Genomic DNA, 140,141 nt, shown 5'->3' with positions numbered 1-140,141 from the left:
CCCAGATGTTTTGGGGCTGTAGAACCAGATGTTTTGGGGCTGTAGAACCAGATGTTTTGGGGCTGTAGAACCAGATGTTTTGGGGCTGTAGAACCAGATGTTTTGGGGCCGTAGAAACAGATGTTTTGGGGCCGTAGAACCAGATGTTTTGGGGCCGTAGAAACAGATGTTTTGGGGCCGTAGAACCAGATGTTTAGGGGCCGTAGAACCAGATGTTTTGGGGCCGTAGAACCAGATGTTTGCGGCTGTATTAGCAGGTTTTTGTGGACCAGAGAAACCGATGATGCTGGCCATCGCAACAGCGTAGTAGCAGGTGGTTGCAGACAGCGGAAAAATTCTGGCTTTTATTCATAGAAAAATGGACTCTCAAAGTGACCCTTGGCCATGGCCCCCCCACTTTCACAGTCTATGTTAGAAGTAGAAATGTTTCCCCGGCTGCAGATCCGCCCCACAGAGTTGGATGTGAGCGGCAGCAGGGACCCAGAAAAGGAGAATTTGAGATAAATAAAAACACCAAACAATCCGGATGCAGAGGTCTGGTGGCAGACGGATTGGTGGCAGACGGTGTGGGGGGGGGGTTGGGTCTCAAGGGTCCAGGTGGGAGACGAGAAACACCTGAGCCGCCTCCCTGGAGAGAAAAGGACTCCCAGCAGTGGGGAGGTTTACATTACACCCATATGTTTCAGCGTGGTACATTTTACTCTTACACTGCCCTCAGTACACACTCCTTTAAAGGGGGGGGGGGGGGGGGGGGGGTCTTTAACTGTATTTTCTTACATCATTACATCGTATGTATGTAATGATTCATTATTTGTAATTATTCTTATTTTTAGGTTTAATCCCTCCACCTGGTCCTCGGTCTCCCCCTCGGTCTCTTCCATTTTTCTGGTTATTAAAGGAGCCCTTCAAAATGCCGGAGCATGTGTCTGTGTGAAAGTTTGGTAACACCTTATCTGGCACAAGAGGAAGTGCAGACGGTGACTTCCTGTGCTCTCACATCACGCTGAACTCCGTCAGTCTGCAGAAGTGAACTTCACACTTCCTGTTTGTACCCACACGGTTTGTTCTGGAGAAGAAACAGAAACACTTTAATAGGAATCCAATCAGGGATCCTGCTCTGGTGCTGAGGCTCATGGGTACTGTAGTTTTTAGACACATTTACCTTTACATCTTGTCCCTTTCGCGCTGATTACTCATTTACTTTGGAAACTGAAGGCATATTTTGAACTCAAAAGACATGAAGTTCAGCAGTGCAATCTCTTGAAATTAAAAGATATTCATCTGAAAAAATTAAATCTGAAGACTTTTATATTTAAGAAAATCTGACCAAATTCATTCAAAAACAACAATCATAACAATGTCAATACATTAATAATACAATCACATTTTGAACTCATTATTATTTTTAAATGCACCTGCAATAAAACTCACTTTCCTGTTTGTTAAATAACCTTTCATGTAATACTTGTATCCGCACAGGAGAGTCTGTTATACACGCAGACAACTTAAGTGTAATATTTGATGATATTTACACCTCCTCATAATTCCCCCTCTGTTCAGTAATATGACGTCAGAGTCCTGAATACCATGCAGGTAGACTGGAGGATGAGGAGCTGCAGGAACAGGCCTTACAGTTATAATACTAATACAGGTACTCTATGTACTTTATGTACTGCATGTACTCTATGTACTTTATGTACTGCATGTACTGCATGTACTTTATGTACTGCATGTACTGCATGTACTCTATATACTTTATGTACTGCATGTACTCTATGTACTGCATGTACTCTATGTACTTTATGTACTGCGTGTACTCTATGTACTTTATGTACTGCATGTACTGCATGTACTGCGTGTACTCTATGTAACTGTGTGTGAGAGTTCTTAGAGGCGTCCCTGCAGCTTTACGAGGCTGCAGCCCGAGGCTCCGTATTTACGGCTGGAATTCCGTTTGAGACGACAAGCTGAGGCAGTGAGGGGCTCCTCAACCTCCTCCTCAACCTCCCCCTCCTCCTCCCCCTCCTCCTCCTCCTCCAACATGTTCAGGAAAAAAACGTTCCTGGACATCCCTCTGGCTCTGCCCCTGTGCTGCTGTGTGAGACACTCTGAGGTTTAAAACTATTGGATCTGCCCAGTGCCACTCTGGATCTGCCATAACCAATCGCTAACGTTTGGTCCTGATGTATGTCATGCGCCGGAACCGACCGGACATCGCGCCCACCAACAAAACTCAACCAAGCTTTTCTTGCTCCGGTTTGAACTTTAGGATATTCAGCAGCGTTGCCACAACTGACCGAATAGCTTCGCTCGCATCTTTCACTGCCGCCATTACTAAACTACAACCAGAAAATGTGTACTACAACTCAAGCTAGCGCACGAGCTCAACGTCATCGTTCTCAGCCACTCCGTCTGGTCGCTGATTGGACCGCCAAAAATGTGGCCGGAGAAAACCCAACGATGTACCGAAAGCCCAGACGTTGTACTGAAGCCAAATCTAAATTGAGCGATGGTACGTAGGAGGGCCGAGCCAGGCTAGAGGATTAGGGCCACACATTTTTGATGTGGCCCAAATCCTTTTCCGTTGTTCGGTAAGATTTAGTTTTAGTTACTTTTTTTTAGGAGGCCGCAGTTTGTGTCCCGTGTGAAACCAAAATTCTACTTTTTTACATAAGGAGGAGGTCTGCTTGTTACGCTGTGATGTCATTATTTATAATAACACCGGAAGTCTTATCACGGGACGCTACGAAACAAAGTCAGCTAGGGGCCCTGTCAGTGCCCGATCCGTTCCCCCCCGGCTGCACATGCGTGAAAATAACAAACTGTTTCCGATCGCCAATATCAAGCAATAAACTCCACATGCAGCCTCTGTGAACTACCAGCTGTTTCCGGTTAGGTAAACCAACTGGCTGCCGTCAAGTACCGTAAAATGTAGACGCGCGTGGTACAAATCGGGCAGGAAAACGTTGAGTTTCCGCGTACGTCATTACGCGCATGTGCAGCCGGGGGGACGGATCGGGCACTGATAGGCTGATGTGTCCACGCTAACAACAGGAAGTTCTGACTTTACCTTTTTTTAACACCTGGATCTTTTCTCTACGTCCTCATGTCTGCTTTTCTACATTTATCAGAGCTGTAATGAGTCCTTAATTTGGATTTCAAATAAAAGGTTAAATAAAATAAAATAGAAAACAGATATTTACATAAACATTAGAAGTTAAAGTAAACTCCTTTAGAGAAATAAAAGCAGGAAAAATAGGGGTGAATATTGCTAATAAAATACATATATAAATAAATAAACACAAAAAAATGTGTCTGAATTAAAAGTGGTATTTTCTGCAGAAATGTGCAAAACATTTGTCTGTTTCTGTGTCACATTTCAGACTTTTATTCTGGAAAATGCAAAAATAAAGCTTACATTGTGCTTCCTGTGGGTCCTAATCACACACACACACACACACACACACACACACACACACACACACACACACACACACACACACACACACACACACACACACACACACACACACTTCGCCCACGTAAAGCATTACCTGCCTATCTGATGCATTTAAAGACTTTCAGCTTCATCCATAACAAAAGGAGGTGTTGGCGCTGAAGTGGGGGGGGTCTGCCTGGGGGTTAGGGTGAGGTGGGGGGGTTATTCTTTGGGGATTTCCTGTCTATAATCTCTCTACGGTTATAAAGTTAGGGAAAAAGTAAATCAGTACAACTTTTACAATTTTAAAGGTTATTCAGTAACATCTATATCCTGCAGGAACCTACCTCTTCAAGGGACAAATACCCCCCCCCCCATTTGATTCTTTTCATTTCACATCATTCTCTACTTTAAAGAGTCCTCTCCTGCTGATGTTCAGGTGTATATCAGTATGTAGCGTCTCTACTTTAAAGAGTCCTCTCCTGCTGATGTTCAGGTGTATATCAGTATGTAGTGTCTCTACTTTAAAGAGTCCTCTCCTGCTGATGTTCAGGTGTATATCAGTATGTAGAGTCTCTACTTTAAAGAGTCCTCTCCTGCTGATGTTCAGGTGTATATCAGTATGTAGTGTCTCTACTTTAAAGAGTCCTCTCCTGCTGATGTTCAGGTGTATATCAGTATGTAGCGTCTCTACTTTAAAGAGTCCTCTCCTGCTGATGTTCAGGTGTATATCAGTATGTAGAGTCTCTACTTTAAAGAGTCCTCTCCTGCTGATGTTCAGGTGTATATCAGTATGTAGAGTCTCTACTTTAAAGAGTCCTCTCCTGCTGATGTTCAGGTGTATATCAGTATGTAGAGTCTCTACTTTAAAGAGTCCTCTCCTGCTGATGTTCAGGTGTATATCAGTATGTAGAGTCTCTACTTTAAAGAGTCCTCTCCTGCTGATGTTCAGGTGTATATCAGTATGTAGAGTCTCTACTTTAAAGAGTCCTCTCCTGCTGATGTTCAGGTGTATATCAGTATGTAGTATCTCTACTTTAAAGAGTCCTCTCCTGCTGATGTTCAGGTGTATATCAGTATGTAGTGTCTCTACTTTAAAGAGTCCTCTCCTGCTGATGATCAGGTGTATATCAGTATGTAGTGTCTCTACTTTAAAGAGTCCTCTCCTGCTGATGTTCAGGTGTATATCAGTATGTAGAGTCTCTACTTTAAAGAGTCCTCTCCTGCTGATGTTCAGGTGTATATCAGTATGTAGTGTCTCTACTTTAAAGAGTCCTCTCCTGCTGATGTTCAGGTGTATATCAGTATGTAGCGTCTCTACTTTAAAGAGTCCTCTCCTGCTGATGTTCAGGTGTATATCAGTATGTAGTGTCTCTACTTTAAAGAGTCCTCTCCTGCTGATGTTCAGGTGTATATCAGTATGTAGCGTCTCTACTTTAAAGAGTCCTCTCCTGCTGATGTTCAGGTGTATATCAGTATGTAGAGTCTCTACTTTAAAGAGTCCTCTCCTGCTGATGTTCAGGTGTATATCAGTATGTAGTGTCTCTACTTTAAAGAGTCCTCTCCTGCTGATGTTCAGGTGTATATCAGTATGTAGAGTCTCTACTTTAAAGAGTCCTCTCCTGCTGATGTTCAGGTGTATATCAGTATGTAGTGTCTCTACTTAAAGAGTCCTCTCCTGCTGATGTTCAGGTGTGTATCAGTATGTAGTGTCTCTACTTTAAAGAGTCCTCTCCTGCTGATGTTCAGGTGTATATCAGTATGTAGTCTCTACTTTAAAGAGTCCTCTCCTGCTGATGTTCAGGTGTATATCAGTATGTAGAGTCTCTACTTTAAAGAGTCCTCTCCTGCTGATGTTCAGGTGTATATCAGTATGAAAAGTCAATAAGAAGTTCAATCCTGAAAGATTTTTGATTTTCAGAATTGTACAGTGACGGCAGAAGGGGCGAGCTGATGTTCAGGTATTAGTATTGATTGTCTCCATGCTTTCATGTGTTTCACTCTTGTTATTATTGTTATTATTGTTAGTACTACTTGGTAACGTGTGTGAATATATATTCATACCAACACTTTATCAATAGTATGGACATGTGTTTGCAGTACTGTGAGGACTAGCATCAGTACAAGTACAAATATCAGTGCTCATACTTAAAAGGATCTCAGCCGACGTCTCGTCTCCAGAGGTCAACAAGTCAAACTGAACCTCTGATCTTGTTATGATCACACACACACACACACACACACACACACACACACACACACACACACACACACACACACACACACACACACACACACACACACAGTCAGACAGATGTCCCATTAGCTGCGTTTAATTATTTATCTCTATAGAGTCCTGATGTCATAAGTGTGTGTGTGTGTGTGTGTGTGTGTGTGTGTGTGTGTGTGTGTGTGTGTGTGTGTGTGTGTGTGTGTGTGTGGTTCTGGTGTACCTAAATGAAGTTTTCTACAATATTTAACATTTTTCACATTTATATTAACATGGTTTTTTAAAGCACTTTAAAATATGGGATTTCTTTATATTTAGATGTCTGTATATTTGTTGAACAGAACGTGCACATTTCAGCTTCACTAATACATTTCAGATATTTCCACCTAAATCACTTCTGTGGGGCAGGTTCATTTTGACTCATCTTGCTGTTATTTATATTTATCATTTGGTCAGAGTCGTAGAGAAAGATCCAGAGATTTTAATCTGAATCTATTTTATTTATTTGTATTTCTTTGTCATGTTTCAGTCTCTGCCTCCCTCTGCTGGCTGCACACACACTGTTTAGCTTTTTTAACGGGACCCTTCTGCTCTAAATTAAGTTTATAAAGAGTCCAAAATGATTGATGAATATTAACGTTACAACAAAATATACAGAAATATATTTTGCATCAAAGAAACACCTTCGTTTCGCATTATAATTAAAATGACTGTTCAGAATACGTTTATGAATCAGAATCAGAAATACTTTATCAATCCCAAACTGGGATTTTTTTTTGCATTGCAGCAGCGAAATACAAAAAGAAGAAGCTTAACAAATAATTAGAACTAAAAAAAGGGGGGTGTTATCCATGATGGAGTCCTCCTCTCCACCACAGCTTCAAAGTTGTCCAGTTTGATGCTGATGACAGAGCCACCAGCTCTGATGCTGAACTCCCGATAAGAATTATTCACATTTAAAACACCTTAAAATGTTTTAATTTGAGGTGTTGCTTCATGTTAAAACTACCAAAAGAAAAATACAATTTAGATCTAATTGTAATACTGTGGTTATAATAATGATAAGGAGGATTTACTACAGGTATACATTCAGTGTATGTGCTGCCCTCTGGTGGCCACACTCAGCATCAACCAGCACATTATGTCTATTTTAAAAACCTTAAAGTAACATTTACTCTAAAATATAAAATAACCGGAGTAAAAAAAGACTGATTTGTGAAACCGATGATGTTTTACTTATCAAAATAAAGAGTAGTCACCAGCCACGTTACAAACAAACTGAACACAAACTAATTTTCCTTATAAAATAAAGTGATTAAAGTACAGGGTAGGGAATGGTGCCTTGCTCAAGTACACCTCGGGAGCACTTGGTCTTTCGGGGACTTGAACCAGTGACTTTCCGGTTCCCAAGACAAGTCCCGGCCGACTTCACCAACAAAACACTAGTCAAACCACCAGCTCTCACACAGAGACACCACACACACTGCTCTGGATCTGGATTCATTCTGAGAGAAACCCAGAGGTGTGTCGGCCCCGGTCTGATGGCTCTGGGGAAGAATGAATATTTCAAAGTGGATATTCTCTAAGAACGTACAGGGGCCACAAAAGCGGTCTCCTTCAGTCACTGGGGACAGGGTGTTGAAATCCGCCCAATGGGCTTGCTGAACCTCAGGTGGTTGTTGGGGTCACAGGGCCTTCCTCAGGCCCTTATGCAGGCCCTGATTGGGGATTGGTTGCACCTGAGGGAGAGACGGCACTTGGAGGAAGACAATCAGGGGAGAGAGACACACAAACACACCACGGCACATGGCAACAAGTGAAGTATTTAAAGTAAGAGTGTTGATGTGCTGTCAAAGCTTATATTATACTTTTGCTCTCCTGTGATGAGCATCAATGTTCACACATTTATGAATCTGATTTAAGCTGGAATTCATGTTTACACAGCTACAGGAGGAAACACATTTAAGGTCAAATATGTAAAATGTCCTTTCTGAATTTCAGAGATTGTTGGGCAAATAATAAATAAAATAAAGGGGTTCTCTGTAATTCACCGTGTGGTCTGCAGAGGGCGCCATCAGCACACACTCTCGCTGTGTGTCAAAGTGCGTGTGTGTGTTGGGTAAATACAGAGTTGCCATTCAGAGTCATGCAACAGCGTGGGTTTGGTATGCATACGCGCGCGCGCACACACACACACACACGCTCTTTATCTGCGTCTGTCTGTCCCCTCAAATCCCACCCACACCACCCGACATCAAACACCTCTTTGATAAGATATGGCCTTTCTGTGTGTGTGTGTGTGTGTGTGTGTGTGTGTGTGTGTGTGTGTGTGTGTGTGTGTGTGTGTGTGTGTGTGTGTGTGTGTGTGTGTGTGTGTGTGTGTGTGTAGAGGAATCCCCTGAAGAACAATGGATTATTTTAAGACGTGAAATATAAATGATCATTAAACTAAATGTTTTAAAGCAGATTACATGATCAGAGATGTTACACAGTGTGTGTGTGTGTGTGTGTGTGTGTGTGTGTGTGTGTGTGTGTGTGTGTGTGTGTGTGTGTGTGTGTGTGTGTGTGTGGTTTGTAAATTAATCATCGTTGAGATTAAGTTGATTTCAGACAGCAAACACAATATAAACTTCAAAGTATTGGCCTTCTCTCTTTTTGCATTTTTCAGAATAAAAGTCTGAAATGTGAAGCACACAAAAACATGTTGGTTTGGGTGTGTGTGTGTGTGTGTGTGTGTGTGTGTGTGTGTGTGTGTGTGTGTGTGTGTGTGTGTGTGTGTGTGTGTGTGTGTGTGTGTGTGTGTGTGTGTGTGTGTGTGTGTTTCCAGTTGACCTTTCCACTCATTCATTTTCAGCAACATGTTAAAGTGTAATATTTAAAGGGCCCTCTCGTCTCCGTGTGAGTGTGTGTGTGTGTGTGTGTGTGTGTATCGGCTGCAGGTCTGTAAGTGTCAACTCTGCATGTGCATGTGAGAGTGTGTGTGCAGACAAAGACAGAGCAGCTTTTGTTCTGCCATGACAGGAAGAGGCTCTGCAGACCTGAAATGGCGGCGAGAGGGTGGGGGTGGCAGAAAACCCGGAGCAGAGCCACCCTTAGAACTGGATCCGGATCCGGATTGTACACTTCGATAAAGAAAATAAGAGGTGGAAAAAGTATTCAGGGTTTCAACTGAATACAAGCGCAACAGAGGAACAGGGCCACCTGAGAGGATGTGGGATGTGACCGAAACTAATAAAATAAATTAAGTTCTGACTTTGATCTCTGAATTTTGAGAAAATAAATACTATATTTTTGACCAAAATTTTAAAAAAAGAAGGTTCTGATTTAATCTCAGAACTTTTAGGAAAAAGTACCTTTTTTTGTCAAAAAGTTTTAAAGAATGAATTCTCACTTCAGAATTTCGACAAAAAAAAATGTGGGATGTGACCAAAAAATAAATATATTTTAGGACTGTTTCTGAAAGTTCTGAGACTAAAGTCAGAATTCAATTTTCTTTTGAGACAGAATTCTGAGACAAAAAGAAGTCCGGGTTTTAGATTAACGAAAGGGCCACATGAAAAAATATATTTCAATGTCAGATTTTTGGAGAGAAAATAACATATTGTATATTAGCCCAAACGTAAAAACTAAAAATGACTTTGTTCTCAGAATTCAGAGAAAAAGGTCTGAATTTTAAGGGAAAAAATATATAAATCTTGAAAAAAATCAAGAAATCTTTTTGTTAAGATCTCCAAAAATGTAAACATGTGGCCCTCACCCTCCTCCTTATGAAAGTACTAAAACCACCCAGCAAATATAATCTGTTACAAGTCATGCATTTAACATGTTACTAATGTTTCCTATAGCCGACAAAATGCTGCCATTAATTGTTGAATTAAGTTAAATTGCTCAGTAAGCGGACGATGCAAGAAAAACGGCCAGGTAAGATTTAGGCACCAAAACTTCTATGTTAGCTTAAAGGAGGAAAAGTGCTAAGTTAGCTTGGCTTGGGAAATGTCTTGACTAGCTAAGGGAACAAAACCACTGGGTTAGCTTCACAAAAACTAACCACGTTGCTAACTTAAGTCCACAAAGTGACTTGGTTAACAATACTGCCCTAATGCTAACCCTAATACTAACCCTAATGCTTACCCTAATGCTAACCCTAATGCTAACCCTAATGCTAACCCTAATACTAACCCTAATGCTTACCCTAATGCTAACCCTAATACTAACCCTAATGCTTACCCTAATGCTAACCCTAATGCTAACCCTAATGCTAACCCTAATGCTTACCCTAATGCTAGGAATATGACTTGTTTAACTTAACAAAGCTACTTGGTTAGCTAAAGTAAACAAATAATTAGGATAGGCTAAGTCAACAAAAACACCTGTTTATATCTAAGAAAGAAAAGTATTTGGTTAGCTTTAGGCAACAAAGCTACTTGGTTAGCTTATTCATGAAAATACAGGGTTAGCTTCAGGCAACAACATTACTTGGTTAGCTTTAAGAAATTGAATATTTGGCTGGCTAAATGCAACAAAACTACTTTAGGGTTTAGCTTAAAATGAGAATACATGTTATTTAAATATTCTCCAAAACAAACCTTATCCGGAATAAAACACGCTTCCATTCCACACGTTACTGACAGTGGAGTTTTGTTGTTTGGGGACTTGTATTTGTTTGAACCAGGACGCCGTTAGTGCTCCTTTCTTTCTTTAAACTGTCACTAAAAGATGCCAAAGAGAGGAAATGTAATAATTAGTTAATTGAGGAGGAATCCACCGACAGACAAAAGTCCTGAAGGAGGATTTGTTCACAGACTACACTAGCTGTTAATGTTTGTGTGATTTTCTCAGGACTCTTCGGCCTCCTCCTCCTCCTCCTCCTCCTCCTCCTCCTCCTCCTCCTCCTCCTGCAGCAGGACTCCATGTTTGGTCTGAAGGGAAACATCTCAAACCTCCAGCCACCAAAAAGCCTCCAGCGGGGAGTGAGTGCCTCCCCAGAGTCTCACAGGGCGAGTCCTTTATTTTTAGAAAAGCAGACTCACTGGCTTATTATCTTTGTGTGTGTGTGTGTGTGTGTGTGTGTGTGTGTGTGTGTGTGTGTGTGTGTGTGTGTGTGTGTGTGTGTGTGTGTGTGTGTGTGGTGTGTGTGTGTGTGTGTGTGTGTGTGTGTGTGTGTTATTCTCTGGTGGTGATAGATAGATCGTCGTGTCTCATCATGTTTGTCGGGTTGTTTACTGAGAAGATTCAGAATCCTTCCTTTTTGTGCTCTCAGTCGGAGGGCGGAGAGTGTGTACTTACTGAGAGTATTGTACGTACTTTGAAGTACTTTGAAGTACTTTGAAGTACTTTACAGTATTCATGCTCTCCATGCACTAACCTCCAGTCAGAAGTACACCTCTTTGTCCTTCCTTACATCAGTGTGACGGCTTAAGTTAATGGGTTATTTCAAGATGAGTAACTTCTCGCTTTCTCTTTACTTACTCTCTGCAGTTATTTTGTTTTTATCACTCGGGTGTGAGCAGGGAAACTCCCAGTATTAGAGATAACAGGTTTTCCCCTAAGAGCAACAACGTAACATAAGAAAAACAACCCTATCTTACAGAGGATTCATCAAGTGGCTGTTTTTACTGTAGACGTTTTAACTTCTTTGACTTAAAGAAGGATCTGAGAACTTCTCTTTGCACCACATTAAGGAAGCAGGTTATTTTCCAGTGAAACAAAACGGAAACCACATCTGTGTTAGAGGTGAAGCTGAGCCAATGCCTGTGAGTTTAGTTTCAGACAAGCAACTTGAATCAGTCAGCTCCTAATTCAGCCTCCTCTTTCCTCAGCCAGCTTCACACCTGTGGATAGACTGCCACAGGAGCCACAGTATTGACCCCACGCTCATCAGGAATCTCACGCGCTCACAGCCAAGACATTTTAAACTTAGCAGCTACAGTTTTCCAACATCAGGCAGAAACGTCAGAGGTTTTTCTCTGATCCAGAACAATGGAAAGGCTCTCTCTCCAGGTTTTATTGAATCACACTGAGGCTGTTTGTGGCGTTAAAAGCCTCAGTGTGATTCGAACATGGTTCAGGGTTGGATTCCTTTATTGACGTACAAAGAAACATCTGTTTTACACCAAAGAAAGGTAGATCGACCGAGGTGGATATTCGTGATCCCCAGAGGATGAAGCCTAATGATTCCTTTCACAAGGACAGGTACAGGAGAACGTTCCTGCCCTCTGCAATAACTCCCCTCTGGCTGCAGACAACTCACTGCTCTGTAGCCTCTCTGTTAACTGGACTTAACATGCACTCCTTCACACTGAACATTGTGCAGTTACATTATACTGATTTAATATTACATTTTCATTCACTTTTTTTTAGTTCTAATTATTTGTTATTTGTTTGGCTTCTTTTTTATTTGGCTGCTGCAACAAAAACATTTCCCAGTTTGGGAAAAATAAAGTCTTTCTGATTCTGATTTCCAAGTCTCCATCAGACCAAAGTCTTCCCCTTTTTAAAAATGCTATAAAGTAATATAACTTTACATTAATCTATCTTTTGTTTCTGATAAAAATTATATATAAATTAAAAGAAATTCAGTTGAAAATCATGTTAATGCTTTAACTGAGCCAACATCTTAAATAAATAAATACAGTATAATTAATAAAATCTTATTTTGTTTTTAATGATTTTAATTTCAAGAATAAAAAAGAAATACAATCCTGATGTTTCCAAATTCAATTTTACAAAATGATCATGATGATGATTTTTGTTTTACACTAAATACAACAATTTAAACAATTATCAAATATTTTTGACTTTTACTTATTTTAATTATATTTTCATTTCGAGAAAAATTCCACAGTGAAACATTTAAACAGAGAGAATCTATCAATAAACCAAAATGCGTCCCAAACGATCCTGAAGGTTACAGGCAGCCTATGATTGGTTGAAGGCCTTTTCTAGCCTCTCCCGTAGGACTCTCCTCTCTTGGCCTTTTCTCAGGATGGACCGGAGAGGAGGAGATCTGAGCTGGAACGTGAGCCGCGGTCATTCCTGTCTTCCTACTCAGGATCAAAACTAAGATCTGCCGCTCGCCGACCTCGAGGCGGAAATGTGAGGAATGAGGAAATGCCGCTGTGTTTGAGAGGCAGGACTCGGCCTGCAGCTCCTAGACCTCCAGATCACTTCCTGTCCCCCTCTGCAGAAACACAGCCTGGAGACAGGACCCTCCGAACCAGAGACCCAACCTGACAGGGACAGACTCAGGACCTGATCCAAGTGTACAGCGAGACTTCAAATCCCAGGGGAGGAATACTCAGATCTATACTGAGTAACAGTAGAAGTACTCAGGTCTTGTACTTGAGTAAAGTAGAAGTACTCAGGTCTTGTACTTGAGTAAAAGTAGAAGTACTCAGATCTTGTACTTGAGTAAAGTAGAAGTACTCCGATCTTGTACTTGAGTAAAGTAGAAGTACTCAGGTCTTGTACTTGAGTAAAGTAGAAGTACTCAGATCTTGTACTTGAGTAAAGTAGAAATACTCAGGTCTTGTACTTGAGTAAAGTAGAAGTACTCAGATCTTGTACTTGAGTAAAGTAGAAGTACTCAGATCTTGTACTTGAGTAAAGTAGAAGTACTCAGATCTTGTACTTGAGTAAAGTAGAAGTACTCAGATCTTGTACTCGAGTAAAGTAGAAGTACTCAGGTCTTGTACTTGAGTAAAGTAGAAGTACTCAGGTCTTGTACTTGAGTAAAGTAGAAGTACTCAGATCTTGTACTCGAGTAAAGTAGAAGTACTCAGGTCTTGTACTTGAGTAAAGTAGAAGTACTCAGGTCTTGTACTTGAGTAAAGTAGAAGTACTCAGGTCTTGTACTTGAGTAAAGTAGAAGTACCAGAGTGTAGGAATACTCTGTCACAGTGAAAGTATTCTAAATGTTCCTCCAGTAAAGTAGAAAGTACTCTCCTCTAAATGTACTTAAAGTAGCGACAGTAAAAGTAGTCATTGTCTGATTGGTCCATTTCAGAATAATATCTCTGATATGTTTTATAATGATTGATCATTAAAGTGTTCTCAGAGCTGGTAAAGGTGCAGCTAGTTTGAATGGCTTTGTATACTGCAGGGTAGCTGCTGGATTTACTGCAGGTGAACTACAGTCTGATTTAAGGGTCATTACATTTCTCTGATGGGTTGAAAGTCCTGATGAAGCGCTCTGTGAGTACCGTCCATTTCTGTGTACGTGATGAAACACCCAGATGATGCAATAATTGTTCTAATGCTTCCATTCACAGATCAGGTATTGAATGAATAACCCCATTGGTACTGGTTCCACTCTAAGGACTCTGGTGGTTTAGTTCTGTAGTGGTGTAAAATATGCTCTGGTGTGTATCGTGTGTTCAGAGAGAGGTCAGGAGGTCAGCACATCAACATCTCCTTCATTTCATTTAGTCCAAGCGTCTACCGTTTACACAGTGAGTTCATAAGGAACACACTGCTGCAGCTCAAGCTCCTTATCAATCAATATCACACACACACACACACACACACACACACACACACACACACACACACACACACACACACACACACACACACACACACACACACACACACACACACACACACACACACACACTCGGGTGTTGTTGGCAGGGGGGGGGGGCTGTAATTCGAGATGCATTTCCTCAGGAGTCTCATGGAGCAGCAGACTGATTGTGTCCTCTGGGTCCTAACGTCCTTTACATAAAACCCCCTTTCACCTTCAGGCCTCACCCCTGCTTCCCTCCATCTGCCCTCTGGTGTCCTCTGGTGTCCTCTGCTGTCCTCTGGTGTCCGTCTAGAGTCTGTAGTCTCACATCGAAGGTCAAAGAAAGGACCTGGAGGACAGAAGAGGTTAACAGAGAGCTTCTGTCTCCTGGAGACTCGGTTTGTATTAAACTGATTTGTTTATCCTCCTCCTGTGGGAGGTTGGTTATTAACTTCTCAAACACTTTGGTTAGTTAAATATTGTGGTTTGGGTTTAATGTCACATGATAGTCCTACTTTCACTTCCCCACTTTGATGGTGGTCAGAGTGAGTCTGTCTCAGAACTGGAAGTGTTGGTCAGGATATCTGAAGGTTAGCTATCTTAGCGAGCTAGCTCACAGCAGATCTGCAGGGACATCAGAAGGTGTCATTTCAGGAGAACAACAACAGAGACAGAGACAGAGACAGCGGAAAAAAAGACAAGTCCTACTTTATTTTGGTTTCCAACATTCTTTTTTTTTGTCAACTTCAGACTTTTGTAAGGTGCGAGGGTCTGCACCTTACAAAACACACCTTTGATCAATGAGACTAAATACAAACATTCCTCTTCTAGTTCCGCGGTGGAAATGTTCTTCACCATAGAGAGCGTGCACTGTAGCTCGTTTCTGGGAGGGCAGCATTCAGATTGAGGAACAGAGCCGGGGTGGAGCTCTGCTGCGGTGTTTCAGAGAGGGAAACTTTGTGAGAATGTTTGAAAGGAAATCCCCTCTGCCCACAAACAGGTTCCTGCTGGTTCCTGATGCACCTGAAACCACGACCCCCACCCGCAACTGTCTCCGTCTTTAAGTGAGAAAGACAAAGACCATCAGGAGGAAACAAAAGGCACAAACTCCTCAGGCCAACGAAGAAGAGAGGAGATGAGCAGAATGAAGCTGGGCGATCTGAACCAGAAACATGATCACTCCAAAGGCCCTCTGTTCCTCTCTCTGTGAAACCACTCTCAACCATTAGTATGAATTAATAAAATGCAGGAGGACGATCTGATGATCTCTGCTGGGTCAAATTACACGGAAATCAAACTGAATAATGCCCTAACGAGCAAACCTATTATACACTCAAGTATTTCCACTTTAAACCTAAACTCCACTTCTTTGCTTAACTTCAGTTTTTCTCACATATATTTGTTAGCGTCCAGTCAGACCATTTGGGGGAAACTAAAAGACAGGAAGTAAAACCAGACAGCAAGAGGGAAAGCATCTCAAAATCAAACAAGAAACTATGAACACAAAAACTAAAACCATGACAAGCACCCTCTACGCGGAGCTTGGACGCCCTTGTGGCCCCCATCCCAAATTCATTTATTTTAAGGGGGTGTTGCAGTGACGACTGCTGTAACCCGGGTCAAAGTTCACAGGGAGGACCTCAGTGATTTAGTAAGTTGAAACACATTTTGTGACAAAAACAAATCTCAAAACTAAAGGCAACGTTTAGGGATAAACAACGTGTGTATACCCCGACTAAAAACTACAAATCTTAAAGTCTTAAAGCCTGTCTTCGTCTCTTTTGTCCCACATTAAATCTGCCCCTCTCATTAAATAACTGGCCCCATTATGACAATCCCCCCCCCCTCCCCTCTGTAAAATGAGTCTATAAGCACCACTGCAGGAGGCTCTCTGAACTGGGACAACCCCGACCGTCCAGGCGGGAAAGTGAAGCAGGTTAATGAGATCAGAAAGCGAGCTCCGAGCCGGCAGGACTGAAGGTTGGACGGATCCTGATGGAGGCTCAGCAGGGGGTCCTCAGCGGGGGGCTTTAAAGATATTGACAGGGTGCTGTGAACCTTAACCCCAAGCCCTCTGGTATCAGGGATGGCGTCGATCTGGGAACGATTAACGGTTCAGAACGGTTTTGTTGTTGCAGAAAGTACTTTTAAATGTTCCTGTTTTTAATCCACAGATTCTGATTTTATACACAAAGCCTCAGGAGGAGAGTGTTCTCTGTTCTCTATATTTAAGTGTTTAGAATATATCTCTTATTTACTGAGAATAAACTGTTGTTGAAATGAATATTTACCTTTATTTTATTCTATTTTTAAGAATGTTGTAATTCTTTATTCATTGTCAAAATGCTGCTGTGACAAAACTATTCACCAGCTTTGGGTGAATAAAGAACATATCGGTTTTTTATTTGTATAAAATAAAAAACAAGTTTATTTTATTGATTTTTTTTGATTGATTTGAGTATTTTAGCATAAACACTCTTTATTAAATATTCCTTAACCTTCTGTTTATACACCCATGATGCAGTCATGCAGACCAACGCTAGCTAACAGAAGTGGTTGTGGTAAAATAACATGGTACGTTCTCTTGGTTATTTTCAATGTATTTATTTTTGAATATATTTTGTAAATAATAATAATAATAATAATAATAATAATAATGTATTATTATTATTATTTTGTAAATAATAATAATAATAATAATAATAATAATAATAATAATAATAATAATAATAATGCATTATTAATATTAATATTTCACCTTTTTGATTTAATTTTGAATTTCTGAATTTATAAATATGGCTTTTTTTTATGTTCTTAATTTTTAATACTTCTTATTTTTTTATGAATGTACTTTATTTATTAATTCATATATTTCTTCTTCATGTTTTATGTATTTGTAATTTATATATTTCAGATCCTTTTTCCTTTCCTTCCTCCAGCCAATGACGGCCGTGCAGAGCTGCTGCTAATGCGGAAGGGGGCGTGGCGTGTAAGCCTAAACCCGGCCCGGCCTGGCACGGCACCGGCAGCCGCGTCACCATGGCAACCGGCCCACATTCACCACGGTCACCACAGTGTGAGGTCAGTGTTTCCATAGCGACGGAGCAGATGAACGGTAATCCGTCCTTGTTGTTGCACCGTGGAAACAGGACAGGGAGGGGGGTACTGAGCACGTGTTAGCATGTGTGTGTGTGCGTGTGTGTGTGTGTGAGTGTGTGTGTGTGTGTGTGTGTGTGTGTGTGTGATCTCCCTCCCTCTAAACCTGCAGCCCCCCTTCCTCCCCTGCCTTTAATAGCAGTTAGCAGTAATGCAGTGCAGATGAAGCAGCAGAGGGAGGTTAAAAGGCTACTGATCAAAATTGGAGGTCACCACAAACAGGACCCCCCCCCCCCCCTCAGCCGCTGCGTCATCACAGATACAGCTCCTCATCTACTTTAGTTTTTATAGTCCACTTCTCCTTTGTCTTGCAACATTTGCACTATTTTATTTCTACTCGGTTTCTGTATGTTTCTGTTGCATTGAGGGAGGAGCCTGGGACTGAAGGTGTTCATGCACTGTAGCTGTAAATAAAGCTTTGAATCTTTGAATCAGAGATACTGCAGGAGTAGGACATGTTGACCCAACAGACACAGCTCTCTCTGCAGCTCCATGCAGCTCCTCCATGCAGCGCTTCATGCTAATAACATGCATCTCTGCAGCTCTTCATGCTAATAACATGCATCTCTGCGGCGCTTCATGCTAATAACATGCATCTCTGCAGCTCTTCATGCTAATAACATGCATCTCTGCAGCTCTTCATGCTAATAACATGCATCTCTGCGGCGCTTCATGCTAATAACATGCATCTCTGCAGCTCTTCATGCTAATAACATGCATCTCTGCAGTGCTTCATGCTAACACTGTGCATGACCTTCCTGTCCCTGCCCCAGTTTGTCTTTGGTTTGTCTTTATTTTTATGTCTTCAATAAACTGTGTGTTGATGCAACAACGCATAACTGTTTAACTGCATTGAAACATTTGCATTGTGTATATTTGCACATTTCTGCACAGCCCTCCACTTTATAATACAATATTCTGCAATAAATCATATATTTATTGGCCGATCTAGACCCATTTTACCTTTTCACTTCAGTATAAAACCATATCGCACAAGAGCTCCAACGTTTTTGGACATTTCCAATTAAAATACATATATTTCAAGAATCTGGAGAGTTTTTGTCGTTTTCCAATTTATCTTTAATTACATTTTCAGATCTTTTGAAATATTGAGTGTGTTCTTGAATAATCCATTAAAATGATACAAATTCAACGTTTTTAGTCAAACTTTGAGATTCTTAAAGATTTGTAAATCAATTTTGTAATCTTTCCGATTTTTTGTGGAGAATTTTTGGCACTTTCTTCTGCTATACAAACTATTTGGTTAATAAACACATTATTTATGCAGAGAAACGCTGTTTTTATTTCATTTCTTTATATTTGTTGGTATTTATTTTAGGTAACCCTCTGCTAATGAAGCTGCAGTTCCCCCGGCCGCCACTAGAGGAGGAGTCACATTACACTGTTATCTTTAATTGATGACGTGTGGAGGAAGCGTCCCTGGAGGCGGTGTGTTCACAGCGTGTAGGTCGAGTCAACACGACATGTGATAGGCCCGCGAACAGGCGGCAAAATAATCTCGTTTAGGGTCGGACAGAAGCGGGGTTTCTGCAGGGCTCGCGCCGCAGCTTCTCTGCGTTTGAACGGAGGAAGGGTTTGCTGTTGCAGCAGCTGCAGATCAGCTGCACATTCATCATCTCTGACTCCTCTTATCCCCCCCCCTCTTCTTTTGGCATCTTTCAAACGCAGCGCTGGCTCCTGATTGGCCAGCTGCGAGGTGTTGAGGAGGGGCAGCAGCCAATCACAGGCTCCCACCGTCTCCCAGCCCCCCCCTTTATGCCACTTTTTTTTTGCATGAATATTCACCCGCCTGTACCATAACCCCCCACTCCCTTCCCCTTCCTCCCCTCTTAAGATTTTAAATCTGCCTTCCCCCTTCCTCTTTCTTATGTAGAAGAACAGCCTCTCAACATGGAGGGACGGCAGCTCGCTTTGTGTGGCCGACACAATGGCCTCCCCCCACCCCCCACCCTCCCTTCTGCAGAATTTTAGGTTGCAGTGCAGCCTCCTGCTCACAGAGCTATAAATAACCCGGCAGCCATCTTATCTTTGTGTGTGTGTGTGTGTGTGTGTGTGTGTGTGTGTGTGTGTGTGTGTGTGTGAGGAAGGAGAGGACAAATATAATGTCACATGACCGACGAAAAATTAGCCAAAGTGCCTCAAATCTGAGAGTATGTTTCAAAATGTGTGTGTTTTCTTTTTCTAATTTAACATTTCCGGTTTTTAAATGTGTTGCATTCAGGGACTACAGCTGGAGGACGATGCAAACAGGGTTTCTGCACAGAGACATGTCCCTAGTCGTGTTGCCATTCAAATGTAGGACCAATTTTACTTTAATTTCACGTGAATCGTCAAACGAAGGCCTGTTTCCTCCCTCTGACGCTGTGGGATCAGGAGTCTGATAGTGGAGATGAGCAGCAGGAGGAAAACCATTAAAGCATTGCAGAAGAAGAGAAGGTAGTTAAAGAAGGTGAGGAACGAAGTAGAGAACTGAAGTAGATCTCACATTGGTGTGAGTTTCGCTTCAAAAAGGGGGTTGAATGAGATCTGAGTGGAGCGATGGAGAGAGGTCAGTTGCCTCATGATTTAATCAATCGATGAAAAATGTTAAAATGAATACCTCCACTCAAACTGAGGGAGAAACTCCTTCTGGAGGGAACACAGGGATTTTAGCCTCTGCAGACCATTTACATACACTAAAACCTATAGAGCACACTACAGTCCATTTTTTAATCTCGAGGTCAAGCGAGTGTTTTCTCCTCAGCAGGAACAAAGATATCAGTGTGTGCAGCACGCGCTTACAAATACCGGTCTTAACGATCATGAGTCAACAGTGTTGGTTTTTGGTGTGAGGCTCTGCTAATGAGACGCTTACTGCAGTGTTGAACAAACACAAATTCCCACGCAGCTGACGGCGTTCCTGGACGGGGGGGGTGGGGGGTGGGGGGGGGGGTGGGTTATAGAAACACATGACGCTGTTTTACTTTAAAAGGTATAACGTTTAACACACCTGCATTCAGATGTGGAGCGACATCGAGCGAGGAGTCACAGTATCCCAGTGGAAAGGATGCTTTTCGTAGGGGGGGAGTAAGGGTCACTATAGGGAAACTCACACAGAAATATAACAGAGAAAATGCTTTCTTGCAATTTTCATAATAAAAAATAGAACTTCTGAAATTCATATTTTCAAACACACAAAAGAAGTTACGAGTTCAATTTCTTAAAAACTGTCCAAATAAATACTCAAAAAAATGTTTTAGAAAAAGGTCAAATATTTTAGAAAAAGGTCAAATGTTTTAGAAAAAGGTCAAACTTAAATTAAATAATTTGCTCCAAAAATATTTGAGATTTAACAAAACAAAAATATATTAAAAAGTGAATCTTTTGTTACGATTTGTTTTCGGGTAAAATGGTTGATAGTTGAAAAAAGGTAAAATATTCCCAAATGTGCTTTAATTGTCGTCCCTTTAAATTAACGTTTTTTTGACCCCAGTTAAAATAAATACACAATAAAATGTGTTTTAGCTTTCTCACAATCTTACTGGGGTTTCTGTTCGGTTTTCTGTGGGTTTTATACAAACGAACAAACAAAAGACAATAAAGTCATCGTCATGAGCTCTTGAACTTTTATAAAATTAACAAGACCAAAACTAAACAATCAGTAAATCAGCAGACGGATCAGAGGGTCGAACCGTCCGAGAAGAAGAGAATATTAAAGACATACAAAAAGTTTGAGAGGAAGAACAGAGTAATATTTCAGCTCTCACAAAGCTCTCTCTGTGTACTGTCACAACTTTATTTTAGGAGAGAAGCCACAATATCATTTATCATTTGGTGAAAAGATTCCTCTGATGTTGGTAAGAAACAGATCATTTGGTATTTCAGAAACTGCTGCTTTTAGTATTATTTCAAGTCTTCTAGATGTGTTATTTATTCACAGCTTCTACTACGTTGTTTCCAGATCTACATAAATAATATATCGGGCTGAAGAGAAGCACAGATTTATAGAACATTTCGCTAATTCTGAAAAAGCAATGACCGCATCGACAGATGATTACAATTGAAATAAAAAAAACATACAGAAACTGAAGACCTCAACCGACACCAGAGGAACCTTTCAAAATAAAAGCCCCAGCTGCAGGGTGACGCTCTCTGCAGGATAAAGTCAGTTTGTGTGTGTGTGTGTGGGGGGGGGGGGGGGGGGGGCGGGGGTTACATGAGACGATGCTTTCCTGTAGAATCGGACCACAAGGCATGATGGGAAATCCTCTTTACTTCTCCATCAACAAACTGAAAGAAACACGAGAGAATAAAGGTTACAAAACTACTAAACCCTGATAACAATAATACATATTGCAGCATTCAGGCAGTTTTACAGGAAGTATTGAGGCCTATAAGTCATTCCTGTAAAAAGTACTCCTTACATTTTACCACCGTGAAAGTCTATATATTTGATTCCCCTAAAAATAAACACATTATCTGATTAAATCGATAATAAATAATAATACTGATATATTTTAGTATTCAGATGTTCTGCTAATATCACAAGGTTAAAGTCCTGTATTATTTATATAAAGTCAAATAACCCAAATGAAAAGTATTACTCTTAAAGTACCTTTTGCAGAATTGTTTTCTAAATAAATGAAGACATTCCTTACAAATCAAACATCAGAAACACTGTTAGCGTGAACTGTTGGCTCAATTTATTATATCATATTATTTGATGTTTTCTTAGTGACTAAAGCTGTCGGATCAATCCAATAAAATGTACAATATTTCCTTATTTGGGGAGAATAAATGGCCCTCCAAAAAAAGAAAATACCAAAGTAAAAGTACCTCACATTTATACTCGAGTAATTGTACTTCTTCCAACACTACACCAGGTTAGCTTAGCTTAGCACAAAGACTGGAAGCAGGGGGAAACTGTTAGCATATTTTCTGCAATCATTTAAAATCCAACGGAGAGATCCCATTGGCTTCTGGTGGGAGATGCTGCCTTCAGGCTCCAGCACAGAAACACGACATCCCGCCACCGCTGAGTATTAATGTGTGTGTTTGTTTTTTCAGGACTCACTTGAAGTTGTCTTTGTCCTGCAGGTTGAGCACCAGGCTGTCGGCGTTCAGGTAAACTCTGTTCTGAGACGTCGCCATCTGCAACACACAGACACACACAGACACACACACACAGTGAGCAGAGAACACACAGGTGGAGCCCCTGGTTGTGAGGCTGCAGCACAATGGGAACTTTGTCTAAGCTCCAACACTGAGCTGATTCAGAGACATGATGACGTGACTGAGACACACACACACACACTCTGCTGCCAACACACACTCATCATTTATTAAATCCACACTGCTAAGTTTCTTTTTCCTTCAAAAACTACAAAGCAGACACTGACTGTAAAGCCACAAACCATTGCATTGTTTTCGTGCTAATTGAGAATTCTTAAAAACAAAATAATGTTAAAAATCTTTATAAAAATACTCAGTTCATCCCTCAGTCTTCTGCCTTTCTGTCACTCTGATTTATTTAAATGAAAAACATGTTTAGGTTGATTTAAATTGAGTTGCATAATAATGGCTAACTGTTGCGTTCAGGTGTCTGCAGGAGATGTCATGGTCCCGTGGCGCCCCCTGGTGGACACACTGAGCTACTGCACAGTGAGCCAAACTGAGGCTACTGAGGGGAAATAGTGAAGCTAATTCCAATGTGCTATTAACCTCTCAGAGGAGGATTTAAAGAAAGGAGAGAGATGTCTTTCAGGGTTCTTTGCTGTTTTTCAGCTGCAGAACATTTATAATGACTCTGTAAAAACACATTTCAAATAATCATCGTTGAGTTAAAAAGTGAGCGTCTGTCAATGTCAAAAAACAGACGTTGTGTATTTTTTTGTAGTATTTAACCATACGGATGAAATGCATCTTAATGTTCATTATTTGAGGATCCATTTGTACGCGTTTTGTTACTTTTAGACAAATAACAAAATGAAGCAGAAATAAAGTCTTTCTCACCGTCTTGGCGATGCTCTGCGCCGCCCGGATCTTCCTGAGCTTCAGATAGCCGGGGTTCTTCGTCACGGCCTCTCCCAGCTGACACACACACACACACACACACACTTAGTGTTTCCTCATGACTGTAAGCGTTACACCCATGGAGGATCAGAGCTGCAGGCGTGACTCTTTTATATTTAATATTCTCACGGAGGTAAAAATCATTTCTGCATATTTGTGTTTGGGTTGTGGCGAGAAGCTTTTACAGAGCGCATCAGGACAGGTAAAACATCACTGTCTCTACTTTAAAGAGTCCTCTCCTGCTGATGTTCAGGTGTATATCAGTATGTAGAGTCTCTACTTTAAAGAGTCCTCTCCTGCAGATGTTCAGGTGTATATCAGTATGTAGAGTCTCTACTTTAAAGAGTCCTCTCCTGCAGATGTTCAGGTGTATATCAGTATGTAGAGTCTCTACTTTAAAGAGTCCTCTCCTGCTGATGTTCAGGTGTATATCAGTATGTAGTGTCTCTGCTTTAAAGAGTCCTCTCCTGCTGATGTTCAGGTGTATATCAGTATGTAGAGTCTCTACTTTAAAGAGTCCTCTCCTGCAGATGTTCAGGTGTATATCAGTATGTAGAGTCTCTACTTTAAAGAGTCCTCTCCTGCTGATGTTCGGGTGTATATCAGTATGTAGTGTCTCTACTTTAAAGAGTCCTCTCCTGCTGATGTTCAGGTGTATATCAGTATGTAGAGTCTCTACTTTAAAGAGTCCTCTCCTGCTGATGTTCAGGTGTATATCAGTATGTAGTGTCTCTACTTTAAAGAGTCCTCTCCTGCTGATGTTCAGGTGTATATCAGTATGTAGAGTCTCTACTTTAAAGAGTCCTCTCCTGCTGATGTTCAGGTGTATATCAGTATGTAGAGTCTCTACTTTAAAGAGTCCTCTCCTGCTGATGTTCAGGTGTATATCAGTATGTAGTGTCTCTACTTTAAAGAGTCCTCTCCTGCTGATGTTCAGGTGTATATCAGTATGTAGTGTCTCTACTTTAAAGAGTCCTCTCCTGCTGATGTTCAGGTGTATATCAGTATGTAGTGTCTCTACTTTAAAGAGTCCTCTCCTGCTGATGTTCAGGTGTATATCAGTATGTAGTGTCTCTACTTTAAAGAGTCCTCTCCTGCTGATGTTCAGGTGTATATCAGTATGTAGAGTCTCTACTTTAAAGAGTCCTCTCCTGCTGATGTTCAGGTGTATATCAGTATGTAGCGCCTCTACTTTACGTTTGGATAGACTGCAGGTATATCTCTGAACTGAAATGTACAGGTGTTCTTGAACTCACCATCTTGGCAGCCTCGGCCTCTCCTTCAGCCTGGATGATTTTATGTCTCTGGTCCTGTTTTGCTTTCTCCACGTAAAACTGGGCTCTCTGCGCCTCCTGCTGAGCTGCAGGGGAACACAGTCAGAAACACTTCAGTTAATAAATATATAAAACATGACACCTGTTTGTAAAAATGCAGTATTTAACATTTGCTAATTACTTTTAGACACATTCTAAATTATAAAAAGTGTAAAATCCTGATAAATAATCCTGATCCACAACCTGAGTTTTGGTCCGGACACTGAAACGATTTTTGTGCCTATGACCATAAAGCCTTTGAACGTCAGCATACAAGTTAGACAGGTCATCCCTCCCTCTAATATCTGGTTTTTTTTGCTGTTAAAACCTCTGATGTACTCAGGCTTCAGGAGGAGGTGTTTATCTTCCCGCTGACTTCCTGTTGGTACTCACCGACTTGCTTGGCCTCCACGGCGGCGGTGTATTCCCGGCTGAAGCTGAGCTCCGTGATGGCCACGTCGTCCAGGATGATGTTGAAGTCTTTGGCCCGCTCGAACAGCTCTCTGCGGATCAGCAGCGAAACCTGCAGGTGGAGGAGGGAGGAAACGGGGGTGACTGGAGGGTTACTGACGAGTTATAGAGAGCTGAAGAGGCAGATAATAAGGTCTGTGGTTACCGCATCAAATACATCAGTAAATAACACACTGGTGGATTAAACAAGAGTCTCATTGAGGCGACCAAACGTCATCACACCAAACATTAGCCTCCTTTAGCTTAGCGGTGGAGACGTGAATTCATGTGACCGTGCTGTAGTTCCTTTATAGCCCAACATTAGCCTCCTTTAGCTTAGCGGTGGAGACGTGAATTCATGTGACCGTGCTGTAGTTCCTTTATAGCCCAACATTAGCCTCCTTTAGCTTAGCGGTGGAGACGAGCAGTGTGTGTAGCAGTGTGTTTGTGTGTGTGTGTTACCTGCGCTCTCTGTGTGATGAGCTGCGAGGCGTTGAACTTGGCCACCACGCTCTTCAGCACTTCATTGACGATGGACGGCAGCACTCGCTCGTCGTAGTCCTGCCCGAGCTGCTGGTACAGGATGGGCAGGTTGGAGGCCAGCGGCCGTGAGAGAACACGTAGTGAGATGTTAACCATCTGGAGATCTGAGGCAGGAGAGTAATCTGATTACAACTGACAGAGCCGGCTACAGTGTGCAGTTCATCTGGATTGTAGTAGTCTTCTGCAGGAATGTGGAAAACATATTCAGGGGGTTCAGGGTCTGACCTTTGCTTCCGGTGAGGGAGGAGATCTTCCGGGGTCGGGCTCTGATGTCGTAGATGACGGGATACTGGAACCAGGGGATCCTGCAGGAAACACACAAGCAGATCATTCATGTCTTTAGATCAGGAGCTGTAATATCATTCCATCACAGAGGGTTGCCGGCTGGATCCCAGCCCATGCAGGATGTGTCCTTGGGCAAGATACTGAACCCTGAGTTGCTCCAGATGGCAAACGGTGTGTGTGAGAGTGTTAGCTTCCCTAGAGCCGGTGGTGCTGCTCTGCATGAATGAGGTGTGAATGGGTGAAAGACTTGCAGTATGTGAAGCTTTGAGGGGTCCAGAGACCTGATGGAGAGCTGTAGAAGAACAGTCCGTTTACTAATTAAGAGGCATCCATAAAGTAGTAAAGATACAAATTACACATCCAGTACCGGACACAGGATGATAATGTGGAAGTGTGTATTGCAGTTATTTACAGATGGGTTGCAGCAGTTGAAGGGCAGGCCAGCGTGCAAACAGCTGCAGAAAGTGTTGGAGTGCACAGTGTATTAAACAGGAATATAAAGTGAGATATGAACAATATAAGCAGCAAGGGATGTGGTTCAGGTGTGGGGCGAGGTAAATACCAGGGTAGGAATACAGTAAGAGCCACGTAAGCACACAATTATATCTAGAATGATCTTCAACACCACTGATAGTTTTACATGTACTGGTGTTTTTGGAATATGCTCAGGTTTCTCTTTGTTATTGTTTACAACAGAGATGTGTTTAAGACCCCAGGAACATGGGTTACCTTGCTGTATATCTCAGTGACTTTAGGCAGTGTTGTAGTATCGATATCAAGGCGGGATTAACTTTCATTAAAACTTCAGTGCAGATTAACCTGCCTGGGATTCTACTGAACACGAGTGTGGGAGGACGAGGAGCATCGGATAAACAGCAACTCAAAATACAGTGTATAAGCTGTGCATCAGTTCTCTGAGGGCCTGTGTCCAAGCAACCCATCTTCCTGAGCATCAGTGTGTCTTGCTCAGGGACACCTTGGCAGCACTTGATCTTCCCGGGACTTGAACTGTTGACCTTCCAGTTCCCACCACCACCCTGTGGATGCATTTGTGTCCGACTGCTCGAGAGCAAGTTTCACCCAGCGCCTTTTTTCTGAGCGCATCGATGTTGCAGATGCGATTGTGCAGCCGCTCCGAGCTAACAGCTAACTGAGGCTTCACTGAGGTCATTACGATGCATACAGGATGTATTGGGTCTGGGTTGAAGGTAAACAACAACAGTATTATATGCTATAATTCAACAATAAATGAAGTACTTTGGTAAAGCTCCTTGGATCACAGATCTTTAAACACACTCCTCGGTTCAAATTATTCAGCAAAAACTAGTCACCTATAAAGATCACAACACATTCGATTTGAAAGTAATTTAATGCGTCCGATGATAGAGACGCTGCCCTCACAGCTTTTATTTTGAAAGTACAAGAAAGGGTATTTTTCCCTGAGGGGAAGCAGCAGGTGTTCAGCGGAGGATCCTCCTACCTGAAGTGCAGTCCTTCAGCCAGGACTGTGTCCATCTGCATCCCCCCGATCCGGTTGAAGATGATCGCCCTCTGCCCTCCTTCAACTGCAACACACACACACACACACACACCATCAGAATCACTTTATTTGTCGCACAACGGGAAATCTACGTTATCACAAGAGTGATTAAAAAGAGTCTGACATTAAATAAAAGAGTAGGCACACGTTAATAATAAAAACACGTCACTGCAGGTGAACGGCAGATTCAAACAAACTTTAGCTGATACAATACTAGAGTTTAAAAGCTATTCATTGACTTTTATTTTTAACACTTTATTTCTCATTGATTTACTTGCTGTTTTTGTTTGTATTTTATTCATCATTATTTTTTGTAATGTTTTGGTTAAAGGAAGAAGAAGAAGAAGAAGAAGAAGAAGAAGAAGAAGAAGACATACTTTATTAATCCTTTACAGGGAAATTGCTTTCTCTGCTCTGTTGTGTTGACACACATTAAACACACAGAGGATATACATGCACAAACACAGAGGAAATACATGCACACACAACCACATGCAGAGGAGAGGTGGCAGACCGGAGAGGCAGCCAGGTACCCGGCGCCAAGGGAGCAGGTAGAGGTTAGGTGCTTTGCTCAAGGGCACCTCGGCAGTGGCCTAGGAGGAGAACTGGCACCTCTCCAGCTACCAGCTCACTCCATATTTTTTTTGGTCCGATCGGGACGTGAACCGGCGACCCTTCGGTCCCAAGACCAAGTCCCTACTGACTCTAAAGGAGTTGTTTATGCTTTTATTTTGAAAAGGCACAGGGACATACAAGTTGTTCTTTTGGGTGATATTAGATCAACAAATAAATATAGAAGCTCCCATCTCGTCTGTTTATTCCTGAGTATGATTCTCCATCTGTAGCCTCAGCTGCAGTTTTACTTTGGAGTTGAATGTCAGTTTTATTTCTCTATGGTTTTGGCCTCTACCTGTGTATGTTGCCTCCTTCATTCCGTAAACCAGAGCTCCAGCCCCCATCAGCAGTTTGAGTCCCACCCCTAAACCCCGGGGTCCGGAGGACATCCGGGCTGCGATCTGCCGCAGCTGCTGCATGAAATTCTGGAATAAAAAACATCACAGATTCAGAATCAGAATCCATTTATCCGTCCCACAGAGGGGAGACTTACAGAGTGACAGCAAAGACACTCAGAGAGACAGAAGAACAACTGTATTTAGCAAAGAGAGCACACATATTAAATAAGACAACACATTTCAAGTATAAAAAGGTAGCAGTATTATAAAAAAAACAAGTGGACATAGCTGCACAATGACAGAAGTAAAAACTACATTTGCTAATATTTAAGTATATATCGTTCGGTCAGCATCAGGACTAAAACCACCAGACTACTTAAGGCTGAGCTGCACTATATTCATTGTTGTGGTTTATTTTATGTCTTGTGCCACTGTTGAGTAACCTGTGACCCATGTTCATTCATTCATTACATGCTACACAACTGATACACCGTAGTTGTGCATATGATATGAGACCTTAGAATCCATATTGTTTCATGTTACCATATTGTTGTTACAGGTGTTGGGAAGTGCAGCCAGTTTTAGAATGTAATCATGAGATATATTTCACGTGTTGTTTTTGTCCTTGTGTGTTTCAGTAAAGCAGCTAAAATGTTGACAGATCTCACACATACTGGGCTGATCAAAGTTAAAGCAGCCCTTAATGGTTTAGATGTATTAGACGGAAGGGACACAGAGTGACCTTCGTCCTGATGGATAACTAAGGTGAAGGTTGACGCCTCCAAACGACTTTATTCAACAGTGCGCAGGACAGCCTCCAAACTTCATTCAAAAGTGCGAGTGTTTTAATGTTTCCAGCAGAAACACACATCCACAATACATTTAAGCATAAATGACTTATATATAGAATGAATACAGTCTTATATTTAATTCGGATTATAGATAACCCCCAACAATGAGTTAGTTAGACAGAAAACCTGCATTTCTGCATTTGTTTGCATGTACGACTGCTTGATGTCCAGGCTGGTTAACATTATGGATTACGGTGCAACTCTTCTTATAAATGATGATCTTAAAATAATAAAAGCAGCTTTGTGTACCAAATATAGCCCGACTTGAAGAGGAGATTATACTTAATTATATACAGGTTTAAAATAGTGTGTTATTTCGCGATAATGTATTGCTAAACTGGAGGAAATATTGAATTGTACTGTTTTTAGATGGACCCTGGCATCTTAGTTTAACTTAAATATTCCTGTAAGACTGTCAAGTGGGATTTTAACCCAATGTTATTCAGATGTAAGAACTCCTTCAACTTAAGTAACTGTCTCTATTTTTAACTGGGAGGTTTTAAAATACAAGTTTTAAATAACATTACTTTGACTGCTAGCTTACATCAGACCCTCACGTGGTGTTTTAAGCGCTTATAATGTCATGAATCTGCGCGGGAAGCAGAGCAGTCCAACCGACCGGAAGGCAATAATGTGAGATAAATGAAGATGAAACTGTTAAATTAAAAATACTCACTGCTGGATCTTTATTCGCCATGCTGTCCTCTGCGTCTGTAGGAAAAACCAAGAGAAGAAGACAAGGTCAAGCGTGATGACGCACTTCCGTCCGTCGGCGCGGGGTACCATGGGAAATGTAGGAGCTATATTTCAATTAGTTTCTGGATCTCCCGATAAAAGTTACACATATTATCATAATAATAATATATGTAACAATGAAAAATAACATAATTTTATCTAAATTCATAGACCCCAAAAAATAAGAAAATATAATTATACAAAGGACAATAAAATAAAATTAGACTACCTTATTAAACTCTGTAACAGGAGTGAAAGGGGTGGGAATTTCAGCAGGTTTGAGATGCTTGATTTTGAAGCTCTTCTCAACTCTGTTACATCAGATACTATGAAATGCACCAAGCCCACATAGCTAGGATTGAACCCACAAACTTCCTACTGAAAGACGACTATAACACCTCGCAGCCACAGCATGGTCAGAAATGATAAAACTCAGAGACAGAATTTGGTAATTGAGCTTATTTGATGTTTGAATGGAGTTTCTGTGTTCCCTGGTTAGCTTCCAAAATAAGATGCAATCGAGACGTTTTTTAAATATATTTTATTATCGAAAATGCTTCATGACATTCCATGTACACAAACAAAGTACAAACAAAGTATTAGACAGAATTGAAACAAAACTAATGCATATTGTTAAATTTCAATGAATAAGCCCACCCTTTCCAATTATAATGGAATAAATCTACCCAGATGTCTTAACAAATAAGAACAAATAAAAAGAATTGGAGTTCAAATATTTAAAAAGATAACATTTTAAAAAAGCTCATATTTTATAAAGTGATAAAGATAAAAACTGAAGTCTATATTAAAGAAAACCTTTTAAAATAAAAAAGGTGAAGGTTATTGAATAAAAAAGTATCATACATTAAAAAAAACAGATAAAATCACAAAACAGAACAAAAAACTTGACAAGAAAAGGTGATGCCCTAAAAACAAGAATATAATATTAAATACAATGAATTAAATAACACTGATAAAAAATAAAGAAATGATTATAATTATGACCAAACAAACATCCCAAAATACAAAATAAACATACAACAATTAAAATACAATATTAATAATATATATATTTTAAATACAAAAAGGGTATATATTAATATTTAATTAATTATTAAATTAATTAATATTAATATTACTAATGTTAATATTAGTAATAAGAGTAATAAGAATAAGAAACAATAACAAGCATATTAAAACCTAGAACAAAAATGAGAGTATACAAATGATAACAGATGAATAATGATAAAACACTGAAGTAAAGTACCTTAAAATAAGTACTTTAGTAAGTGTACTTGACACCTCTGTTAACAGGCATGATCTTGTCCTGGCATTAATGATCTTCCATACATTCCCTCCACAAATTGCCCCATTCTCTCTCTGCTGCTGAGTGGGGCTCAGGTTGCCTCCATCGGCCGACAGTGAGGTTGCAGGTTGCGTTGCCTCAGTTCCTGGTGAGGAAATCACTCCTTTTATAGTTAACGGAGCAGATTTCCGGGTTCACGGAGGCTGGGACACCTGAGACCCGCCGATCACCGAGCAGCCCCCGGCCTCACCTCCGGGATCTACCCACACATATCGATCCGTTTTCGGCTAGGTGAGCAGCAGGGGGGGTCTGGGTGGAGGGTCTGTATAGAGTAGGGGGGGGGGGGGGCGAGGTCTCTGTTTGGGTGGATACTGCAGACATGTCAGGTCCTGCAGAGTCATGCACCAGGAACAAACGGAACCACACATTGCACGGCTTTATGTCTTTATTATCATGTTTCTGTTGTACTATTATCAGCTTTAAGTCGCTTCTGAGGAGTTATACGTGTGTGTTGCTGCTCTGAGATCAGATTCCGAAGCACCGAGGAGCATTACTGAAGGTAGGGACCGTGTAAGAGAGGAGTCCCCAATTCTGAGGTTAGAGTCCTCATAGTGCAAATACTCTGTTACAGCAAGAGTTTACTGCAGTAAAATAAAAAGCTGGTAAAGGTGGAGCTAACTTTGTTTTAATCCATACACAGAGAGCTGGGAGAAGCACTCAGATCTGAAGCAACAGTACTCAGAGTGCAGTGTGAAGTACTCTGTCAGTGTTCGTAAATACAGAAGCTGGTGAAGGTGGAGCAACTTTGTTTTAATGCCAGCGATTACTTGAGTAATATTTGGTATTACTAACATGAACCTGCATATTAATATTAAAGAAGTACTACTGCCTTCAGTAACAGAAGTACTGTGTACAAATACTTATTGTGTGTAATAGCAAGTGGTGGAAGAAGTACTCAGATCTTGTGCTTGAGTAAAAGTAGAAGTACCAGAGTGTAGAAATACTAAGCATAAGTCCTGCATACAAAATATACTTAAAGTACCAAAAGTAAAACTACTTATGTGATGTGACAATGACATGTTAGACTGCCACGTTTCTTAATCCATAGTAAAACTTCATCATTAATGAGTTCAATAACATCTGGTTTTAATAATATAAACGTGCACAGCATAAATGCAATTAAAAACGGTTCAAATCATAATACAAAATAATCAAGAAGACCATAATAAGAAAGGGTTTAAAATGTGCTTAATTCAGACAGACGTTAATGCAGATATAAATAAACCTGCCTTTACTACAATGAACATGCATGAACAGAACACATGCTATATGGAGGGATACATATTGTTAAAGCTGATCGTTTAGAAGGTTTGGCTGCTGATACCTGTGGCTTTACTTTGTGTTTTCTGAGTTTTGGAGGGAAAGGAGAGGACATATGGTTGATTTTTTGGATGAATCTGCAGATGTGTTTCTGTGTTCGACGTCTCTCAGCTGATCTGAGCTCTGCTGAACTTCCTCTGTTTTTAAATTTAGGCCAAACTTTCAGAGACTTTAGAACTTCCTCTTTCTGTTTCTAACCAGGAGACACACACTCTGCGGAGACAGTAGTTTAATGTGTGTGCGGAGAGTTTAGTTAACAGTTTTACAGTTGTTACCACTACATTTCCTTCCTCCAACTGAAGTGCAATGAACATATAGAATCAAACTCTGAACAAGAAGGAAAGGTCAGATATATTCACTTCAAGCAGGTCCTACCGTAGTAAGAGCTTCTGGATTCCCTCAGCTCACTCTGTGAAGTCCTTTAAACAATTATTTTCACAAGAATTGAATTAACAAAATACAATCAAACAGAAGCGTTTCAGTTTGCGATGGAAGATCTGCAGAGTCTCTGCTGTACCGTCCTGCAGGTATGACTGAGCCGTCCTTTACATGTATCTATCTATCTACCTCACTGCACCACCCCAACCACCGTGGGGTCCAGAGCCTTCAGCCGCTCTGCACCCCCCCTCTGAAACTCCCTCCCACCGGACATCTAGTCTACTGAGAATATTATTATAAGAAACATTTGCAAGAGGCCAACGTTAGACACACAACGACAAAAAAAAGAGAAGGAAAATCTATTTAAAGAAATCCTAAATATCGTTAAAAATAAAAATGAAAGATTTCAAATCACTAAAGCAGGGAGAGGGGTAAAAGTCAGATCAGCCCCTTTGAGCGTCAGCGTTGTCTGCTGAAGCCTTTACTCAGTTTAAGACTCACTGTTTTCATCTCTGTGCTTTTGAACTCTTCTATATCTCAGCTCTGTATTTATACTTTGTGTATTCCCTCTCTCCGCAGCAGCATGGGGAACCTGATCAAAGTTCTAACGAGAGACATCGACAACAATGGAGGAAACTTCTTCCTGGACTTTGAGAGTGAGACACACACACACACACACACACACACACACACACACACACACACACACACACACACACACACACACACACACACACACACACACTTCCTCTCTCCTGTTATAATATCCCTCCATCTTTAAATTAGTTCTTTTACTCTGAAAGGACAGGAAGGAAACAGCAGAATGCTGACACGTGTGTGTGTGTGTGTGTGTGTGTGTGTGTGTGTGTGTGTGTGTGTGTGTGTGTGTGTCTCTGTGTGTGTGTGTGTGTGTGTGTGTGTGTGTGTGTGTGTGTGTGTGTGTAGACGCTCAGCCCTCCCTCTCGGAGACAACGCTGTGGGAGGAGGTGAATGAGGTTCTGCTGGAGGCTCGGCTGGTTCTGCAGCAGCTGCAGGAGTACAGGGGGGCGGGGGAGGAGATCCGGCAGGTGAGTACTTTTCCACAAGTACTGCAGTACAAGTACACAGCCGAGGTACTTATACTCTCTGCAAGTGCTTTCTGCTCATGCTACTCTCTTCCTCTACTGCACTGCATTACTAATTAGTGTGTGTGTGTGTGTGTGTGTGTGTGTGTGTGTGTGTGTGTGTGTGTGTGTGTGTGTGTGTGTGTGTGTGTGTGTGTGTGTGTGTGTGTGTGTGTGTGTGTGTGTGTGTGTGTGTGTGTGTGTGTCAGGCGATCCAGAGTCCCAGTGTGGGGGGGGTGCAGGAGAAGGCCTGGTCCGCTGTGGTTCCTTTGGTTGGGAAACTGAAAACCTTCTATGAGTTCTCCCAGAAGCTCGGTGAGAGACTCAGATGGTGATGGCGTCATGTTGTTGTGATTCTCTCTGCGGCCAGCAGGGGGCGCTACACATCGCAGCGGGGGGGACGGGGCGGCACGGCCCGCAGCGAGCGGGGTCTGCAGCTCTGAGTCCTGCAGATGCTCACCTGCAGACGTTATTAGCACAGTTAGCATGAGTTGTGTTGATTACTAAAAAGATGGATCATTAACTGTCAGAATGTACCTCCCTCTCCCCCCCCAGAGGTGAGTCTGCGCTCCCTCCTGGTTGTCCTCACCTCCTCCGGCTCCACCCCCACTCAGCAGCTGGAGCAGAAACAGGCTCTGGCTCGACAGTTCGCTCACATGCTGCACTTCACGCTGCGTTTCGACGAGCTCAAGGTAATGCACCTCCTCCTAATGCACCACCTGATACTGCACCTCCTCCTAATGCACCTCCTGATACTTCACCTCCTCCTAATGCACCTACTTCACTTCCTCCAACTACTGCTACTACAGCACCTCCTACTACTGCACCTCGTACTGCACCTCCTTCTAATGCAACCCTTCTACTGCTGAACTTCATGCTGCGCTATGAAGAGCTCAAGGTAATGCACCTCCTTAACTTCCTACTACTACTGCACCTCCTTCTGATGCACCTCCTTGTAATGAACCTCCTATTGCACCTCCTAATGCACCTCCTCATAATGCATCTCCTTCTGATGCACCTTCTTAACTTCCTACTCTTTCTGGTACTCCTCCTTCCACTGCTGCTCTTCGAGCTTCACTTCGACAAGCTCAAGATACTTCCTTCTCCTGCTGCACCTCCTGCTGCACCTCCTGCTCGTTATACACCTCCTGCTGCACCTCCTGCTCGTTATACACCTCCTGCTGCACCTCCTGCTCGTTATACACCTCCTGCTGCACCTCCTGTTCGTTACACCTCCTGCTGCACCTCCTGCTCGTTATAGACCTCCTGCTGCACCTCCTGCTTGTTATACACCTCCTGCTGCACCTCCTGCTCGTTACAACTCCTGCTGCACCTCCTGCTCGTTATACACCTCCTGCTGCCCCTCCTTTACTTCCGCCCCCTCCCCCCTGCAGTGTGGGAGGAGCTGATTTTCTCTCCTTCTCTCGTCTCCAGATGACGAACCCGGCGATCCAGAACGACTTCAGCTACTACAGACGCACCATCAGCCGCATGCGCATCAACAACCTGGCTGTAAACAACAACACGTCCAATAATATATATACTGTATATTAGAGCTCAAATGAATACTCCATTCTGATTGGTCAGTTGGGACTTGTTGTGCCTAACTGCGGTCTGCCCTACTGTCTTATTGACCACTAAAATGTCCAATTGACCAATCAGAATCGAGTATTCAACTAAGCCGCGTAATTACCAATGCTGATGCTAATAGCAGAAATCTGCAGACTCAGAGTTGGTGAAATCATCCTGAACTAGATCAAAGAAGATGTTCTTTGTTTAGTGGTTTTTTATTATTGTATTTTCAGGCCGACGCAGGAAATGAGGTCAACAACGAGCTGGCCAATCGGATGTCTCTGTTTTACGCCAGCGCCACGCCAATGCTGAAGACGTTAAGTGACGCCACGTCAAAGTTCGTCTCCGATGTGAGTCAAAACAAATGTATTAATGTATTAACGGTTTATTTGTAAAAAACAAATCTTTGTGTTATTTCATTTTATTTCCTAAATTTTAGGAATGACATGTTCTCTGTTTCCACCAACAAACCTCTGATGAATCCATTCTATGTGCTGAAACATTTAGTTCAATCATTAACTTATTCTTTTATTTTTATATCATTGAGAGTTTGTGTTTTGACATTTTGGTTGCTATTGAAAGTAATAATAATAAAACAATCAAATATGAATGAAATAAAGACACAAATGATTTATACAACATGTTTTGGACTATCAAAGACATTATTAAAATAAGATCAATGTGATAATTACAACAAAGCTAAATTAAAAATAGAAATAAATTCAGACTCAGACACACTTTATTAATCCCAAACTCGGAAATGTTTTCGTTACCGCAGCAAAATAAAGTACAATATGAAACAGAAAAGAATTAGAAATAAAAGTAAGAAATATGCAGATCGTAAATAGTGCAATGTAAAGTGTAGGTGTAAAATAGTCTGTCCTTGCATTAATTAAGGACATGTTTTATTTAAGTGTTAGAACAATGGATTTAAAATCATGCCTTATATTATAAATGTAGATGTAATGCACACCGTGGCCTGCAGGGGGCGCCCTCGCCTCACTAATCTATGAAGGGAAGTTTAATGAAAACTCCTGAGTACTTATGTTTAAATATTTAAGAACTTATGAACAAATGATTTATGAATAATGAATAAATTGTTCATAAATCCTTCTGGACACCTTTGAAAGGAAAACATGTTATAACACAAACCTTTTTTAAATAAAATGTATGATTATGTTTTTAATTAGGTTTAAAAGCTTTAAAAATAGTTTCATGATCATGTAAAGAAAGTCTCACAAAAAGGCTCCATGATTATGTATTTGTTGTTATGTTTTAAAAAATGCAAATGATTTATATTTTTTTCCTGATGACTGAGATTCTTTAGGAGTCAACGTTTTATTGAATAAAACTTTATTGTTCTGCAGAACCCAGAACTCCCGCTCGAGAACACGACAGACTGTCTGAGTACGATGGCCAGTGTGTGTAAAGTGATGCTGGAAACACCGTGAGTCCTTACGTGTGTGTGTGTGTGTGTGTGTGTGTGTGTGTGTGTGTGTGTGTGTGTGTGTGTGTGTGGTATTATTAATATTAAAAATAATAATAATAAAGAATAATAGTAAAAAATATAATAACAATAATAATACCATTTTAATTCAAATAAATAATAATGATTATGTGTGTGTGTGTGTGTGTGTGTGTGTGTGTGTGTGTGTGTGTGTGTGTGTGTGTGTGTGTGTGTGTGTGTGTGTGTGTGTGTGTGTGTGCAGGGAGTACCGCAGTCGTTTTGCCAGCGAGGAGACGGTGCTGTTCTGCCTCCGTGTGATGGTCGGCGTCATCATCCTGTACGACCACGTTCACCCTGCAGGAGCCTTCGTTAAGACTTCCAATATAGACGTACGTTCACGAGACACAAATAATCAAATCATTTTTTTCATTTTTAGGTAAAAGTCATTCAAGTAATTACATTTACAACAAGAAAACCCACTTCTTCTGCGATTTTGGAGGATTTATGATAATATTCTGAAATATTTCTTTTAATTTGAATGTAAAAAAATCACAATTTCTGAAAAATAATTCAAATCATAAATGTAGATATATGAACTCTTTCAAAAGTATTTCATAAATATAACATTCAAAAATGAAATATTTTCTGTGATGAGGGTTTTTTTCAGATAATCCAAGACTTTATTTGACTTTAGTTTAGTTTATGACATTCAGCATCAACTTCCATACAAGTATAATATGAATAAAATAAACAATGACATTTAAAAAACATTTAAAATGGTATAATAATAATAATAATAATATTAATAATAATAATAATAATAATAATATTATTATTATTATTATTATTATTATTATTATAATAATAATAATAATAATAATAATAATAATAATATTATTATTATTATTATTATTATTATTATAATAATAATAATAATAATAATAATAATAATAATAATATTAATAATAATAATAATATTAATAATAATAATAATAATAATAATAATAATATTATTATTATTATTATTATTATTATTATTATAATAATAATAATAATAATAATAATAATAATAATATTAATAATAATAATAATATTAATAATAATAATAATAATAATAATAATGATAATAATAATAATATTAATAATAATAATAATAATAATAATAATATTGATAATAATCATAATAATATTAATAATAATAATAATAATATTGATAATAATAATAATATTGATAATAATAATAATATTGATAATCATTTTCAGATGAAAGGCTGCATCAGGGTGCTGAAGGAGCAGCCGCCCAACAGTGTGGAGGGGTTACTCAACGCTCTCAGGTCTGAAAACATCTTTGCATTTATTTATTCATTTATGTTGTTGATTATTTAAGAGACACATTTGATGACACATGCTTTTTAAATGGTTTATTATTAACCTTCAGGTATACGACCAAGCATCTGAACGATGAGGCGACCTCCAAGCAGATAAAAACCATGTTGCAGCCAAATTAACTGAAACTGAAACTGGAAAGATAAAAAGTGTTGTGGTCCAAATTTCAAGAAAAACTACTGAACAAACCTTTAGCTAATATTTCTGTTTCACCTCAAATGTTGTTGTTTTTTTATTCTCGATTGAAAATCAAGCTGTGTTTTGTTGTTGTACAAAAAAAAGAAAACAAGAAAAACAATGTTTTAATTTCATGATGCAAGAAAAAGAGGTAAAACTGTGCTTTTTGGTAAAAGTAAATAAATATGGAGACAAGGTACGGGGGGCAATTTCTGCAATAAAAATAAGTCGTACATTTAGAAAGAAAACGGGAAATATTCTGTTTTCTTTTAACAGAGAATAAAGTCATGTTAAGCATTAAAGTACGGATTTTACGAAGATAAATTCTCACATTTACAAAACCAAAACTTAAAAGATTGTTAAGATTATTTAGTCCAATAATTGTTTTTACAATTTCCATCAAAAAAACAAGATATTTAGACAAATCCTAAAATATCAAATAATAAAAATCCAAAACAAATATAAAAATATTTCTGTTTTTTGTTGACCGTTCTACTGCAAGATTTTGTCAATAGATAAAATAAAACAATTAAAAAACCGAGTCAAACATTTCATCGTTAAAATGTAAAAAAAAAAAAAAAAAAAACACAATTTCCACAAAAATGTAAAAATGAAATCCAAAAATGATTTAACTCTTTTTGGGAAAAATTCTGAAAAACAAAATCAAAAATATTCAAGAGAAAAAAAAAATGATTTCAAACATTTTCAAACAGAAATTGGCAATCGTTAAATAAAGTAACTTAAAGTCAAACATTTCTGGGAAAAAATGAATACATTTTTTTTTTAAATCAAGAAAATAATTTAACTTCCATAAAAAGATAATTCCATTTTTCAGGATTTTTTTTTCTCCAAGAACTCAAAACGTTTTCAAGTAAAAACCACAATTTCCTGAAATGAATGTTTCTGTTTTGTAAGAAAAATCCTGATTTCCAAGATCAAATGATCCCCGGTACCCTGTCGCCGTAATGTGATGTCCGTTTTTCCGAAGGCTGAGAGATACAGCCTCATGGTCGATGCATTTCTTTATCCGAAAAGTTTAAATATTAGAATTGTGTGTGATTTTTGTTGAAAGAAGTTTTGGATTATTTAAGAAAGGAAGACGGTACTGATACGAGGAAACCTCACATTTAGTTTGAAACTGATCTGATCAGTGTTGACTGGAAATCTTTTATTTTATTTTGTGTTAATGCTTCAGTGTCAGGGATTGTATAGCAGTAATTGTTCTTAATGATGTCTATGTTGGCCAAATAAAGTTTTTACATTTTTAAGAAAAAGTCAGTTCTCCTTGGATTTTATTCAGCAGTGTTATTTTATTTTCATGCACAAGTTTGGGTTTGAATTACCACAAATATTGAGTGATTTTATTATGCCAATACAGCTCTTCCAAATACTGTTTTTACTTCAATCAAATTGCCCAAACGTGTGTTATTAATATAGTTTACTAGTATTTGTGTCTGTAATGTACTATGTGGCCTCTAGGGGCGCCCTCTGATGATCTGAGGAAATACAATTTTTGAAAAGTTTTTATTGTGTGTGTGTGTGTGTGTGTGTGTGTGTGTGTGTGTGTGTGTGTGTGTGTGTGTGTGTGTGTGTGTGTGTGTGTGTGTGTGTGTGTGTGTGTGTGTGTGTGTGTGTGTGTGTGTGTGTGTGTGTGTGTGTGTGTGTCACTGAATTATATTTAATAGAAACAGGTGCGTCTTCCGTTGGACATTTTAAGTAAAATTTTGACGACCAACTCTGTATTTTCCCCGAAACCTGGTGATGCTTTTTCGTTTCTTCTGATGCTCAATGATGCATTAAGGTGCCGATTCTCCTAATAGGACCTTTCTTAAATGCTCGTCTCTGGATCTGCACCTCTCTTTACTGTCAGTATTTCAACATACAATAACAAGGACATGATTAATCCCGTCTGTCTGCTCCAGTGTCCCAATAAAAACCTGTTGATTGAGGAACAGTTTTTATTTTTAGATCCTTTTAAAGACTCATCGTTTCACTTCTGCTTTTCACTGCTCTCTGACTGCACGTTTGCTTTTGTTCTCTCGACTGTGTTTGTCTTGATTCTTCATTTTTTAAATTGTCTGATTATATTTGTAACTGTTGTCGTGATTTGTTGTGTTTTGTTTGTCTGTTTTTCTCAAATGTGAGTAATTTCCAGATTTCACAGGGAAGTGTGACCCAGTGGAATCAAACTCTGAGGATTACAGTTAGCTGAAAGAATTTAGGTACACCCACCCACCCACCACACACACACACACACACACACACACACACACACACACACACACACACACACACACACACACACACACACACACACACACACACACACACACACACACACGAGTGCTAATAGAAGGCCTACAACCAGTATCTAATCTCTTACTCCCCAGTTCTCATATTACTACCCAAGTGAGGACCAAACTAAATATCACAATGTAATTGGTCCTCACAAAGGTAGCAAAGCAAACACGCACACCCACACACAGTGAGTCAGAATGAGATTTAAGATAACAGATGTAAAACTTTCCATTTTATCACACACACACACACACACACACACACACACACACACACACACACACACACACACACACACACACACACACACACACTAATGGAATGTGTGTTACTTCCTGTCCAGATATTTTTCCCGGGAATCACTAACCTCCAAAGAATTCAGAGACTCAGTTTGTGTTTTATTTGATAGCTTTATTTCCTTAACAGTCTCAGACACACACTTGCATACAAATACACATTAATATTTCTCAACCCAGCATTGCATTTCCTCCCATTGTAACAGAAAATAAAAAGCATTTATTTGCAAAAATCAAGAAACATTAGAATAAAATGTAAAAAATATATTATTTTTAAAATAAATTATCAAAATTAGATACCAGGAAAGCCGTGCCTGTAATAATCTGTGTAGCCTGAAGGGGCGCTAGCTGGCCATCTGTGAACAAGGAAAAAGTAAATAAAATAAAAGCCAAACATCTTTTTTTTTTTATGTTCAAATACAATCTTATCTCAAGAGTAATTTGTGTGCAGATTAGATGTCCAAGCTGCTGTATTGTGTATGTGTGTGTGTGTGTGTGTGTGTGTGTGTGTGTGTGTGTGTGTGTGTGTGTGTGTGTGTGTGTGTGTGTGTGTGTGTGTGTGTGTGTGTGTGTGTGTGTGTGTGTGTGTGTCTCACCTGAGATCAAAGGGACAGAAAGTTGGGGGTAGGACCGCCTTCTGTAACGGTCTCTTTAAGGTCCTGCTGATGAACTCACATTAAGCTTTATCTAGATTTAATTTAAAGTTAAAAGTTAACTGGAAAATAAAAATACCACAGGAGGTATGGAGGTAATATTCAAAGGAGAAGAAGATGAAAGTAAAAAAGAAATGTTCACTGAGAATAAAGTCAAAATAATTGCCAGTAAATAAAATACAGAGCCACACATTTATGAGAGAAACGTTGAATATTTTTAAGATGATGATTTGGTTCACTTTTATTTCATCACTTTGACTGTTTCCACCTTTATCTTGTTAATTAAAAACTTTATTCTTAGAAATTCTGAATATTATGTTAAAAACAAGTAAAATCCCTGAAATTTTAAGAAGAAAGACCTGGAACATTTTCCATGAAAAAACAAAACATAATTTTACAAATTTAAGAAACAAAAAGCATCCATTTTTACTTCACCAATTCGATGTCAGACAATATCTCATATATTTTGTTATTTTCTGTACAGATTTCTTATTTTATTTTATGAATATTTCCCCCTTTTTCTGTAATTTATTTTATGATTTTGTTATTTTATTTTGTTGTGGTTTTTCACATGAGACACAGACTCCAGTCTTGACATAATTAATGTACATCAGAGTCTTTAAACAGACCTGTTGTTTGAATAAATAAAAAGACATTTCCTCACAAAATTCCAAATTAAAAAAGCGGCGTTTCCTCTCGGTTGAGTGTACGGTGGCCTGCAGGGACAAACAGTGGTTTGCGCTGAGATTTAACATACATTACATGTCACTTATTAAACGTTTTTCACCCAAAGCGTCCGGGGTAATCTCAACAGGAGCAACTAGGGGTGAACCACTCTCCCAGTGACACAACGACTTGCTGACTGCAGTGGGTTTGAACCAGTGCTCCCATGATCCCAGCGCACTGAGCCACAGCCTCCCTGAGTGACCACAATCAGGTCAGGAATTATTATCACTTCAGATAGGAAGTTAAAAATAAACCTGCAGGGTTTTTATTATCAGTAAAACTTTATCTCTCCACTTCCTGTCACCTGCTCCAACTGTTTGTAAACCAACCGTCAACACACTGTTAATACCTGACCTCAATCCTGGCTTAAAGTACTCTGATGTTGTACTTCAGTAAATACAGCGTGGGTACTTTAACTCCAGTACTGTTCCTAAGTACAGATGTATGGTTCTCCATTTTCACCTTACGCACATCCGGTGAGAGCATAATTGCTATTACTTAGCATAGCGTAGCATAGCTTTATCAACCTTAACCTGCCAGGTAAACAGTTTTTAAGCTTTTAAATGAACTGCTATCAAGTTATAACCTTTTTAGGAGAGAAACTGTCTATTTATACTAACAATGTGTGATTACTTTACTCAGAAAACGTGTAATTGAGATATGACGTTGATGTTTGGAGCTGCTGCCCAACCCTCAAAAGGTCATTAGCGTCTTATAAGAGCCTGAAACTCTCTAACTAAGGACCCCAATATTATGGTAACCAGTGTGGTTTGTGTATTATGGGATGTGCATCAGTGTGTGTGTGTGTGTGTGTGTGTGTGTGTGTGTGTGTGTGTGTGTGTGTGTGTGTAATCTAATCAGCAGCTACAGTCTGGTTAACCAACAACAGGTGAAGCTGAACACCTGAACCCAAACGGCTGATAACACTTCAACAGTTTACCCACGATGCAAAGCGGCACTATCAGTCGTACAGAGGATCCAACCTCTGACCAGCAGGAAGGAAAGGCCTATTATGGGCAGCAGTGTGTGTGTGTGTGTGTGTGTGTGTGTGTGTGTGTGTGTGTGTGTGTGTGTGTGTGTGTGTGTGTGTGTGTGTGTGTGTGTGTGTGTGTGTGTGTGTGTGTATTATAGAAATCCACACAACAACAACAAACACATAACTAGTGCTCTAATGTTTTCTAATGTTTGGAGGATGTAGAGGATCCTCAAAGACGATGTTTGAACTGCATGAGATGAAGTCTCTCTTGAAGCTCAGTTTCTCTTCTCAGAAGAACTGCTGGCGGTGCGTTTGAAGCTCAGGAAACTGCAGTATTTTTAGCCTCTGTTTGATGTTTTTTAACCAACAACAGAAAACTTTACACCTTCATTTTCTATCCGTCAACTCTCTGCTGTAGGAGCGGAAACCCGTCTCCAGTGATGCAGTGAGAGCAGGAAACATAAGCTTTCATCCATAAAGCAACTTTTAACAAGGGATTTACATTAAGCATTAAAGGAGTAACAGTATTAATATGTATGAATAAATATAATAATAATAATTATTATAATAAATATAACATTAATAACATTAATAATAATAATAATAATTATTATTATTATAATAATAATAATTATTATTATTATAATAATATTATTATTATAATAATAATTATTATTATAATAATAATTATTATTATTATAATAATAATTATTATTATAATAATAATAATTATTATTATAATAATAATTATTATTATTATTATAATAATAATTATTATTATAATAATAATAAATATAATAATAATAATTATTATATTTATTATTATTATAATAATAATTATTATTATAATAATAATTATTATTATTATAATAATAATAATTATTATTATTATTATTATAATAATAATTATATTATAATAATAATTATTATTATTATAATAATAATTATTATTATTATAATTATTATTATAATAATAATAATTATTATTATAATAATAATAATTATTATTATTATAATAATAATAATAATTATTATAATAATAATAATAATTATTATTATTATTATAATAATAATTATTATAATAATAATTATTATTATAATAATAATAATTATTATTATTATTATAATAATAATAATTATTATTATAATAATAATTATTATTATAATAATAATAAATATAATAATTATTATTATATATTTATTATTATTATAATAATATTATTATTATATAATTATTATTATAATAATAATTATTATAATAATAATTATTATTATAATATAATAATTATTATTATTATTATATAATAATAATTATTATATTATTATAATAATAATTATTATAATAAATATAACATTAATAACATTAATAATAATAATAATAATAATAATAATAATAAATATAATAATTATAATAATAATAATTATAATAATAATAATTATTATTATTATTATAATAATAATTATTATTATTATAATAATAATAATTATTATTATAATAATAATTATTATTATAATAATAATAATTATTATTATAATAATAATAATAATTATTATTATTATTAATGTTATTAATGTTATATTTATTATAATAATTATTATTATAATAATAATAATTATTATTATTATTATATTTATTATTATTATTATTATTATTATTATTAATGTTATTAATGTTATATTTATTATAATCATACATTTAAATATAATATTAAAAAGTAAAACAATTATAATAATAATAAATAATATTAATAATGATAATAATAATAACAATTATAACAATGTAAATATAATAGTACATATGATAATAATAATGATAATAATTGTAAATATAATATTTATTAATTATAAATATAATAACAATTATAATAAAACCTGTTTAAACATTTTAAATTATGAATCAAAGGAATATTTTTTTTAAATGTACATTTTGAGAATAGATTCACAGTTTAGTCGAAGCACCAACGCTGGTAATTAAAATAATTCTTTATAATTCAACATTTATTCTCAATATTTCAGCTTAATAAAAAATAATTTGGAAAAAATTCTCTATTTTTTTTTCTTTTTTTCATTTTCACATTTTTATTCTCAACATTTCAACTGCACTTTTTGTTCTATAGATGTTAGTGCATGTAAATGGTTTGCAAAGTCTGAAATCCCTGTGTAACTAGTTTTTAATTTAGTGCCACTCAGGACAGGGTAATCCCCCCCTCAGGTCTGAGTATCAGAGCTGTGTTTCTGCAGAAGTGTTGTTGTTGAAGCTGAACGTGAGGCCAGCGTGAAACAGGAAGTGATGTGGGGGAACCGCCGACTCACTTGTGACTCATTTACATTTTCCAGATTTAACAACACGTTTTATTTTTTAAACACCGCAGATCGTTTTTCCCCTTTTGATTTTTTCCTCGAAGGGAAACCCCCCAGATCTCCTCCATCTGTTTAGAATATGTATTACATGTTTCAATAACTGGTTAAATAATCTCTGCTTTATCCCATTATTCTCCATTACTTCACTACACTGTACTTTTCAAGCAATAATCCTGTTTTTAATATCTTTATTCATATTAATACACTAATGGGGGGGGGGGGGGGGGGGAGTCTGTGGGGACTTGACTTGGGAACCTGAAGGTCACCGGTTCAAGTCCCTGACAGACCAAGTGCTACCGTGGTGTTCCTGAAGGCACCGTTCCCTACACTGCTCCCGGGGCGCCGTGTATATGGCAGAACAACTGCTCCCGACATCAGGATGGGTCAATGAAGAGTGTACATTTCCCCTCTGTGGGACCAGTAAGGGTTCCTCAGTGGAACCAGTAAGGGTTCCTTCTCTTCTGTATTTATTGTAATTACGAATCTGACAACATCTTTTACTGAAACAGGGCCTCCAGTGTCCTAAGGGCTTTTATTTTGAAAAATGCAGAGCATGAACTTCCTCTTGTGCTGAAGACAAATATAAAAATGTAGGTAAAAACAAAACACAAAAACAAAACCATGTTTCAGGGAGTGGATGATCATTAAATAAACACACATTATATTACTAATATATATAACACCTGGGTCATGTGCTTTAAATAAAACATATTAATACGAGACACGACAGACCGAGAGGCATGATAGTTATTTTAGATGTGAATATTAGAGCTGCAACGATAAACTAATCTCCATCTGCTTTGAGATTTGATTCATGGTCAATTTATCTTCATGAAAAATGTCTTTTAATGCTGTTTCCCCAAAAATCTTGAGCAAAGACGTGGATGAAAATTTGTAAAATTCTGAATTTACGACTGCGGTTTTTAAATTGAAGACTATGTTTTATTCTGCAAAATCATTAACTTGTAAATGTACACAGAATAACTGTACTGTCTGATCTCAAAGAGGAAAATATCTCATTTTGGGACATTTAGAAGAAAACCGTGCTGATCAAACGTCATCGTATCAATGGGGATGTCTTCTTGCTCCTCAACATGTTCTTGTTGTTTGACGTGTAATACACTTTCAGCAGCTTCTAGGGATGATCAAACCTCTCTCCGCTTGGCGCCGTTTCTTTGTGTTCACCTGAAAGTGGGCGGGGCCGTCATTTTGCCAGGAAGTGACGCACCAACATTTTATTTACCAAACCAAAACCCTTCAGTGTACTCTCCAGCTGCAGCCACACATGAGGAACAGGTGTTGAACATAAAACATAGGGTCCGGTCATTATGAAGTCCTGAGCTTCTGCAGTTTGTGTCGCAGCTTCCTGTTCCTCCTCCTCTGCGCCTCCTCCTCCCTCAGCAGCCTCCCCTCCTCCCCTCTCAGCTCAGAGATGAACTCCGTCGCTGTTTTCAGGATCAAGACCTTCGCTGCTTTCTCGTTATGGGCGACGGCCGGCGTCTCCGCCCTCAGAGCCGCGAAGCTCCTCTTCAGCTCGTTGCGCCGCTGCCTTTCCAGGACGTTGTGAGTGCGTCGCCTGTCGTGGAGGTCCTCACTGGCGCCGGCTGAAGAAAGATAAAGATATTCAACTGAACCTCATCATCTTTATTATATTATTCCTTTCCTCTAACCTAAAACAGTCCTGTTGACATAATGCATTTCATTAAAGACAACTGTTCTCAGTAGGGAAGAGAATAACAATAACATATGGGGGGCCGCAGTCTCTCCGACTTACCCAGTTTAGAGACAGGATGTCGGGGAGGTGGTGGTGGTGGTTGTGGGGCGGCGTAGTTGTGCTGCTGGATGTCGACGTTACAGCGCTTCAGGACCAACGGGCTCGACCGGCGGGATGTTTTTAGCCTCTCCACCGTCACCACGTCGATCTCCTCTTCCACTTCCTCTTCTTCTTCCTTTTCTTCTTCCTCTTCTTCCTCCTCTTCTTCCTCCTCTTCTTCTTCTTCTGGGGAAAATATAAGAACATTTCTGGAGTTAGAGCATTGGAATGAAACTGTACAAGCAGAACAGACTTTTGGTCTACAGCATAATACCGTCAGTAAATCCCCCACTGGGATTAAAGTGTCTAAACAAGATGACTAAACGTCATCACACCCAACATTAGCCGCCGTTAGGTTAGCGGTGGAGACCTGAAGTCATGTGACCGTGCTGTAGTTCTTTTGTAGCCCAACATTAGCTTTTTAGTCCTGGACATTGCATTTACCTTGCACCTGAAGTATTGAGTATTACTCTTTCAAAGTAAAAGCCTGCCGCCCACCTGATTCGCTGTCGCTGCTGCTGAGAGGCGGGGACTCCAGACACGGTTGTGATGGCACTTCCTTCTCTGTCAGCAGTTTGTACGGAAACACCTCGGAGGGGTTGATGCAGGCGGTCTCTGCAGCCTGGAGGTCCTGCAGGACCACGCCGTTAGACCTGGTCGTAGTGGAGGATGCACGGCGAGCCCGGAGTGACGCCAGCCTCTCTGACACCGCCTGCTCCAGCTTGGTGGCGGCGGCAAAGCTGCTGCTCCACATGCAGTCCTGGATGATGAAGGACTGCAGGAAGGTTTCGCGGTCGTCATCCAGCAGCTCGGTCACAGCCTCCAAGTGATCGGCGTCGGACAGCGAGGGTCTCCGGTTCGGGGACAGAGGGGGCGTCGGGAGCAGCTCAAACTTCTTCCAGATGTCCTCGCCGGGGCCCGGGAGCAGCTGGCAGCGCGGCGGCGGGAAGAAGTCCTCCTCTTCCTCGCCATCCAGGAAGTAGGGCTGCACCGTGTCGTAGTCGTAGTCGTAGTTCCCTCGGGACATTGGTAAGACCGGCGGCATGATGGCTGAGGACACAAAACAGGAAGTTAGAGTCCAGAGTCAGCGTTGTGTCTCTTCATTTGCCTTCACCATGGTTAATTGGAATTGGTTATCACTTCCAGCTATTGTCACATGGGTGTGGGTTATTGGTATTTAGGTCACCTGCTGCACCAAAAGAGGGTGTATTGTGGTGACTGCTGTTGGCTGTTTGGTCCTCTTTAAGTTATTGTTTGTTTTTTGGAGACATTAAAAGTGTTAAACTACAACCTCAGTAAGGACTCTGTAACTGGACCGCGTCAAAGTGATCTGCAGAATGCAAGAATGGGGCTGTTTAACGGGACTTTTGGCTTATCGCTACAATTTGTGCATTTTCTTGAATTGGGAAACATGAAATGTAATGTATTTATGCACAGGTAACCTTTGGTGGCACAGTTCATCTGTAGCACATTCACACAAAAGTTCCTTTAAAAAAATAGAACTATGGTTTATTTTATTTGTGGTCTGAGATCAGGCTAATAAATGTGACTTTAACAGGAATATTTATACATTAATAAACTCTTAAAATGAGAAACAGTTTAATAAACTGATCTTTAAATCTTTGTGTGCATGCATAGAAACTGTTTTAGAAAACACAATTTAAAACCACTCAGAAAGAGTTCATGTTAAAGTTGAAAATCAAGGAGATGCATGTGTTCAGCAGATTAGCTAGCAATCTCCAGGTATCACAGCTTTAGCATTGTATACAAAAAGTTTCTTAAGGGTTATAGCTATCAGAATTAGTCTTGGGACCAGAGAAAAAAATTAAACATAAGGTTTAATTCTGCAGTGATAAATTAGACGTAGTTTGACGGTACAGTAGCAACACAAAACTCCCGTCAAAAAAACGTAAATTGAGAGTTTATTGTGTTATAATGAAAATTTAAAACTTTACAATAAGACTCACGTACATAGATAAACTATCAGTAGAGTGCGTACTTAAATTCGGCTTTAAAAAAACAACTAAAAAGCACTTGGGAAAAATGTCAACAACAACATTTAGCGTGACAAGTTCAGAGCCGCAAGAATCGACTGTGAAAACATGCAAATTAAACTTAATAACCTAAAATCACAGTTTTAAATAACAGTCAACAAACTAAAGTTTATGTTGAGTGTATAAACTAATAGAAGGGTTAAATTCGGAATACTTTTTATATTAATTTGGGGCTTAATTATCCCCATGGAGAGTGCCAAAAGACTCCTAGAATAAAGTTGAACACAAAACTCCCTTACAGAAACAGTAAATGTAGGGTTTATTGTGTTGAAATTAAAGGTTAAAACTAAAAAATAACACTCAAATACAAATATTGATTATCAATAAAGTTCCTTCTACAATTCGGCTTAAAACATAACTAAAAAACACTTGTTAAATAAGTGTCAACAAAAATGCTATTTTAACTTAATACTCTGAAATTACAGTTTAAAGTAACAGCTAACAAACTAAGGTTTATGCTTAGTCTATTAAATAATACCAGGGTTAAATTCGGCATACTGTTTTAGATTAATTATCCCCAATACAGTCATGACCAACTCACCGTTATGACTCCTAGAATAAAGTTGTGCAGATGTGAAGAAAAGATGCGTAAACTCCAGATGTTTCAGTGAGTGAATGTTAAATCTTCCTTGTGTATTTATTCATCCAACAATGCCAGTGTGTGTAGATATATTGCTCTCAATTACGAGGTTTAAAACTAGACTTTTTAACGCTGTTCCTCTGAGTTTTCTCTCAGAGTGAATAAACTAAAACTGCAGCTTCAATTCACCATTTTATACTCCGATTCTTTCTACATCCGCACACATGGCAATCTTCTGAGAGCTATGTAGTCCCCAAAAAGATCCCTCAGTGGTTGAGTGGCATCGTCAACATTTAATTTAACACTTGCTATGTGTTTAAGGCCAATTCTTTGTGACGAATTCGAGTTTAAAAGCAGCAATTAAATAAGTTTAATACGGGATCTAGTTTACTCCGCGGATGTGCGGTGAAGTGATGTAAGGGGGTGACGCGGGGCTAACAGTAAATGATGGCATGAAGTTCCGGGAACTTTTCTCAGGGCAGTGATTATGTCATGAAAAAAAAGGTTAAATAACAAAAAGAAAAAGGAACATTTAGAGGAATTGAATGTAAAATAAATAATAAAATAACCAAATAAAATTATGAAAAAAATACGGAAAAAATATCAATAAAATAAAAATTATAAAGTAATGAAAGAAATATAATTAAAACACACAAAAATATTGAACAAATTAAAATACCATGAAATGACCCTACAATTAAATTATTTAAAATAAAAAAATCAAATAACGCTATAGAAATAAAATGAAAACACATATTTAAAAAAATTATAATAATCTTAATAAAAAAGTGACCATACAATTAATAAATAAAAACAAGTCAAGAACAAATGAAAATATATTAAAACAAAAAACATTTTAGATCTAAATCATAATAAATAAATGTAAAAAAAAAAAAAGTATGAGTAAGTTGAAGATATTATTGATCACACCACCCTCTGGCTGTTCATATGCTATCTAGTCACAAAATTATCCTTATCAAACAAGGGTCACTGGTGTTTCTGTTATTACGTCCAACCCTGTTAATCACCATTTTAGAGCCAGATTATTTATCTATTTATTTTATGTTATTCTTATAATAGTATTAAATCAATATCAATATCAATATCAATATCATTATTATTATTATTATTATTATTATTATTATTATTATTATTATTATTATTATTATTATTATTATTATTATCTCGTTGCAGGTTGCTGCTGGTGCATGGGGAAACAGCGCCAACCGGTGGCCAGTCACTGGGAGTGCATGTGATGCTGATTATTGTCGCCATGACGACATGAAAAGGCTTTATTTTGAAGGCTCAAAAAACACAGTGACATCTAGTGAATAATAAATAAATAAGAGTACGCAACAGCACATGACAAGTTTAATCACAATGGCCCCCCAAAAATAATAAAATTACCTTAGAAAAATCATTATTTAGAAAATGAAACTAGTTTTTATGGTTGGATTTGTGTCCCTTTTTATGGGTTTCTGTTTTTTGATCTGCATCTCTGGTTATTTTGTGTTTCTTTAAGTGAGATGTTGGCCCTGGCCCGCTTACAGGTGAGCACTTTCATTCTGCACCTTCATACTGCACAAACCGCCATGACTCCGCTGTTTTGACTTCGCTACGCAACACATTGCATCCTGGGAGTTGTAGTCAATTAAACTTTAACGTTCATTATTCTAATCATTTACGGTCTACAGTTGTTATAAAAATACCTTAAATGTAGTTACTGAGCGAGAGTTACTATAGTAATAGTATCAAAGAGGAAAGTGTGATTTGTGTCTGTAAATATCTTAAAGCTGTTGCTGTAATAGAACTACAACTTCCAGTCTTCCGTCATGATGTAGTTAGCAACGGAAAAGGGAGTAAAAAAAACAGCCGCTTCCGTGTTGACTTTTTTTTGTTCCTTTATTTATTTAAGAACTAAATGAACCACATGTTTTATATACAATACTGTTGAAATAAGAGAAAGACATATAAAGCAATACGAAATACATGAAATGAATAAATAATAAAAAAGAACAAAATAAAAATGTTCTGGTGACTTCCCTACACAACAGAGCGTCACCGCAACGTGTTGCATTCTGGTACATGTAGGCAATTACACTTTAACGTTCATGATTCTTATTATCTAAAAGTCTCTAAGTGTTTCAGAAACAGATTTCCTCTCGTCTTTCAATGATTGTGACTATAGGAAAACGAAGAGATGGTTATTTTGATTCACGTCTGTAAATGTTCTGTAAAAGTATTCTGTGTGTTTACGTTATAGAACTACAACTCCCACAGTCTTGCGTCATGACGTAGTTATAGCAACGGAAAAGGAAGAACCCAGCCGCTTCCGTGTTGTTGTGGTGTTGTTCTGGTTTCTCTCGTCTCTGATTATGAGGCTCCTGATCCACTGAAGCTTTACCCCCCCCCACCCCCACCCCACCCTCTCCCCTCGACATGTCTCTGCTACAGAGCTCCAAGAAGAAGGACCGGCGGATCCTCTCCGGATCGTGCCCGGACCCGAGGTGTGGTGCGCGGCTCTTCTTCCCCGCCGGTTCCGCGAGCATCGAGTGCACGGAGTGCGGCCAGAGGCACGAGCAGAAGCACCTGCTGCGCGTGGAGGAGGTGACGGACCCGGACCTGGTGCTGCACAACCTGCTCAGAAACGCCCTGCTGGGAGTCACCGGGGCCCCGAAGAAAGGCTCTGAGCTGGTGAAGGTGATGGGGCTCTCCAACTACCACTGCAAGCTGCTGTCCCCGGTGCTGACCCGGTACGGCATGGACAAACAGACCGGCAGGGCCAAGCTGCTGCAGGACATGAACCAGGGTGAGATGTTTGACTGCTCGCTGCTGGGGGACAGAGCCTTCCTCATAGAGCCGGATCATGTGTCCACCATGGGTTATGGGAAGGACCGATCCGGGAGCCTGGTTTACCTCCATGACACCCTGGAGGAGGTGAAGAAGGCCAATGGCAGCAGGGAGTGTCTGATCCCGGTCCATGTGGACGGGGACGGGCACTGCCTGGTCCACGCCGTGTCCAGAGCGCTGGTGGGCCGAGAGTTGTTCTGGCACGCCCTGAGAGAGAACCTGAAGCAGAACTTCAAGCAAAACCTGGACCGCTACAAGGCCCTCTTTCAGGATTTTATCGACGCTGCGGAGTGGGAGGACATCATCAACGAGTGCGACCCGCTGTTCATCCCGCCTGAAGGGGTGCCCCTCGGGCTGCGCAACATCCACATCTTTGGCTTAGCCAACGTCCTCCACCGACCCATAATCCTTCTGGACTCCCTGAGCGGGATGAGGAGCTCTGGGGATTATTCAGCCACCTTCCTGCCCGGGCTGGTGGCCGAGGAGCAGTGCAGTGGGAAAGATGGGAAGCTCAACAAACCCATCTGCATCGCCTGGAGCAGCTCCGGCAGGAACCACTACATCCCTCTGGTGGGGATCAAGAACACGGTGCTGCCCAGACTGCCGGCCCGCCTGCTGCCAAAGGCCTGGGGCGTCCCTCAGGAGCTCATCAGAAAGTACATCAGGCTGGAGCCGGACGGGAGCTGCGTGATCGGCGGCGACCGCAGCCTGCAGGACAAATACCTGATGCGCCTGGTGAACGCCATGGAGGAGGTGTTCATGGAGAAGCACAGCATCCACCCGTCGCTGGTGGCCGACGTGCACCAGTATGTGTACCGGCGCACCGGCGTAATCGGCATCCAGCCCGAGGAGGTGACCGAGGCGGCGAAGAGGTCCGTGATGGAGAACCGGCTGCACCGCTGCCTGATCTGCGGCGCCCTCTCCGAGCTCCACGTCCCCCCGGAGTGGCTGCTACCTGGGGGGAAACTGTACAACCTCGCCAAATCCACCCACGGCCAGCTGCGTCCGGACAAGAACTACAGCTTCCCGCTCAACAACGTGGTCTGCTCCTACGACCCCCAGAAGGACGTCCTCATCCCGGACTATAAACTGAGCTCCCTGAACACATGCAACTGGTGTCACGGCACGTCAGTGCGCCACATCCACGGGGACGGGGCGGTGGTTTACCTGGACGGGGACAGAACCAACACCCGTTCCCAGGGCGGGAAGTGCGGCTGCGGCTTCAAGCACTTCTGGGAGTCAAAGGAGTATGACAACCTCCCCGAGGCCTTTCCCATTACACTGGAGTGGGGGGGTCGTGTGGTGAGGGAGACGGTGTACTGGTTCCAGTACGAGGCCGAGCCGGCTCTGAACAGCAACGTGTACGACGTGGCCATGAAGCTGGTCACCAAGCACTTCCCAGGGGAGTTCGGGAGCGAGATACTGGTGCAGAAGGTGGTCAACACCATCCTGCATCACACCGCCAAGAAGAACCCGGACGAGTACAACCCAGTGTCCATCGATGGCGCTCACGTCCAGCGTCTCACCGACACCCCGGATGTCCAGCCTGTGGCAGACTCGCAGCCGCCCACCAAGATCATCCTGACGGGCCACAAGTCAAAGACGCTGCACAAAGAGGAGCTGACGATGAGCCGGGCGGAGCGCAGCCTCCAGCAGAGCATCAGCGAGCAGGCCTTCGTCACGCAGAGGAGGAGGACCGACAGACTGAAGCAGGAGCAGAAGGGACACCGCGGGTCCTCCCCCCCGAGTGGGTCTCCAGAAACCTCCTCCTCTTCAGCGCCCGCCACGCCCACCAAAACCTCCTCCTCCTCCCCCTCCTCCTCGTCCAATAAGGAGAAGAAGATCCGGGTGACCACCAGCGACGGGCGGCAGGCCATGCTGACGCTGCTGCCCGTCACCACCTTCTCCGAGCTGCAGAAGAGCATCGCCAGCCAGTTCGACGTGCCGCCGGCGCAGCAGCAGTGCATCCGCTACGGCTTCCCGCCCAAAGAGCTGCCCCCCCCACGGGACGGCGAGGAGAACGAGCCGGTGGCGCTGCAGCACGGCGACAGGGTGACGGTGGAGATCCTGAAGGACCCCGAGGAGGACCAGGAGCCCCCGGCAGCAGCCTCCCTCCCCCGGGCCTCCAGCTCGCACTCTGCCCTGCACTCGTTGAAGAGCGAGGAGAGCTCCGGCAGGACGGGCAGCCGGGAGCTGCAGGAGAGCATCGACCTGGAGATGTCCTCCCTCTGCCTCCTCGCCACGTTGATGGGTAAGAGCTTTAAATGTTCACTCAAATTTTAACCTTTATTTTACTCTTTATTTTAGTGTTGTTGCTGATGCTCTGACGCCTGAACTAAACTTCTACAGCTTTATCTGTAAAGCACTTTAAAACCTCCAGACCAAAGTGCTGTCGGGGAAATAAATACACAGATAAAACATCAAAGCTCAGCTAACAAACTGTGTGTGTGTGTGTGTGTGTGTGTGTGTGTGTGTGTGTGTGTGTGTGTGTGTGTGTGTGTGCGCGCTGACTCAGGTGTCTTACCTGCCAGCGGGGTCAAAGGTCGCGGCTGCGTCCAGATAAACAGATACTGGACCTGACGCTGCATTTCCTGTTAGCTCATGTTCAGTAATCGTCCTGCTCTGAGGTGGAAAATATCTCAGTGCATTTACTCTAAAGTACACGTTACATGTACTAGTATTTTATTGTCCGTGTACTTATTTAATTTAGAGGCACATATCAGGGATTGAGGAGCACAGAAAGGCCTTTAATCGTTGGAGTCTCTACGGACTCAGCCTCCACTTAATTGAATGATCATTACCACATGTTTTGTTTTCCAATTAAAGGCACATTTGATATGATGGTTTGGTAAAATATGAACGTTTTGTTGTTTGTTAGTAAGCAAATCCTGGGAAGTATTGTACCAGCATGTTTGCATTATAACACAGGAATAGAAAGGATGTTTTTTAAAACGGCTTTAGAGTTTTTATATTTTTACATAAAAGACAGCAACACAAATGAGATTAGAATCAACTTTATATCCTTTAAAAACAATAAAATGGATCGAACCAGAAGTGCATATCCTATTATAATGTACAGGAGGCTCCGTACAGCGTTAGTGATGCGGTGCGTTTACTGCAGTTCACAGGAAGGCAAGAAGACCCAAAACAACGAGTTAAATCTCATATATTTATACATATGACCAAAAAAATGCTTGAATTTTTCAGTTTCAGAGGGTCTGCCAGAGGTTATATTTGAAGCTCTTTTCAAGCGACTGTTTTCAATTGTTTTATTTAATAGCTTCACACACATCCCTCCTCCTCCTGCTCAGACCTCCAGCTGCTCTCTGTGTGTTCCAGGTGAGGACGTTTGGTCGTACGCCAAGAAACTGCCGCACTTATTCCAGCAGGGTGGCGTCTTCTACAACATCGTGAAGAAGGACATGGGTACGTCTGCAGAATGAAACTTAAAAACTTGGACCGCTGCGACACGCAACCTTACATTCAACTTTTATCCAAAGGAACGTACAATAAGTGCAATAACCCAAAAAGACCCAAACTGCGGGCAACGGCCACAGTACTGACATGTTGAATAAGCCAGACCATGGTGCATCAAGATAAACACCCCGATATAAAACCTCTCACTGACTGTTTAACTTGTCTCTCTGTGGTCTAACCTCCTGTCTGTTGTCAGGCCTGCTGGACGGGAAGCACTGCACGCTGCCTCACCTGACGGGGAAGACGTTCGTGTTCAACGCGGCGGAAGAGCGCCTGGAGCTCTGCGTGGACGCCGCCGGTCACTTCCCGGTGGGCCCCGAGGTGGAGGAGCTGGTGAAGGAGGCGCTGCTGCAGCTGCGCTCCGAGGCCTCCCGGGGCAGCAGGGAGGGCAGCCCGGCGCACGGCGTCCTGCGGCTGGGCAGCGGCGGCGTGGTTCGCAAGAAGGAGGCGCTGCAGAGCCTTAACGCCTTCCAGGGGCGGGGCCACTCTCTGGGCAGCTCATCCCCCCCGGAGCACCGGCCAATCACGCGGCAGCACAGCAGCGGCGTGGACCTGAGCGCCAGCGTGTCCCGCGGTCCCCCCGACCTGTCGCAGATCCCAGAGGACGCCACGCGGGAGCTGGTGCGCATGGCGCCCGGCTTCGTCACCATGAAGGACGGCGGGCGCCCCGACCCCGGGCTGATGGAGCAGCAGCGCCGCCAGCTGCAGGAGATGGTGTCTAGCATCCAGGCATCCATGGAGCGCCACCTGCGGGAGCAGCAGGGGGGGGCATCAGGGGGGGGCGCCGCGGGGGGGGAGGAGAAACAGAAGAACAGCCAACCAATGCCTGCAGAGCGACCTCCGGACGGGAAACCGGACGCCAAGGCAGCGGAGGAGCCGGAGCAGATGGAGAGTCAGGAGGCGGAGCCGGGCGGCGCCACCGAGCCAATGGACCACTCCTGATCCCCGATCACTCCTGATCACTCCTCACCCCCCCACCTCACCCGCCCTCCCTCCCTCGCCGGCATCTTCCCTCCTCCAGTCGGATCAACAGGTTCATCGCATTTCGTCTTCTCTGCAGACGTCCTCATCACTCTGCTGCAACACTGACGCAGTGTGTGTGTGTAAATAAACTCCATGCACTTTGCCACACACACATGGATCTCCACTGGACGCAGTAACACACGGCGTCAGGTTCCTCCTCCTCCTCTCTCCTGTGATGGAGCATCACCGCACTGCAATGTTTGGCGCCAGATTCCAGCATCAGACCCGGGCTGAGTCGCTGCATTCCTGTAGATAGAGTCCTACTCTGTTGGGGGGGGAGCTGTAGTGCAGACATGCTTCCTATAAAGACATGGGGGAGCCGCTTCGACGCCTTCATCGCCGCAGTCTGTCCGACGTCTGAGAAACTGATCCCGCCGTTTGTTTGCTTCTGGTGCTGTGACGCTCTGTGCCGCCTGCAGGGTAACATCCTCATTTTAAAACTCAAACGTTTTATTTACTGTCTAAAAACGTGAGGCAGGAATATCAGTTAGGGCGCAAACGCTGAAATGCCAAAGAACTTTGAGATAATTTAGAAATAGAAAAGAGACTGATTTGTTATTATCAGACGGTTTTGTCACGTGAATTAAAAAGGAGGCTTGATTTTGAACATTTGAACTAAAAGCGTTTAAAGATAATTAAAGACACATTGGAGTGAAAAAGCATTGTTCATTTCAGATTCCGTATTTAATATCAACTGGAAGCTTGTATAAAACATTTCAACATAAAGAAAGCTATGATACATAAAAGGGACCTGCAGTTACCACTTGTTTCCTGCAGGTGGCACTGCCTCGCGAGTAAAATTCAAACCGCTCTGCATTTAAACAGAATATAGCCCTTATAATCCTGGCAGGGGATTCAGAGAAACTACAGAGCTGTATTTGTTTGGAAAAACACGAAAAAATAATCAGTTTTTGCCTTAAAGTTAAATTTCTGATGTGAGAGAGAGAGAGAGAGAGAGAGAGAGGCTTCTGTCCTCTGCACGACAATATCCTTCCAAAAAACAACCAGAAATTACATTTATATAAAAACACCTTTTAAAAGCATCGAATCACAGTTTGATTTTGTGAATATTTACACTCTTAAACAAATATAAATACAGTACTTTTAACACAGCCTGTTTTATCCTGCAGCTACTAACGTCACCAAGTGTTTGTCCCATAAGTCGAGAGATTTATATCATTTATTTTGTATTGATTTATAATTTGATACCAAAAAACAGGTGAATCAATAGGGTTTAGTTACGTTTCTTTTACCCTTGGTGTTGCTTTAAATAGTGGAGGCAGCAGATCCTGTGTCACACTGACAGATATTTCCATGAGTTTTGGCTTTTGCAGCAGCAGGATTAAAGAGTCTTTATTATTACAGTTTTTATTGTTTAACTGGCTGCGTGTTTCTTTAATTTCATGTAGATTTTATTCCTAATATGTGTCTGTTGCAGGATGAGTAATACCTTTGAATAATTCCTCTTTAAATTTAGTTTTTTTATGAGTTAATGTTTGCAATGTTGGGTTTAATTCGTTTACTTTTCAAAAAGGCAAATTAATAAAAATCACCCTGTGATTAGATGCTTTTTAAAAACTGCATTTCCCAGCATCCTTTGTGGCTTTTTCTAAACACAAAGATCAAAATAAATGAACACAAAGTAAAAAGAGAAATGTTGTTTCAGATGCCAAAAAGTGTTAAAGGATGAGTCACGCTCTGGGAAATGTTCTCAGGTTAGCTTAGCTTAGCATAAAGACTGGAAACAGAGGGAAGCTGCTAGCATGGCTGACGGCAAATCCTGCGCGGTTTAAGCTCGTAAATGAACATGTTTAATCTCTTAACTTGAAAAGAAAGTTGTGGTTGTACAGGTTTATGTGCCAGGTTATAAAATGAATGCGTAAATAAACACAAATTGATCGTATTTCTTAAAAATACTAAGAGTCAAAAGGTTTTTCGGGAAATCAGTTTTTCCCCCACAAAAAGGCTCATTTTTGTTCCTACCTGTTTAAAGATCTCATGTTCGACCTGTTTCAGTTTAAAGATGAGAATCGGTTCTCTGATTTTCGGCTAAGTGAGGTTGTTTTCTTTTGTTTGCGGTGGGATTGTGCACTTTGTTCGAGGAAAAGAAAAGATGACCGTTAGCGTAGCATGCTAACGGTCACAGAGGCGGGAACAGAGACAGAGACGCTGCTGTAACTTGAAGTTTTTCTTTGTGCTCGACACTGACATGAAATGTAATCCAGTTGTATAAAGGTATATATTGTAGTATATTCGGACCTGTACAGAGACTGCAGATTCAGTTCCTTCACCTGTTTTTGTTTTTGTTGACTTCTCTCTGCTAATAAAATACCGTTGGTTCACGGCTTCGCTGTTTGCATGTGTGATGCATTTTCAACCCGACAATAAAATCACTTCCTTCACTTGTTTTCTGCATTTTGTCGTCACTGATTTTATCTGTTTGTCTGTTTTAAGAAATATTTAAGTGTTTGTGCGTTACCTTAATGCTTGTAAATGTGAATGTGTACATTACCATCCTGCAGGGATTTAAGCTACATGTTTTCTGTGCGTGTTGCTAAGAAATATTTTTAAAAATCTTCTGTTTTTGCAGATTTTATTCTCATTGAATTAAAAACGGTTTAATTGAAACAAGGATTATTTTTAGTGATTTTTCCCACATCAGTGAATCATATCCTTATGACGTGATGATTTACGTTGTGCTGTTGTAATGCAGACGGTTAACAGCACTTCCAAACATCTACAGGTTGAATTTTTAATTATTGCAGTTCACTTAAGTCAGGTCTGTTGCTGAGGTTATACATTAAAATTTGGTTTGCAATTTTATTGTGTTTTTAGTTATTTATCTGATCAATGAATACATTTACTTTTATATGACGCTATAATACAGTGGGGCAAAAAAGTATTTAGTCAGCCACCAATTGTGCAAGTTCTCCCATTTAAAAAGATGAGAGAGGCCTGTCATTTTTATCATAGGTAAACCTCAACTATGAGAGACAGAATGAGGAAAATAAATCCAGGAAATCACATTGTAGGATTTTAAAGAATTTATTTCAAATGATTGTGGAAAATAAGTTTTTGGTCAATAACAAAAGTTCATCTCAATACTTTGTTATATACCCTTTGTTGGCAATGACAGAGGTCAAACGTTGTCTGTAAGTCTTCACAAGGTTTCCACACTGTTGCTGGTATTTTGGCCCATTCCTCCATGCAGATCTCCTCTAAAGCAGTGATGTTTGGGCTGTCGCTGGGCAACACGGACTTTCAACTCCCTCCAAAGATTTGCTATGGGGTTGAGATCTGGAGACTGGCTAGGCCGCTCCAGGACCTTGAAATGCTTCTTACGGAAGCCACTCCTTCGTTGCCCTGGCGGTGTGTTTGGGATCACTGTCATGCTGAAAGACCCAGCCACGCTTCATCTTCAGTGCCCTTGCTGATGGAAGGAGGTTTTCACTCAAAATCTCACGATACATGACCCCATTCATTCTTTCCTTTACACGGATCAGTCGTCCTGGTCCCTTTGCAGAAAAACAGCCCCAGAGCATGATGTTTCCACCCCCATGCTTCACAGTAGGTATGGTGTTATTTGGAGGCAACTCTGCATTCTTTCTCCTCCAAACACGACCAGTTGAGTTTTTACCAAAAAGTTCCATTTTGGTTTCATCTGACCATATGACATTCTCCCAATCCTCTTCTGGATCATCCAAATGCCCTCTAGCAAACTTCAGACGGGCCTGGACATGTACTGGCTTAAGCAGGGGGACACGTCTGGAACTGCAGGATGTAAGTCCCTGGCGGCGTAGTGTGTTACTGATGGTAGCCTCTGTTACTTTGGTCCCAGCTCTCTGCAGGTCATTCACTAGGTCCCCCCGTGTGGTTCTGGGATTTTTGCTCACCGTTCTTGTGATCATTTTGACCCCACGGGGTGAGATCTTGCGTGGAGCCCCAGATGGAGGGAGATTAGCAGTGGTCTTGTATGTCTTCCATTTTCTAATAATTGCTCCCACAGTTGATTTCTTCACACCAAGCTGCTTACCTATTGCACATTCAGTTTTCCCAGCCTGGTGCAGGTCTACAATTTAGACTCTGGTCTCCTTTGACAGCTCTTTGGTCTTGGCCATAGTGGAGTTTGGAGTATGACTGTTTGAGGTTGTGGACAGGTGTCTTTTATACTGATAACGAGTTCAAAAAGGTGCCATTAATACAGGTAACGAGTGGAGGACAGAGGAGCCTCTTAAAGAAGAAGTTACAGGTCTGTGAGAGACAGAAATCTTGCTTGTTTGTAGGTGACCAAATACTTATTTTACCGAGGAATTTACAATGAATTCTTTAAAAATCCTACAATGTGATTTCCTGGATTGTTTCCCCCATTCTGTCTCTCATAGTTGAGGTATACCTATGATGAAAATGACAGGCCTCTCTCATCTTTTTAAATGGGAGAACTTGCACAATTGCTGGCTGACTAAATACTTTTTTGCCCCACTGTATATTTCATTCTCACCTTAAAGCTTTTATTTTGAGATATTTCGGACTGCTTTAAGTGACTCAAGTGTGATCAAAATAAAAGAATACAATAACCAAACATTATGAATTATTAGATTAATTTAAATTCCTAGAACCATTTAATTAGTTGTAGCTGAAGATGATCAGCTTTAGGACCCTGGGAGTCTCTGTGTGTGTGGGCAACATTTAAAAATAGAAGCAGCAGTGAGGATCAGTTTGGGGGTCAGAGGAGACCTGAACACAGCGGGTAAAAACTGAACGATCCAGCAGGAAAACCCAAAGAGGGTCTGTGTGATCTGCAGAGAGCTGAAGAGACTGTCCTCTGAAACACAGAGTCTCTCACCTGCAGAGATCAGAAAGAAACAGGTGAGTCAGGCTGTCCTTGTGTGAGGCGTTCACTGACCGTAGGTTCTTTATGTTCTTTATCATTCATCTGTTTAATATATTTCCTCTTTTATTCAAGCTGCCGGTTTATTTCTGAGTTTCTTTACAATTAAACTGATTTCTTTTTATCGTAGGGGTCATACACCTTTTATTTTCAACAATTCCTGTTATATATATTATTTTATTTGATGTTATCTTTATTATCTTAGAATTATATATATTGTTTAATAATTGTATGTTCTTTAAAGTAGGTTCACTGGAGATCTGACCTGTATATTACATTTCCTATTTAAACTGCCTGTTTATAAATGTTTAAGTAAACTCAATATTTCATTACATTTGTTATTTTTTGTTGTCTTGTCTGAGAGGTTATCAAACATTTTTTATTTTGTAATTAATTTAATCTTTGTTATTTTAAGTTCTTAGAATTTCACTTTTTGCATTTTAGTTGATTTGATTGATTTTGTTTTTATTATTTTAAGTATTTGTTTTATTTCATGTACATTGTATTTCATTTGATCTGAGATCATCATTTATTTAATCTTCATATTTTCCCACCAATTATACATTTCTGTTGTTCAGACACCTGGTTAAAGTCAATTTACATTTTGTCTCTGTGACTTTTCAGGTATCTGTGAATACGGCAGTCTGTGGGGGTCAGTCTGTGAGGGTCAGTCTGTGAGGGTCAGTCTGTGAGGGTCAGTCTTTGAGGGTCAGTCTGTGAGGGTCAGTCTGTGAGGGTCAGTCTGTGCGGGTCAGTCTGTGAGGGTCATTCTGTGAGGGTCAGTCTGTGAGGGTCAGTCTGTGGGGGTCAGTCTGTAAGGGTCAGTCTGTGAGGGTCAGTCTGTGAGGGTCTGTGAGGGTCTGTGAGGGTCAGTCTTTGAGGGTCAGTCTGTGAGGGTCAGTCTCCAGGATGCTGCAGCTGTGTCAGGTGACCCGCGCCCTGTTCATCAGTAACGCTCGCTCCGCCTGCAGCGAGGAGCTTCTGCAGCGTGAGGCTGTGACGCTCGCCATCAACGTGTCCAAGCAGCAGCCGTTCCCCCCCGCCTCCGCCGTCGTGGCCACGCTGCAGATCCCGGTGTACGACGACCCGTCCGAGGACCTGTACGCTCACTTCGACCGCAGTGCCGACGCCATCCAGCAGGAGGCGCAGCGGGGCGGGCGCAGCGTCGTCTACTGCAAGAACGGACGCAGCCGCTCGGCCACCGTCTGCATCGCCTACCTGATGAAACACCGCGGGCTGACGCTGAGTGACGCCAAGCAGGTGAGAAACGCATCTGACACCGGCCAATCACAAGACAGGATGTTAGAAGGGATAGTTCTTAATGAAGACTACTTACACTAACTCTCAATTCAAGCTGAAGAGATTTTTATGTTTTGTTCTGTGACATAAAATACGTCAGTAAACACCCCACTGATGAGTTTAAAAACAGAGCTCGCTAATAAGAGTCTAAATCAAACGACTAAACGACATCACGCCCAACATTAGCCTCCTTTAGCTTAGCGGTGGAGACGTGAAGTCATGTGACCGTGCTGTAGTTCCTTTATAGCCCAACATTAGCCGCCTTTAGCTTAGCGGTGGAGACGTGAAGTCATGTGACCGTGCTGTAGTTCCTTTATAGCCCAACATTAGCCTCCTTTAGCTTAGCGGTGGAGACGTGAAGTCATGTGACCGTGCTGTAGTTCCTTTATAGCCCAACATTAGCCTCCTTTAGCTTAGCGGTGGAGACGTGAAGTCATGTGACCGTGCTGTAGTTCCTTTATAGCCCAACATTAGCCTCCTTTAGCTTAGCGGTGGAGACGTGAAGTCATGTGACCGTGCTGTAGTTCCTTTATAGCCCAACATTAGCCTCCTTTAGCTTAGCGGTGATGACGTGAAGTCATGTGACCGTGCTGTAGTTCCTTTATAGCCCAACATTAGCCTCCTTTAGCTTAGCGGTGGAGACCTGAAGTCATGTGACCGTGCTGTAGTTCCTTTATAGCCCAACATTAGCCTCCTTTAGCTTAGCGGTGGAGACGTCAAGTCATGTGACCGTGCTGTAGTTCCTTTATAGCCCAACATTAGCTTTTAACCAAAATCCAATTGAAAATTCCCATTGGCTTTTCGTCACTGCAGCTGATTTATTTACAGAGGCCCTCTGTAAAGGGGCATTATCATAAAAACTGTTGGTTGTAATAAAACAATCTGTATTGTTATCGCTTTACCTTTGGCAGCGTTGATATGAAATCATTTTTAAACCAACCTGCTATAGAATGAAAACAGAACAGAGGTCGAGAGGGATATCAGAGACGGAGCGACAGGAACTCTGAGTCAGCAGAAACTGGAGCTGGTGTTTTGGAGGTGCCCTCTGACCACTGACGCTGCATATTTCATATTGCCTTTAAAGTGCTTTGTCTATCACTAATTCTGCTTTGCACTTTGAGTCTTTTACTCACAATATTAGATTAATATTCTCTAATTGTTTCTGTAAATATTTTCCAGAGACAACGGATCAATTATAATGAATTCAGGTCCCTTTAAAATGCACTTATTTAATTACAGATTATTACATTTATCCCAGAATATAATAACGCTTTTTATTTCCCTCAATAGGACAATAACAAAGGAAAAATAAACACATTTTTCACTGAGATAAAGCGACTTAGTTTGTATGTAACATAGTCACATCATTATGGAACACTCACGCTCCGATTGGCTAGCCCTTTGACACATTGTACTTGATAGGCTAAGGGGCGGGACGTCTCTAAGCGGGTTGACCAATCACAACAGAGCAGCCCAGTTAACCAATCGGAGGAAAAGGCACCAATAAGTTTAAGAACATTTATTATTCATTTATTTTTCTGTTTTCCTCAGAAAGTGAAGACGGCTCGTCACGAGATCGATCCGAACCCCGGCTTCCTGTCTCAGCTGCAGCGATACGAGCTGGAGCTGAAGAAGAGACGAGGAAAGAAAGACAGAAAGGTGGAGAGACAGACTGATTGACGGCGAGACAGACAGACAGACAGACAGACAGACAGACAGACAGACAGACAGACAGACAGACAGACAGACAGACAGACAGACAGAGACGTCCTGTATCTCCGTCTGTGACTGAATTAAACTCTGGTTTTTAAGATGGTGTTTTAGGGCTATTGTACATTTAACAAAATAATTAAGAGCTGGAGAAATGGAATCATATTCTGGAAAAAAAATTGGAATTTTCAAAGACTGAAGTCGTACAGTTTGGAGGAAATTCCTGAGATGTTATCCAAATTTGCAAAATGAAGGGATGTGGTTACCAGGCAGAAAACATCAAAAGAAAATTCCTCAGCATGTGAAAAATATTTAAGTTTTATTTTGTAACTTTATGAAGTTTTTTTCTGGTAATTTAAAAGCTATAATCTCAGAGAGGTTCCACATTTCTCCCCCTTTTTATTTTAGAAAATATTTGAATTTAAGCTCCAAAATGTCCTAGTTGTATTTTGAAAAATAAGCAATATTTATTTCAGAGAATATCCAAATGTTGAACTTGAATCTCACTAATGCTGTTATTTTAATTTAATTTTTGTTTTACCCATGGCCCTAAAATAAGACCTTACACAGACATAAGTGTGAGCTGTTTATTTGATTTAAAGCTGATTAAAAATGTCAAAAATAAAAGAGAGCTTCAGTGCGGCTGCTGCTAAATCACAGCTAACAAAAGGAGAAAAAGAGAATTATGGAAACAAAAACAAAAATAAAACAGACTGAATTAAATAGCATTCAATAAAAAAAACAGAGGCTATAATGTTAGGGACTGTGCAAGACAATAATACACATCATAAATGTTTAAATACATATTTTGATATTTTATTGTACAGTTTAGCTGTTATGACAGCTGTAGTAACACAGGTAGACCTAACACCTGTGATAAGAGCTTTCTCTCTTCTTTTCATAAGGGCTAAATGTGTTAGAAATAGAAAACAGTGCAGCTAATTAAGTAAAGATAAAATAATGGAGGCGTTTCCTCGTTATTTTACTTGAAATAAAACGTATTTAAAGTTTCTTTAATGATTTCTTTTAGTAAACCTAAAAGTTGCTCCACCTTTAAAGATGACGGGTGCAGTTCCACCTTCTACCTCTAGATGGAGACGTTTACACTTTATGTTTGGCTGTGGTCTTCATCACTGTGACGCAGTACTGTTGACACGTGATGAATCAGCTGCAGCACATTACATAACCCCCAGCAGGAGCCACTCTTTTTGTAGAGTCTTTCTTCTCCTGGTGGTTGTTGGGCTTCAGGTTTCTGTGGTTTTAATATTTCCTTGTACACTTGGTTGTTTTCCGTCCCTTAGTCGTTGTGTTGCATCAGTTTGTAGACATTCTGCATCTCTTTCTGCACATTTCTCTTGTCCTTGTGTTTGTTGTGCTTCTGTTTTTATATTTCTTTGTTTACATTTTGCTATTACTTTTGGATTGTTTGCTCCCTCGATAGATGTTTTCCGTCTCTTTTAGAAGTGTAACTTCTCCTTGTGTTTGTTTTGCTTCTCTATGTTGTTGTTTTGATGTCATTTAGGTGGTTTTATATTGTTTATATACATTTTGCATATCTTAGGATCATGAATCTGTGCTTAATGAATAAATCAGACGTTAGCTCAGGTTAAGAAGCATTATTCCAAGGTGAAGTCTTTAAGCATTAAACTAGCGACAGTAGCGTGTTATATCTGATGTCAGATCGTAGAAGTAGTTTAAATCTCATCTTAAAGCTGCGATTAAAGATGTTTGGAACAACAGATCAATATTAGGAATCTACAGATAACCTGCTGCAGTATTCTGCATTTTAATGATAAAACTGACTAAACACGTTAGTTTTTCTGTGATGCAGAAATAAAAATAATCTTAAAATCAAGACTTCGATGATTGGTTATATCTTAATCACCTAGATATCGACCCTGGATATAAGTAACTCGACACAAGAACACAGTGTGTGTGTGTGTGTGTGAGTTTGTGAGGGTGTGTTTGTGTGTTTGTGAGGGTGTGTGTGTGTGTGTGTCTGAACAGGTGTGTCTATGTGGTGCTGAGTTAAATCCTTCAGACCTGATGTCATTACAAACCGTGTGAGACCTCACTGCTAAAACAATGAAAGGGTTTCCTGCAGATCAACACCCTCTGCTGCTGGAATCATGTGTCCAAAAATAAATGAAGTTGTGTGATCAGCCGCCTGGGAGATTCATTCAATGTGAAAGAGGCCCTTTTTATACGTGTTAGTGCATGTGAATGGTCTGCAAAGGCTAAAATCCCTTCAGAGGGAGGCCTACCCCCCCCCCCCCCCGCTCCTATTGGCTAGCGCTCCAACACATTGTACGTGATAGGCTAAGGGCCGGGACATCTCTGAGCAGGTTGATCAATCACAAAAGAGCCGGCCAGCTAACCAATCAGAGCAGACTGGGCTCTGGTTTCAGACAGAGGGTGAAAAAAGGAGCTGCAGCACAGACAGGATGAGAAAATAACCTTATCACGTACAATTTGGGGGGGGGGGGGGGGGAGAAACACAGGGATTCTAGTCCTTGCAGGACCATTTACATGTATTAACACCAATAGAAAACACGAAGGGGGGGGGGAGAAACACAGATTGTTTTAGCGAAGAAAGGAGTCGGAGCGTCTTCAGGCAGGATCAGTTTATTTATAAAGTGTTACATGGCTGTTTGTTTACCCTGCTGATGGGTTGGGGGGGGGTCTCAGTGTGCCAGATCCCATTCCTCCCTGATGCGCTGGATCCACTGGTTGTAGTTGGACACCTTGGTGTAGACGCCCAGCTTGTCCTGGTGGCCGCAGCCCTCCCCCCAGGACACAAGGCCCACCAGGAACCAGGTGTCTCGGTACAGCGTCACCATCGGACCCCCGCTGTCCCCCTCGCAGGCGTCCATCCTCTGGCCCAGAACCCCCGCGCACAGCACGTTCTCGGAGATGTTGTTGGACATGTGCTGGGCGCAGATGCCGCGGTCCACCAGCGGCACCTTGATGACGTTGAGTGCGGAGCTGAAGGTGTTGCTGTCCAGGTCCTCCTTCCCCCAGCCGCTCACCACGGTCTCGGTGCCGTTCAGGTGCAGCACCCGCTCCGCCAGGCTGCGGTCCGGCAGGCAGGCGGGCAGGATGTACTGGGAAAGCTGGACGGGGCGCTCCAGGCGCAGCAGGGCGATGTCGTTGTCGTAGGTGCGGGTGTTGTAGTCCGGGTGTCTGAAGGCCTCCAACACCTTCAGGGTGTCCTCGGTGCCCTCGAGCCTGTGGCGCTCGTAGTCTCCTGGGGGGGGGGGGACATTTTACTTTTAGGTTAAGCCGTTCTTGCTGAACTGAGATTCTTTCTTAAAAAAGGATTCAGCTGTCTGAGTGGAAATGAGTCGTTCCCTCAGATAATTCTAATTGATTCAGACGTTGGCTTGAAGACTTATCTAATGCATCTCAGAATTAATGTAACCAACTGCGAGCAATTTCATAAACTATGATTTGAAATGTATAAATTCCGGCCTCAGAAGCAACTCGCAAGGCTTCTGGAGGAGACTTCCAAGACATTTACCGATTCAACCTTATCTTTCACTTGAATAGCCAAAGCTTTTAAAGGATCTGGAAAGCCCCGTTAGCGCTAGAGTAGATCTCAATGAAACTTCCCTGAAATCTCTCTCTTGGTCAGGCGTGTCCTGCATGGTAGCATGTCTCTAGCGTGTCATAGCGTTTGGGTCCTCTCACCGAGTCTCACTCTGAAGCGCAGGCTGTTGTCGAGGCAATGCGCCGCTGTCAGCACCCAGCTCTCAGCGATCAGGACGGCGCCGCATTTGAAACGGCCCATGGCATTCAGCAGCAGTGCCTGCACACACACACACACACACACACACACACACACACACACACACACACACACACACACACACACACACACACACACACACACACACACACACACACACACACAATTAAAGCTGGGCTGCAGCTGAGTTCGCCAGCCTGTCAGCAGTTGAGCAGCAGCGACAGGCTGAGGTGAGTTACCTGCCAAGGACTCTCCCCTTTCTTTCCCATCTCCCCCCCCACCATCCAGGGCAGCAGGCCGTCCATTGGTTTGGTGTACGACGACCTGCTGATCAGCAGCTGACCGCAGGACGACTCATCTGCTCAGAGAGAGTAAATAAAGAGCTTTAGATTTCTGCGGACCCCGTGCACCTGAGTGATCCGGTAGATCCAGGTGTTGAAGCGTCCTCCTCACCGTTAGGGCTGCACTTCTTGGCGTCGAGGTGCAGCTTGTATCCGCTCACGCAGCTGCAGCTCCTGCTCAGGCCGTCCTTGCTCTCCGAGCATGAGTGGTCACAGCCGCCGTTATCCACGGAGCAGTTAGTGGCCGTCTGAGCTGCACAGCAACACACCTCAGTACCAACACTCACAAGTTCTAGCAGCTCATCTCACTCTGAGGGTTCACTCTGAGGGTTCACTCTGAGGGTTCACTCTGAGGGTTCACTCTGAGGGTTCACTCTGAGGGTTCACTCTGAGGGTTCACCCTGAGGGTTCACTCTGAGGGTTCACCCTGAGGGTTCACTCTGAGGGTTCACCCTGAGGGTTCACTCTGAGGGTTCACTCTGAGGGTTCACTCTGAGGGTTCACTCTGAGGGTTCACTCTGAGGGTTCACTCTGAGGGTTCACCCTGAGGGTTCACTCTGAGGGTTCACTCTGAGGGTTCACTCTGAGGGTTCACCCTGAGGGTTCACTCTGAGGGTTCACTCATCGTCCTGGTTTTGTTTTGGGCTGTTGATCTGAAACTTTCACTTGGAGACTTCACCTGAAGCTGAACTGCTTTCAGACATTTTAAAGTCAAAACCATTTAGTGATTATTCAAAGATCGATCGATCGATCATCAGCCTAAGTATTAGCTGCAGATCTGCTATATTTATTTCTAATTGTTGATTTGCTTTATTTTTGGGAGAAATAATGTAAACATGTTAATATGAAATACTTTCTTCTTGTTTTCGTTAAACGTTGGAAACACTTTTCATGGTTTGGAATAAAAGGTAACATTTTAAACGTTTCAGAATATTTATATATTTTAGTGAAGGTTTATTGAAACTGACTATAGTAAAAATATAGATATAATATTATATATTTTAAGGTTACTTAATGGCTTACGTGCTTTTTTTCACTTCCTCACATTGCAACTGTTTTATTATGATATCTGTGTGTTTGGGGGAATCGCCCTCTAAAGGATCCTGACTCACGCTGGTCGCAGAATTTGCCCTCGTATCCGGGCTCACAACGGCAAGCGTAGTCCTGGTACTGGTCCACACACATTCCATTAACACACATGTTGGAATTGCACTGGTTCCCATCTGAAACACACACAGGGCCACGTCAATACATTTCCCACAATGCCTTGCAGCAGGCCGCTCAGAGACACAGGAGAGACTCAAAGAGTAGAAACAAAAAAAACGTGTTTAACCGTTTTCTGCTCAAACTGTTCAATCCCAACGACACATTTCTAAGGACTTCTCCAAATTGGATATATGTTTATATTTGTTTTAAAATATAGATAAAAACCTGCAGATTATAAACTTCTTTAAACCTGTTCCCTACCTGTGTACACCGTCCAGAACTCCAGCTGTAAACACACACAGAAAAACACATTACTGATTTAAAGAGTCCTCTCCTGCTGATGTTCAGGTGTATATCAGTATGTAGTGTCTCTACTTTAAAGAGTCCTCTCCTGCTGATGTTCAGGTGTATTTCAGTATGTAGTGTCTCTACTTTAAAGAGTCCTCTCCTGCTGATGTTCAGGTGTATTTCAGTATGTAGAGTCTCTACTTTAAAGAGTCCTCTCCTGCTGATGTTCAGGTGTATTTCAGTATGTAGTGTCTCTACTTTAAAGAGTCCTCTCCTGCTGATGTTCAGGTGTATATCAGTATGTAGTGTCTCTACTTTAAAGAGTCCTCTCCTGCTGATGTTCAGGTGTATATCAGTATGTAGTGTCTCTACTTTAAAGAGTCCTCTCCTGCTGATGTTCAGGTGTATATCAGTATGTAGAGTCTCTACTTTAAAGAGTCCTCTCCTGCTGATGTTCAGGTGTATATCAGTATGTAGTGTCTCTACTTTAAAGAGTCCTCTCCTGCTGATGTTCAGGTGTATATCAGTATGTAGTGTCTCTACTTTAAAGAGTCCTCTCCTGCTGATGTTCAGGTGTATATCAGTATGTAGAGTCTCTACTTTAAAGAGTCCTCTCCTGCTGATGTTCAGGTGTATATCAGTATGTAGTGTCTCTACTTTAAAGAGTCCTCTCCTGCTGATGTTCAGGTGTATATCAGTATGTAGCCTCTCTACTTTAAAGAGTCCTCTCCTGCTGATGTTCAGGTGTATATCAGTATGTAGTGTCTCTACTTTAAAGAGTCCTCTCCTGCTGATGTTCAGGTGTATATCAGTATGTAGTGTCTCTACTTTAAAGAGTCCTCTCCTGCTGATGTTCAGGTGTATATCAGTATGTAGAGTCTCTACTTTAAAGAGTCCTCTCCTGCTGATGTTCAGGTGTATATCAGTATGTAGAGTCTCTACTTTAAAGAGTCCTCTCCTGCTGATGTTCAGGTGTGTATCAGTATGTAGTGTCTCTACTTTAAAGAGTCCTCTCCTGCTGATGTTCAGGTGTATATCAGTATGTAGTGTCTCTACTTTAAAGAGTCCTCTCCTGCTGATGTTCAGGTGTATATCAGTATGTAGTGTCTCTACTTTAAAGAGTCCTCTCCTGCTGATGTTCAGGTGTATATCAGTATGTAGAGTCTCTACTTTAAAGAGTCCTCTCCTGCTGATGTTCAGGTGTATATCAGTATGTAGAGTCTCTACTTTAAAGAGTCCTCTCCTGCTGATGTTCAGGTGTATATCAGTATGTAGTGTCTCTACTTTAAAGAGTCCTCTCCTGCTGATGTTCAGGTGTATATCAGTATGTAGAGTCTCTACTTTAAAGAGTCCTCTCCTGCTGATGTTCAGGTGTATATCAGTATGTAGTGTCTCTACTTTAAAGAGTCCTCTCCTGCTGATGTTCAGCTATATATCAGTATGTAGCCTCTCTACTTTAAAGAGTCCTCTCCTGCTGATGTTCAGGTGTATATCAGTATGTAGTGTCTCTACTTTAAAGAGTCCTCTCCTGCTGATGTTCAGGTGTATATCAGTATGTAGTGTCTCTACTTTAAAGAGTCCTCTCCTGCTGATGTTCAGGTGTATATCAGTATGTAGTGTCTCTACTTTAAAGAGTCCTCTCCTGCTGATGTTCAGGTGTATATCAGTATGTAGAGTCTCTACTTTAAAGAGTCCTCTCCTGCTGATGTTCAGGTGTATATCAGTATGTAGTGTCTCTACTTTAAAGAGTCCTCTCCTGCTGATGTTCAGGTGTATATCAGTATGTAGTGTCTCTACTTTAAAGAGTCCTCTCCTGCTGATGTTCAGGTGTATATCAGTATGTAGAGTCTCTACTTTAAAGAGTCCTCTCCTGCTGATGTTCAGGTGTATATCAGTATGTAGAGTCTCTACTTTAAAGAGTCCTCTCCTGCTGATGTTCAGGTGTGTATCAGTATGTAGTGTCTCTACTTTAAAGAGTCCTCTCCTGCTGATGTTCAGGTGTATATCAGTATGTAGAGTCTCTACTTTAAAGAGTCCTCTCCTGCTGATGTTCAGGTGTATATCAGTATGTAGTGTCTCTACTTTAAAGAGTCCTCTCCTGCTGATGTTCAGGTGTATATCAGTATGTAGAGTCTCTACTTTAAAGAGTCCTCTCCTGCTGATGTTCAGGTGTATATCAGTATGTAGTGTCTCTACTTTAAAGAGTCCTCTCCTGCTGATGTTCAGGTGTATATCAGTATGTAGAGTCTCTACTTTAAAGAGTCCTCTCCTGCTGATGTTCAGGTGTATATCAGTATGTAGTGTCTCTACTTTAAAGAGTCCTCTCCTGCTGATGTTCAGGTGTGTATCAGTATGTAGTGTCTCTACTTTAAAGAGTCCTCTTTAAATTTGTGCAGGAGGAAAATAAAAAGCAGACTTATTTGGAAACATCTTACCGTAGCTTCCCTGGTCTGGAAAATCTCTCGCGCCTCCTCAAAGTCACACTTCTCCTCCACACACTCGCGCTCCATGGACGCCGGCTTCAGCTCCTCCAGGAAGGAGTTTGCCCGGCGGGATCTGAGCAGCATGTGTGCGCCCCGGGGGTCCCTGAACACTGAGGGATGGGAGGCAGATACAACTCTTGATATAGAAGATCATTCATAGCGCTGTTTGGATTTAAAGTTAAGGTGCCTTTGTTGTTTTGAATCTATATTATTATTCCATTTCATTTGGTTTTGCTGTGCTTATGCATGCACCACCATACCTCAAAGCACACACTGCTATGTGAAACAACCTGCCTGACAATAAACCTGATTCTGAGCCTGTGAGATTTATGTTTCTGAGATTAAACGTGAACAGAATCTAAAATCTTCAGTGCTTTTACTTTCAATTCTGAGGTCATGTCTTCAGAGTGAAATCAGACCTCAAATCTTCTTGAGTGAATTTTACTTTCATCGTTCAGATTTTAAGAGAAGCCTTTTCTTTTTGCTTTCATTATTATGATGATCTACATGTGTTGTTCTTACTTATTGACCCCTGTTGGTTTTAAGTGTTTTTTATCAATTACAAAGTTATGTGTGGTGTTATCATGACCTGGGAACGAGGCCGGGAGAGCTGTTTCTTGTTTTTGGCCGTGGTGTAAAGAAACTAAGGAAATGTACTCCGTTGTAGAGGAAATTCACAACTTTTAAGACAAATTCTAAGAATATGTATTCCCTGTTTACCCTGATAAGGCTAATAACATAAAGTCAACTTGGACTTTATATGATAATAAAACTCACCTGACAGACTGAGCGCCGACGCCATCCACAGGGCGGCGATGACGAACACACAGCGGAGGAGGCGGGACATGACCTCTGCAAAACCTGCAGCCCACAACACAGAAAACCTCCGACAACGAGAAATAACCACAACAGGATTAATTTAAATAATCTACTTTAAAGAGTCCTCTCCTGCTGATGTTCAGGTGTATATCAGTATGTAGAGTCTCTACTTTAAAGAGTCCTCTCCTGCTGATGTTCAGGTGTATATCAGTATGTAGAGTCTCTACTTTAAAGAGTCCTCTCCTGCTGATGTTCAGGTGTATATCAGTATGTAGTGTCTCTACTTTAAAGAGTCCTCTCCTGCTGATGTTCAGGTGTATATCAGTATGTAGAGTCTCTACTTTAAAGAGTCCTCTCCTGCTGATGTTCAGGTGTATATCAGTATGTAGAGTCTCTACTTTAAAGAGTCCTCTCCTGCTGATGTTCAGGTGTATATCAGTATGTAGTGTCTCTACTTTAAAGAGTCCTCTCCTGCTGATGTTCAGGTGTATATCAGTATGTAGAGTCTCTACTTTAAAGAGTCCTCTCCTGCTGATGTTCAGGTGTATATCAGTCTGTAGTGTCTCTACTTTAAAGAGTCCTCTCCTGCTGATGTTCAGGTGTATATCAGTATGTAGTGTCTCTACTTTAAAGAGTCCTCTCCTGCTGATGTTCAGGTGTATATCAGTATGTAGTGTCTCTACTTTAAAGAGTCCTCTCCTGCTGATGTTCAGGTGTATATCAGTATGTAGTGTCTCTACTTTAAAGAGTCCTCTCCTGCTGATGTTCAGGTGTATATCAGTATGTAGTCTCTACTTTAAAGAGTCCTCTCCTGCTGATGTTCAGGTGTATATCAGTATGTAGCGTCTCTACTTTAAAGAGTCCTCTCCTGCTGATGTTCAGGTGTATATCAGTATGTAGTCTCTACTTTAAAGAGTCCTCTCCTGCTGATGTTCAGGTGTATATCAGTATGTAGTGTCTCTACTTTAAAGAGTCCTCTCCTGCTGATGTTCAGGTGTATATCAGTATGTAGAGTCTCTACTTTAAAGAGTCCTCTCCTGCTGATGTTCAGGTGTATATCAGTATGTAGAGTCTCTACTTTAAAGAGTCCTCTCCTGCTGATGTTCAGGTGTATATCAGTATGTAGCGTCTCTACTTTAAAGAGTCCTCTCCTGCTGATGTTCAGGTGTATATCAGTATGTAGTGTCTCTACTTTAAAGAGTCCTCTCCTGCTGATGTTCAGGTGTATATCAGTATGTAGTGTCTCTACTTTAAAGAGTCCTCTCCTGCTGATGTTCAGGTGTATATCAGTATGTAGCGTCTCTACTTTAAAGAGTCCTCTCCTGCTGATGTTCAGGTGTATATCAGTATGTAGAGTTTCTACTTTAAAGAGTCCTCTCCTGCTGATGTTCAGGTGTATATCAGTATATAGAGTCTCTACTTTAAAGAGTCCTCTCCTGCTGATGTTCAGGTGTATATCAGTATGTAGAGTCTCTACTTTAAAGAGTCCTCTCCTGCTGATGTTCAGGTGTATATCAGTATGTAGAGTCTCTACTTTAAAGAGTCCTCTCCTGCTGATGTTCAGGTGTATATCAGTATGTAGTGTCTCTACTTTAAAGAGTCCTCTCCTGCTGATGTTCAGGTGTATATCAGTATGTAGTGTCTCTACTTTAAAGAGTCCTCTCCTGCTGATGTTCAGGTGTGTATCAGTATGTAGAGTCTCTACTTTGTTCCGGATGTAATCAAAGGAAGGAAACTCCCTCTTGAGGGAACACAGGGATTTTAGCCTTTGCAGACCATTTACATGCACACAAACCAAGAGAACACTCTTCAGGGGAGGGAACACCCCAATAGGGCCTCTTTAATCACATACAATCACAATAAAAGCTTCTATTCTATTTCTAGTACTGCATTGAATTGGTAAATATTCAAAACAAACTATCTTCAGTCGAACACTGCTGTGATATTGATCACTGTCAGCTGAGGCCTCCAAACACAGACAGCGGGAAAGGATCCCTGTTTGACCCTCCGCGACCTTTGATCTCCCCACCTCCCACCTGAACAACAACAACAACCACCACGATGGAGGTTGCAGAGTCGAGAAGACAACCTCACACCACCAACGAGACGCAGAAGAAGAATCGCGTGTTTCTGTACTTACGAGTGAAGAAGAAGAGACGCCACGGACACCGACGATGGTTCGTTGCGTATCTGTGTTAATGACTAACTGCCTGTGTTTACTGAGAGTCCACAGTCTGCAGCTGTCAACACACACACACACACACACACACACACACACACACACACACACACACACACACACACACACACACACACACACACACACACACACACACACACACACTTCCACCCACTCACTTCTGCAACAGATCAAAAAGTCCAAAATGTTTTTTGTTAAATCTTCTCAAACTACGAACGTCCACCAAACTCACCGAAACTGAACTTAGAAGACAGAAGTCATACGAAATAATTCATTTGTTTTGTAGTTCCTAACCTCAAATATAATTTAGGGTGATGATATCATACCATAAAACAACACGTTCAAAGCTTTACATTTCAAAACGTTAAAGGGGTCGTTCTGAATTTCGGACATAGGACCTCATTTCCGAGAGGGCCAGTGTGCTATTTAGCAGCGGAGACCGTTTTCATCCAGTCCTTCTAGTCGCAGAGTTCGCTGGTGCTAGGCTAGCGCAACTCAACGGTTTCTGCTAGCCTGCCAATAACAACAGTCCCACCCACTCCACAGATCAACCGAGGCAAATAATAAAAACGCCAGGCTATCGATGTAAAGGTCTGTGTGGATAGAATAATGTTAGAAATAAAACTATGCGTGCAATCGTTCCCAGCGATGTGGATAAAGGAGGAGACACGCTGCAGATGACGCCAACGGGAAAGCCGAAAAGGCCACATGAGTGCCGACACCAGAGCAAACGATTGAGTTAGTCTGATAGACTGAATCATTTAGGGAAATAGTTATGTTTCACTAAATGACTGAGTTGCTCATTCGCCTTAAATCTATGTTCGCCTGATCGGCCCTCCCATCTGCAGCATCATGTCTTTTTAGTTTCTATTAAATATGAATGTTCAACTGTTCGAAATGTTATATGTTATATGTTATATGTTATAGTTAACTTGAAGAAGAATTAGGCCTGTTCATTGCTTGTTTTTTCACGATTAAAAATAATCCCCCCCTCTGGTTTTTGGACAAATCGCACCCTGAGTATAGCTACACTCTTGGTAGATACCTGGCTGAGCTAACCGCTAACTTTAGGTAATTGCTAATAGAAAAGTCATGTAAGTTCGGAAAGTTTAAATGCAAATCCCGGTTCTCTACTGCAGCTCCAGCTGCCCTGTCTCTACAGACCTCGTTCTCTTTCTGCCCTTTGAGCATCCATCTCTACAAGTGCACTGTATTCTGCTTCTGTAGTGATGACAGGTGTGGTGGAAACCTCTGAAGCAATGGAGACGAAACAGAGAGACGCTGGAGAGCAGGAACTTGATGGCAAAACACTGTTGGGTTTATTCGGAGTTACGGCCGGAGAATTGACAAGACATTTACTGTAGACACGAGTTGCCACAGCGGTTGCCAAACCCACTCTGAAGATCTCGACAATAGGAAGAGTTTTTAACTCCAACAGGGGATTAAACATTCTTCAAACGCCAGACTAAACAAGCTCAGACAATACGTCTAACTTAAACTGTCATCTAGGTCACAAATAAGGTGTTTACCGGAGCGTCTGGGTCCAGATAAACTGGCACTAGCTGTCCCTAAACAATAAAGCCAATCTTAGGTCAGCGTGAGCTTGTACCCACTGTGTGAACTACCAACTACAGGGAACACAGTATAAACTACGCCGCTGCTGAGCCACTGACCTCCAGGGGACAGGAAGTGATGAAATGCTGACTCATGTCAGGGTCTACGACTCATTCCTGAGACAAGGATTAAAGTATTCAGCTGGTCTGTGACTCTGATGAGAGACCTACATCAGTTCATGTGAAGGGAACAAACAGGAAGCTGCAACACAAAGCAGAAGGCAGCGGTGGGGGGGTGGGGGGAGGTGCAGTTCTCGGCCCTCGATCACAATAAAACTCACACCTCCCTCGGCCGTTTTCCCAAATGCTTTTTGTTCCCCTAATGGTAGCATCTCCCCTGGAACCAGAGCTGTGTCCTTTATGTGCCCCGGGTGAAAGCTTTTATTCTGAAAAATCAAAACACCGAGAGGAGACAAAGGTAAACCGAGCCGAGGGAACGAGGCCGAGGGACAAAAGCAGACGAGGAGATGAATAGTTAACCATAATAAGTGTCCTGGTTTCCACAGCCGGCGCTGATCTGTTTCACACCTGGACCGTGACACACCTCACAACCTCTTCCTCACTTTGTGATGAAGCGGACGGGAAACCTGAGGTCAGCCGAGCTCACAGGATGGCAGCGACCGAAACCTGAGAGGTTCTAGAGTGGGGCGTCAAACTCACTTCAGTTCAGGGCACACATTCCATTGTCATTCTTATATATCTTTATTGAACAAGCACCAGGCATAAACATTCATCTCAAGTACTGTACTGAAGTACAATGTAGAGGTACTTGTACTTTACTTGAGTATTTCCATTTGATGCTACTGTGTACTTCTTCTCCACTGCCTTTAGTTGCTAGGCAGATTAGGATTAATGATGGTAAATATAATCTCCCTTAAAGCAGACTGTAGTTCACCTGCAGTAAAGTACTTTCTACTTTCACTGGAGGAACATTTAGAATACTTTCACTGTGACAGAGTATTCCTACACTCTGGTACTTCTACTTTACTCAAGTACAAGATCTGAGTACTTCTACTTTACTCAAGTACAAGATCTGAGAACTTCTACTTTACTCAAGTACAAGACCTGAGTACTTCTACTTTACTCAAGTACAAGATCTGAGAACTTCTACTTTACTCAAGTACAAGATCTGAGTACTTCTACTTTACTCAAGTACAAGATCTGAGTACTTCTACTTTACTCAAGTACAAGATCTGAGTACTTCTACTTTACTGAAGTACACGCTCTGAGTACTTCTTGCTCCTCTAACTGTTAACGTGTTCCTCCTCATGTCTTCGTTGGCTCTCTGATCTCAGAGGTGATCCCGTGGTGGGGGGATTTCGTTTAAATTATAAAGATGATTATTAAACCTCTTATGTAAGAGCAGCGGTCTGAAAACATAATTTAGATAAAAATGCTGCTGATGAAAGTGACGGTCTCTGAACAGCACGGATTAGGGAGAAAGGAAAGATATCGTGACTTTTGGAGGTTGGGAGATGCAACCCCCCTCTTTTTGAACGGACTGTCGGTACTGTATGGTCCATTATATGTTCCTTTAACGGACTATAAAGGATTCTGAATCAGTCGGTTTGTTCCGGTTTTCTTTTGGGAGTTTCCCTCTTTATTTTCCTCCCTGACACAACAGAACTCTGGGAAAGGAAGTTGAAATGTTCTGTGTTTGTGTAAACATCTGAAACTATAAACTTTGCAGAGGTGGTGAGGACCCCAAAGGTTTATGTGAGAAATGTAGAGTAGGGGTCTCCAGCACATACAGGCTGCCGGATGCTAACCTGCATATGTAGGGACATTTTCAAAATGAGCATAAGGTGCATTAATTAGCATTATAGCTTGTGTGGACAATAGTAAAAAAAATGGACCTGCCCAATTTGAAGTATTTTGGAGTGGTTTTGGGGGTAATAGAGGGTGCTGGACCTATTTCTGACATTTCAGGATCAGAAATGGCAGTTTTAATCAGAGGGTGGCCATATTTATAGTCCCTATGGGCTGTTTCTGATTCATTTTGGGACTATCAGGATTATTAGGATTGGACAGATTGCTTATCCATTTGAAAACGTATTGTCCCCAGTAGAGATAATAATGTTCTTCCTGGGCTCTCTGTATCCAACGGCCCGCAACACGACTCATGCTGCTCAGAATCAGCCCACGGACAGAACAGATATGCCCACTTTCTGGTTAGAACTGCCATTTTTGATCCTCATAATGAACTATATGGACTTTGGCGGTGGGGGTGAAGTCTGTAGGGATTTGGCCTGGGAACTAAAAAGGTCACCGGTTCAAGTCCCCGAAAGACCAAGTGCCACTGTGGTGTCCCTGAAGGCCCCGTTCCCTACCCTGCTCCCCGGGCGCAGTACATGTGGCAGCCCACTGCCGCCAACCCTTGGATGGGTCAGTGAAGAGTGTACATTTCCCCTCTGTGGGACCAGTAAGGGTTCCTCTGTGGGACCATGGGGTTCCTTCGTCTCTAACATAAATCTTGGGGTCCTCAACCTCCGGGTTCACAGTGCTGGCAACTGGACTACAAATTAAAGGAGAGAATCCAGTTTCCTGGAGAGAAAGGAGGGTGGAGAGAGATGGAGGGATAACAGTCTCTGCTTTCGGCTGGGGAGATACTGCTGCAGTTTGCTGCTGAAGGAGGTCACCGGGAGAAGACCCAGTTCTTCTTCGTGGGGACAATAAAAAGACACTCCTCCCCCTCCTCATCTTCAACCTTTTGTCCGGGATGAAAGGGGTTTTGTTTTGGGCGAGGTTTATAAAGGGATCAAAGCTGGATGCTGCTCATCTTCTCAACGATCCTCCGACAGACGATGCTGCGCCACGCCGACCGAGCGGTGAGTGTTTCCCAATCCTCCCAGGATCTCATTCTCAGGGTCTAATTTACTTATTTATCAGGACATTTATTAACACTGCTGTGCCAGAGTTCATCTGTAGTCCCTGGACGGATGTTTGAGCGTGTTTAAGATAAATATTTAAACTGTTAGAAACATAAAGGCTCAGAATGCAAAAACAGAGCATTGATGTCAATATGAGCGAGCAACAGGTGAGAGCAGGATGACCCAGGGCCCAGGTACTCCATCATACAGTCCAACCACCAGAGCAGGGACCAGTACCCAGGTACTGTACTCCAGTAAAAGTAACAGTACTCACATCTTGTACTTCAGTAAAAGTAGAAGTACTCTGATCTTGTATTTGAGTAAAAGTAGAAGTACCCAGGTCCTGTACTTCAGTAAAAGTAGAAGTACTCAGGTCCTGTACTTCAGTAAAAGTAGAAGTACTCTGATCTTGTACTTCAGTAAAAGTAGAAGTACTCTGATCTTGTACTTCAGTAAAAGTAGAAGTACTCTGATCTTGTATTTGAGTAAAAGTAGAAGTACTCAGGTCCTGTACTTCAGTAAAAGTAGAAGTACTCACATGTTGTACTTCAGTAAAAGTAGAAGTACTCACATCTTGTACTTCAGTAAAAGTAGAAGTACTCAGGTCTTGTACTTGAGTAAAGTAGAAGTACTCAGGTCCTGTACGTCAATAAAAGTAGAAGTACTCAGATCTTGTCCTTGAGTAAAAGTAGAAGTACTCAGATCTTGTACTTGAGTAAAAGTAGAAGTACTCAGATCTTGTACTTGAGTAAAGTAGAAGTACTCAGGTCTTGTACTTGAGTAAAGTAGAAGTACTCAGATCTTGTACTTGAGTAAAAGTAGAAGTACTCAGATCTTGTACTTGAGTAAAGTAGAAGTACTCAGGTCTTGTACTTGAGTAAAAGTAGAAGTACTCAGGTCTTGTACTTGAGTAAAGTAGAAGTACTCAGGTCCTGTACGTCAATAAAAGTAGAAGTACTCAGATCTTGTCCTTGAGTAAAAGTAGAAGTACTCAGATCTTGTACTTGAGTAAAAGTAGAAGTACTCAGATCTTGTACTTGAGTAAAGTAGAAGTACTCAGGTCTTGTACTTGAGTAAAGTAGAAGTACTCAGATCTTGTACTTGAGTAAAGTAGAAGTACTCAGATCTTGTACTTGAGTAAAAGTAGAAGTACTCAGATCTTGTACTTGAGTAAAAGTAGAAGTACTCAGATCTTGTACTTGAGTAAAAGTAGAAGTACTCAGATCTTGTACTTGAGTAAAAGTAGAAGTACTCAGGTCTTGTACTTGAGTAAAGTAGAAGTACTCAGGTCTTGTACTTGAGTAAAAGTAGAAGTACTCAGGTCTTGCACTTGAGTAAAGTAGAAGTACTCAGGTCTTGCACTTGAGTAAAAGTAGAAGTACTCAGATCTTGCACTTGAGTAAAGTAGAAGTACTCAGGTCTTGTACTTGAGTAAAGTAGAACTACTCAGGTCTTGTACTTGAGTAAAAGTAGAAGTACTCAGGTCTTGTACTTGAGTAAAGTAGAAGTACTCAGGTCTTGTACTTGAGTAAAGTAGAAGTACTCAGGTCTTGTACTTGAGTAAAGTAGAAGTACTCAGGTCTTGTACTGGAGTAAAAGTAGAAGTACTCAGGTCTTATCTTGTACTTGAGTAAAAGTAGAAGTACTCAGATCTTGTACTTGAGTAAAAGTAGAAGTACTCAGGTCTTGTACTTGAGTAAAGTAGAAGTACTCTATTTACACAGCATGTTGTATCTGAGCAGACTGAGGTGATTCTCTCGTGTACTCATCCTTTGTTGATGTTTACCGTAGTGCTGTAAATGTGTGTTCTAGTGGAACCCCTTCATGTCTTTGTAGTTACAGATTTATAGTACTGATTATTCTCGTGCAATATTTCCAAAGTCTTTGAGAGGGTCAGGTGACACGTGATAAACAAACCTTGCTTCTGCAGATGTTGATGGGGCTGCTGGGACTCCTCCTCCTGCCCCCCCTCTGCTCAGCCATGATATTGTCAAACGGCACCAACAATGGACCGGGCCCTTATGTGGCCGAGTTCCGCATTGGGCCCCGGATGGGCCCCGAGGACATGAACAGGACCGAGGGGGACTTCGGTGTGCCTGACCCCTCCATGAACTTCTTGCACAACACGACCTTCATGCCCGAAGGCGCGATGTTTTCCCCCCCCATGCCGGACCCCGCGCTCTGCTCCATGCTGATGAACATGCCGATCCCGCCGGTGGACCAGATCCCACTGTCCTGCCTGTGCTCCCTCTGTAAGGGCACCGCGGGGCCCAAAGGGGACCGTGGGGACCGGGGCCTCCCAGGTATGTAGTCCACATTATTCACCTGGTGGGGGAAAACAGGAAGCATGTGAAACTGACTGATGTCACCTCTAGAAATCAAATCAGTTTCTTTACGCAGCCAAACATCAGGAGACCGCTGCTTATTCCAAATTCGTTTTTCTTGGTTGTTGTTTTACACTATCGTATGTTGTTGTTGTTGTTGTTGTTGTTGTTGTTGTTGTTGTTTTACACTATCGTATGTGTTTGTGGTTTCACCACAGTGGTAGTCGGTGGGCTTCACAGATGAACAAACATTGAAAAGACGTGTATTGAGTAGATTAATAACAAATATTAGCTCCAAACGTTGTCGTTGTGAACCGCTTAGATTTCAAACACCAAGCCCGGTAGAGTTTACTAAGATAGGACTTCACTGAACATCTTAATTCAAACTACCGTAAAGAAAACCAGAGAGCTGAGCTGACATCAGATCAGTGCCTGCTGTGTGTCAGGCAGCAGAGAGGGAGCTCCTCCTCCTCCAGCCTTCCTTTCTGTAGTGAATCGGTGAGATCAGGAACACCTGAGCAGAGGCGGAGCCAGGAGCAGAGCAGGTGCACCTTTGCAGTGAGGAGAGAGAGGACCAAGGGGGGAGGGCGTAACAATTTATACAGCCCCATATCACAGTTTTACATTTGCCTCAGGGGGCTCTAAAGTTTGAACAAAACACGAGGAAACGAAGCCCACAGTTAATGGGGAGGAAACTGGAGGAGCTGGGGGGGAATGGAGCTGTCTGTTTGCTAAAACCAACGAGAAAAAGAATCAAAAGTGTTTTACATTTATCTTCCAAACATCTCTCAGTAAATATGAATGACTTTGCTTCTTTTAAAACGTAAACCAATAATAAAAGTATCAATTAGGTTTTTATTAAGTCTTGGTTCTTCAACAAAAGGTCCTCAGTTTCTGCCAGATTATTGTTTGAGAACGTTTTATATGAAGGCTTATGTGTAACAGAAAATAAAACAGTTGGGAGGAAATTAAAGAGAACATCTGGTGTCTGCAGAGAAAGTGAGGGAACAGTCCCTGAAGGGTTTGTAGTTTGATTCCTGTGTGATCCCTGTCAGGAGCCCCAGGGAGTGCCGGGATGAGAGGGATGACGGGCTTCACCGGGCCGCGAGGATTCACCGGCGTTCAGGGGATGAAGGGTGAGTTCGACACGCACAACTTCACACACCGGCCACAGGCATGTTGTTAGCATGAATAGCTACATGCTAGCTCCGACATCGATCGTACGGTAAATTAAAACGTATAATATGAACGAATACGAGACTGATGCTAAGCTCTGCCTAAATTATCCCAGATATTTCAGAGAAAAGTGTAACCTTAAAGGGTGCCTATTCTGCTTTCTGGGGGGTTCTCTCTCCTGTAGTGTGTTCTATAGGTTTTAGTGCATGTAAATGGTCTGCAGAGGCTAAAATCCCTGTGTTCCCTCCAGAGGGATTTCACCCATCAGTCTAAAAGATAGAATCCTCTGCAACATGCCGGTTACACATTAATGCAGAAGTAAAGATAAATCTAGATAATTATATAAGATAATTGGACTCTATGTTGACTTTAGAAACATAGTGACATCACTATGGAACCGGTTATGATGCAGGTCAGCTCGTCCTGCCTGTGATTTGTTGTGTCATATTGTTTGTCTTTGTCTGTGGTTTCAGGTCAGAAGGGAGACCAGGGGGAGAAGGGCCAGGTCGGCGACGTCGGATTCACCGGGGTGAAAGGCTCACGAGGCTACAAAGGTCTGCAGAGGTCATGACTCCACTGAGATATAAGAGTTTCATGATCTGATAATAGGGAATGGGAGCCGCGGTGCATTCTGGGGCGTCACGGCCATCTTTGGAGGAGAGCGTCTATAGCAGACAGAAGTCAATATCTATCAGCGCTTCCCGGTCATCTGTCAGCGGGTTTCCATCCAGAACAAGTGCCCTTACAAAGAGAAGCTCTGGGCCGAAACAAAGGAGCGATATTTAAAAATGAAAGTGAATTAATGACATCTGTCCGTATGAATTAAGAGAAGAACTTACTCACTAACTTAAATATTAATTATTCAGAGGCCCCTGTCAGGTTTACAAACTGGGGGGTGGGAACAGGACCTTCAGATCTACAGGTTTAGCATCATCGGACAGAGGCTAGACAGCTAATGCTATGCTAACAAAACATTCCCAGTATATATCTCTTCTTCTGTTTTGTTGGTTGGTCATAGATGTGTCTCTCACAGCCAGGGACATAACAGAGCCGACTGACCATGTTTAACCCGCTGTACAGGTTGCGGCCGCAGTATCCTCCAAAGATGGCCGACTTGCTGTTGGTGACGTCACATTCCCATTCCCCCAGAGCTAAACTGTGGTTGGGTTTAGGCACACAATGTAAAGAGTATTAGGGCTGCAAGGGAGACCAGTGCAGTATCCACATCGCACAATGTTTGGTAAAGGCAAAATATTCTTGATGTGTCTCTAGGAGAAAAAGGGGACTTCGGATCTGAAGGCCCCCCAGGATCCCCGGGCTCTAAGGGAGAAAGCGGTATTTGTCCCGCCTCCTGTGAAAGTGTGCAAGGTCCGCCGGGTCTACAAGGCTCTCCTGGACCAGCCGGAGCCCGGGGCCTTCCTGGGGTCCAAGGGCCGATGGGACAGAAAGGTATGAAGGGCCCTAAGGGGGACCTGGGAACCCCCGGAAACCACGGTGTTGACGGCCAGAAGGGGGATCAAGGTGCGCAGGGGATGTGTAACTGCACGGATGGTGAAAACGGCACAAATGGGCTTCCAGGAGCACAAGGGTTCAAGGGGGACAAAGGGGATCTTGGTGCCCAAGGTGAGAAAGGCTCCATGGGGCTTAAGGGCAACAAGGGCGACCTGGGTGTGAGGGGGGTCCCCGGGCCATGCTCCTCGCCCATCAGATCTGCATTCTCTGCCGCTCTGGACTCCTCTTATCCTGCTCCAAACTGGCCAATCCCTTTCACTCGAGTCATCTTCAACCTGTATGGCCACTTCAACCCAATGATGGGCATGTTCACGGCGCCCGTCAACGGCACCTACATCTTCAGCTTCAGCCTGGCCGTCTCCGGGAAGCCCGTCGTCGTCGGCGTGTACAAAAACTTTGAGCGCATGGCCATAGCGACGGAAGTGAACAACCTGTCCTCCGCCACGCAGACAGTCATCATGCACCTCTTCATGGGGAACAAGGTGTGGCTGCAGGTGAAGGACGCCAACTTCAACGGCGTGATGTCCGGCGAAGATAACATGAGCACATTCTCCGGGCATCTGCTGTACCCCGACTCCTGCGAAATGCCCATCATAGGTCGAGAGGGTGCTTTTCCAATTCCCGATGAATATTCTGAGGGCGACTTCATCTGGAAAAATTCCACACAAACCACCACCACGCCTGAACCATAGTCAGTCAGTGGCGGGTAGATAAAGCCCCCAGCCAATCAAAACAACTGCATGTTTTAAAGGAGGGGTATTCTGTCACATTATCCACTAAAGTAAAACAGTTTTATCGTCTGACACCGCAGTAGGGATGGGAAATCGCATAGCGGGGGGTACAGGACTTTCAGATCTACAGGTTTAATGACAACACAATCATTCGGTAAGACTTCTAATGCGATGCTAACTGAGGGTCACATTCAGATGATTTTCGGTTGCTTTATTTTTTGGGCTGAATCAGGGTCGTTGAGTCAGGTAGGAGGTAAAGACCCGGCGGCGGCAAGGTAGCCAATGAGATGGCTGTTATCAAATTATATCCACTTCACATTCACATCCCTGGACGTTTCCTCTGAGCGTTACTTCAAGGCTGACCTTTTGGGTTTCCAGGTGAGACATCTCAGCAGCTGGACTAACTTAACTTAACCATTACAATTTCTAAACGACATTCCCAGGGTAATCAGCCCCTTAACCTCACCCCAACCCTAGCCATCACCCGGACCAGGTCCCATATGGACGGCCACCTCGTAGCCCGAGACATCAAATGGTAAACGACAGTCCCTGTGGTACATTTCACATCACTGCATTAGGTTGGGTGAAAGCAATAATATTAAGTTGAACCTACTTAAATTATTGCTTTCAACCAACCTAATGCAGTTTAATTAAAGTCAGTGTGTCAGGGGATATCTATATTTTCTTTCCTCTCTTTGCATCCTGGTTTATTGAACTCCTAACAGACAGTGTTGTGATGGAGTCTTGGAAAACCAAAGCAAATTGATGGAAACAAAAGAATAATGGTTTTTATTTAAATGCGACTCATTAAGGGAAATACCCCTCCTTTAAAAGTGGAGATAAATTCAGTCTCATGATTCAACACTCAGTGAAATAGCAAAATGCACGACTGATTTTCATTGTGTAATAACTTTAAGGAATGGTTAGAGCGCTGCGCTGCAGAGGTTCAGAAGGATCTCACGCTAAATTTTTTAAAGCACTACGAATCCTCACAGTAAATGTTTTGTAATCCCGGAGTTCAGCTTGCTGCAGTTTAGTTTTAGACCCTTAACACTTCCCCTTTTGAAATGTGGAGGATGCATAAAGTTTGATCAAAGTTAATTGTTTTAAATTGCAAGCAAAGCGTCCACATGGATCCCAAGTCCTGCAACAGCGTAGTCATTTTCTTTCAGACAAAGGCAACAGAGACGAGTTCGACATCGCAGCGTTCCTTCATTCAGTGACCATGGAAAGATAAAACCAAGTCTAAATATTCAGATTCGTCGCATCCTGGATCGTTGTAGTTTTGGCTGATTTGTCTTTCTTTTTTTCTATTACAGCACAAAGAGGGTTAGGACACTCTTTAAAACAGGCCAGGCCGGATCTTCTTTGAGGGAATTGTTATTTGGAAGAGGCAGAAAGCTTTGTTGAATCTCTTCAGTTTCTCGTTTTAATCACAGACCTTATTTCAGGCTTCTCACCAAAGACAAAAAAACATTCTCATCTCCGTGTTTTAGGACTCATTCCTGCACCTCTCTTTTCCTTGGCAGTCAAAATGGATCGGTTGTATCTAGACTCGATACGTGAAAGCCAAAGTGAAGTCGGATCTGATGCGGGGTGCAGACCTTTGTCCCTAAAACCTGCTTGAGCAAGCTAACTGCAGCTAATCCTGGCAGGAAATTGGTCCAATACACATCTGAATTACACAATATTTAAACCTCAGCCACCATTGAGCTGACTCAGTTAGCTGGCTGGGTTTATAGATAAGCTAGCCATAACAATGAATAGCACGGTGTGAGATCCCCAGTGAAAACACAACCTTTAAATTGTTGCACTTCTTTTGTCAAAGCTACGTTTTTAAATTCAACCTCCAGAATATTTTGGTTTAGAATAAGAAGTCATTTGTACTGAAAATAAATCTGCCAGAGAGAGAGAGAGGGATCGTAAAGGGAAAAGGTCGTCTATTGAAAATGTAAATATGTGAATCAGCACCGTGCAAAAGTAAAATCAGAGAGAGGGAAGACGCTGGGAGGGAAAGGAGACGGTGGAGCTACAGGTACAGACAACAGGACCTACTTTGTATTTTGGTTTGTTTGTCAACCAAATAAAGTCATCAAGTTTAAGGGTGGGCTCAAACGAATGCTGCTTAATAAAACAAACATCATGAGGAACTCGTTTGTTACTCAGAAGATTGATATGTCTCTCATTATTTTAGATAACAGATATTGAGCAAGGTAACAAGGGGTTATATTATGCCTTTGATTTCTGGACCTTTTGGTAATAGGGCGACACAGAAGTACAAATAAATGAAACCTCTCCCGGAGCGCTGACTGAGGCGTGCTGAGCGATAACGGAGAGCTGTGTGAGAGGCTGTGATATGTGCATTGAAGTTTTTGTCTGAAATTAAAAGTTTACTTTCTCCTGAGGCATGTTTTCGTCTTTCCAAAACTGAAGTTCAAATCGGATGATTTGTCTGCATTTAAATATATTTCCAAACCACTATCAAAGTCTGCACACACTGTAGATTATACTGAGTCACACACACTGTAGATTATACTGAGTCACACACACTGTAGATTATACTGAGTCACACACACACTGTAGATTATACTGAGTCACACACACTGTAGATTATACTGAGTCACACACACACTGTAGATTATACTGAGTCACACACACTGTAGATTATACTGAGTCACACACACTGTAGATTATACTGAGTCACACACACTGTAGATTATACTGAGTCACACACACTGTAGATTATACTGAGTCACACACACTGTAGATTATACTGAGTCACACACACTGTAGATTATACTGAGTCACACACACTGTAGATTATACTGAGTCACACACACTGTAGATTATACTGAGTCACACACACTGTAGATTATACTGAGTCACACACACTGTAGATTATACTGAGTCACACACACTGTAGATTATACTGAGTCACACACACTGTAGATTATACTGAGTCACACACACTGTCCATAAATACTCAGCGCCCACTGTGGATTAATCCGACACATGCATCGTTTCCTCCTGCTGGTTTAATAATACTGATATAAGACCAGCAGGAAACTACAGAGCCTCTAAAAATGGAACACCCTACAGCAGAGGGAGCGCCGCAGAGAGCAGAATCAGGCTTCTTTAAATCAGAGGAAAACCAGTTTCATTTGACTTTCTTTTATTACACTTTATTTTTATGAATTGTGTTACTTCAAGTCATAAAGTAACACAATTCAACAACACCTACTTGTTGCTAGCCTTCAGCATCTCTTCTGTAACTGCATCACTAATACACCACAACAGAAGTACTAATACACCACAACAGAAGTACTAATACACCACAACAGAAGTACTAATACACCACAACAGAAGTACTAATACACCACAACAGAAGTACTAATACATCACAACAGAAGTACTAATACATCACAACAGAAGTACTAATACATCACAACAGAAGTACTAATACATCACAACAGAAGTACTAATACACCACAACAGAAGTACTAATACACCACAACAGAAGTACTAATACACCACAACAGAAGTACTAATACACCACAACAGAAGTACTAATACATCCCAAAGATGTATAACTTAAAGACCACATCAGTGGTTTTGCAGATCAGATCAGATAAAGCCTCTTTGAATGGCTCTGGTATTAAATGTACATCAATATGTTCCTATGTGTTTACACGTGTAGACATCTCCTTATATGGTCATTTCTGCTGTTTTGAGGCTTTTCGACCCAAGGGTACGGAAGAGGATTAGGGCCACATGAGGAAACATGTTGGGATGTGATGAAAAGTTTAAAAGAGTTCTTTAATCTGAGAAAAAGTCAGAATTCTGAAAAATATTCTGAAAGAAATCTGCAATATTTTATTTTCAGAAAATCTCTGAATTCTGCCTTTTCCAGAAGCTGTTGTCATAACCTTTAAAACAGAGGTTTCTGACTGTTATCCTCTTCGTACCGCTGAGTGACTGAGAATGCAAAATCAGAGAAATGGTCCTTGAATAAAACCTTGACTTGTTCCGGCTAAAACTCTGAGGGGCGGCTGTTTTTGTTTCAGCCAGCTCCGTCTCTTTATTTCTCTTTGGGTGCAATGTCGTCACCGGCCGACACGTTTCCATCGTCCTCGTCGTCATCGATCATCCCCTTCAGGTAGGAGCGCTTGAACTCTTGGAACTCCATCTCCTCCTCCATCTCACTGCAGACGGAGAAGATCTGCTTTCACTGTCAGAGCTCAACACCAGCGTTAATCACATGAGCTTCATTTGAAAGAAGATATTCGGTCTGCGGCTCAAAGAGTCCTATCGTGAACCCGGAGATGTTGAAGACCCTGAAGTGTGACGATAGAGATGTGGAGTACGGGTCTCCAGCACACAGAACCTGCCCTACTATACATTTCTAACATGAGGCAAACAACACCACAATAAACCTAACCGTCTTCACTCGTCCCCCTCCAGTGACCTCTTTCAGGGTCAAACGAGATGAATCCACATTTAGATTTGTATAATTCTGCTTACCTCTCCTTCACTGTGGACAGCATGGAGAAAGAGACGGAAAAACAAAAGATTGAATTCGATTTCATCGGTTCGACTTTCCATCTATTAAAATGAACACATTTATAGACATGAACCACACACACACACACACACACACACACACACACACACACACACACACACACACACACACACACACACACACACACACACACACACACACACACACACACACACACACACACACACACACACACACACACACACCGACCTGGGTCAGGTTTAGAATGCATCAGTCTGAAGGGAACTTCCAGATCGACCTCACTGCAGAAACACACACCGCGTTAACAAAGAGTGTGTGTGGATTAACGCTCTGCTGTGATTTTATGAAGATATTTTAAAAACCAAACGTTAAAATATTCCCAAACACTGTTTCCCCTTCTGATAACACTGTGGTTTTTAACGTGAACTAAAAACTAATGAAAGAGGGGGATCAATCTTCAGGTATGAAACACCTCAAGATTTCTCCCAATATTCAAGCGTAAAGCAGACATCTCACTGTTACTAACAATCATTGGTTTATGACAGAGAATTCTGATCTGTATTCTGCCACTAATCTATTTCCTATTACTGATAAAAAACAAGCAGACATGAGCTCACCTCGATCCCATCATCCTGTTGGAGCAGCCGGATAAAAGGGGAACATTGGAATCAAAAAAAGACGTTGAGCGTTTCGATTTTAACACAAGATTATCTCAATTAAACATGAACTAACTGATGTTCCCATCTCCCTTACACAACTATATGGAACATGTTTCCATCACCTGCTCCAACACATTGTACGTGATAGGCTAAGGGACATCTCTAAGCAGTTGACCAATCCTAACAGCTAACCAATCAGAGCAGACTGGGCTCTGGTTTCAGACAGAGGGTGAAAAGAGGAGCTGCAGCACAGACAGTCTGTGGAGCATTTCCCCGGGAAAACATTTAATGACAATGTCTCACACACACACACACACACACACACACACACACACACACACACACACACACACACACACACACACACACACACACACACACACTGACCCTCCGATGACGAGCTTCACCAGGACTCGGTATGAGACCATGATCCCCATCACCTCCTTCAGGACTCCCTCTTTGATACTGAAACAGAGGGACATTTTTTCCGATCAGTTTTCTGAAACACACATTATCCCTCTCCAAACGTCAGGTGTTCTTTTAATGGACCTGATCACCTGGATCTCCTCCTAGAGCACCGGTGACATTTTTAAAACCAATCACTTCTCAGGGGGGCGTGGCCAGCAGCAGCTCGTTAGCATTTAAAGCTACAGACACAGAATCAGCTCTTTAGGAGCAGAAACAGAGGGGGTTATGGGATGAGCTGTTTGGTGTTTTAGCCAATCAGAGACAGGCTCTGTATATATCTGAGACCTGGAATGTATGGTAGGGAAAGAGTGGACCTTTAAGACAGCGTTGAAGTAGTGGCGTATTGTGGCACGGATGGCTTTCCGTAGCTAAGGGTTGTGTCTCACATGCTGGACGAGGCCAGGTTGGTGTCCTCGTGCTTCAGCTTCCCGTCCAGAGCGATGCCCCTCCTCTCGCGGTTGTTGGCCAGCAGAGGCAGCAGCGTGAAGACTCTCTGCAGACTCTCTCCTGGAGCCAGCGTGTCCCTGAGACGCAAAACACACACACACACACACACACACACACACACACACACACACACACACACACACACACACACACACACACACACACACACACACACACACACACACACACACACACACACACACACACACACACACACACACACACACACACACACACACAGCAGAAGTGTGGTTTAAGCTTTGCTTCAGTAAGAGTGATAACAGACTGAAAAAAGCGTTGGTTTTAATTCAATGCATTAAGTCAACAGAGCTGTGTTAGGGTAGATGAGAGCAACAAAACGAGGTATAAATAAAACTAATTGGTTGAAGTTAATGATTTCCTCCATTATTATCAAAAATGAAAGTAAAAGTCCTGCATATAAAATCGTACTCAAGTAAAAGTACGAAAGTATCTCCAGCAAAACGAACTTGAAGTATTAAAAATAAAACCCAAAAGCAGAAAAATGGCCTCTAGATATTATGTGTAAATGTGGGACATTTCTAAATAACAAGTATTTGACTGTTGTAGTAAAACAAAGTTCTGATGGACTTTTTGTAAAATATTTGAATAGTTTGACTGTTTTGAGACTCTTTGGTTTCTAGAGATAGACTTTGTTAAAAGTAGCTGAAGCTGTTAAATAAATAGAGGATTAAAATCACCGTATTCCCTTTAAAGGTATCAGCTCTCCTGTTCCGAGAAACACAGTTAATAAAAGCTATATTTCATTAGGGTTACGCTGTAATGATGATAATGATAATAAGCTTTATTTGAATAGAACTTTCCAGAGAGGAGTCACTCCTCATAAACCACATAGAAAATAAAAGACATAAATACACATAAAAGGAGGACAGAATAGGAAGTGGATTAATCGGTGGGATAATATAAAAGTGCATTTAATGAAGTAGTAGTGCAAATTCAAATTCACTGAGGTCCGTCGCCAGGCTAAAGGCTGCTCCGTTCTCAGCCTCGTCCAGAGGTCCGTTTTGAATGATACAGCCATAACGCTGACAGGGCGCGGCTGTTAAGCTCCACCAAAATCTGTCGTTGTTTCAGAGTGGAATTCAATGCGTTGCTTTCCAACTGTTCAGGGGCTAGGAGTGGGAACTCCAGTAGATTTGAATCGTGTGATGGTTTCTTTGCAGGTGTCACTAAACCAGAGAGCTGCTGATGACTCCCCAGTAACACCAGTGTGTGGATCACACAGATCCAGTCTGATAAGGAATGTGTTTGTTGAATAGCTGAGGTCTGATTCTTACACCCAAAACTGAACAGGCAGAAGAAGAGTTCTGTGTTTCTGCTCCGCGTATTTGGAACAAAGTTGAAGTACTTTTTAAATCAAGGCTGACGACGTTTCTGTTTATTCATTTCTAAAACTGCACTAGAGCTGTCCTGGACCAAAGGAACCCTGAGTTTGGGGTAGTTCAAATAGAGGATTGTGTTTCCCAGTGTTGTGTCGGTGGGCCTATTTTTAATGAGACCTGATTGACCTACCAGAAGCTATTGAGTCTATGTAAGACCTGCACCGCCAGGCTTGGATTCACATGGATCGTTTTGCGTCTGCCTTAAAACAGAACCTGGTTCTCTAGGAGAGGTAAGACCTGGTCCAGGTGGATTCTGGCCTGGTGGTAAACTTGCATGGACTCGAGAGCTTCTGATTAGTAGGTGTGGTTAATGAAGCTGTAAAACTGTCTGATCTATTCTAGCTGTACAGTGAGTCGGTGAGTCGAGCCTCCGGTTTCTCCTGTAGCTTGTTCCTCAGCCCCTGAGATTTGAGCTGTACAGTACATAGAATTGATTCTAATGTCCTTTTTAAAGTGTTTCTTGGGCACTTCTTCTTGCTGCTTTATAAATAACCTTGCCCTACGAGCAAAGGGTTTTGATTCGTTGCTGAGGACATAATCCTCGATATCTGTGGATGACTTCAGGGATGATTTCTTAATGGAAATAACCCTGCAGTACAGCGCGATGTGGATGGCTTTATAACACCCTGCACGATGACCCTTGTACAGTCTCTTAAAATGATCATCTTCTAGTAGCTAGGACACACTCAGCATAAAAACATGGGTAACATTTGTGACCTTTGGGCTTAAGAAGGTCATTCACAATAAACAAAGCACAAACCTCCATCTGTGTTTCTCTTTATTTCTTCATATTTTAAGAGTCTTCATCATTGTGACTCCAGAATGGATGAAATATTTCCTTGTTTTTATGATGAAGGCTTACATTTCTACATGGCTAAAGTCCACTGTTCAGGATTTATTTGACATTCAGTTCAATCGTTGATTTACAGCTCCCTTAATCCTGCACTCCAACTTGCACCATGTTGACACTACTTTATAGCTATATTTAATGAGAGTATATTTATGCACAACTGAAGGAGACTTTAGATTGTGCATTCGACAATAAAACCTTTGAATCTGAAGCTCAGTTTACCTCCTAAGCACAAACTGATCCAGTGTGTAATAATGTGTTCTCAGTGAAAGTGAGCTGTGCATTACCCAGGCTCCTCGAGGGCCACACATTTGACGTAGCTGTCGTTGGAGTACAACACCACGGTGGAGATCTGATCCACTGAGGGGAAGAAATAGACATCATCAGACGGGTCAGACAAGTAGATATGTGACTTTACTAGAGCTCCGTATTACAGAGGGAGCTTGAACGCCCCTCCCGTCATGGTTACCGGAGACGACGATGCTCTTGATGTGTTTGCTCGAGTCATTTGTGATGCTGACGTTCACTTTGACAGCCTGGCCGTGGTAATACATCTGGAAACAAAACGCAGAGTGAACAAATACCAATATGATATCTGTATATACACTTCATGAAATCCTTCCTTTTTCATTTAGTTATTTAATACTGTGAACCTCTGCACCTCCTTCATAGACGTTTCTCATTTTAAACCCTACTTTAGCATGATTTCCTCCACACAACAAACACCCGGCACCTGGATCTCTTCATATTTACTGACAGCAGGTGATGTATCATTTCATATGTGGACATTAGTTTTCTTCTAGTCGTCGTAGACATTGCCTCTCTTCTCACTCCCCTGTGTCATGCAGGCGAACGGAATTGGGACTTTGCCAGTGTTTCCTGACCCTAACCCTGACCCTAACCCTGACCCTAACCCTGACCCTAACCCTAACCCTGACCCTAACCCTAACCCTGACCCTAACCCTGGCATGGTTGCCTTTGTGATTGTATGTGTTGTTGAATGCTATTATTAAATAAGAATCCTTTTGCTGATAGTCTTCCACGTTAGTCTTATATGCTCCAATAAACCAAAGCAGGTTCCTTGTGAAAACCAACATGTTCAAAATCTGCAGGAATAAATAACCTTCATGTTAAATTACATTTCTTCTAGCTGACGTTTATCTAAAACAACTTACAAGAAACAATCCCAGAACAAGAAGGGACCTGCAGGTATATTCCCCTTGTTCTGAGAGACTTATGATATGACCTGATTAATGAATCACAGCCGCACCGCTGTATCTAACGAAGCCCCTGGGTTTAGAAAACTACCGCTGAATGCTGTTTTGTCCGTGCAGCTGAAGATAATAATAAATGTGTAGCCACCTCTTTGTCCAGGCTGGCCTTGACGTGCAGCGGTTTGTCCGACATGACGAACTCCCTGCTGATTTCCGCAGATGGCGCCGGCTCCTCGCTGTCCGGAGCGTATTGCACCTTCCGGATCGTCAGCGTCACGGTGCTCCTGTCGACAAGGCAGGGGAACAAACAGAGAGAACAAACAAAAGTCCGGGTTAGATTTAGATCCTTCTCATATCAAAATAAGAGCAGAAAGCAGGTTTGAACCAGAGAGGATACGGTCCTGCTTCTGTCTCTGTTTGAATGGAGTGTGTTTTACCAAACTCATCAAGGTTAAATGAAGGTTCCTGTTGAGGGAGTCTGGTGGCTTTAATTGCGTGTTAATGAATTATAATGATTGTCAAGAGAAGGAATAAAGAAGAGTCCATCTCTAAGATAGCGCATGGAGGTTTAAAGGGAACATCATCATGTTGTCTGTCAGTGCTTTAAATAAACAGAGGCACACAGGAGGCCTACCGTTTGCGGGGTTTAGTGTCCAGGTTCTCAACGCTGAAGGCTTTGATCTCAAACTCCACGGCACATTGCTGCAGAAGAAGAGAACCAGGCGTCAACGCACCCCCGTCATTTGTTCACTTGATCAGTGAAGGTTCGATTCCCCGGTGGGGTCTTACCTTTCCTGAATCGTTTGGCCCTGGCTGCAGAGCCACCGAGCAAGGCAGGTTGTCCGGGAACTGAGAAGAGGAAACACCAAAGTCGATATGAGTACATAACGAACAGTGTAGGTAATCAGGTGTCACATTTTAAGCAAACCTTATTCTGTTGTATTACAAGTCTGACTTTCCTTTTTTGACATGTCTGTTTGACCTCCTCCACACAAAACCTAATTTCTCTTGAGTTTTCTTCCACACCGTACCTCAAAGAAGAAGGGGTATGCGTTGTCTCCCAGCTTGCGCAGCAGTTTGGCCTGCGTCCGGCTGTGGATGGAGCTCTCCCGGTCCTGCAGCGGGGGGTAAACCTGCCGGCTGGACAGGTGCAGCTCCCGGCGGAAAGCCACCCCCATGACGTTCATATCATCCCTGCCGTATCGAAAGGTGCAGCACAGGGAGACGAACACTGAGGGCAGAGGAGGAACCGACAGAGAAGTACTCAGAGCTTGTACTTGAGTAAAGTAGAAGTACTCAGAGCTTGTACTTGAGTAAAGTAGAAGTACTCAGGTCTTGTACTTGAGTAAAAGTAGAAGTACTCAGGTCTTGTACTTGAGTAAAGTAGAAGTACTCAGATCTTGTACTTGAGTAAAGTAGAAGTACTCAGATCTTGTACTTGAGTAAAAGTAGAAGTACTCAGGTCTTGTACTTGAGTAAAGTAGAAGTACTCAGATCTTGTACTTGAGTAAAAGTAGAAGTACTCAGATCTTGTACTTGAGTAAAGTAGAAGTACTCAGATCTTGTACTTGAGTAAAGTAGAAGTACTCAGATCTTGTACTTGAGTAAAGTAGAAGTACTCAGATCTTGTACTTGAGTAAAGTAGAAGTACTCAGATCTTGTACTTGAGTAAAAGTAGAAGTACTCAGGTCTTGTACTTGAGTAAAGTAGAAGTACTCAGATCTTGTACTTGAGTAAAGTAGAAGTACTCAGATCTTGTACTTGAGTAAAGTAGAAGTACCAGAGGACCTACTTCCTGTGTTACTGGTGTGTTTGGGTACCAACCTTTCCTGCCCTGCAGAGCCTGATGGTCTATGAGGATGACGCCATCTGGTGGTAGGAAACAGGTCATGAGGTGAGTCGGATTGAACAGTGTTTTGAAGCTGTTTATAATCCTTTCAGTAACATGGATAATCCAAATGTATCCCACACCGTGACTGCATTCACTGTTTCTGCTGCTGAGGACCGTCTGAGCGTTACACAAAATGCAGACATGCTGTTTTCATTAACGAGAACAGATATTAAAAAAACTCCACTGAAACAAACGTTTGCATTTTTTCAGGTTCAGTCATTTCATACTAGATGTTAAATGTTGAGAGACAGGAACAAATGAGAGGAAACAGATTCAAAAACATGTACTAAGATAATATTTGTCGGACAAAGTATCGCTGCTTGTAATAAACACGTGAGCGTCAGTTCAACAATGAGGGAATGTGAAAAATGCAATTGGAGCCCACTGTGGTTCCAGACTATCTGCATCAACTGAATCAGATTCCTTACAGTGATCAGACACTGAGTGGAAGGGGTTTTAATAAAGGGTGACCTGACACTGACACTAGTTTTATTAGTGGCAGATTTAACCTGACGACAGCTAAAGGTGTGACTGTTGTTCTTATTGAGAAACTCACCCACTGGATCCACAGAATCCACATGGTCCACAAAGTCTCTTCTCCCCATGTAGACTGCGACCTGAAGGAGGACCACATTTAGAGCTGAGCGTCTTAAATTCTGTTCAGGTTTTTGACTGAAGCTTCAAATCTCTGTGGCCACGTTTTATCACGGCATCATGAGTTGCTTCGTTAGCATCATTAGCATTACAGCATGTATCCAGACCATGGTTGAAAAGTAGTTTGGCCGATAGGGACCGTTTTGTTGTGGTTTTGGGGGTTATTGAGGAAGCTGAATCCATTTTTTGAGATTTCAGGATCAGAAATAGCCCTTTTAACCAGAAAGTGTCTGTCTCTCTGTGGCTGACTATGACTACCATGAAGTGCGCTGTGCTTTCATCACTTTTACTGTTCCAAGTTTTCTTGGAATACGGTACCTGCTTTAATCTCACTCAGTTTTTATGCAACCCAAATTCCGTTAGGTGAAAACTACTTTGCCAAACCTGATTCAGATTATTACATGTACACAGTTCAGATGTTTCACTGACCGACTTGTCATTGCAAATCTTCTTGAAAACCACATTTTTTGGGCTCATGTTGGAGCTGATGGAGGGCGGAGGGTGAGTGATGCCTGAGGAAAAGAAGGAGACAAGCATGTAGTCAGTCTTTATTAAAAAGGTACATATTCAGTCATTTAGTCACAGGCCTGGAGCAATGCAGCAAAAGGACTGAGATAAAGTCAGGAGGTTGACCATAACGTACTTTAAACTACACGCCAGAGTGGTTTGGTATCAGATGGAGACACCCCCACAATCAGCAGTCATTCCACACGATTTAAGATCATTGAAAACCAGAATTAGTCTTCATTGTTAAACTTCTGAATGTATGAATTCTGCATGAGAAAATCCAACTTGCCACGATATTTGTCCTACGATTATTTACATTTATATTAGACTGTATTCACTCTTCGATACAAGTCTCTCTCCTGCTGTTATATTTAACATGTTTTTGCAGGAATCCCAATCTGTCCGAGCTTTATTTTGGAGTCTGTCCGTGTTCCTGTCTTATTTTGAAAAGGTGTTGACCCCGTCTTTGTCTATGGTTGCTTCCTGTGTCCCTCCTGTTGGATTACTGATTGTGTTCACCTGGCGCTCAGTGGTGTTCCTCCCTGCCCACCTGTGTCTTGTCTTTGTGATTAGTCCTGCTGGTATTTAAGTTCGGTTTGAGTTCAGTTGTTGTCAGATCCTGGATGATGTTTGGACCTTTATTCAAGGACTCCGATATAAACTGTGTTCTGCATTTGGGTCCTACGTACTCTGCTCTCCAACCGTGACAGAAATACAACACAGACGGATCCAGACAGAAGGACTTTAACTTGTAACTGAGTTTTAACAGATACATATCTGCATTATTCTTCCACCACTTTCCAGAATACATGCACCAAGTGTAATGTAATACACAATCATCCATAGTTCGATGGAAACTGCACGTCTCATTTTCAAACTGCTAACACAAACGTCCCTACGGAGTTTGAATTATTTTCTCAGGATATGTAAAAGTATTTTCTGAATTAGAGTTTTATTCCGAGCTTTATTGGGCTCACTAGATGCAGCGTAGGCCTTCCATTGCAACACACAATATACTCAGGACAAACAGAAACAAAGTGAATAGTGCAGCTGGAAATATTTTACAAGTCCAGAACTAATCTTCTGATCAGTGCTTTCACATTCCGTGTTTATTCTAGAAAGTTCATCAGTAAATCTCCCAGGATTGCCAGTGATCCCAGTGGGACGTCGTTAACAAACATCAGATCATGAACACAATATTAAAGGTTGTTATTCAAAGTCCAAGACAATAACAAGCACCTCAGCCAACACATTCAGGCATGATAAATAGTGATGCATATAATGTGAAGGCGTGTTGAGGGTAAACGTGCTGTTATTATTGTTGTTATTATGTTGACAACATACATGTCTTTGTGTTTATCATAGCAAATGAGCGCTTAGATCCTCAGCGTGGATAAATACTTATTTTAATAATTACTCTTCACCGTTTTCAGTCACTATAGCGATTATATTCACTGTAAAAAATAAATCAAGACAAAAGAATTCTTTGTACATTCTCATCTCAAATGTTCAGGACTTATAAACTCAAAATATGTCAAATAGTTTTATTGTAATTAGAGAGACTCACCTGAGTTGTAGCAGAGCAAGGTGAGTGTTGCTGGATCAGCAGGGGTCTATATGTAAACACCAGCTGTCAATCACCCCTCTTCCGCCAATCAGGAGACCTGGCTGTGAGGTGAGACCCGCCTCCTCAAGTCACAGACACACATTGAAGCCTGTTTTCCTCTCAGTCAGCACAGAGGCAGATTAGAGAGGTGGAGATGGAAAACACTCAACTAAATTACATTTATGACTAAGGCACGTCAGGCCAGCTCCTGACTGCATTGTATGGCCCTAAAGAAACGTTGACATTCTCACCTTTACAGGTGTCACTAACCCCTCTCACAAATGGCCTGACGTGATTAAAGATAACTTGTACCCAGAAATGTTAAATAACAAAGGAGAACACTGCAAAATAAACAAAGCAAACAATATAGAAAAAACAAATATGCACATGGAGTGGATTTTGTTTTTCTTGAGGGTGTGTTCTGGATCCATCCTAAACTGTGGTGGCGTATCTTTTGGATTTGCTGCTGTTTTTGTCTGTCTTCTAACACCTTGGGACCTTATTTGAAAAAGGTATTTTTACTTTATCATGTCTTATCCTAAAAACAGTCTTATCATATCTGGATTTATTATATTCATATTTATTACAGACAGGAAGACGGAGACTGAAGGTTGACGTGAGGAGATCTATAGATAGATTAATCCTCCTTTCTGTCGGTCAGCAGGTAAACACACACGGATTAATCATCATTATTACACAGGAGATTACAGCAGACACACACACACACACACACACACACACAGTATGCATGTGCAGAAACTACATGGCTGGTCTCCTGAGTTGGGCGGCACTTTGAGCTTCTTTTATTTAAAGTTCTAAATCCTTAAAAACACATGTAATAAAATAAATGCGCCTCTTTAATTTACATTTAATGAATTGCCGTACTTTCAGAACAGGTTGGTTAGATACATTTGCCAGTAATGTCATTAAGAGACAGGCCTGATGCTACCTCGCTCTATAAGGACCCCCACTCATCTGCGATTCATCTGTATTTGTCCTTGTTAATCCCTTTGTATTCAACCCAACTGCTCCTTAGCTGAAAATCACCTGTAGAACAACTTAATACAAATGCATTTAAGCTGGACATTTGCACTTACTGTGAACAAAAATAATATTGAGACTCACTTCTAGCAGTTTCAACATCTTAATTAACTCACTCAAGCTGTTATTGAGACGCTTGAGCCTATAATAAGCTTTGATAATTCTAGGGGCGGGACTCCAGGATTATGGACATGATTTCAGAATGTGTGGAATTAAAGTGCAGTCCCAAATCTTTCTACGTAACACATGCAACCCCCTTAAGTACCCCGGTAGGGTAGTGAGGAGCTAAAGAATAAAAAGTATAGCTGAGGAAACTGAAAGAGAACAAGACATCCAAACAAATATGTTATTATCTCAGCTCAATTTCGTCAAAGTCATCATCATTCTCCTCAGAATCCTCATTACTGGCCCGTTCACGGCTGCTTCTGTAATCTGCAAACAACGCTGGGTTGTTGAATTTAAAGTGAACTGGAAACCCTAGGTTATTTTTGGGACATGGAACCCTAGAGTTGTTTATTGCCTCAAGAACAGGGGGCTGTTTGCCATCTGCAAAGGTGACCAGCATCTGAATATTCTCTGCCACATCTTTGCCAAAGATGGAGAGCACAGAATCAAACACATATCGTTGTGTGGCTGTTAGTCACGCAAGAGAAGCTTGAGTGACAAAACACACAGAATCAATCTCACTGACTCCATTCATAGAAGTGAAAAGCCTCCTGATTTGTTCTGTGATCTCGTTGTCTCTTCCTATTCCTCTTGTATTTCCAAAGCCTTGAGTATCAACGACGGTCAGAGAGAAAGGGATTTTAAAGCCCTCTTGGTGGTTGATTTTGTACACAGTGACTTCAGAGGTCTGGCTTTCAGCTTGAGATCTCGACTGATCCTCATCAACTAACTTGAATCTGAAATTGTCCTCCCACTCTACACCAACTATGTAGTTGATGAGTCCATTGATCAGAGTGGACATTCCAGATCCTGGTGCTCCAATAAGCAATATTGTGCGATTTTGCCTCGTGCTTTCTGAGCCAAAGCTGTACCTCCGGCATCCATCCACCTCCATGTCTTCTTCTGTCAGAGGCAGTTTGTAAACTGAGGGAGATCCAGAGTTGATCCTCTTGCTTTTACTTTTGCCGCTTTTAATTGAACTATTTCTATCGAGCACTGCACTGTAACTCTTCTTCATGTATGTCATATATGTGACTCTCTTTGCTTTTTAATGACTCGTTTTAAAATGTGTTTCTGCTGCACTATTCCTTAATGCTCTTAATGTCTTTCATTTCTGTAAAGGATTTGAATTGCCTGGTAGTAAGAATAAGGACAATAATTACAATAGTATTATTACTAATGATGATGATGATGAATTACTAAATCGTATTCATAAATAATAATTGCCATCATTGATTCGACATTACCTGCAACAGGATTTCATTTTCAGTAGAGAAAAATACAGAGATATCCGACCCTGATGAGTCTTCAGATTCTTTTTAGTACTGTGAATAATGTTTCATCAACATGAAAGAAGTACGCACTTTATAGAAACATCATTTATTAGGTAACACAAACTTTATTCAGATAGCATTACATTTAAACAGAATCACACAATCATCCTCAAATCTTCCCCAACATTTACCATTTCAGATTCCACCTCAAAAACTCTAGAAAAATAAGCAAAGACTTCACTAGGACAGAAAACAAACTACACTGTGTGTGTGTGTGTGTGTGTGTGTGTGTGTGTGTGTGTGTGTGTGTGTGTGTGTGTGTGTGTGTGTGTGTGTGTGTGTGTGTGTGTGTGTGTGTGTTTAGACGTATGCTCTGCCTGAATCTGGGTCAGATTTGGCTGTTGCAGTGTAGACTTTCTGAGGCTTGTTTCCATAGTAGCCGCTGCAAAACACAGAAAGTCACAGATTTGTTTTACATTTTTTAAAGCGGACATTTCGGACTCATCATTGCAAAGAAAGTCTCCCAAAAACTATTTGGAAATGTATTTTATTTGACTGAAAATGTAACGTGCTGCAGCTGGAGAAATATCGTTTAATCCCTGGTCATTAATAGATCCTAAAGAAATGGATGAAGATTATGAAAACAAGACAAAACTGTTATCAACCTCTTAAAAATATCCCACAAAATAAAATAACTAAACAAATGAAAAATCAGAGGAGGTTCAGGTGACCTCACATAATGATAGGTGAATAAATGAACAGGTAAATAAGTAAGAGGAAGAAGTTTAGGTGAGGGGGCGGGGCTTACCCTTTCTTTCCTGCAGGTGAGGCTCTCTTACAGGCCGAGCAGAGGAAGGCTCCTCCCAGGATGGAGAGACACGACCCTCCCCACCCCATGTAGAGACCTGTGCTCAGCTCAAACCTGCACACACACACACACACACACACACACACACACACACACACACACACACACACACACACACACAGGGTGAGACACAAACATGTTGTACTTCATGCACTGGTTTACAGCACGGCTTTAAAGCCCTCTGTAAGTTAGTTTTGAAAATGCTCAATAAATAACGTTTCAATATTTTGGTTTCTGTCTGTTTGTTCTGGACTCACTTCACGCCCCCGGTGAACGGATCATGGAAGTCCTCCACGACTCTGGAGGCGTACCACGAAGCTGCTATCATGCAGCACAGACCTGTAAACACACAATAACAACACGTTTACGTCTCTCTTTACTGTCCCCTGGTCTCCAGCTGTGTGCGTCTCTCTTTACTGTCCCCTGGTCTCCAGCTGTGTGCGTCTCTCTTTAGTGTCCCCTGGTCTCCAGCTGTGTGCGTCTCTCTTTAGTGTCCCCTGGTCTCCAGCTGTGTGCGTCTCTCTTTACTGTCCCCTGTGTGCGTCTCTCTTTAGTGTCCCCTGGTCTCCAGCTGTGTGCGTCTCTCTTTAGTCTGGTCCCCTGTGTGCGTCTCTCTTTAGTGTCCCCTGGTCTCCAGCTGTGTGTGTCTCTCTTTAGTGTCCCCTGGTCTCCAGCTGTGTGCGTCTCTCTTTACTGTCCCCTGGTCTCCAGCTGTGTGTGTCTCTCTTTAGTGTCCCCTGGTCTCCAGCTGTGTGCGTCTCTCTTTAGTGTCCCCTGGTCTCCAGCTGTGTGCGTCTCTCTTTTTATTGTCCCCTGGTCTCCAGCTGTGTGCGTCTCTCTTTAGTGTCCCCTGGTCTCCAGCTGTGTGTGTCTCTCTTTAGTGTCCCCTGGTCTCCAGCTGTGTGCGTCTCTCTTTAGTGTCCCCTGGTCTCCAGCTGTGTGCGTCTCTCTTTAGTGTCCCCTGGTCTCCAGCTGTGTGCGTCTCTCTTTAGTGTCCCCTGGTCTCCAGCTGTGTGCGTCTCTCTTTAGTGTCCCCTGGTCTCCAGCTGTGTGCATCTCTCTTTAGTGTCCCCTGGTCTCCAGCTGTGTGCGTCTCTCTTTAGTGTCCCCTGGTCTCCGTTGTGTTGGAGCTTCTTGCAGCGTTTGGTTTCTGCAGCTTTCAGTAAACTGCTCATGTTTCCTCTGCTGAATGTTCTCTAGATGCTGCAGATGTTGAAGAGCTGCTGCAGATGTTTCTGCTTGAGTTCTGATTTGTGTTTCTATGTCTGCATCCTTCTGACAGTAAAAATGCCTTAATTTAGAATGATATGACAAATATCAGCTGTAAAATGATTATATCAGGGATTATCTTCTGCAATGATCCAAAATCACATTGGACTTTTGTGGTGGGAACCAGGGCCATGCTGCCTTCAGGGTCAGCCTACAGAACCCGGTCATCACTGCAGCTTTCGCTTTCTATATACTCCCTGAGTTGAGACTTTTTCCCGTTGTTGCTAACGGTAACTCACCACCAAGTATGCTCAGGATTCCCCCGATGACGGCCATCTTGGCCTTGGTTTGGTCGGTGGCCGTTCCGATCTTGATGCACTTGAGTCCGAGCAGAGAGACGACCATTGCGCCGAGTCCGAGCATCAGAGAGATGATCATCAGAGCGCGGCACGCCTGGATGTGAGCTGCAGACGGAGAAAGAAATATATATCGAATTCAAAGGAGCTGTATTGGCATGACCATATCAAAAAGACAGTTATGCCAAAGCAGGTTGAAAATACATGTGGTCCTATAAGGGAAATGTGGGGTTTGGAAAAGAAATTCAGAAATGAACAAGAAGAAAGTGTTGATTGACCAAAAGGGATAAAGTTAAACCCTCATTTTAAACCGACTTTTATTTTCTTGTTGTCTACAACGACCATGTAGGAATCATTTGCACCTTTGAGCTGACTTCATACTGATTTGTTTTTAAAGAAGCCTTTGGCTAGTGTGTTCTATAGGTTTTAGTGCATGTTAATGGTCTGCAGAGGCTTAAATCCCTCCAGAGCGCCAGAAACGCCTCCATCGGTCTCCTTTGTGTACTTTCGGATCATAGTGACATCACTATGGAACACCCACGCTCCTATAGGCTAGAGCTCCAGCACATTGTTTGCAATAGGTTAAACATAAGGGTGTGACATCTCTAATTGGTTGACCAATCACAGCAGAGCCGGCCAGCTAACCAATCAGAGCAGACTGGGCTCTGTTTCCAGACAGAGGGTGAAAAGAGGAGCTGCAGCACAGACAGGATGAGACACATGAAGAGCTTTTTGAACACTAAAGCATGAAGACATGTCCCAGGAGAGACATCAAAGCATGGAGACATGTCCCAGGAGAGACACTAAAGCATGAAGACATGTCCCAGGAGAGACATTGAAGCATGGAGACATGTCCCAGGAGAGACATTAAAGCATGGAGACATGTCCCAGGAGAGACATTAAAGCATGGAGACATGTCCCAGTACAGACACTAAAGCATGGAGACATGTCCCAGTACAGACACTAAAGCATGAAGACATGTCCCAGGAGAGACACTAAAGCATGAAGACATGTCCCAGGAGAGACATTAAAGCATGGAGACATGTCCCAGGAGAGACACTAAAGCATGAAGACATGTCCCAGGAGAGACATTGAAGCATGGAGACATGTCCCAGGAGAGACATCAAAGCATGGAGACATGTCCCAGGAGAGACACTAAAGCATGGAGACATGTCCCAGGAGAGACACTAAAGCATGGAGACATGTCCCAGGAGAGACATTAAAGCATGGAGACATGTCCCAGGAGAGACATTAAAGTATGGAGACATGTCCCAGGAGAGACACTAAAGCATGGAGACATGTCCCAGGAGAGACACTAAAGCATGGAGACATGTCCCAGGAGAGACACTAAAGCATGGAGACATGTCCCAGGAGAGACATTAAAGCATGGAGACATGTCCCAGGAGAGACATTAAAGCATGGAGACATGTCCCAGGAGAGACACTAAAGCATGGAGACATGTCCCAGCAGAGACACTAAAGCATGGAGACATGGAGTTTCAGCATCACTCTTCATGGAGAAGAGGGAGTCACATAAAATCCAATCAGATGATGGGGATCAAATTAAACCCAGTAAACAACAAACAGGGCTCCCTAACCTTTAGTGTGTCCCCGTCATACTGAAGTAGAGAGGGAAAGGAGGAAGTGGAAGTCACATTATATGATTCAGAGAGTTACTGCTGCTGTAACTTATTGACAAGATGATGATCATAAAAACCTGCCGCACCTTTTAACGATCCTCACAGAGTTTCAGTGAGCTGGAGAAACAGGAGTCATGCAGTGTAATAATCTCACTGACGAGAAACACTGATTCCTACTGTCCAGCAAAGTGTTGAAACGTCTACGCTGGGGGGGCTTTTTAGCAACAAGCTTAAACACATCTCATAGATTTACTCAACCTGTGAACTAAGTTAATTAATAAGGAACAATACAGGGATTCAACATCGTTCAATTCCATGATATCATAACGAATAACGAACATGAATAAAAAAGGTTATTTAAACGCCACTTAAAAATAAATGGAAATTATTATTTTATATTTGGTTTTGTTTTTTCTCTACATTTCCATATTTTCACTTACAGTTTTTATTGTATTATTTTAATTTATTTCTAATTGTTTTTCATGTTTTTGTAAATGTATAGTCTTTGTTTTTGGGACTCTAAAATGTTTGGTCTTAAATTCATATCAAAGCTTAATAAGTTTAACCAGACCGAAGCGAAAGGAAAGCGAATGTAAAACATCAACATCGAGTTTCCCTCCATCTTCTCGCCCGAGGAGGATGAAACTCAAAATGGCGCCCAAACGATACCCCTGCCGAAGCATCACGACGGGAGAAACACCTGCTGTGACTTATCCAATATTCAAATTAAGCGAGCTATGTTTAAAGTCTTCCTTGTTTTGTCTTTGTATAAACTATTTACCCAGTAACTTTGTTCCGTTTTAGGCGGGAAACTTGCCGCTATAAATCCACCAACCTTTGGACGAGGTTTCTGAGGTGGTGCCACATGGAATGCTGGCCTATAGTTCTGTATCAATGGTTTTTAAAATATGCAGAAAATCAGATTTTGAAGCTCCTCTGATCAACAAGCTGAATCATTCGATTTTTAACTGTTGTTTTTCAGTCAGAACCTGAAACTTGGAGATTATTGACTTCATTCAACAGCCTTATGACCCCATGTATCCAGACGAGCTGAACTTGAATAATTTAATCAGTCGTTTTTTCTCACAGAAAAAAATCGAAGTTAACAAAGAGTTATCGATTCATTGAATTTATGACAGGTTTTTACTAAGTTAGCATTTTCTTCGTGTTTTCATTAAACACACTTGCAGACAATTTCATTTCCCAATGTGTGTGTTTGAACAAATCGTTTTAAAAAGTGACGGATGATTCAAACTCCGGCAGGAGGACAGGATATTGAGCCGTCCCTCCTGCCTTAGAGGCCGAATACCTCTCATTCAATTCAATGCTTAAATTGAGGCGTAGAAACACCGTTATTGAATCATCTTTGTCTTTTCAGTCCTTATATCTGGTTTTGTTTGATACATCTTTTACCAAGAGCAGTTCCCAACCTCTATATGAAAGACTCTGATCTGTTGGAACCTGGAAGCGAGCCCTCTCGACACACTTGGACACAAACAGGGTTAGCAGGGTCAGCAGCTCTCCTGTGTTTCATAACGCTACCTTTCCCTCGAAAGAGTTTCCCTTGTTGGTGTTGGGACGCTTTCCAAGGTGTAAATATTTTTGGTAGGTTTCATTGGTATGGGGATCAATAGAGGTCAATCTTATCTGATCTTATGTTCCCCATTTAATAGAACGTAAAGGGTCAGTGTCCTGGTCTTACCGGGGAGGGCGAGCAGCGACTCGAAGTCTCGACACTCGGCGATGCCGGCGCTGTTTTCGGCGCAGGCATGCCACAGGTTCTCGAACTGCCTCTGAGAGATGATGACGCTGCCAGACACCGTGGAGATCTTCCAGTAGTCGTTGGCCAGCGCGGAGCCGGTGATCAGCCAGCTGATCATGCACATGATGAACCCGGTCGCTTCCACAGCCGTCGACATCGTGGCAAAGAAGAGAAATCCAAAGAGTAATCTCAAGAAAAGCCTTCAACAGTGGCAGGGCCTTGGTTTGGTGGTAAAGCCGGAGAGGGCGAAGTCAGTCTGTTCTCCTGCTGTTAATGTGACGTCTGTATCTCTAACCTAGTACTTTACCCTCTCTGGGGGCCATAAAGGTGCCGCTCCCTGTAGTTCCCCCCGCCTCCCGCTCAGTATTGATTATGAGGATGGTGATGAAGTCTTCAGCCACGACTCAGATCACCTGCAGAAACACAGTTCTGCTTTTCACACAGAAACATGAAGAAACAAACCTGGCAGAACAAATGCATTCTGATGTGAAACTGCAAAGGGGTTAGTTTATGCTTAAAGTGGTTGCTGTAAAGACTTGTTGGAGCAGTGTTAGTCAGTCATACATAAGTAGGTAAATAAAGCTACTGAGATTCAAAAGAGCTAAAAGAAAACATAGACTCTCATAGGTATCTCTCTATTTGAGCACTGAGAAGAGGAGAAGTCTGCAGCAGGAAGTGGATGGATAATAAACATCTTTATGTCCAAATAAGGAAGTCCAGGTCTGACCTCATATTGGGTGGTGAGTGAAACCAACATCAGAGCACCTGTAAGGCTGAAACTGGGCTATAAACAGGTGTGCTGTGGAAACTGTGATATCTTTAAGTCTTTTACCCTCCATTTATCGTGGATTAATGAATGGGCCTCACTGACATCAGCGACCCTCAGGACAAGAGAGACACAACAACTTTACAAAGACACACAAAAGTACAATAAAAACGCCATTTGACTCTGAAGACACACACCATCTTAGAGCAAGAAAAACAAACGAGACCCCCAATGACCTGAGACGACCTGCAAGACAAGACAACAGAAAGAGCTAAACCCACTACAAAGACACAAAGAATGAGCAAAAACAAGACCAGAGGATCCAACAGAGGGACAACACTAGAAAGACACACTAACACAACAAAGGAGACACAAAACCAGCCACAGTGAGACACATGTTGACCAAAAGGTTTAAGAAAAACTACAACGGTTCAAAAAGAGACTACAAGTGAAAGAATGACCAAAGAGTGACATAAAAGATACAAAATGATCCATCGCAGACACACAACTACACAGACACACAACTACACACAAATACACTTAAACATAAAGGAGACACAAAAACTACCACAGTGAGACACATGTTGACCAACAAAGATGCAAAATGACTACAAAGGTACAAAAAACCGTAGATAAACGGGAAAAACAGACACAAAAACACACAACGACACAGAACACACAGAACACACAACAACACACAGAACACACAAAACACACAACGACACACAGAACACACAGAACACACAACAACACACAGAACACACAAAACACACAACGACACACAGAACACACAAAAACACACAACCACACAGAACACACAACGACACACAGAACACACAAAACACACAACTACACACAGAACACACAACGACACACAGAACACACAGAACACACAACGACACACAGAACACACAACGACACACAGAACGACACACAACGACACACAGAACACACAACGACACACAGAACACACAGAACAACGACACACAGACAAACAGAAACACTGCCCAGAGACACAACAACAACAACAAAGACACGCAATGACCATGAATGGGAGTGAACATGTTGTGTGGGGTGTATGTTGGACACGCGTGTACGGGGTGTATGTTGGGAGGTGTTGTCTGAGCGTTCTGAAGCCTGAGTGAGTTTTATGTCTTTATGGGGTCTGGAGGTTAATGATTGGACACGATGAGAGTCTAAAGTCCGACACCTTCATCACCAGACTGCTCTCCAGATCCCCTCTGGGGGGGTGGGGGTGGACACATGTTCAAATGAACAGGGCCCGCTAAAGAGGGCCTGCTGATGCACTGCTCTGATTGGTTAGCAGGCTGTCTCTGTTGTGATTGGTCAACTGATTAGAGATGTCCCTGTGTGAACGTGTGCGTATCTCAGGTGTCTGTGTGTGTGTGTGTCAGGTGTGTGTGTGTGTGTGTGTGTGTGTGTGTGTGTGTGTGTGTGTGTGTGTGTCTGTCTGTCTGTCTGTCTGTCTGTCTGTCTGTCTGTCTGTCTGTGTGTATCTTGCGTGTGTTTTTCAGGTGTGTGTGCCTGTGTGTATTTCAGGTGTGTGTTTCTCAGGTGTGTGTGTGTGTGTGTGTATTTCAGGTGTGTGTTTCTCAGGTGTGTGTGTATGTGTGTGTGTGTGTGTGTGAGTGTGTGTGTGTCTGTCTGTCTGTCTGTCTGTCTGTGTGTATCTTGCGTGTGTTTTTCAGGTGTGTGTGCCTGTGTGTATTTCAGGTGTGTGTTTCTCAGGTGTGTGTGCCTGTGTGTTTCTCAGGTGTGTGTGCCTGTGTGTATCTCAGGTGTGTGTTTCTCAGGTGTGTGATTCTCAGGTGTGTGTGTCAGGTCGGACCGGTTGTGCAGCCTCAGCACCCGGACTCGTCTCAGAGCAGCTCCTTCACTCCCCCGGGTTAAACCTGCTGTTTGTTCAGAGGCTGGGTTTAGACCGACAGGATCCTGGACCCAGAAAGCAGCATGATGTGGATTAGCGGCTCAGTTCTCCGGCAGACCAGGTTCTGGCCATGCTGGACCTGAACTCCTGCTTCTGGAGACCCTTACCCTCCGGTCATGAGTCTGCTGCTGATGGTCCTGCTGTACGTTACTGAATGTGAGTTCAGCTGATCACTGTTCCCCTTGTTGTTCTTTGTGTTCACAGCGTGGTTACTCTCTTTATCGGTCCTGTGTTTACTCTCGTTCTGCTGCCGCTTTAACACCTGATATAGAATATATGAGAGAGGTCTTTCTGTTCTTCTCTTCTCTGTGAAAACACACACGCACATCACAGCGTGAATCTGAGTTGATCCATGAATGAAATCAAATGTGCAGCTTTTCCCTGTTTTTTAAAATCAGAGTTAGAAATGCTTTAATGAAATATAATTAATAGAAACATTTGGATAAACACAACAAGTGAAAGTGTACACTATATAAGAACATGTTCAAACTGTTTAAATTACAATAATAACAAGAATGAATCAAAGGGAAAATATATGAAAATGTTAAAATAAGAGTCATATTTAAAATCTTATGGAATAAAAATAATGAATATTAAAATAACATGAAATAAAATCATGAAGTGAAATGCTGCAATGAGAGACCCTCTGCCTGCAGGTGTGTTCACGCTGCCGGCTCCCAGCAGAGTCTTCATGGAGTCTGTTGACATGAGGCACGTCCTGAAGTGGCGCCCCCTGCAGGCAGCGTGCAGCACTGCAGTCCAGTACAGCGTCCAGTTTCAGGGGTGAGTCATCTCTGATCACTTTTAAATTAACACACACGCGCGCGCACGCACACACACACACACACACACACACACACACACACACACAGGGAGTGTTTGTAATGTGAATGATATTTTCTGGGTTTAATTCGGCCTCCTTTGCTTACAGCTTTTTAAACTGAGATGTGATTTGTTTAAGACGAGTTTGCTCAGGTATAGTTCGACTTTTAAATATGTGAAATATGCACTTGATACCTGCGGCTGAATATGAGGGAAACAGATCCAGCAGGTTTTTCTAAAGCTCATATTTGTCGCCCATTGAGTAATTAAAATAATTAATGACACACCTGTCCTAATAGTTATAGTCAGCAGGTATGTCTGTTTCACATTAACCTGCGCTGATACTGTAAACACTGCGTCATGTTCGCCATCAGTCACAGAGGAGAGGTTTTAATTCATTCTCAGGAACATTCCTGTGGCTGGTTGGAAGTTTTAAAACACGCCTCTGTTGAAGAAGTGACCAGAGTTCAGAGCTTCTCAAATCTGATGCAGGTATCGTTAACTATAAAGAGACACAAGCAACCAAAGAAAGACACAAAATGACTGCAAAATTAAACAAAATGAACTACAAAAGCACATATACAACTACTAAGGAACACAAAAACACAACTAGAAGAGACAGAAATACTTCACAGGACATAAAAGACCTCAATGAGACACTAAAATACTACAAAGACACACAAGTGAACTAATACGGATTGCAAAATGAATAGAAATAGACTCAAAATGACCTCAGAAGAAGCGAAACGACTTCAAAAAGTTACAAAGATACACAGAAGAACAACACAGCACCAAAAACACCTCAACAAGACGCCAACCAGCTTCAAAAAGATCAAAAGTAGCTACTGAGACAAATCCAATAACTTCAAAGAGCAGAAATTAAGAGCAAGACATATTTTTACCCAGTATTTATTACCAAACCAAAAAGGACCGCAAACGTGTTGAAAGCAGCATTCTGTTCTGTATCGGCACCATCGGCACCATCGGGGACATTCTGACAGTTTTGAAATACCTTAACTTACAGTAAGGGGTTCTGTGTGTTTGCAGAATCCCTGCAGCGGGAGCAGGATAACATAAATCTGTCAGTACTTTGATAAATGCCACCTAACAGGTAGGCTGCACCTTTCAGAGTCATGTTTAGGTCATGACAACAGAAGACAAACTGCTGGCCTGACAGGCATGAAGCCGGTAGGGCGGGCGAAGCATTCGCAGAGGAAGAACTTATTAAAGTTTGGCGCTGATCCGAGGGCGGATACACGCTCTCTTTCCTCTGGAGGAAACACATGGATGTTATCCTTTGTGGACCATTTACATGCACTAACACCGATAGAACTGCAGGAACCCCAATAAGAGGGATAAGGCCTCTCTAATGCCCTGCAGAGGGTCTATGCTGTATATCAGTGGCTGTACCGTCATCACGTACTTTCTGTCGCCCTCAGAGAGTTCGAGTTGTCGGTGCTGAACGGCAGCTGGGTCGACGCCCCCGAGTGTCAACTGACCTCTGACCCTCGCTGTGACCTGACCTTTGACCTCGGCTCCGACTCCAACTACAGCCTGCGGGTTCGAGCGTGTTGCGGCGCCGCCACCTCGGCCTGGACCGAGCTCGGACTGCCGTTCAACCGCAGAGACAGTGAGGCTCTTTCTAATCCCTGCACAAAATCTCATTTCTCACATCGGAAAAAACTAAAACAAGCATTTCCTTTTTGCAAAGTTAGCAAAAACTTTTCTTCTCATAATGTAGAATAAATACATTTGAATGATTTAACTTAACTTTCTTTCTCATTCATTTCATCTTTCTATCTGGTAAATGTGCAACTATAATCCTGTAATCCTGATTATTTTACTGTAAATTTAACTCTTGAATCAACAAAAATACAGTGTCATTTTTCTGAGTAAACCCCTGAGTGTTTGTCCCGGCAGCGGTCCTGACGGCTCCGGAGATGTCGGTGACGGCGGTCGGTGACTCTCTTGAGGTGTCGTTCAGGAAGCTTCCTCTCAACGCCGCCGTCCAGGTGACGGTGTGGAGGAGAGACCACGAGGTCAGAGGTCATCACACTAAAAGTTCCCTAATAGCACAAGTTTAGTAAGAGTAAAGTGTAAAGGTCTGTTGTATTGAAAAAAGTTCATTTGTTGCAGAAAACAGTAGAAAAATATAAGTTGGAGCTTTTCAAATTATTTTGATTTTGATTATTTATTATTTCTGCATTTAAGAAGTGTATTTGTTACAAAAAAAGGATCCAAAAATAAGTTGACAGTATTTATAATTTCTTCTTTCACTTATTTGTCTAATACGATTCCCCCCCCTCACCAGGCTGTGGTGCACTGGATGCCGGCGGAGCAGCGCTTGCTGTCGGTGTCTGGCCTGCAGGAGGCGCTGTACTGCGTCCGGGCTCAGACCGTCCTGCAGGATCAGCTCCGGAGCGACAGCACCGACAAACACTGCGTCTCCATCACAGGTCCATGCTTTAAAAGTGTCTTCTTGTTCGACTTTCTTTCCAAATGAAAAACTAAATAAAGCCGAAGGCGGTGTTGCAGTATTATATTCAAACAGGATGTAAGGGGTAATCAGACGGTCTCTATGCAGGTCCAGACGCCCCCTGGAGGAAGCCGACGGCGGTGTCACTGAGCGTCGTCTTCACGGCCGGCTTCCTGCTCGCGGTCTTCTGGTGCGTCGCTCACTGCCGTCCGGATCGCTGCAAAACGTTTTTCCGTAAAGAGCCTCTGCCACACACACTGGTCAGTCACCTTCAAACACATTCAAAATATGCAAATGAGAATCACCCGGTATGGAGACAAAAGGTAATAATTCTAAAAAATGCGGAAATAAAAGAGAATAAATCAATGAATAAATCAATATTGAAATATAAATAAAAATAAATCATATGTTTCACTTTTAACACATGTATTTGTCAGTTAATTTCCGTATGTGTTTTTAATATTAAAATAAAACCAAAAATGTTCTGTTTGTTATGTCTGTCTATCTGGGTGGGTAGGTAGGTAGGTAGGTAGGTAGGTAGGTAGGTAGGTAGATTTTGAATTCTCAAAACAGTGAACTCATTGTTATTGTGAATCTTTCAGCGTCTTAAGTGAGTAAAACTAAATGCCCCCCCTTGTTGCAGAGACCTGATTGGGTGATTCAGATCCCTATGAGCCCGGAGGAGGAGGAGCTTTGTGAGCGGATCCAGGTGTGCGCCAACCCTAAAACCTGCCCCCCTGAGGACCTGCGACCCTGAAGAGACACGGCTCGCCTGCAGTCCAAAACGCAGATTCTTGGATTTGGTGAAGCATGTTTTGAGTCTGTGGTGCATTCAAATCTGGTGGGAAAGAAAGTGGAAACAAGCCAAATACAAAAAGAGAGACAGTCTTTTTGTAATCTGCCTCAGAGTAGGGATGTCACAAGAGTGGATGATTGAGGCTAACGGGGCCCAGTTGCCCGGGGAACATGGTAAAACATCTTGTGATGAAGTCAACTCAATATCAAAGGGAGGCATCCTATTCTATCCTGATCATTCTACATTGTGACCAACACACCTGTGTTTGAATCTGCAGGAGAGGAAGTAGGCGTTAGCTGTTAGCAGCGCCAGGTTCCATATCGGGCACCATGGTGCGTTTAAGTCTTATGAAGTAATAATGAGTGTGGGACAAAGCTACACCGTTATCAAGATGTGTTCAAATGTTGAAATATGAAGAAGTACATTGTTTACAGTAGTGTGGTTGTACTCTTGGTCTTGACCTCGACCTCTTAAACTCCTGGTCTTGTTACACTCTGGTCTTAGTCATGACTTGGTCTCGGTTAAGGTGGTCTTGATTACAACAGTAGTTTACAGCATTAGCAAATACATATTAAAGAGGGCTTTATGACCTCATTAACTTCCTAACATAACATGCTAACAGTATTGTATAAGGAGTGTATAGTGAAGTACATTCTGGATATTAGATTTTGTTTTGAGAGTACATCCAAAAGTTTCTGAGAAGATGCCGATGAGCTAAATCTGTAGTTCAATCAAATCCTGTGGAAAAACATGGATGGAGACCAAAGGAAAACCGCACCAAAACAACAACTGAGGCCTGCTCTATGAAGACGGTTCAACTTTCCCACAATATCTTTCTGCAATCCAGCTTTCTGAAAGTCTGAATCAGACCAGGGATCTCCTAAGACCCGTTACTGTGGATCCAAGGTGGTGCAAAAACTCTCCAGACTCACTGCGTCCTGTTGCTCCCGGACAATAGAAAAACACTACTATTCCTTATGGTGCTAAGTTTTGAAATGACTGTTATTTTGTATATATTGAATATTGTGCCTCTTATTTATGCCTCACAATGTGTGCACATGTATTCAGTGTCTATGTTTTGTATGTCTATATACAGCTCCGTAAAAAATTGAGAGACCTCTCCAAATGCTTCTTAAATCTTTATCTCTACATGCATGGCAACCATTCCAGTGTGTGTTGAATTCCAACACAGAGAACAATTGCCAGTAGTTTATAGAATACAATAAAAATACAAGTTTTAATTGAACTCAAAGACAAACCTATAAGTTAATAAAACAAGAGAAACTGAAAATACTGAAGTGGTCTCTTCATTGTTTCCGCGGCTGTATATAAGTAGGTATACAGGTGTGTGTATATGAACATATATAATTATATATATTTGTATTTGTATTCCTCTGGATTGTGAGAAACAGCATTCCTCTCACATCAAAGAAGTTATAATAACTGACAGAATTTCACAGGAGTGATTCTGATGAAAGCAACCATCTAAAAGGGTTTTTTGCTGAGAAACTTGAATGAATCCAGTTTTGCAGCAATATAAAAAAGATGTCAGGGACATTTTTATAACAGCTACTCACAAGCCTTCTTAGCAACCGCACGTTATTAAACTAATTTATTCAAAATCATATTATTATTATTATTATTATTATTATTATTATTATTATTATTATTATTATTATTATTATTATTATTATTATTATTATTATTATTATTATTATTATTATTATTATTATTATTATTATTATTATTATAGCATAATGAACACTTTTAATTTGTATTGACTTTTTCAAAAACAGTCATTCTAAATAACTAACTGAGAAATCCCTGACTTAATTTCGGGATATTTTTAAGAAGTATATTAAACTTTAAAAAAGTAGTGTGTTTTTCTTCTAAAAATGTACTAATACTTGAGAATCACTTAGAAGTTCAGCTGGCTTCACTTGGCTGCATATTAACTGTTTAGGATGAAATTCGCCATGTTTTTGTTGACTTGACTTTTATTTGATGTGTTTTATTCATGGTGTAATCTCTCTAACATAGCTAGCTAACAAGCTAACTTTAGCGCCATGTTTTCAGACGGAGCATGCGCAGTGTGTCCCACAGATTACAGAGGAGTAAAGTAACCACGTACATTTACTGTACTTAGAGGTACTTCTACTTCTACTCCACTACATCTCAGAAGTAAATGGTGTACTTTTACTCCACTACAGGTATTTAATACCTGTAGTTTCTTTACAGATCTGGATTAATGATGGTGAATATAATCATCCCTTAAATCAGACTGTAGTTCACCTGCAGTAAATCCAGCAGCTACCCTGCAGTATACAAAGCCATTCAAACTAGCTGCCCCTTTACCAGCTCTGAGAACACTTTAATGATCAATCATTATAAAACATATCAGAGATATTATTCTGAAATGGACCAATCAGACAATGACTACTTTTACTGTCGCTACTTTAAGTACATTTAGAGGAGAGTACTTTCTACTTTCACTGGAGGAACATTTAGAATACTGTTACTGTGACAGAGTATTCCTACACTCTGGTACTTCTACTTTACTCAAGTACAAGACCTGAGTACTTCTACTTTACTCAAGTACAAGATCTGAGTACTTCTACTTTACTCAAGTACAAGACCTGAGTACTTCTACTTTACTCAAGTACAAGACCTGAGTACTTCTACTTTACTCAAGTACAAGATCTGAGTACTTCTACTTTTACTCAAGTACAAGATCTGAGTACTCTACTTTACTCAAGTACAAGACCTGAGTACTTCTACTTTACTCAAGTACAAGACCTGAGTACTTCTACTTTACTCAAGTACAAGATCTGAGTACTTCTCCACCTCTGCTCATAATACATAAAACTAGATTACCACTAAAAGATGAACAAATGGAAAACCACCAGAATCGGCTGCAAAATACCAAAACGAGGAACAAATATACAGATTCATAATAACAACAAATAGTTGAAAAACACAACAAAACCAAATATGCTCCTTTAGAGAGAGAAGGAGAGTCTCTCAGCTCCTTCTCCACAAACAGCAGAATCTCAAAATGATAAATGAAATCAGAGGAAAATCTCTGATAGATATTATTCTTGGCCATTATGATTTCCCTTTTGGCAGAACCACTGACCGCCAGACCAGGGGACAGGAAGTGATATAATGCTGGGTCATTTCCTAATTTAGGGACTGGTTCCTACACTGACAGATTACCATATATGGTGTTGAGTTAGACATAAACCATCACACCTGAATCAGAATCAGAAAAGAAAATAAGAATTCAGACAAAAAAAGTAATCATAGAAAACATTTGAATAAAAAGTCATTTTCGAAATTAGGAAGAAAAAACAGTCAAACGTCGGAAAAGAACGAGAAGTGAAGAAACGACGTCAGATATGGGAAGGAACAACAAACCTAATTCTGAGAAGAAAGTCTGACTACTACATTTACATTACATGTGAAAAACAATCAACACATGTTGAGATAAGATAACTTAAGATCTTTATAATTCAGGAAGACCAAAACATGCATTCAATTTATTTCACAATTCTCCGATTGTGTGAGCCACATCCAGTGACAACCAAACATCCAGATATTTAACAATTATAGGATACTACAATATCAGACATATAAGACAGTATCTGATCTCATATTCCAATATTGATATCATTACATGATCACATGTTATTGTACTGTACAGTATTTCATTTAACATTTCTACAGTTACGAAGACAAGGCAGTTACTGAGGAGGAGGATCGCTGAGTATCTTGTATGTCTTGTTTACCGGTTTATAGGAGAAGGTCACATGTGTGTCCATATATCACACAGCTATTAGTGGCTGATTGTTCTGGTTAGATAGTTCTGGTTCTTGGAAGTGGACCCTGAAAGTGTATCATGGGTATTGTGAGGCAGTATGGACCTGAGCAGTTTGTGTGAGCAGCCAGCAGAGGGCAGCATGGTGCAGGTTTGAACCAGCAGCTGATATGGAGGTTAAACCCAACAGAGACTAAGGGAACTGTTCAGGAATTGATCGACCAACTGAAAGCTGAATATCAGCTTCTTCAGACTGAAGGGAGGGAAATATTGCAGAGGTCTGCTGAGTGTCTAAAAAGACTAAGTGAGATCGCACTGAAGCCCAATCCTCTCTCCACTCCAGAGTACATTGACCTGCTTATTGAGAGAGAGAAAGCTGAGGGTAAGTTAGGCTGGAAAAAAAGAGTTGAGTACCTGATGGAAATGAGAGGACAAGCAAAGCTCATGGCTAAAGTAGGCAGAGGAGAAAACCTGCTTCAAAGATAAGAATTTCAATCCTACGGCAAAATCAAGACCAGCTCCAACTAAGACCGAGACAAGAGCTGAAACTTTTATCAAAGAAGAGACGTGTGCATCAAACATAAAACAAGACAGGAGAGTGATACTGATCAAGACTTCTTACTGGCTAACAGAACCAAGTGAAGATGACACGTTGTTTTATTCTTGCCTTAAAAGTAATCGTTGTATCAGCTTTTTTTAATCTCAAAGGATTACATTTTTTAAAGCAAGATGGTTTGTCTTGAAGAAATGCAGAAGCAGGAAGCGGAGAGAAGCTCCTCCAGAGTCCATAGTGATCACAAATCCTTTCTGTCCAAACCAAACCAAGAGCCAACAGATGCCAGCAAGACAAAGAGGAGACCATCAGCATACTGGAAGACGTCTGTGTGAGTGTTTTGATATCTGAGATTATCTCACAACCCTTGGACTGTTTGGATCAGTGGTTCTGTAGGAATAGAGGAAACCCGGTCCGCCCAGCGCTGTGGTGGAATGCAGTTCAAAGTGAAGTATCGGCCTCCTTCCCTCACACTCTCCTCTTCCCTCTTCTGCATTGGGTTCCTTTACATTTATGACTGTAGCTTCATTTATCGATTATACTTTTACATACTTTGACTTTAGTTTCATTGTGAATGCAGGACTTTACTTCACAGGATTTGTACAGTGTGGTATCAGAACTTTAACCAAAGCATCAGAGTACTTCTTCTGTCACCGGTACAAAAGATAAAGTGCAAATAGACGCTCATCAAAAAGAGAGCGCAGATATTAATGTGAATTATGATGCCTTTATGTTTCTCCTGCACCAACACCCTCCTGCAGGAGGCATCTGCATGTTCTGTTTGATGACCTGAGACCCCCATGTGTGGGGACAGATGTTGAAGTGTGATGGTTTTGTGCAGAAACCCTTAACGTCCTGCCACCATTTCCACCAATGTGAAAGATTAAACCTGTTAATTAAAAGTGATTTTTACTGTGATCATCCACAGAGGTCATTGCTGAATGTTGTTCTGCTCTGCGTGTTATTCCCTCTGAGATCTGGAAGCTGAAGGTGGAGTTAGTGATTTCTTGTTGAGGGTCCTGAATGATACGGGGCTCCTGCTGGATGATGGAGACGCTTCTAAACGATAAATCAGAATAATGGAAAGTGTGTTTTAATCAGAACAGATTAAAGACCTGTCAACAGCTGAAAGGAAAACAACTCTAAATGTTGTTTCTCACGTAAAGGTTTGAATGTGTTCCCGTTGTGATCTGTTTATCTGTTGCTGTTTGAACCGGGTTATCAGCTTCCTGCTGATCCTAACATTTTATTTACTGTTTTTATTCTTGAGTTTTACATCATTATTCCTGATACTGATGTGCATTGATTCTCATTTACTGACAGATGGAGAGATATTCATAATCCATAAATAAATGTCATTATTCCCAAAATGTTTCTGACTTCTTGTTCTCCTCGATGTAAGTCTCTAAAAACATTTAGCTTAACAAACTCCACGATCCACCTTCATGAACAGACTGGTTCCATCATTTATTTTAGAGACCGATCAGAAAGCAGACCTCCTGTAACATTTCCTCTGAACACCAACACACAGCGATGTATATAAATATGTACATATAGTATAATATCGTACATGGAATATACACAGCGGGGTTTGAAATGAATCTGCTCTTCGTACCCTTTTTTTAAAAGCTAGAAAAACACTTTTTCATAACGTCTGTAAAACAGGAATACAAAAACCAATTAGAAGTAAACTCATATTCTGTAGTTTGTGATGTTGTAGTTGTACAGTTCTGAACATTAACTATCAATAAAATAAACAAATACATAAACAACAAATGGAAAATACACAGTAAACAAAACAGTGATGCTTTGATTGGACTCACATTTCTGTCAGTGAGTGATACCCAGGGACATTCTAGGGGCCAAACCCACCTAAAAAGAATTCAAATTTAGACGTGAAAGTGATCCTCTGGACCTCCTTAATAAACGGGGAAGATATCTGGTTTAGAGAAAAGAGCAAAGAGACCAAAACACTGAATCTAAAGCGGTGTTTCTCAGATGATGATGTGCCCCCTGGAGGTTCTTTAAGGTGCTGCAGGAGGTACGCTCAATCATTCAAAAATATGCATTAAGCTTAAATGAATGATACCGTGATACGTTCAGTTTAAATAGAACATGCACAAACCTCTTATTACATGTTCTCCTTTCAATGCAAACGCTCGTCAGGGAGCGGGATGCCAGATTTGATATGAAAATCAAGAAACGCAGTTCAAAAAACAGAGAAAGGAAACAAAAAATACCTGTGTTCCACATTTATAAAAAGCTAAAAACAGAGAAAAGATGGAAAAGATGCCCATAAAAAATATAGCACAAAAGGGTTGAATTTAAATGAGAAACTCTAAATCCTGGAGCTCAGCTGCAGGAACGGCTGTTCTGAAAGCTGAAGTTGCAAAATGTTCAGAGATGTTAAAGTATTTATTCACCAATTATTTTTTAACTTTGAGAAAATAAAATCAGAAGTTAAGGAATGCTCGGTGTTTAAGGTCCAAGTGTCGACAAAAAAAGGCAAATGTGAAGTCATTCTTACTTCCGTCTAAACCCAACATCAGGAGCTCTGCACCACCGTTTTCCAGATCTGTGTGCCTCAAATCCTGGAGAAAACCCTCACTAATGAACCGCTTCCTTTTCCAATATTCAATCAGTGACTGTCCACCATCTTTCTCCCCATTCATATTATTTTTGATCTTTTAAAGAGGTTTTGTTTAACTCTTAAGTTCTGCGACACATTTTCCTTCATTGGTCTGAACTCACGGTGGTTTCATGGACGGACTTCCTGCCAGAACTCAACTCTTTGGGGACTCAAACTACGTCTGCTACTTCAAACTGGATTTATAAACTCGCCAGTTTCCTAATCCCACTTTGAAGGACCTTCCTGCGGGTTTAAATGGCACCTTTAACATATTCAATGTCCTTAAATCAAACAGCAGACTCCTGGGTGACACTTGTTTTTACACCCCTATAATTAAACGTACAAAAACCCACCAGTACAATAACTGTTGTTTATGGCTTACTGTTTCACTTATTCCCCTTAATTAAATGAACACTGTCTTAATGTCTTCTTTAAATAATATTAAAGTCGTCTTTTAGTCCGTTATTTTTCCTTTTCCTGATGTTTTCATTTAAGGATTGTTTCGGCAGTTCTCCATAATTTAATTGACGTTTCTGGAAAGAGGCGCTGTTTCCACGTGGACACTTAAAGCTGAACTGTATTTCTGTTTCTGGTCCAATCATATCTTCAAGTATAGACTCCCATAATTCTCTGCGTGCTAACCAAGCTCTCATGCTAATTGCTAAAGTCAAAGCTACTGTTATTCTACCAAAGAACGAAAGCAAAAGCCCTTCAGTTAAAAACGTTTTCTCACGGCATCAGTTTTTAATATCGTAAATATTTCAGGTTTTTGTCGTGGTATTATCCTTCATGAATTCTTTGTATCGTGATATTGTGCTCTGAGCGCGAACAGGAGCGATTTCATAGCGTGATTTATCCACTGGATACTAACCTGGATCATCAGCGGAAACACTGAGCCTCCAGAGATTTTTAAGAGGACTTTTTCTTTATTTTAATAATGTTTTCTCTGTAGACTTTTTAACCGCTGTGCAAGAACATTAAGAAATATAAAACTTCTTCCTGTGTTTGAACCGGTGCTTCTTCCTACTTCATGTGGAAATACACGCTAAACAAAGCAGACTAGACTAAAGGTCGATGACAACATATAAAAATAACGCACTACACTTCTGACAGACACTTAATACAGTGATGACCTATTTCTGAGCTGGACCCTGAAGGCAGCATCTCCCTGGTCCAATGGAATTCCTCCATGTGATTTTGGATAATTGCAGGAAATAATGTCCGAGTCAAACGTTTGTGATGCTTACAGGTTTAGTGTAGGATGTTGGGCTATAAAGGACCTACAGCACGGTCACATGACTTCACGTCACCACCGCTAAGCTAAAGGAGGCTAATGTTGGGCTATAAAGGACCTACAGCACGGTCACATGACTTCACGTCACCACCGCTAAGCTAAAGGCGGCTAACGTTGAGCGTGATGATGTTTTTCTAAACCACCAGAGGGTTATTTACTGGCAGGTTTTATGTGGTAGAACTAAACCGTAGAATCTCCTCAGCTCGTGTTACCCTCAGACCTTATTTCCGGCTAAAAACCCAAAAAATAAATAAATCAGAAACCCATTGACCTCCAGACCAGGGGACAGGAAGAGATGAAACGAGAGTCATGTCAGGGTCTCGGGGGCTGCTGCGCCTCTCTGGGTTTCAGGGGGAAGCTGGTCTCCGTCAGTACCCCAGGTCCAGCTGGATTTTGTGCTCGAAGATGGCGATGAGCAGCATGATGCAGAAGCCCAGCAGGATGCCGGCGTTCTGCAGCAGGAAGAAGCCGCAGTGGCTGAAGCCGTGATCGCCCGCGTCGTTATGCAACATCTCCGGAACCTGCGGAGGAAAGCAACAGATGCCTCACTGATCTGTGATTGGCTTAAAAACACACAAACATTTACACTGAAAAAAATCATTCACATATACATTTTAGAGCCTTGTATTTTACCTGCGAACCAAATCTACCCACAGGTACAAATAACTTACCTGAACCTTGACTAAATGAAGGTTTTTCACTGAGGATAAGGAGAGAGGTCAGGGAAAGGAGCCGTTATGTTGTCACGTTTTCACTGGAGATGCAGTTTTAAAAAGGGCGCAGTGCACACGTTGGCCACTAGAGGTCAGCCTCGGACAAAAGAAGCGTTCCTGTTTTTTCCAGAAGGCAGCGGGTTGTGACAGCCTGTGAGTGCGTGTGTGTGTGTTTGTGACGAGGCCATCTGTTCCTGAAGGCATCGCTCTCTGAGAGACAGACAGATGCTGCTGACTGCAAACTTTCACTTCTCCAGACGCCCAAAAAAAACCAGTTGGACAGTTTGAGACCAATGCACGGAAGAACAACACATTTAATCAAAAGCCAGACGTCTCATTTAGATACTCTGATGTGTGTCCTGGTTGCTCATGGAGCTGCTGTGATGCAAGTATTATGGGGTTGCTTGTGCTGCTCGGTCCTCGACTCACCATGTCCACCAGCGCCACGTACAGGAAGAGTCCGGCTGTGAGGGCGAAGATCCACATGCACACGTTCTCCGCGAAATGTCCGATCAAAATACCGATCACCACGCCCAGGTACGCCATCATGGCCGACAGCACGTTGTAGAGAATGGCCTGACGCACCGTCATGCCCGCCTTCAGCAGCACCGCAAAGTCCCCTGGGAAACGGAGTCAACAGTGAACCGAGAATCACATGGATAGATGTTGAACAATTCTACTGCAAAGCTTTAAAAAAAACCCTTTGAATTAATCCTGAATACATGTATGAACAATGTCAGATACATATCCAGAAATCATGATAATTATAAAGCATTTCAATGTTTAAAAAAGGTCTCTCTGTGCAGCTGACGGAGGTCTTACCTAACTCGTGAGGCAGCTCGTGGCAGAACACAGCCACAGACGTGCTGAGGCCACTGGACAAACCCTCAGTGAAGGCGGCGCCTGCAGAGACACGGGATACATATACACAATTTACATAATAACCATATATATAATATACTCATCAACGCTTCTGTGCTGCTGACAGAGGGAAACCGTCCAGTAGGGATGCTCATTGGCTTCCCAGAATTAAATGCATTAAACTTCAAAATGTAGAAGGTTTGCACAACGCATTCTGAGCTACGTTGCTATCGCTGGAGTTCAGGATCAGAATTCCCTTATCCCGAGCTAATGTCAGGAAACCTAATTTCCCCGCGGGATAAATAAAGCCTCTGATTCTGAGGATTTCCCGTCCGCACAGTTTAGATTTACCCACGCCCACTTCCGCACTATATCTTTTATATATCAAATATAAATAACCACGCCTTGGCGGGGCGCCTTCTCACCGATGGCGAGGCCGTCACTGAAGTTGTGCAGCCCGTCTCCCATGATGACCATCCAGGCGAGCGCGGCGACGCCGGCCTGCTTGAAGTGCTGCTCGGAGTAGGAGTGGGAGTGGCTGTGCGGGTGGTGGTTCTGGGAGTGGTGGTGGTGCAGGATGTGGTGGTAGTCGTGGTGGTGGTGGTGCTGCCTGTCCGCGTTGCCCACCGTGTCGTGGAAGTGGGAGTGGCATTTGTTCTCGCAGTCCTCCGCCGTGTAGTCGACGGCCTCGGGCGCAGACACGATGGAGACCTCCGGCGCCAGCATCACTTGCTCCTCCTCCGCCTCGCTGCCGCCCTGCAGGCCGAGCGACGGGTCGCCGTACATGGCGGCGCCGTTCGTCTCCACATCTGGAGGAAGACCAAGCAGCTGTTAAAGCAGCCAAGATGCTAAGGGCCAACATCAGGATCTCTTCTACAGCAGGATTGTTCCCCCCTCAGAGGGTTTGGTGGTCCTTCTCACCTTCAGCTGGCTTCAGGTCCTCCAGAGCCGGCTGCTTCTCCGGATCTGCTTTATCGTTCTGATCCCACTTCTTGATCTGACCAGAAACACAAACACCACCATATTAACCCTGATGTTAGCGGGGTCTCCGGAGGAACAGCTCGGTACGCCGCTGAACCCGAAGCAAGATTTAAAAGTCCCTCTCGATTAATTTTTTAATGAAGTAAGAATTTAAGGTTTTAAAAAGCTAAAAAAAGTCCAATCAAATTTCATACAAGTATTCTTGATGACTATAGTGTTTGTTGCATGAAAAGCAATAACAAGAGATTGTAGGAGGATGATTTGAGGTTTTACCCTCCAATAGTTGATATTACATATAGATGACTCACGGCAGACTTTTTAAAGAGCATAATCTGTGTTTTGAATGTTCTGGCTCAGACTTCACGGTTACAGGTGTGAGATTTTAGGAAGAGATAGTACAGGTTCAGAGGTTTCTAATTAAAGGCTGGATAAAGAACCTGAGGGATCCAGCTCTGACCTTCTGCTTCTTGTCCTTGTACATTTTCCCCAGAGTGAGGAAGTGTTCGATCAGGAACATGATGTAGACGCCGCTCAGAGCCGTCAGACCTTTCCACACGCCGTCCAGGTTCTCCTCCTCGTGGTGCTCATGTCCCGCCTCATTTATCCCAGAATCCTCGTGGTGGTGATGGTGGCCGCCCTGAGACTGAAGAAAAGGCAGATGAACACAGACAGAGACGGCTCACAGGGAGACACTAAACAAAAAGGTCCATTTCTCTCAAATGTGCTCGAGAGGATCCATCCCCCTCACAGGGCCGCTCTAAAAGGTGCATTTTCCTGCAGAGATTATTTTAGCTTTTATACATGAAGTACATTTAGCTGATAATACTTTGACGATGATGAGTGGTGCTTTCACTCGAGGGGAGCCTCTGAATACTTCTCCCGGCTCTGAATGGAGAGGATATTTGTACACAAACCAAAACCCCTTCGACCAACAGCGTGCATCAGAGCGGTTTACGAGTGGCGTGGAGACTCACGTGCGGGATGAGGTGCAGGAAGGCGTCGCCGCTCAGCGTCCCAACGGCAAGCGCCACCAGGAAGCTGAGCAGGAACTTGAAGAAGACTCTGTTCATGAGCGGGATGAGGACGACGCCGAGCAGCGACAGCAGGCTGATCACCGTGATGGAGACGAAGCCTCCGACCCACGCTGCAACACGCACACACACACAGTACATCAAGTCTCTCTCTCTAGACACACTATGAATAAAAGGCACAGCGGTAAACACACTAACGGTCCAAACGACGGCTATAAACTCCACATTTCCAGTATAGTAAAACTCTTCTTACCGATTGTGACGTTTTTGACACTTTCCCCGCCGGTGTGGTTGTTCTGCTCTGAGGCGTTCTGGTCCCCGTGGTGAGCGTGTTTATTGTCTACAAATAAGAAAAGACATTTTAAAGAGCGCTTTTCCATTCAGTCACTTTAAAATAGCATATTGGAATTTGGAATATCCCATGAACCAGGGAGATGCTGCCTTCAGGGACCCGCAGCTCTGGACTGGTGTGTTTTAATAACAAGAGGATTAAAGATGTACTTCTGTGCCGGATGCAGGCTCCATCGTCGATCTGGTGGAGCAGGGCGGGGCAGAGATAGCTGAAGTCGGCGATGGTGACGCTTCCCCCTGGAGTCATGCCGTGTGAGGAGAGGATGCTGGAGGCGTTCAGGCACTGCAGGGAACCACAACACTATCATCATTGTGTTCACATCTCCTGCATCTCTACATCTGTAGGTTTTACTCCGGACGAAAGATGCAGAGTCAGCGTTACATGTTTTGCATTCAAGGGCCGAGCCGTCAACTGAAAGGGTCTACGTTATTTTTCAGACGTCATACACCATAATTAAAATCCACTCTGATCCCAGCACCAGCTCCTACCTCCACACTGTCCTCGCTGTGGTTGTGGGGAACCTCCTGGCTTAGGGGGCTGTGGTCCTCAGGGGTCCCGGTGGTCTCCTGGTCTTGGTCCGGTTTCACCATCATCTGTGCACTGAACACCGGAGATGACACGACCTCCACCGCCCGCTTCCTGTCCTGCAGACTGTCCTGATCTTTGGACACCTCCGAGGCCTTTGCAGACTTTTGGGGGTGGGAGTTGTTGTTGTTGTGGTGGTGGTGGTGGTGGTGGTGGTCTTCCTGATGGTGATGGTGGTGGCCCGGTTGCTCGTGATGTTTCACCATAACGGTCCTGTTCCGATCCAAGCCCACGTTCTGCAAGAGGAGCTTCAGCCCAGCTAAAGAGATGCTGCCGTTCTCTCCATATCTGTTTGATCAAGCATCACAACAACAACAACAACAACACAATATTCAGGACTGTAGTAAACATTCAAAACAGGACCCTCAGCTCTACGATGTGTATTCTGTGTCTCACCTGTTGAACAGAGCCTCCAGGTGCTGCCTCTGGCTCTGCTCGGCCCTTAGAGCATCCACCCCAGCAGACAGTGAACGCACTGCAGTATTGCTCTCTGTGGAGCTGCATTCAGGGGCCGCCGTCACAGCGCCGCAAAGACGCACGGCAAGCAGCAACGTCATCAACATCATCATCTCTGCAGGGGATCGAGACCCTCTGCTTCAGAACACAGGGAGGATAGAACTCTTTAAAGTAGAGACACTACATACTGATATACACCTGGACATCAGCAGGAGAGGACTCTTTAAAGTAGAGACTCTACATACTGATATACACCTGAACATCAGCAGGAGAGGACTCTTTAAAGTAGAGACGCTACATACTGATATACACCTGAACATCAGCAGGAGAGGACTCTTTAAAGTAGAGACGCTACATACTGATATACACATGAACATCAGCAGGAGAGGACTCTTTAAAGTAGAGACGCTACATACTGATATACACCTGAACATCAGCAGGAGAGGACTCTTTAAAGTAGAGACTCTACATACTGATATACACCTGAACATCAGCAGGAGAGGACTCTTTAAAGTAGAGACACTACATACTGATATACACCTGAACATCAGCAGGAGAGGACTCTTTAAAGTAGAGACTCTACATACTGATATACACCTGAACATCAGCAGGAGAGGACTCTTTAAAGCTGACACACACACACGCCTCTCACAAGACTAAAATTAGAACCTTTTTCGATGGAGTTTGGTCGTGGTTGCTTAAGGTAAACACTAAACAGTGCTGTGACGAGGTACTCTTGTGCAATCTAAAATAACACCATCTATGGGATGTTTGAATGAACCAATGTGCCTGTCATACTTCATGTTGAGCAATTATCAAAAGTTCCCTAAAGTCATAAAGATGACCGATTAAACAATCCTGCACCCAAAAGTGACAAATCCTTAAAAACAAGAAGCTATACTGACGTAATGTATCCTGAAAATAAGGGCAACACAAAGACTGGGACTTTTTAAGTACAACTAAAATAAGGACAGGTTTATTTGTATAGCACCTTTCAACACAAGCCAACCCCAAGTGTAAACTCAGGGTGTAACATAAACACAGAGCTTATCTTGTGTGTATGAGAGATTTACCTCTTCTTGTTGGTGAACCACACAATAGTGTTGCTTTATCTTTTAGCTCATCAAATAAAGAAGCAGTGTTGAGATGCTATCCTGTCTTTAATGGGAAAATGTATTTATAATTGTAGGTTTTCTGAATACATCCAGTTACTACAGAACGTTTGATATCTATCTTCATTAATCAATCAGCTCTTCTTCATTAGCATCACTAAGTATTACATTACGGTTAAATACAAAAGACTTATGAGAAAACTACAACTTATTTATTTGGGTTTGTTTCATGTTGAGCCGAATTGAAGGACAGCGTTTAACTAATAAACCAATCAGCTCTTCGTTATTAGCATCAATGAATGTTAATCTCAGATGTTTAATATTCAATATATGTTAATGCCGAATTAAAAGGTATATTTCTAACTAAGTCGTTCTCAAATTAAAAACAGTATAGAGATGCTTTCCTCTCTTTAATGGGAACATTTCATTTAAATTGTGGGTTTTCTGAATGGGGTTTTGCGTACAGTTCATACAAATGCATCCAGTTACTACAGAATGAGATCCTAATAAATCAATCAGCTCTTCCTGATTAGCATCACTGATTGTGAATGTTTCATATTAAATAAACAGGATTAGTAGCAGAAACACTATCTCTTCCTCACCTCTCTAATGTGCCTTCTCTGGATTAGCCACAGGGCTAACCGCGTTTATTTCCCGGGAGGATGTTAACGACAGACGGCCTCCGCCAGCTGCTCCACCCGGTACTTCAACAACACATCAGTCCATAAAAGACAACCATAAAACCATAAAAATATGAAACCAATCCTCCTCCTGTTGGAAGCCACGCGTGTCTGTAATCCGATGTAAACAGAAACAGGTTGGATTTATGCTCTCAGCACTACCTCGGTGCCGTGTGCACAAAACCCGGAAACGGATGCCGGGCCCGGTGCGGCCCGGCGCGGCGCCGTGTGCAGAGGACAAGCTGAACCCACTTTTTAACCCAAAAAAAGTTAAAACCGTTAAACATTATAACTCACGGTTGCAAGGTGTTTCCTCTCCCGTGGATCCGGTGCTTCTGGTCCCGGTTACTGGAGCAGGATGAATGGGATGTGTTCAGGGGCTCCAGGAAATCTGAGTGACACAACAGGGGAAATGCAAATGCAGAAATGAGCACGTGGAAAAGCCGCCTCTTCAGGTATGGTTAACCTAGAACACCAACGAGCTGACAGAGTATTTCATCACAAGTATTGTATCTAATATGTGTATTCTAGCTAGAGTATTTACATTTCATCAGAATCAGAAACTGTTTTTGTTGACAAGTAGGTTAACACAAACGATGGATTCCCCCTGGTGTACATATAGGCGATATTTGCGCTGGGGACCACTTTTTAAAAGTTTAATAACCTATACATATTCTGAAAAATACCGTGCACAATGAAATGTAATAAATAAGAACACTGGTTTAGTGTCAACATGTGCAATTTTGACATGTTAGTACACTTTAATAGAAAATGTAACAGCAGCAGGGCGCAGAAACAAGACAAAAGTCAACTAAAAATAAATCCTCCTGACTGTAAAATGACTCAGAAACATGCTTGCCATAATGTTGTTTGACTAGCCTTTAGTAATTGTTGCTTTGATTTCTTGTCAGAGAGCCAGACTGCGTAGTCTACCTGTTAAAAGAGGGTTAAAAAACAATCAAGTTCTCCATTATCGTGAAAGTACGGTGGCCCTGAAGGTCCAAACACACTCCATAACATGTACAAAACACACAAAAACAGCTGATTTATAAATAAACCCCTTGCCCTCTTCACATGACACCTGCATGTCTGTCACATGTTAACAGGTCACATGTCTTCTTCTTCTTCGGTGGGTTTTTTATGGCAGCTGGCATCCAAATTGTTGCATTGCTGCCACCTTCAGGATAATGTAAGTCATCTCTTCATATTCTTTTAATTAGTCCAGTGTCTGATAAATACTTAAAAAACAACACCTTCCCCTCCCACTTGACCCCAAATGTAAAATGCCTTTAACTGCAATCTCTTCTAGACCCAATTCTCTCAATGTCTCTAGTAACTCCTTCCTTTCCCTGCTGTATCTCCTACGATGTATAAGCACATGAGGCACTGTCTCGGGTTGTTGACATTCATCACACATTCCATCTTGATGTTTACCCATGATAAAAAGAGTACTATTCAATAATGTATGACCAATTCTCATTCTAGCAATAGTAACCTGTCCCTTCCTTCTCATCCTCCACAAGGTTTAGTGGCCTCACTCACTCTTCCATTCAATGAGAACAAATGTCTTCCTTTAGTCTCTCTCTCCCATAATTGTTGCCACTGGATCATGATCCCCCTCCACACAAGACATTTCCCCTCAGCCTTAGACAGATGTAATGTTACCTCCACATTATCCTTTTTTACAGCTGCTTTAGCTCATTAATCAGCTTTCTCATTTCCTGAGATTCCAGTATGGGCTGGGACCCACATCAGAGAGATCACCACTCCTCTCACAGCCACATTTCTAATTTCCATCAGGATCTCATATATAAGATCCTGATGGCTCTTCGCTGTCCCTACCCCAATACTAGTGGTGGCTGAAACAGAATCACTACAAATCAATACCTTCTGATTTACAAGATGCTCAGTCCACTGTATTGCCATTAAAATAGCATATAGCTCAATAGTAAACACATGCAGAAAATCTGATGTCCTCGTAGATGACTCTACCTTTAAGCCGCTCCTGTTGCTTCAGTTTCTTGATCTTTTGACCCATCAGTAAAAATTAGTAGATGATGCCCATAATGTTCTCTCACATAACACTGAAACTCAAACACCATATCCGCTTCATTGTTCTTAGTTTTAACTTCAAGTAATCCTACATCCACCTTAGGTACACCCAATTACCAGAGAGGTATCTGAGGCCATAAAACAGCTGGACAAAAGATTTGATTTTTTATTAACAGCTCCTGTGCCACTACCTCCCTGTCCATCCAAAGCTTGACAGCTTTGCTACCCCCCCTCTCCCAGCTTGCTTGAATCGCCACTCTAACTGGATGATCTTCCCTCTGTCCCATCAAATTAACCCAGTAATTAGCCAGTAGCTGCTTTCTCCTTAACCAAAGCGGCATCTCTCCTGCTTCAACTTGCAATGCGCATACTGGGGATGTTCTCACAGCTCCTAAACATATCCTAAGTGCTTTTGTTTGAATTACATCCAACTCAGACAAAACTGACCTAGACGCAGACCCATATACAACACTTCCATACTCCATCCTAGATCTTATCAAATATACATATATTTGCTTTAATGAAGCAGCATTTGCCCCCATTCCATTCCAGATAGGCATCTCATAATATCCAGAACTTTTTTGCACTTGTCTAAAACTTTTGTTACATGGACCCTCCAAATCATTCTTTCATCAAAAAACACCCCAGAAATGTAAAGCTCTTAACCCTCTCCACATTCTTCTCATAGAGCCTCACTTTTATCTCTTCATCTATTTTCTTTCTCGTAAAGAACATAGTTTTAGACTTCTCCATAGAGAACCTAAATCCCCACTTTCCCCCACACCTCCACTTGTGTTATTGATTCCTGCAGTTTCTTCACAATATGCTGAACATTCTTCCCTCTTTTCCATAAACTGCTATCATCTGCAAATAAAGATCTACCAACTCCAGGCTGTACATTTGAACAAATATTCAAAATCAATGGGCTTACCACACTGCCTTGAGGGGTACCACTTTCTACAACAATCCTTTTAGACATTTCTGGGCCCATTTTAACCTGAATACTCCTATTGTTTAAAACATCCAGAACCCAATTAAACATATTTCCTTCAATCCCTAATTAAAAGACCCTCAACCCATAACATATCATACGCTTTCTCAACATCCAAAAGTATTGCCACCACAGTCTCTTTGTTACCCTGAGCCTTCCTCACCTCATCTTCTAAACATATTGTTGAATCTGTAGTGCTTCTCCCTTTCCTAAAACCACTCTGACAACTGGTCACCAATCCCTTTTCTTCCATAAAGTGCATTAACCTCCCATTGACCAACCTTTCCATTAGCTTACCTACATTGGATGTTAATGCTATTGGTCTATAACTTGTTGGCTTGCTTGTATCTTTCCCTGGGGATAGAACTATCATTGCCTCCTTCCACCCTGATGGAATCTTACCCTCTTCCCACACTGTATTATATAGCCCCAACACCCTCTGTGATCCCTCATCACTTAAATGATTTAACATATTATAGCAGATGCCATCCTTCCCAGGAGCTGACTTTTTACATTTAACCAGTGCATTTTTAATTCCCTTATCGTAAATGGGACATCATCCTTACTCTCTGATCTTATTTTCCTTCCAATATCTCCAAATAACCTTTTCGTTTCAGCTCTCCCCATTTTCTCTTCCTCTGACAGATTAGCAGAACTCTGTACCCTACTCATTGAATTCACCATCATTTCCGCCTTTTCTGAGTTGGTAATAGCCGCCTGCTCCCCATCAGACAAAATTGGATAATTCCATTCTCTTCTATTTCCCTCCATGTTCTTAATCCTTCTCCACACCTCATCTATAGTAGTCGTACTTCCAATTGAGCTACAATACTCCCTCCAGGATTCCTTTTAGTTTGTCTTATAGTCCTCCTCACTACTGCCTGTGATTGTTTATATTCAATCAAGTGTTGAAAATGATGAGTATTTTTGAGTATTCTGAATGCTCTGTTTCTGTTTTTAACTGCCTTTTCACACTTATCATTCCACCATGGCACTACCTTCCTTCCAAGTTTTCAGGTCACATGTCCTCAGCTAATCCTCAGCTGCCTTCAAAGACCACCAGAAAAACATTCCTCAGTTTCTCTAGTTTTGATCAGCTTTAAGACACGGAAGAAACCAAAGCAGGAAAAGGTACCGTCTCTCTGATGTGAGGTGTTGATACGGCGGCTCTGAAGGTCAAAACATTCATATTGATAACAACCATCAAACAGTAAATACAGAAAAGGGGAGATACTCACTGCCTCTCTGTGTTTCCATACGAGGTGTTCTGGCTCAGTATATCTTGTTCTGCAGACACATGTGAACAGCTGAGATAAAAGCACACTGAGAAAGTAGATTACCTGATGTGGCACCTGCACAGCAAACACAGGTTCTGTTGGTTCTTCCAAAGATTAAGCTGAAGAGGAGGGGCAGGCACTGCAGGGGAATATTTACCTAACAGATAATAAAAGCTTAAAATATTCCCCAAAGAAAGACATGGAAAAAAGGGTTCAGTGACTTGGGAAAAATACGACATTAAATATCTGGAAAAGAGCATGTACTATTTCAAAGTAAGGTTTCAGTATTTCAAATAGAAAGTTGATAAAATACAAATGAAACAAAATAAAGGAATTATTTTGAGGAAAGAGAATAACAATTCCACAAAGTGAATTCAGTAAAATCATTTCAGAGACACTTTTTTAAAATAAATTTGAAATAGATTTAAATGAATATAAGACAAATGTTTGAAGGTGAAACCTGTCGTCATTGATACTGTCAGAGTATTTAAAGGTGATTTTAGAGAGGAAAAACCCTTCTGAGGTTATGTTTGAAAAGTTCAAAGGTAGTAAACGTTCATTTGGGCGGATTAATGAAATATTTCAGTTTCATATCTTCAATGTGTTTTACATCAGGACCCTGAAGGCGCCCCCTGTCTTTGTTCCCAGAGCGGCCTCTCATTAGGTCAACAGGACTCTACCCCAAATATTTAGAAACAGCTGAGAAATCCTCGCCTCACCCGAAACACCAACAGGGAGGGAACTCACACACACACACACACACACACACACACACACACACACACACACACACACACACACACACACACACACACACACACACACACACACACACACACATCCTGACCCTGGTTCAGTAGGAGTTGAATGACCATCTTTGAAAGTGTGTGTTAGATTTCTACACGGTAATGACAGATAAATAAAGAGCAGTACTCACTGAGTCACTTCTCCAGGAGAATGACAGCCTCAAGTCTCTGAGGGACAGAATCTCCGTACATGTATTCTGATCTTGTTTGTTAGTAATAATCTTTTTAAATCCCCTTTGATTGTTTGGAGAGTCAGCCGTGCTGAGCTCTGAGAACGATCTGGTGTTTCCTGAGGACTGCAGGGGGCTCAGGAGTTGGACTCTGGTTTCTGTCTGTGGATGAAATGCAGACTTCCCTCTGATCCTGGAAGTGTGTTTTTGTTAAGTTGAAATAACAGAGAGGAAACTGAAGCTCAGTGTGGAACAAACTGCCTATCCCATAATACGCCCAAAAACCCTTTTACAAAAACCTCTTAAACACAAAGAATATTTCAATAGTTCAAAAGGGACCAACAGGATAGCAATGAAATCAATTATTTAGATGTCATGACATATTTTATACCCTATATCATCATTGCAATATTTACCTTCATCATTATAATCTTTTTTTAATTACATCTAATTTACAGAAGTGTATTGTATTTATTCATCATCATTGAAAAATGTAATTATTTTTAATTTCATTTGTATAATCTTAATTATCTTAATTTATTACATTTTCAATGTTCATCATTATGTATTTTATTTCAATTGCATTTAAATGTTATTATATTGATCACTAGTGGTGTTTAAATGTATTTATATTATATTTTATTTCTTTTTTAAGTTTGTTTGGGAAATATTTGTATTCTATAATTATTGAATTGGAATGATTCCTTTATTCCATTGATGGACCTGTTGTGCTTGATCTACTCCGAGTGTCCACTAGAGGGCGACGTTTCACCACAGAAATATAAACTGAGACACAAAGTGGATTCAAATAAATCCCAAAATAGATTGGATGAGATTCATTTTTAAAAGTCGACATTAGAAAAAAAATACAGAAATTTGAAGAAAAAAAAACTGATGATTTAGAAAAAATAATCAGAATTTCAAATTTTAAGTTTGAAAAGAAAATCAAAAGGAAAAAAGATTGGGAAACAAAAAGCATGATGATGAGGGCCACATGCAGGAGGAGTTATGAGAAAATAGTGGGACATTTTTAGAAGTCTGAATTTAGAAAAAAATTGGAAGTTTGAAAAGAAAATCAAAAGGAACAAGGGAGACAAAACGTGTGAATTTTCAAAAGAAGATGATTGGGGCCCTGCAGAGGCTAAGGCATCGCTTTGAACCTCCGAGGATCCGCTGTCTTGGCGTAGTTGACGCACACAAAGTTTGCCAGGTGAATAAAAGTGCGATTCAAAGTTAAATTTACTGGTGTCCATTTAACTTAACATTACAGTTCACACAATACCTTTAGCAAGCGTTTGTAATCCTGCGTGTGAACCTGTGTTCCCTGTATACCCACAGTGTTAATTGGTTAATTGAATAGTGGGACATTTCTAAAAGTCGAAATTTAGAAAAAAATCTGAAATTTTTAGGAAAAAGTGATAACAGTGATAATAGACGGAATGAATGAAAGTGAAATCACCACAACAAGATGTTAAACAAACCAAGGAAATAAACTATTATTACAAATATGAATACGTGTTTTAATTTAAACTATTACAATAAATGATTTAAAGTTAATCTCAACAAAAACGATCAAATTAATACCAAATAAAAGTAGAATGTGCACATTGTACTTCACATGCATGAGCATAAATAACACCGGTGACTCTATTTTAGATGAAAACTAACAAAGATCAAACTAATATCAAATACAACAAACATTAGAATTTAAAGCAAACATTTGCAGTTTGTAATATATGACAGTAAATATGCAAAATGGTTTAATATAATATATGAGTTAATATTAATGCAGAAAATGGATTATTTTGCAGAATAAAATATGATAAATTTAGTAAACAATAAAAAGAATCCCAATAATATAAATCAGTTTTTAAATAAAAAATAAATAAAATCAAATTAATTTAAAATAATATGAAAAGAATTTAAAGTGCAAATGTTCACATCAAATATGACATACAGTAAACATGTGTACATAGTTTATTGAGTATTTTCCTAAATGTGCAGTACTCTAATACTCCTGAGTTATGTGAGTATTGAATATTAATCTGTGGATTGTTATTCAGTGTTTCCTGTGCAGGGTTTTTTCACACTGAGCAGAACTGCAGTCATTTTGCACGAGACGCTTTTAGCTGAAACTGTCCGCCAACGCATGTTAGGTTAAAAATCTAATACATTTTTCTGCCCGTGTTCTCAAGAAATGCACTCAATATGTAAACGAGGCAGAAACAATTACTCAAGTCAGTGAATCAGAAGGAGAGAGGAGTGTATTCAGGCGTGTTCGGTTCGTGGAAAGATGTTAAACATACACTGCTGATAATTACGACCCAAAACAATCACACAAAGGCAGCTCTGTGGAGACTCACTTATTCTATTTCAACGGTTAGAAGCCATACACTTCCTTTCATTTGCAGATGTGAGGGAAAACACTGAGGCATATTTCTGCCACTGAGATGAACAGATCGAGGATCCTGAAACTCTAAACTTTAAAGAGTCCTCTCCTGCTGATGTTCAGGTGTATATCAGTATGCCTGCTGATGTTCAGGTGTATATCAGTATGTAGAGTCTCTACTTTAAAGAGTCCTCTCCTGCTGATGTTCAGGTGTATATCAGTATGTAGAGTCTCTACTTTAAAGAGTCCTCTCCTGCTGATGTTCAGGTGTATATCAGTATGTAGTGTCTCTACTTTAAAGAGTCCTCTCCTGCTGATGTTCAGGTGTATATCAGTATGTAGTCTCTACTTTAAAGAGTCCTCTCCTGCTGATGTTCAGGTGTATATCAGTATGTAGTGTCTCTACTTTAAAGAGTCCTCTCCTGCTGATGTTCAGGTGTATATCAGTATGTAGAGTCTCTACTTTAAAGAGTCCTCTCCTGCTGATGTTCAGGTGTATATCAGTATGTAGAGTCTCTACTTTAAAGAGTCCTCTCCTGCTGATGTTCAGGTGTATATCAGTATGTAGTGTCTCTACTTTAAAGAGTCCTCTCCTGCTGATGTTCAGGTGTATATCAGTATGTAGAGTCTCTACTTTAAAGAGTCCTCTCCTGCTGATGTTCAGGTGTATATCAGTATGTAGCGTCTCTACTTTAAAGAGTCCTCTCCTGCTGATGTTCAGGTGTATATCAGTATGTAGTGTCTCTACTTTAAAGAGTCCTCTCCTGCTGATGTTCAGGTGTATATCAGTATGTAGTGTCTCTACTTTAAAGAGTCCTCTCCTGCTGATGTTCAGGTGTATATCAGTATGTAGAGTCTCTACTTTAAAGAGTC

The 140,141-nt window shown here is 41.6% G+C and overlaps 11 protein-coding genes and 1 long non-coding RNA gene across 27 annotated transcripts in view; 6 read left to right on the top strand and 6 right to left on the bottom strand.

The window, feature by feature from the left end:
• Nucleotides 1-20,940: 20,940 nt before the first annotated feature.
• phb2a (prohibitin 2a) lies at nucleotides 20,941-30,111 on the bottom strand. Its single transcript, XM_063885642.1, has 10 exons — nucleotides 30,015-30,111; nucleotides 28,445-28,574; nucleotides 27,475-27,559; nucleotides 25,935-26,014; nucleotides 25,629-25,813; nucleotides 25,110-25,239; nucleotides 24,660-24,763; nucleotides 23,344-23,421; nucleotides 22,406-22,482; nucleotides 20,941-21,621 (listed from the first exon to the last, which is right to left on the bottom strand). Exons 1-10 carry the CDS (start codon nucleotides 30,033-30,035, stop codon nucleotides 21,603-21,605), a joined length of 909 nt encoding a protein of 302 aa, XP_063741712.1. The 5' UTR covers nucleotides 30,036-30,111; the 3' UTR covers nucleotides 20,941-21,602.
• Nucleotides 30,112-31,472: 1,361 nt separating this feature from the next.
• LOC134865855 (CYFIP-related Rac1 interactor B-like) lies at nucleotides 31,473-40,096 on the top strand. Of its 5 annotated transcripts, XM_063885641.1 has the most exons (12): nucleotides 31,747-31,938; nucleotides 32,080-32,173; nucleotides 33,720-33,793; nucleotides 34,083-34,204; nucleotides 34,450-34,555; nucleotides 34,796-34,932; nucleotides 35,675-35,752; nucleotides 36,046-36,162; nucleotides 37,180-37,259; nucleotides 37,522-37,648; nucleotides 38,523-38,593; nucleotides 38,698-40,096. In XM_063885641.1, the coding sequence occupies exons 3-12, from the start codon at nucleotides 33,721-33,723 to the stop codon at nucleotides 38,765-38,767; spliced, it is 981 nt and encodes a 326-aa protein (XP_063741711.1). In that variant the 5' UTR covers nucleotides 31,747-31,938; nucleotides 32,080-32,173; nucleotide 33,720; the 3' UTR covers nucleotides 38,768-40,096. The 5 variants fall into 5 exon arrangements, with proteins under 5 accessions (XP_063741706.1, XP_063741707.1, XP_063741709.1 ...); XM_063885636.1 differs by lacking the exons at nucleotides 31,747-31,938; nucleotides 32,080-32,173 and adding an exon at nucleotides 31,473-31,670; XM_063885637.1 differs by lacking the exons at nucleotides 31,747-31,938; nucleotides 32,080-32,173 and adding an exon at nucleotides 31,503-31,670 and having other exon boundaries at nucleotides 33,717-33,793.
• A 6,531-nt stretch (nucleotides 40,097-46,627) lies between these two features.
• On the bottom strand, nucleotides 46,628-50,861 carry LOC134865853 (transcriptional regulator Myc-like). Of its 4 annotated transcripts, none has more exons than XM_063885633.1 (4): nucleotides 50,541-50,861; nucleotides 48,444-48,995; nucleotides 47,907-48,128; nucleotides 46,628-47,736 (listed from the first exon to the last, which is right to left on the bottom strand). In XM_063885633.1, exons 2-4 carry the CDS (start codon nucleotides 48,988-48,990, stop codon nucleotides 47,459-47,461), a joined length of 1,047 nt encoding a protein of 348 aa, XP_063741703.1. In that variant the 5' UTR covers nucleotides 48,991-48,995; nucleotides 50,541-50,861; the 3' UTR covers nucleotides 46,628-47,458. The 4 variants fall into 4 exon arrangements, with proteins under 4 accessions (XP_063741703.1, XP_063741704.1, XP_063741705.1 ...); XM_063885634.1 differs by having other exon boundaries at nucleotides 47,907-48,122; XM_063885635.1 differs by having other exon boundaries at nucleotides 47,907-48,119; nucleotides 50,541-50,851.
• Nucleotides 50,862-52,911: 2,050 nt separating this feature from the next.
• On the top strand, nucleotides 52,912-60,337 carry vcpip1 (valosin containing protein (p97)/p47 complex interacting protein 1). The gene is made up of 3 exons (XM_063885627.1): nucleotides 52,912-55,680; nucleotides 56,769-56,855; nucleotides 57,103-60,337. Exons 1-3 carry the CDS (start codon nucleotides 53,019-53,021, stop codon nucleotides 57,846-57,848), a joined length of 3,495 nt encoding a protein of 1,164 aa, XP_063741697.1. The 5' UTR covers nucleotides 52,912-53,018; the 3' UTR covers nucleotides 57,849-60,337.
• A 2,302-nt stretch (nucleotides 60,338-62,639) lies between these two features.
• Nucleotides 62,640-67,988, top strand: dusp28 (dual specificity phosphatase 28). The gene is made up of 3 exons (XM_063885643.1): nucleotides 62,640-62,795; nucleotides 63,442-64,077; nucleotides 65,668-67,988. Exons 2-3 carry the CDS (start codon nucleotides 63,727-63,729, stop codon nucleotides 65,794-65,796), a joined length of 480 nt encoding a protein of 159 aa, XP_063741713.1. The 5' UTR covers nucleotides 62,640-62,795; nucleotides 63,442-63,726; the 3' UTR covers nucleotides 65,797-67,988.
• Nucleotides 67,989-68,435: 447 nt separating this feature from the next.
• On the bottom strand, nucleotides 68,436-76,963 carry proca (protein C (inactivator of coagulation factors Va and VIIIa), a). 3 transcript variants are annotated; one of them, XM_063885629.1, is made up of 9 exons: nucleotides 76,852-76,963; nucleotides 74,670-74,776; nucleotides 73,845-74,002; nucleotides 71,383-71,407; nucleotides 71,028-71,138; nucleotides 70,028-70,168; nucleotides 69,814-69,932; nucleotides 69,517-69,634; nucleotides 68,436-69,073 (listed from the first exon to the last, which is right to left on the bottom strand). In XM_063885629.1, exons 2-9 carry the CDS (start codon nucleotides 74,737-74,739, stop codon nucleotides 68,511-68,513), a joined length of 1,305 nt encoding a protein of 434 aa, XP_063741699.1. In that variant the 5' UTR covers nucleotides 74,740-74,776; nucleotides 76,852-76,963; the 3' UTR covers nucleotides 68,436-68,510. The 3 variants fall into 3 exon arrangements, with proteins under 3 accessions (XP_063741699.1, XP_063741701.1, XP_063741700.1); XM_063885631.1 differs by having other exon boundaries at nucleotides 74,670-74,753; nucleotides 76,852-76,914; XM_063885630.1 differs by having other exon boundaries at nucleotides 74,670-74,782; nucleotides 76,852-76,911.
• A 4,362-nt stretch (nucleotides 76,964-81,325) lies between these two features.
• On the top strand, nucleotides 81,326-89,506 carry LOC134865851 (otolin-1). Its single transcript, XM_063885628.1, has 5 exons — nucleotides 81,326-81,352; nucleotides 83,325-83,697; nucleotides 84,774-84,854; nucleotides 85,368-85,448; nucleotides 86,167-89,506. The coding sequence occupies exons 1-5, from the start codon at nucleotides 81,329-81,331 to the stop codon at nucleotides 87,096-87,098; spliced, it is 1,491 nt and encodes a 496-aa protein (XP_063741698.1). The 5' UTR covers nucleotides 81,326-81,328; the 3' UTR covers nucleotides 87,099-89,506.
• A 786-nt stretch (nucleotides 89,507-90,292) lies between these two features.
• On the bottom strand, nucleotides 90,293-99,839 carry saga (S-antigen; retina and pineal gland (arrestin) a). Its single transcript, XM_063886832.1, has 15 exons — nucleotides 99,714-99,839; nucleotides 99,187-99,247; nucleotides 98,564-98,608; nucleotides 97,771-97,970; nucleotides 97,529-97,588; nucleotides 97,374-97,441; nucleotides 96,888-97,023; nucleotides 95,995-96,079; nucleotides 95,813-95,885; nucleotides 93,194-93,331; nucleotides 92,727-92,804; nucleotides 92,298-92,312; nucleotides 91,909-91,961; nucleotides 91,659-91,668; nucleotides 90,293-91,339 (listed from the first exon to the last, which is right to left on the bottom strand). The coding sequence occupies exons 1-15, from the start codon at nucleotides 99,819-99,821 to the stop codon at nucleotides 91,216-91,218; spliced, it is 1,254 nt and encodes a 417-aa protein (XP_063742902.1). The 5' UTR covers nucleotides 99,822-99,839; the 3' UTR covers nucleotides 90,293-91,215.
• Nucleotides 99,840-103,967: 4,128 nt separating this feature from the next.
• cldn15la (claudin 15-like a) lies at nucleotides 103,968-110,009 on the bottom strand. The gene is made up of 5 exons (XM_063885145.1): nucleotides 109,652-110,009; nucleotides 106,254-106,418; nucleotides 105,003-105,084; nucleotides 104,686-104,799; nucleotides 103,968-104,319 (listed from the first exon to the last, which is right to left on the bottom strand). Exons 1-5 carry the CDS (start codon nucleotides 109,866-109,868, stop codon nucleotides 104,238-104,240), a joined length of 660 nt encoding a protein of 219 aa, XP_063741215.1. The 5' UTR covers nucleotides 109,869-110,009; the 3' UTR covers nucleotides 103,968-104,237.
• A 2,125-nt stretch (nucleotides 110,010-112,134) lies between these two features.
• On the top strand, nucleotides 112,135-117,357 carry crfb16 (cytokine receptor family member B16). 2 transcript variants are annotated; one of them, XM_063885203.1, is made up of 7 exons: nucleotides 112,135-112,581; nucleotides 113,082-113,208; nucleotides 114,687-114,877; nucleotides 115,168-115,286; nucleotides 115,559-115,703; nucleotides 115,832-115,983; nucleotides 116,367-117,357. In XM_063885203.1, the coding sequence occupies exons 1-7, from the start codon at nucleotides 112,542-112,544 to the stop codon at nucleotides 116,478-116,480; spliced, it is 888 nt and encodes a 295-aa protein (XP_063741273.1). In that variant the 5' UTR covers nucleotides 112,135-112,541; the 3' UTR covers nucleotides 116,481-117,357. The 2 variants fall into 2 exon arrangements, with proteins under 2 accessions (XP_063741273.1, XP_063741274.1); XM_063885204.1 differs by having other exon boundaries at nucleotides 115,168-115,293.
• A 4,980-nt stretch (nucleotides 117,358-122,337) lies between these two features.
• On the bottom strand, nucleotides 122,338-136,020 carry slc39a6 (solute carrier family 39 member 6). 6 transcript variants are annotated; one of them, XM_063885468.1, is made up of 13 exons: nucleotides 135,865-136,020; nucleotides 131,881-131,974; nucleotides 129,732-129,929; nucleotides 129,239-129,623; nucleotides 128,900-129,032; nucleotides 128,652-128,738; nucleotides 128,342-128,511; nucleotides 127,825-128,010; nucleotides 127,308-127,383; nucleotides 126,812-127,195; nucleotides 126,348-126,428; nucleotides 125,955-126,145; nucleotides 122,338-125,333 (listed from the first exon to the last, which is right to left on the bottom strand). In XM_063885468.1, exons 1-13 carry the CDS (start codon nucleotides 135,881-135,883, stop codon nucleotides 125,181-125,183), a joined length of 2,157 nt encoding a protein of 718 aa, XP_063741538.1. In that variant the 5' UTR covers nucleotides 135,884-136,020; the 3' UTR covers nucleotides 122,338-125,180. The 6 variants fall into 6 exon arrangements, with proteins under 6 accessions (XP_063741538.1, XP_063741539.1, XP_063741542.1 ...); XM_063885469.1 differs by having other exon boundaries at nucleotides 129,732-129,926; XM_063885472.1 differs by lacking the exon at nucleotides 135,865-136,020 and adding an exon at nucleotides 132,517-132,673.
• The window catches only part of LOC134865767 (uncharacterized), an 11,910-nt gene continuing 3,596 nt past the window's right edge, over nucleotides 131,828-140,141 (top strand). Inside the window, exons 1-2 of the long non-coding RNA XR_010165995.1 lie at nucleotides 131,828-132,038; nucleotides 132,690-132,772. This is a non-coding gene — a long non-coding RNA (uncharacterized LOC134865767). The remainder of the gene's footprint in view (nucleotides 132,039-132,689; nucleotides 132,773-140,141) is intronic.

Source organism: Eleginops maclovinus, chromosome 6, assembly GCF_036324505.1.
Source record: "Eleginops maclovinus isolate JMC-PN-2008 ecotype Puerto Natales chromosome 6, JC_Emac_rtc_rv5, whole genome shotgun sequence".
Taxonomy (NCBI): Eukaryota; Metazoa; Chordata; class Actinopteri; order Perciformes; family Eleginopidae; genus Eleginops; species Eleginops maclovinus.
The sequence above is the reverse complement of the archived record's forward strand: the minus strand, read 5'-3'. Positions and strand labels throughout refer to the sequence as shown.

Bases quoted from the DNA above. Each gene is read 5' to 3' on its own strand.
- saga (XM_063886832.1), bottom strand. From the start codon at position 99,821: ATGCTTGTCTCCTTCTTTTCCTCAGGCATCACTCACCCTCCGCCCTCC. The intron at 97,442-97,528 runs GTAAGACCCCAC...CTTCTTCTGCAG, and splicing joins GGCCAAACGATTCAGGAAAG to CAATGTGCCGTGGAGTTTGA. The intron at 92,805-93,193 runs GTGAGACACAAC...CCTCTGTTTCAG, and splicing joins AACCTGGCCTCGTCCAGCAT to TATCAAAGAGGGAGTCCTGA.
- vcpip1 (XM_063885627.1), top strand. From the start codon at position 53,019: ATGTCTCTGCTACAGAGCTCCAAGAAGAAGGACCGGCGGATCCTCTCC. The intron at 55,681-56,768 runs GTAAGAGCTTTA...TGTGTGTTCCAG, and splicing joins CCTCCTCGCCACGTTGATGG to GTGAGGACGTTTGGTCGTAC. The intron at 56,856-57,102 runs GTACGTCTGCAG...GTCTGTTGTCAG, and splicing joins CATCGTGAAGAAGGACATGG to GCCTGCTGGACGGGAAGCAC.
- slc39a6 (XM_063885468.1), bottom strand. The intron at 128,512-128,651 runs GTAAGAAGAGTT...TGCGTGTTGCAG, and splicing joins TGTCAAAAACGTCACAATCG to CGTGGGTCGGAGGCTTCGTC. The intron at 126,146-126,347 runs GTAAGACCTCCG...TCCGTTTCCCAG, and splicing joins CGAGCTGCCTCACGAGTTAG to GGGACTTTGCGGTGCTGCTG.
- phb2a (XM_063885642.1), bottom strand. From the start codon at position 30,035: ATGGCGAATAAAGATCCAGCA. The intron at 25,240-25,628 runs GTAACACACACA...CTCCACCTGCAG, and splicing joins TCATCACACAGAGAGCGCAG to GTTTCGCTGCTGATCCGCAG. The intron at 24,764-25,109 runs GTGAGTACCAAC...GTTCCCCTGCAG, and splicing joins CGTGGAGGCCAAGCAAGTCG to CTCAGCAGGAGGCGCAGAGA.
- crfb16 (XM_063885203.1), top strand. From the start codon at position 112,542: ATGAGTCTGCTGCTGATGGTCCTGCTGTACGTTACTGAAT. The intron at 115,704-115,831 runs GTCCATGCTTTA...GTCTCTATGCAG, and splicing joins ACACTGCGTCTCCATCACAG to GTCCAGACGCCCCCTGGAGG. The intron at 115,984-116,366 runs GTCAGTCACCTT...CCCTTGTTGCAG, and splicing joins AGCCTCTGCCACACACACTG to AGACCTGATTGGGTGATTCA.
- LOC134865851 (XM_063885628.1), top strand. From the start codon at position 81,329: ATGCTGCGCCACGCCGACCGAGCG. The intron at 81,353-83,324 runs GTGAGTGTTTCC...TTGCTTCTGCAG, and splicing joins TGCGCCACGCCGACCGAGCG to ATGTTGATGGGGCTGCTGGG. The intron at 83,698-84,773 runs GTATGTAGTCCA...GATCCCTGTCAG, and splicing joins TGGGGACCGGGGCCTCCCAG to GAGCCCCAGGGAGTGCCGGG.
- dusp28 (XM_063885643.1), top strand. From the start codon at position 63,727: ATGCTGCAGCTGTGTCAGGTGACCCGCGCCCTGTTCATCAGTAACGCT. The intron at 64,078-65,667 runs GTGAGAAACGCA...TGTTTTCCTCAG, and splicing joins CGCTGAGTGACGCCAAGCAG to AAAGTGAAGACGGCTCGTCA.
- cldn15la (XM_063885145.1), bottom strand. From the start codon at position 109,868: ATGTCGACGGCTGTGGAAGCGACCGGGTTCATCATGTGCATGATCAGC. The intron at 105,085-106,253 runs GTGAGTTACCGT...GTGTGTTTACAG, and splicing joins AATCCTGAGCATACTTGGTG to GTCTGTGCTGCATGATAGCA. The intron at 104,320-104,685 runs GTAAGCCCCGCC...TGTGTTTTGCAG, and splicing joins TCACCTGCAGGAAAGAAAGG to CGGCTACTATGGAAACAAGC.
- proca (XM_063885629.1), bottom strand. From the start codon at position 74,739: ATGTCCCGCCTCCTCCGCTGTGTGTTCGTCATCGCCGCCCTGTGGATG. The intron at 71,139-71,382 runs GTAGGGAACAGG...TGTGTGTTTCAG, and splicing joins GTTCTGGACGGTGTACACAG to ATGGGAACCAGTGCAATTCC. The intron at 69,074-69,516 runs GTGAGAGGACCC...CCCCCCCCCCAG, and splicing joins GCGCTTCAGAGTGAGACTCG to GAGACTACGAGCGCCACAGG.
- LOC134865853 (XM_063885632.1), bottom strand. From the start codon at position 48,990: ATGCCGCCGGTCTTACCAATGTCCCGAGGGAACTACGACTACGACTAC. The intron at 48,132-48,443 runs GTGGGCGGCAGG...TATTTTCCCCAG, and splicing joins CAGCAGCGACAGCGAATCAG to AAGAAGAAGAAGAGGAGGAA. The intron at 47,737-47,906 runs GTAAGTCGGAGA...ATCTTTCTTCAG, and splicing joins ACATCCTGTCTCTAAACTGG to CCGGCGCCAGTGAGGACCTC.
- LOC134865855 (XM_063885636.1), top strand. From the start codon at position 33,721: ATGGGGAACCTGATCAAAGTTCTAACGAGAGACATCGACAACAATGGA. The intron at 33,794-34,082 runs GTGAGACACACA...GTGTGTGTGTAG, and splicing joins CTTCTTCCTGGACTTTGAGA to ACGCTCAGCCCTCCCTCTCG. The intron at 35,753-36,045 runs GTAAACAACAAC...TTGTATTTTCAG, and splicing joins TGCGCATCAACAACCTGGCT to GCCGACGCAGGAAATGAGGT.